Source organism: Schistocerca gregaria, chromosome 8, assembly GCF_023897955.1.
Source record: "Schistocerca gregaria isolate iqSchGreg1 chromosome 8, iqSchGreg1.2, whole genome shotgun sequence".
Taxonomy (NCBI): Eukaryota; Metazoa; Arthropoda; class Insecta; order Orthoptera; family Acrididae; genus Schistocerca; species Schistocerca gregaria.
The window spans coordinates 423666015-423810193 of NC_064927.1; the positions used below are offsets into that span (position 1 = coordinate 423666015).

The 144179-nt window shown below is 44.2% G+C and overlaps 1 protein-coding gene and 1 pseudogene across 1 annotated transcript; both read left to right on the top strand.

Annotated features, from left to right (window-relative positions):
- The first annotated feature begins 13279 nt into the window (after positions 1-13279).
- Positions 13280-116709, top strand: LOC126284221 (uncharacterized). Its single transcript, XM_049982994.1, has 7 exons — positions 13280-13656; positions 35886-36042; positions 46613-46948; positions 68065-68374; positions 91951-92106; positions 109180-109341; positions 115663-116709. The coding sequence occupies exons 2-7, from the start codon at positions 35888-35890 to the stop codon at positions 115990-115992; spliced, it is 1449 nt and encodes a 482-aa protein (XP_049838951.1). The 5' UTR covers positions 13280-13656; positions 35886-35887; the 3' UTR covers positions 115993-116709.
- Positions 116710-142575: 25866 nt separating this feature from the next.
- On the top strand, positions 142576-142693 carry LOC126285590 (5S ribosomal RNA; annotated as a pseudogene).
- The last annotated feature ends 1486 nt before the right edge of the window (positions 142694-144179 follow it).

Genomic DNA, 144179 nt, shown 5'->3' on the forward strand with positions numbered 1-144179 from the left:
GAATTTGAAAGAGATTATTCCAGTCAACATTGACAAAAACTTCCTCTAACTCTGCAAATGCTAAAAACGTCGGTTTGCCTTTCCTTAATCTATCTTCTAAGATAAGTCGCAGGGTCAATATTGCCTCACGTGTTCCAACATTTTTACGAAATCCAAACTGATCTTCCCTGAGATCGGCTTCTACCGGTTTTTACATTCGTCTGTAAAGAATTCGCGTTAGTATTTTGCAGCCGTGGCTTATTAAACTGATAGTTCGGTAATTTTCACATCTGTCAACACCAGCTTTCTTTGGATTGGCTTTATTATATTCTTCTTGAAGACTCAGGGTATTTCGCCTGTCTCATACATCTTGCTCACCAGATGGCAGAGTTTTGTCAGGGCTGGCTCTCCCAAGGCTGTCAGTAGTTCTAATGGAATGTTGTCTACTCCCGGGGCCGTGTTTCCACTTAGGTCTTTCAGTGTCCTGCCAAACTCTTCGCGCAGCATCATATCTCCCATTTGATCTTCATTTACGTCCTCTTCAATTTCCATAGTATTGTCCTCAAGTACATCGCCTTTGTATAGACCCTCCATACACTCCTTTCATCTTTCTGTTTTCCCAGTGCTTAGAACTGGGTTTCCATCTGAGCTCTTGATATTCGTACAAGTGGTTCTCTTTTCTCCAATGGTCTCTTTAATTTTCTGTAGCAGTATCTCTCTCTTACCTCTAGTGAGATTTGCCTCTACACTCTTACATTTGTTCTCTCACCATCCCTGCTTAGCCATTTGCACTTCCTGTCCATCTCGTTTTAGAGACGTTTGTATTCCTTTTTGCCTGCTTCATTTACTGCGTTTTTATATTTTCTCCTTTTATCAATTAAATTCAGTATATCTTCTGTTACCCAAGGACTTCTACTAGCCCTCGTCTTTTTACCTACTTGGTCCTCTGCTGCCTTCACTATTTCATCCCTCAAAGCTACCCATTCTTCTACTACTGTATTTCTTTCTCCCATTCCTGTCCATGGTTCCCTATTGATCTCCCTGAATCTCTCTACACCCCTGGTTCTGTCAGTTTATCCAGGTCCCATCTTCTTAAATTCCACCTTTTTGCAGTTCCTTCACTTTTAATCTACAGTTCATAACCAATAGATTGTGATCAGAATCCACATCTGCCCTGGAAATGTCTTACAATTTAAAACCTGGTTCCTAAATCTCTGTTTTACCATTATACTATCTATTTGAAACCTTCCAGTATCTCCAGGCCTCTGCCATGTATACAACCTTCTTTCATGATCCTTGAACCAGGTGTTAAAGTTATGAATAAGTTACGCTCTGTGCAAAATTCTACCTGGCGGCTTCGTCTTTCATTTCTTACCCCCATTCCACATTCACCTACTACGTTTCCGTCCCTTTATTTTCCTACTACCAAATTCCAGTCACCCATGACTATTAAAATTTCGTCTCCCTTCACTATCAGAATAATTTCTTTTATCTCATCATACATTTCATCAATCTCTTCGTCATCTGCGGAGCTAGTTTGCATATAAACTTGTACTACTGTGGTAGGCGTGGACTTCGTAGCTTAACCGCACTCCTATTTTGTTTATCCATTATTAAACCTACTCCTGCATTACCCTTATTTGATTCTGTATTTATAACCCTGTATTCACCTGACCAAAAGTCTTGTTCCTCCTGCCACCGAATTTCACTAATTAGCACTATATCTAACTTTAACGTATCCATTTCCCTTTTTAAATTTTCTAACCTACCTGCCCGATTAAGGGATCTGACATTCCACGCTCCGATCCGTAGAACGCCAGTTTTCTGTCTCCTGATAACGACGCCCTCTGAGTAGCCCCCGCCCGGAGATCCGAATGAGGGACCATTTTACCTCTGGAATATTTTACCCAAGTGAACGCCATCATCATTTAACCGTACAGTAAAGCTGCATGGGAAAAATTATGGTTGTAGCTTCCCTTTGCTTTCAGCCGTTCGCAGTACCAGCACAGCAAGGCTGTTTTGGTTAGTGTTACAAGGCCAGATCAGTCAATCATACAGACTGTTGCCCCAACAACTACCGAATGGGCTGCTGCCCCTCTTCAGGAACCACACCTTTGTCTGGCCTCTCAACAGATACCCCTCTGTTATGTTTGCACCTACGGTACTGCTATCTGTATATCGCTGAGGCACGCAAGCCTCCCCACCAACGGCAAGGTCCATGTTTCATAGGGGGAGGATTAAATGCTTATCGATTATAATTAGAAATAACCTAAACTGGAACGATCACATTGATTAATGTTGTGGATAGAGCAAACCAAAGACAGCGATTCATTGGCAGAACACTTAGAAGGTGCAACAGATCTACTAAAGAGACTGCTTACACCACACTTGTCCGCCCTATTATGGAGTAGTGTTGTGCGGTGTGCGATCCGCATCAAGTGTGACTGACGGATGACATCGAAAAAGTTCAAAGAAGGGCAGCTCGTTTTGTATTATCGCGAAACAGGGGAGATAGTGCCACAGACATGATACGTGAATTGGAGTGGCAACATTAAAACAAAGGCGTTTTTCGTTGCGACGGGATCTTCTCAAGAAATTTCAATCACCAGTTTTCTCCTCCGATTGCGAAAACACATTGTTGGCAGCCACCTACATAGGGAGAAATGTCATTACGATAAAATAAGAGAAATCATGGCTCTCACGCCATTCGAGAGGGAAATGGTAGATAGACAGCTTGAAGGTGGTTCATTGAACACACTGCCAGGCACTTCATTGTGGATAGTAGAGTAACCACGTAGATCTAGACGTAGATGTAGACAAGGTAGCTGCGTCGTGGGAGAAGTGTTAATTAACCCCAAATTATAAATGTTGTGGAGTCCTCCAGCAGAGCGCTAAAAAAAATAAAAAAAATTGCGGTTACACAGTAAACCACATACATACGTCGCTTCAACTAAATACCTACTGATTAGAATTACTAACAACTTAGACTGGAGCCACCAAATAGAAAACATTGTGAGGGTGAGCTAATGACTGAACACTTTAAAAGATGGCGGAAACTTTGAAAGATGAAAAAATCTGCTAAAGAGACTGCGAACACTACACTTGTCTGTCCGCTTCTGGAATACAGGTGCGCAGTATGGGGAGAGAGTGTCAACAATATTAGAAGCGAGTTGGTGTAGTAATTATTAAAACAAAAATGGTTTTTGTTGTGATGAAATCTTTTCACGAAACTTACCTCAGCAACTTTCTCTTCCGAATGCGAAAACTTGGTGTCCTGTAAACTGCACCCAGTGAAATCTGCACCCAAGACAGGTCGAGGAAGGGTCCACTAATCCCCCCACACCCCTGCCTTCCGTCTCAACTCTGCAACTTGCTGGCAAGGGTCCTTACGTGGCGCGCTGATGAAGTGGACTGGATGTGCTCGAAGAAGAGCGCCTAAATTTTTGCAATTGGAAGAGATTGTAATTTATTCCATTTTCCATCGGACCCATTTATAACTTTTTACTTACAACCGGAAAATACAACGGAAAATAATTATACCGAATTACCAAACACAGATTTTAAGAATCGTATGTTCGACAAAACTACTTTAAAATAAGTACTTAAATACTTTAAAGCAAAATCATAGTCTACACTCATGGATCATGTATGTAAGGCGCGTTGTCATTCTAACGAAAAGCCCATTGTGCATGCATACCTGTTGAAGAAGAACTCTGAGCCGTGGTAAAAATTGCTGTTTTGAAGAGCGCGCCGCAGCGCGTTGTCTGAAGCAGTCACCTTCCGTTTCTGGCGGTGGCTCCGCTGTGGCAATCGCAGCTTTGGTGTCTCCCTCCTGTGGGAGAGAGGAAAGGTTGTCTGTTCACGTGCATTTAAGGGGCGCTATGAACTCGCCAGTTGGTCAGTCTGGGTGAATCTGGAGTCAGTCTGGGGTCAGTCTCTCGTCCCCAGCTTGCTAATCTGTCTCTCGTCCGAATTTGTGGCGCAGTGAGAGAACTCAGCGAGTGGTCGCCCGGTCGGGGGCTTAGTTCCTGCATCTGAGTCTGCGCGTTAGGCCGCCGGTCTGCTCGAGTTGCTCACGCCACGGTCATCGGCGGTTGGATCGATCGGTTGGTCGGTCGCGTACTGAGATACATGATGACTTGTGCGCCTTGAGCGTCGGCGCATTTGAGGTCGCCACGTGAGTCCGGTGGTCTGCACCGTATAGGGAGGGGTAGTGGCTGCGCGGCCGACACGAGAGCAGCAGGAGTCAACCCACGATATCGGTCTGGCGGGTGCGAGCTGCGACACCGTGAGACGGGATATCGGCGCGTCTTCCTGCGTCCGTTGAAGCGGCTGGCAGCGAACATTTCGGGATAGCGTTTTGGGGGTGCTGCACCAGAAATCGCAGTTTATTAGAAGTTAAGTGATTGGTGATATGTTGTTTCATTTACTTGTTAAACTCTACTTGTTTTCTTGGTGAGATCACCAGCCGCTTTGCTTTGGGGTCGTCCCACCATTCTTCTCCGTTTGTCCACTCGCGGGAAAGTGGTTATTTATCAATTGGGTTGTCCGTTTTTTCCCTTCTGGAGTAGCCGGCCGCGGTGGTCTATCGGTTCTAGGCGCTCAGTCCGGAACCGCGCGGCTGCTACGGTCGCAGGTTCGAATCCTGCCTCGCGCATGGATGTGTGTGATGTCCTTAGGTTAGTTAGGTTTAAGTATTTCTGAGTTTTAGGGGACTGATGACCGCAGATGTTAAGTCCCATAGTATTCAAAGCCTTCTGGAGTAGGGGTGGGTTAGAGCAACCTGTGGCTCGGGTTGTTCGGTAATCTCCCTATCAATCTTACTTACTTACTCACTGGTCATACCGGACTCGAGAGTCCATTAGCGCAGCAACGTATTTTCGCCATCTGTCCCTGTCCCCTTCAAAGGGACCCATGGCGATTAATGTTGCTGATTCTTGATGAATAGAAGTGATAGTAAAAGAAGAAGAAACAGGGATGGTTCATCACGCCATCGCCTGCTCCCCACCGGCTGTCCGCGACTGCTTATTTTTTTGTATTCGCAGCTACCCTTCATATCTGAAGGCCGCATCCCCTATCTGCAACCTGGGGACGTGCTGTGCCGTGGTGGTAGGGGCCCACGAGACAGCCCTATCAATCTGCCGTACGTTAATAGCTGCCTCTGTCATGTTTGTCGGATTCGGTATGTTAACGAATTTATTGCTTGAAGTGTAACGGCCTAATTCCTGAAATATATTTTTATCTTGCCTATCACCTTGAGAGGCGGTATATGTGTACTGTAGAACATATTTGGCCAACCTCGTATAATTTTATGTAAGGTTGCACTTCATGGGCTTTTACTTAAATGGTCATTTTAGTATACGAAGTTGCCTCCCTTCCACTGTAATACTTTTCTTTGAAGTTAAAATCAAGTTGCACCTTCGGTGGCAAGTTAATCTTTTAATTTTACTGTTTTGCACCATTTCCATCCCTCCTACGGGGTGCATAGTTTGTGTGCTTGTGTGAGTTGTTAAAATTTTTAGTTCAAAGTAATCTGGTGTGTTGCAGATTTGCACCTATGTAGTCTTGCAGAGGTTGTTGTGAGCGGTCGTGACTACGGCCGTCTCAAAAGGGAGCGGCAAGGTTCTCAGCCCGAAAGCTCATACACTCAAAAATTTGTTTCTTTATGCCTCTGAATAAAATGTAACTTGATATTTAGATGGTGCTTTCTGCTTATAATTTTAAATGTTTCTTAAAAAAAAGTTGTAGGAATAAAATTCCCCATTTGTTAAAAGCAATTTCATTTGGATTCCTTCAGTTACTCCCTGGCAACTACTTCCACGCTCACGTACTGTGATTAAATGTGTTAATGTTCTTGATGAATCGCTAGTAAATAAAGTAAATTTTTAAGAAAAAGTTTTGAAAATAAATTCACGGTTCAAACTCCAACGACAAACTTTCGGAAGTTGCTCATGGATATCTTCCGATGACTTTCATACAAGACGCGCTTGGTCTCGGGTGGCTGCTTAAAGAGTAATTATATTTCGTATTGCTATTGCATTAAATATATTTGCACAACACTGAAAACGTGTGTCTTGTTTGGAAACACATTTGTTCCTTTCACTCACGGCCTGTAGACAACACTAAGGCCTACTTCATTTTTGGTCCTCGAGCTTTTATTCAGTACCGCTCGGTCCTGGGTCGGATTAGTTTTCCCTGGCAGTGTTAATTGTACGTTAACGGTGTGGATGGGTCTTCTGATGAAGAATAGGCCGATACACCTCTCGTCTGTGGGTTAACAGAATGCGATGGAGAAGCGCCAGGACGACGACACGCTCAGCTGTTCCGCAGGGACGTCAAACCACGTCACAGTAATTTAGCATATTTACCCAGGCACCCACAGATAACCACATCCTTTCTTGTTAGTAAGTTTTGTTGATTGTACATTACAGGGTTTTTCACTGTTGTGAAAGTATTTTCACAGGAAAAACGACAGTTCTGGTAACTAAGCCAAATAAGCTATAATATCATTATTACTCTGCAACGAACCACCGGAGTCCCTTATACCAAAATACTCAGAAAATACCCCTGAACGACATCCGAAATGTTATCGGTGAAGTTCTGGTTCACCCTGTATACTTGACATGAGCTGTACGTAGCTTCTTCTCCCACTTATAGCATTACGTGTGCACGTCCTCTGTATATTGCTTGAAAACATGAAAACAATTTCCTTTATTACAACAATTCTGCATGTATATCTACATGCGTGAACACTGAATAAATCGATAAAATCATTTATTCATACGAATGAACGGTTTCGGCAATTCTCTGTTGCCATCTTTGGATCTACGTATACATCATTACATAGCGAACTTGGCAGTTGAAAATTTATACAGTGTTCACAAGAAAGGGTACAGTACCGCTCGACATTGAAAACAGGTAAAACATTCTTCGTTATTCGTGTCATAACAACATATTTTTTTGTAATAATTACTCAGTTTCACTTAATACACCAAAGCCGGATACCAGTGTAGGAAAGAAGGACAATTTATTTATTTAATTGATCACATGTGCACTCCCACAAAGTAAATCCCTACATCCAATTTGGTGAGATCTGTGAAATGAATGAATGTATGTTCGTCTACTAACCGCGGATAGTGAATGTGCAATATATGATCATCTTTGAGATGGTCCTTTAGTCACCTTTGGTGGAAGGAAAGAGATGAAGCTTTGAGCGCCTGAAATGTGGCTGACCAATACGGTAGCAAGATGCTCCCCCACCTCGGCGGAGGTGCGAGATGACCTGGAGAATGGCCATGTTTCAGCACTCTGGCGCTAGATCTTGTGTTGGTAAGACCGTCTTAGGTGTGCTCCGTAAAGACAAGAGAGTGGAGAGAATGGTTTGCATGTGAAATACTTAAGAGTACTTTTGAATAATTATTTCTCTATTTCAGGAACATTTGGGGGGAGAATTAAATGACAGGCAGGTAATATTAAGGGGATCGTAGTAATCTTCGGAAGTGACCAAAGGTCACAAGGAAACGAGTGCTAGTACTAAGTTGAAATACTTCCGAGTGCTAACGTTAAGCTGAATTACTGGTGCGTGTACTATAAGTTGGAAATATTTAAGAAATGGCGTTTGCAGGACTTGAAATTAGAGACGAGCACTTCCACGTGGTGAATACTGTGTGAGTCTCAATCTGTGTATGAGACAAATGATAAAGAGAAGTACTCGTCCAAGGTACCAGTTGAGGACTCGCATGTGTGAAGAATATTATCTTAATATTACTTTGCGTGTTATGTTTCCGTGTGACGCTAGATTCAAACTCTAATACTCTGAGAGAGAAGCAAAGTGAGTCAGCCGTCTATCTAGCAACGCCACTTGGCTTGCATTGCAGAGTAAGACGTGCATATATCCTCCAGAGTTTGTAGTAGGAAAGAAAAGTTACGAATTGGGGCAGTGTCGTGTGAAATTGGGATGAATACTAATTGAAGTGGGAAAGCTGAAAGTGAAGTGATTCTAACGATGTGACTATTCTTTGTGATGTATTCTGTGTTGCCAGTGTGATGTATTTCATGTAATTTAAGTATGTGTGCTTTGCATGGGAGAGTAGCAAGATAGGTTCAGAGGTAGTTGGTTATGCATGTTCCTTTTTGTACCACTCGGTCTGGAGGAAATTTTCGAGATGACGGGTGTGAGAGTCGAAGTGTAAGATATAGCAAAAGATCCACCATCCTATCCAGAAAGTGCACTGTAGCGTTAGATAATTACGAGACCATAAAATATTGAATCAACAATGCAAATCCATGCCCACTGGGCGGAGTTTCTCACGTGTAATTGTTGTATAAAATGTAATGCTGTGTTTAGGTTACCTTAGAATCATAATAGAATTTGTCGGAATAAAAAAAGATAGTGAAAAGAAAAAGATTGGTGGCCTTGTTCTTCGAATAGTGTATAGTCATGATATCCAGAATTTATAATGTGTGCGTCATTCATATTCAGTGCGATGGCCACGTGTTGATCAAAGCCGTTGGGTAAGAAAGAAAATGTGGTTTTGCTAGAGCGTAGTGAACAATCGGAGTTGTGTAAATTCCTAATAGTCAGATGTGCGTTATCCGTTTCCGTTGCGTAATATTCAAACAGGAGAATAATTTTTAGCTTAATTGTGGGTACTAGAGCTCATAATCAGTCATTGATGTTACTCGAGAAATAAGAATAAATCCACTCGCTTGGCAGACCACTCATCTTGCAGGCCTGACTGCTTGGTGCCACAGTATGAGCAAGGTGTGAGTGTGCCTCTCACACAGTACTACAGATCGGCCCCACGCTGACGATGTCAGAAGTGTGCATTTATGTGTAAATAACAGTGAAGTGCTTGGCTGAGAGTACTTCCCATTGTACCAATTATTACGGCATTTTCCCTTTCCATTCACTTACGGAGCGCGGAAGAATGATTGCTTACGACGTCTCAGTAGGCGTTGTAATCAATGCAAACCGTCCTCACTCTCTCAATGGGACCGACACTTAGGTGGTTGTAGAATATTCCTGGAATCATCACTTAAAACTCTCTAAGTATTCTTTCTTGGGGTAGTTTGCCTCGATCTTCAAGCGCCTGCCAGGTCAGTTTGATCAGCATCTTCACCCATGGGCCAGACAAAGCTGTGACCGCTAGCGCTGCCTGCCTCTCTGAGTGTACGATGATTGTCGCCTGTTTCATCTATATGGTGCGGGTGCTTCACACTTGCGCAATATTCTGGGATGTGCCGCACCAGTGTTTTGTAAACAGTCTCCTTTGTAGACAGTTTGCATGTCCCTAATATTCTGCCCATGAACCGAAGTCTGTCACCTGCCTTACCTACGACTAAAGCTATGCAATCGCTTCATTTCATGTCCCTACAAATTGTAACGCTCAGGTATCTATATGAGTTGACCGATTCCAACCATGACTCATTAATGTTGTAGTCATAGGATACCACGTTGTTTCCGTTTTATGACGGGTACAGCTTTCCATTTCTGAAAGTTTAAAGCAAGTTACCAGTCTTTTCACAACTTTAAAAACCTATCAGCATCTAACTGAGTAATTATGCAGCTTTTTTCAGATGGTACCTTATTACAGATCATGACCTGGGGAAAGTTTGTGGTGACTAAAATATTCTCTGCAAGATCATTAATATACAAATCAACGACAAGGCTGCCAACACATTTCCCTGAGGCACATTTGAAGTTGCTTCTACATCTGTTGATGACTCTCCATCCAAAATAAATTGCTGCGTCCTCCCTAACAAAAAATTCTCAGTCCAGTCACAAATTTCGCCTGATACACCAACACGATTGTACTTTTAATAATAAGCGTAAGTGTAGTACTGAGAAAAATGCTTTTCGGAAATCGTTATAACTGTATCTACCTGACTGCCCTGGTCCATGGCTTTCAGAATGTCAGGTGAAGAAACTGTGGGTTGGGTTTCACATGGTCGATGTTTTCAGAATACATGCTGTTTGGGACGGAGGAGGTCATTCTATTAGAGGTACCTCACTGCGTGCTAAGATTCTACAACAAATGAATCTCAAGGATATAGGACGTTAGTTTCGAGATTCACGCCTGATACCCTTCTTGTAGATTGGCGTAAATGGTGCTTTCCTCCAACCGCTGAGCACGGTTTTTTGTTCGTCATAAAAGAAGGAAAGGCAGGATATAAACGTTAAAACAAGCGAAACCAGTGCCATATGCGTATGTACAAGGGAATATCCTGATATCGTGGAATGTTATGTAGGCAATTTGTGGCACTCTTGCTCTTCTTCCGGCAAAGGTATTCTCTCTCTTTTTTTTCTCATTGGTCATTTGCATGGCAGTGTAGACGCGGCTAGCGCTGGGCAGTGCAGCACCACGCTCTGGGCGTATGGAGCGGGCGAACACTTGGGGTGAAGGCAGGCTGCGAAGTAGTGAGCTGGTAAACTGGGTACAAATTTCACAGATTTCTGGTCAGGTGCAAATTACAATGGGTGCAGTTCTCTCTCTGTTTTGTTGACACCCACATACATAGGGAGTAACGACCATCGTAACAAAGTAAGTCGAGTTAGATCAGATGATGCGAAGGAATTAGATTAGGAAACGAGACACTTAAAGCAGTAGATGACTTTTGCTATTTGGGAAGCAAAATAACTGATGATTATCTAAGTAGGGAGGACATAAAATGTAGGCGGGCAATGGCAAGAAAACATTTTCTAAAGAAGAAGAATTTGTTAACACTGAGTATAGGTTTGAGTATCAGAAAGTCCTTTTTGAAATTCTTTGTATGGAGTGTAGCCTGTGTGGAAGCGAAACGTGGACGATAAACGGTTTAGACAAGAAGATTATAGAAGCTGGTTGGTGCTACAGACGAATGCTGAAGATTAGATGGGTAGGTCACATAACTAATGACGAGGTATGGAATAGAATTGGGGAGAAGAGGAGTTTGTGGCACAACTTTACTAGAAGAAGGGGTCCGTTGGTAGGACATGTTCTGAGGCATCAAGGGATCACCAATTTAGTACTGGAGGGCAGCGTGGAGGGTAAAAATCGTGGAGGGCAACCAAGAGATGAATACATTAAGCAGATTCAGAAGGATGTAGGCTGCAGTAGGTACTGGGAGATGTAGAAGGTTGCACAGGACAGAGTAGCATGGAGAGCTGCATCAAACCAGTCTCAGGACTGAAGACCACAATAACAGTATAATAAAATAAGAGAAATCATAGATAGCAGGGAAATATTTAGGTGTTCATTATTCCCACGTGCTATTCGAAAATGGAACGGTCGAAAAATAGTCCGAAACCGGTTCTGTGTATTCTCCACCAAGCACTTAATTGTGAACCGCAGAGTAGTGATGCAGATGAACCGAATCTACGAGAATTGCTCAGAAAGGAACGCACCGAATTGTTTTTTCTCAGCCGAAAACAATGCTACGAATGCGAAACGTAACGTATGTATTATTTGAAGTCTTCTGAGCCAGCGCGTCAAGTTTACATCTCTTCTGACAGATAGCATAGCTGCAGGACAGTTTCAAAATGGCGTCTATAGGTGATGTACGTTACAAGCGACGTGCTGATCATTGAATTTCTCACTGCAGAGGAAGAAACTGTGGGGAATATTCACAAACGCTTGAGCAAAGTCTATGGAGCATCTGCTGTCGACAGAAGGGAGGGTGAGGTCATCAGAAGGCGGTTCGGCGGAGCTCCACGCTTTGCAGCGGTCGGGGAGACCATCCACGGCTGTCACACCTGACACGTTGCAGCGAGCTGATGTTGTCATTCCGAAGACAGACGCATTACAACTCGACAATTGGCACTGCATCTGTCAATTAGCAAACGAAGTGTGGACGCAGTTATCCGCACTCTTGGATATACAAAAGTGTGTGCAAGTTGGGTCCCGCCATGTCTGACGGTGGATCACAAATCGCACAGAAAAAAACCATTTGTCTTGACTTGTTGCAACGTTCTGAAACTGAGGGGAATGCCTTATTGCCCCAGATTGTGACAGGTGATGAAACACGGGTTCACCATTTTGAGCCCGAAACAAAACGACAGGCGGTGGAATGGCGCCTTTCCCACTCCCCACAGAAGAAAATCTTTGAAGCAACTGCTTCCGCCGGCAAGGTCGTGATCGCCGTGATCTGGGACGTTGAAGGTGTGATTCTCATTGATGTGATGTCAAGAGACGGTACCATTAATTCAGAAGTATAGGTCAACAAATTAACAAAACTCAAGACGAGATTCCGGGGGCTTCGGGGCCACAGCAACGCAGGAGATGTTTTGCTGCAACACGATAGCGCTCGGCCCCACACAAGTCTGAGGACTGCTGATCACATCGCAAAGTAGGGTTGGGCTGTGTTAACCCATCCACCCTTCAATCCTGACTTGGCCCCTCGGGCTTCCAAGTGTTTTCACCATTAAAGGATGCACTTGGTGGAAGACATTTTGAGGACGATGAGGAGGTGATTCATACAGTGAAGCACAGGCTCCGCCACCAGGACAAGGTTTGGTACCGACAGGGATCAGACGCCCTTGTTTCGAGCTGGAGGAGGCGGTGGAGATCACGTTGAAAAATAAGGCGCATAGATAAAACACCGTCCTCTCGTGTGTGTAATTCTCATTGCGTTCAATAAAGTGTTGTTGAAGAAAAAAAGCGGTACATTACTTTCTGGGAAAGCCTCGTGTATTCGGACTTAATGTATCACGGTTGGTATCAAGTGGCCCTGAGCACTATGGGACTCAACTTCTGAGGTCATAAGTCCCATAGAACTTAGAAATACTTAAACCTAACTAACGTAAGGACATCACACACGTCCATGACCGAGGCAGGATTCGAACCTGCGGCCGTAGCGGCCGCGCGGTTCCAGACTGAAGCGCCTAGAACCGCTCGGCCACAACGGCCGGCACGGTTGGTATCGCACAACCTCAGTTTCGCCATTCGGTGCTGGGCAAAGGGAAAAAATGTCGCTGCGATTAGTGTGACACGCCTCCACTTGAAAATGGCGTTGCCTTCTGTTGATGTTCAGTGTGAATCGACCTGAAGGGTGCCCTGTCCCGATCTATTGGAAATGAAATTACATTGCATATGGCATATTTGACCGGCAGTTCACACGGCTTCTGCAAGTCTGGGACACGCGAGTCGATGATGATAAGTACAACACGCACAATCGGTCCCGGACTAAGAAACTCCGCGACCTGGCCGGGAATCGAATCCGGGACACGAAGAAGTCATCAACGCTAACCACAAGACCACGGTCTACTGGAGACTAGCTCGTACACGAGTCCGATCCGGAGGCGTACTTTGGCGCAGTAGTCGCGTAAATGCCGACGACGGCGCAACCGTGCGCACGCCGACCGCTTCCTTCCGTGTCCCAGCCGCAACTGCGCGTTCCGTGCCAACCGGCCGGGGCAAGTGGCTGGCCGGGCGACGGTGGCGCCACGCGCGGCCGCCGTCGCAGTCGCCGCCGCCGGAACCAAAGCGATAGCGGCGACCGCAGGCCTTCAGTCTCACAGCGGACAGCGACGCTCACGAACCTCGCAGGGGCCGCAGCCAGCCGCGCCGCCGCCAGCATCCAGCTCGGAGAAGAAACGACAGATCAGCGCACCGGCCGGGATCAATGGTGGTGCTGCGCGGGTTGCCGTCCGGTGCTTCCAGCAGGCGCTCATTGTGACACGAGAGTTTATTTCAAAAAGTGAGTGAGTTTCTACAGAGTTTGCCGATTACCAAATAGCCACTTTAAGCCCACTTGTTCATTTGCTGGCAAGTGAAGAGGGAGTCAGACCTTCGAATTGCACTCTCGGTCAAACCCACCCGTTCTGGAGATGTTCGTCGTATTTCGGGAATTCGTGTTTGAAGTACAGCACATCCCAATTAAGCAGATGCGGATTGTACTATCTGCAGATTGTTCAGCTACATTTTTTAATAACATACTGAAGAACTGTGTAATTGGTATACATACTAATTTCTACTTGACTTGCTGGCCAACAGAAAAGGAGGGTAAAGTGAAGTTAATTAGAATGGCATTACTGACTGGCATTCCCACGAGAGAGATGTGCAGCCTCCTCTTTGCGAGTTCTTCCTATTGGGCGCCTCTTGCGCGAATTGTGCGCCCTTAGCCTTCCCCTACCGGGGAAAGGCGACCTGTAGCTTAACGTGGAATGCGTTTTGGCATGTCTTCACGTCATTGATAGGCGAAGACTGCAAAATTCTGGTCTCTGAGCAGGAATCGATCTCGGGACCTTACGGTCTCCAGTCTCGCACTTTAGCAGTTGCCACCAAGGCCGACAGAAAAGGAGGGTGAATCTCTGACAATGCTAGCCACTCGTGGTGCAGAAACGTTAGGAAAAAAAATCACTAAACAAACGTCGGCCGAAGGTTTCCGGACTAAAGCCAACGGCAATGTATTACCGAAACAGGTGGCCATGAAAGCCTCAACAATTTTGTTAATTTCTGCTTCTGAAGACGTAGGTGATGAAAACATGCAAGGATGGTTTAATAGCGATACCTGTGAAGTGAGACGTGAGCAGCTAGATGATGCGAATATACTGGACAACGTGTGTTCGGTAGAGAGAGAGGAGAGAGAGAGAGAGAGAGGGCGAACACAAAGTGATTGAGGAATCCATTATCAGGCACACAGAGGTAATTAAGTGTGCAGGTCTGCTATTAGGCTATACAGGACAAAATTCATTTGCCCGTACAAATGTTTTGATTTTCCGGAATATGACAACCATCGTGATGAAAAAAAAGTGAATGAAACATGTAAACAGAGAAAAATGAACGACTATTCCCCAAAAGTGAACAGGAAGCAAGTAGTAGGGAATACAATGTGTTTTAAGTGTGATTTAATAAATAACTTGTCAGTTTCCGGTGGGTAATGAGTAGGTAATGCTTTCAAATGTGACAATTATACACATTATAAATTAAAGTCCTCTGCCGAATTTTTGATACGTTTTCACTACTGGATAGATTGACATGGAAGGTTTGTGTATAAATCTTATTACGGCTACACTACACAGATCTCCAGATACTTAATGCTCGCCAGAAGGCTTTTGACACTGTTCCTCACAACCGACTTTTAGTCAAATTTCGTGACTGTGGAGTATCGTCTCATATGTGTGACTCAATTCGTGGTTTCCTGTCGGAAGAGTCGCAATCCGTACTAACTGACAGCAAGTTATCTAGTAAGGGAGAAGTGATATCTGGCGTTCCCCATCGGAGTGTTATAAGCCCTCTGCTGTTCCTGATCTACATAAAAGATTTAGGAGACGTTCTGAGCAGCCCTCTTAGATTATTTGCAGATGATGCTGTTACTGACCGTCTTGTAAAGTCAACAGATAATCGAAACCAATTGCAAAATGATTTTAAACAAGAAATCTGCATTGTGGGAAAAGTGTCAGTTGACCCCAATTAATGAACAGTGTGAAGTCATCCACATAAATACCAAAAGGAATCTTCTAAATTTCGGTTACACAAATCTAAAGACTGTAAAGTAACTAAATGATTACGGATTACAATTACGAGTAACTTAAATTATAACGATCACAAAGACAGTGTTGTGGAGAAGGCGAGCCAAAAAGCCGTTTTATCTGGAGAACATTTAGAAAGCGCAACAGGTCTACTAAAGAGACTGCTTACACTACGCTTGTCCGCCCTCTTCTGGAGTATTGTGTGTGGGAGATCCACATCAGACAGGACTGACGGTCGACATCGAAAAAGTTCGAAGAAGGGCTGCTCGTTTTGTACTATCGCGAAATAGGAGATAGTATGCGACGGATTGATACGCGAATTAGGGTGGCAGTCATTACGCGAAGGCGTTTTTCGTTGCGGCAGGATTTTCTCATCAAATTTCAATCACCTACTTTCTCCTCAGAGCATGTAAATATTTTTTTGGCGTTCACCTACATAGAAAGAAATTATCATCGCAATAAAATAAGAGAAATCAGAGCTCGCAAGGAAAGATTTAATTGTTCGGTTTTCCCGCGCGCTTTTCGGGAGACCAACAGTAAAGAAATAGCTTGAAAGTTCGATGAACGCTCTGCCAAGCACTTAATTGTGAGTTGCAGAGTAATCATATAGATGCAGATGTACCTGTACTACCACGGAGGGCGTCGCTAGTGCAACATCTTCCGTAAACATAGTTAATAGTAGTTTCCCGAAAGAACGTGTGTATTTTGGACAATCCGTAGTTTTTGGTTGTCTGTTCAGTCTCGGATCCACAATAAGGCGCATTGTTGAGATATGCTGTGAGTGAAATTAAAGCCAACGGTCACTTATTAAAAAGTAATAGCTTTTAAACCACCTGTGTGTTTGCTGTCGACCTTCGTATCCTATTATCAGTCAAAGCGGCATTCTTTTTAATCTCAATTAGCAATCAGTGGCTGGTGTATTAAAGATGTGTGATAAGTGTTGTTCGGTAAGATGTAGCATTTGCTTGATCTAGATGTGTACTCTATGAATCATTGCGAAGTAACCGGCACAGGAAATTTTTTATTATGAAATGTACTAAGGTTTCGTCGCGCGCCATTCGCAGATACTGCATAGGAATATTGACTACTTCTGCGCTTTTTTAAGAGCTGTTACTTGCCTAATTTCATCTACCAAATCTCCACGAGATAGAAATTTACAGGACTGAAAAAATATTCATGTCTGTCCTATGAGAAGGTTTTTAAACTTTTCCATGCAGTTTCTCGCAGGTTTACGGCGGATTTAGTGAAGTGTGTTTCCAGTATAGTTTTTTCACCACACGAGACGTAAATTCTGATAGGCAAACAAGCCTGAGAGCATTCGCATCGTCCTTCATTGTACATGCTCTTTGTTCCCTGTTAGTCCACCTGATGTGCGTCCCATATTCCTGCGTTTGGTTCCATAAGCTTGAGCAGTATCGAAGAATTGGGAGAACTGGGTGTTCAAATGTTTTGTGTGAAGTCTGTAATCTCTTTCATAGAGGAATAGCATTTTTTGAGTATTCTACCTACGAAACCTAACCAGACCTTCCTGTACATATCTCGACACTCCAAAATAATCGTATGGCTCGCTCTGTAACTGACTCATTAATCCTGTAGTTCAAGGACACCGCACTTCGAGTTGTCGTGAAGTGTCCTACTTCTACATTTCTCTTCTTTACGAGCTTGTAGACGGTCTTTTCACCACGTCGACATTTTTCTGTAAGCCCATCTTTGTACAGGTTGGTAGTGGGACTTCAGCTGCTCAGTATAAAGCGTAAAATTAAAAGCAACTTCAGCCGTCTACGTTTCGAATGTACTTCGTTTTTGCGACCAGTTTCGGCGTTTCACTACGCCATCTTCAGGCTCCCTCACCAACGTGTAGGAGGAAACCAACCTCATGTGCGGTCGAGCATTAGGTAACTGGTATCCGTAGACTTCTAGTTTCAACAAAGCGAGCACTTCGTTTATTAATTGATCGCTCGATATTGCAGTAATTTTTACCGCTTAGGATTTCATCATAACTGCATCATCTGGAGTTAACGATAGATTGTAATTAACTCTATCCACTAAGTCATTATATTTTACTTCAGTTTCTGCAGATAACTATCTTTGCAGGATAAAATTCTTTGTCTTCGCTGTCAAGAAATTTTCTGTCCAATAGCAGCCCCAGTTAGATAAACCAAAGGAACGTAGATTCTTCAAAATATGAACACCTGTTCGATCTGGTGGAGGTTGTTTCTAATCAGATAGCACATTGTTCGATTTGTCATTGAAGGTGTGTGTCCTCTTTCCACACCTTCTTAAATCCCACAGCGTAGTATTTTTAGTAAATTCAAATTAAGTTAGTTATATGTGTAAAGTTTGTCTGCACACGTACAGTATTGTAGATTTATGAAATTCCTTGGTTACAATATTGTGTATACAATATGAATGGCCTTATTTCAATAGTGGTACAAGTTCACTTTTGTTCATATTGAGATACAGAGTACTAAAGTTAAATGAGCGCTGAAAAATCTGCATTTGAGATACCAGAGATATTCAAGCATACGGCTTCTTGTTAGAGATGAACCTTTCTTTCTGTTTGTTTGGCTCATTAATTTCAAAAGCATTATAGACAGAAAAGTGGAGGTAAATGACTTGTACCCCTATTGAAATAAGCCCTTCATATGCTCTGTGGACGTGCATTCGGCTCACCGTCCTTGTACATAAAAGGAGTTCGTAGGTAACGGAATTCATCTCGTACTTTCTTAAAACCTGCAAATAAGGATCTATTTTCACAAGCCCAATTTCTCGTTGCGTCGGCTATAGATTGTAAATACAGGTTTTGTTATCTTCGTCTTATTTCTTCCAGTAAAAGGTCCGTCAAAGTTTTCGTGCTTGTTTCTCACGGGACAACCATTGAGTAACTTCAAAGCTCGCGATTTCAAATTATAGACGAGTTGAGTTTATCTAGTATTCCTTCCTTTCATCACTGGGATGGTTTATCAGCGTTCATAAGACTCAAGTACCAATGTTCAGGTTAACTATTAATCTATTGCTGTATTAGAATACTGCACGTAAAAGAAATATTTTGTATATTTGTGTTTTAACAATTCAGGGTTTCTTCAAGACTGCTGTAGTTGAATACATATTATATGCGACACCAATAGTTTTACTTTGCTTTTAATTTATTGGCGTCTGTTTCAAGCTCTCTTCCACCATTCAAAACAACTGATATCACTTCTATTTTAGCGCCACATTCTAAGGGCAGGAATAGAACCAACGACACCAGTGCTTTTTGAGGCAGCAAGAAATGGTTGCACTTAACACGTGGTTCTCTAATTACTACAGAACCGCCAAACACTTTTTGGTCTTGTGTTCTGGGTTAGCGACTGTCAGAATGAATGTTGCCCTAAAAAGCTGCCCTGGGAATTTCAGTAAAACTATGCATGGGACGATATGAAAATACTTCATTCCCGTTATTGAAGACAGACTGTAAACGCGCTTTCTTCTTCTGTCATTACCGGTCAATACGCAGCTGTCTCATTATGGGTGCTGTCCATCAGCCTTTGCAACACCGTGCAACATTTCGTCGTCCACCACTTGGTAATTGCAAGTCATTGTGAGAGCGTAGGTTAACAGGTTTTTGTACTCTTAAACATTATCGCCGAGTTTTTTTTTATGACTAACGACTGACCACGTTTCCTTATCACTGCCAGATATAACCACTTTCCAGGCTCGCTGCGTTAGTGAGTAAGCCTTTTGTTTCTATGCAATGCGCAGACAATGCGCAAACTCTGCATAGCTTAATATCTGTCACATATTCCAGACTTTGTCTTTTCGCTTCTCATTGTTGCACGGTTACTTCCGCGTCCATTTTTATGACTTTCGTCAATCTGTGCCCTCTGGTCGTACGAGTTCTCCACTAGCTTTGTCTAGATGTTTTCCGCACATTACGTCCGCCTTCTCGATCACTTATTTCAAATACTGTGATTTCTTGATTTGCAGTTGCAGTTGCACTTCTGTTGAAGGTTCTCTTGCGCACTATGATATACCGTTACTTACTGTCTAGTTAAATACACAACTGGCCATTAAAATTGCTACACCAAGAAGAAATGCAGATGACAAACGGGTATTCATTGGACAAATATATTATACTAAAACTGAGATGTGATTACATTTTCACGCAATTTGGGTGCGTAGATCCTGAGAAATCACTACCCAGAACAATTACTTCTGGTCGTAGTAAATGCCTTGATACGCCTGGGCATTGAGTCAAGCACAGCTTGCATGGCGTGTCCAGGTGTAGCTACCCATGCAGCTTCAACACGATACCAGAGTTCATCAAGAGTAGTGACTGGCGTATTGTGACGAGGCAGCAGCTCGGCCACCATTGACCACACGTTCTCTATTGGTGAGAGATCTGGAGAATGTGCTGGCCAGGGCAGCAGTCGAACATTTTCTGTATCCAGAAAGGCCTGTACAGGACCTGCAACATGCGGTCGTGCATTATCCTGCTGAAATGTAGGGTTTCGCAGGGATCGAATGAAGGGTAGAGGGTAGAGCCACGAGTCGTAACACATCTTAAATGTAACGTTCACTCTTCAAAGTGCCGTCAATGCGAACAAGAGGTGACCGAGACGTGTAACCAATGGCACCCATAGCATCACGCCAGGTGATACGCCAGTATGGCGATGACGAATGCACGCTTCCAATGTGGGTTCACCTCGATGTCACCAAACACGTGTGAAACCATCATGATGCTGTTAACAGAACCTGGATTCATCCGAAAAAATGACGTTTTGCCATTCATGCACCCAGGTTCGTCGTTGAGCACACCATCACAGGCGCTCCTGTCTCTGATGCAGCGTCAAGGGAAACTGCAGCCATGGTCTCCGAGCTGATAGTCCACGCTGCTGCAAACGTCGTCGAACTGTTCGTGCAGATGGCTATTGTCTTGGAAACGTCCCCATGTGTTGACTCAGGGATCGAGGCGTGGCTGCACGATCCGTTACAGCCATGTGGATAAGATGACTGACATCTCGACTGCTAGTGATACGAGGCCGTTGGGATCCAGCACGGCGCTCCGTATTACCCTCCGGAATCCACTGATTCCATATTATGCTAACAGTCATTGGATCTCGACCAACGCGAGCAGAAATGACACTATGCGATAAACCTCAATCGCGATAGGCTACAATCCGACCTTTATCAAAGTTGGAAACGTGGTGGTACGCATTTCTCCTCCTTACATGAGGCATCTACGTTTCACCAGGCTGCGCCATTCAATTGCTGTTTGTGTATAAGAAATTGGTTGGAAACTTGCCTCATGTCAGCACGTTGTAGGTGTCGCCACTGGTGCCAACCTTGTGGGAATGCTCTGAAAAGCTAATCATTTGTGTATCACAGCATCTTCTTCCTGTCGGTTAAATTTCGCATCTGTAGCACGTCATCTAAGCGGTGTAGCAATTTTGATGGCCAGAGGTGTATTTCACGTCAGCGGTTCTTCATTATTGAAGATGTCAAAAATGATGGAAGTGAAGAAAGCCACATTATTCTGAATTAAACGTACCTATGTAACTGAAACAGCAGAACTCTTCACTTAAATGAGATGTATCTTCCTCACTTTAGATGTATCCATAACTGTTGCAGTCTTTTATGTTATTCGATAGAAATCAAAACCTTTTGTATTTAATTAAAAGTAATGAACTGCTTCCCACGTATGTAGTGCGAAAAAGTTCGACAGCACTTTTCTGAGCCTTTGTTGACTAGGTTTGTCACTTATCCTACTTAATCTCCGGTGGCTCAGTCGTACGACTAATTTATAACAAGATTTTATTACGTCGGTTCCCTTGTCTTTCTGTTTAGTACAAATTTTTGAAATTGGTTTTAAGCTAACTTCCCTATAAGCTGCAAATTTTAAATTTTAAAAGTAGCTCAGAACTGGATGATAGCGCAATTGTGTGGGGTAGGAACCGCCTTACTGCTAGGGTAGGGGGTGCAGCTGACAACAGGGGGACGATGAAGCGTAGCGCAGAGCCCCGCCTGTCCAGATGGAGTTCCTGCATGATGACCGTGTCAGCAGACTGCGTCACAGCCTCTACAGCCGCAGTGTGCGTAAACTACCTGCAGCAGAATGAGTCTGCCACGCCTTATTCGATTTATACGTGCATCTCTCTAACACCTGAAGCAATTTCTACCTAACTGGGCGTCACTTATAACCTGGAAAAAAATTAGTGTTTCGATAAGAACCCCTAGCACATCTACTGCTAAGGGACGGGGTGAAGAGGGGTGATATAAAAGCGTAATTCAGGGACTCCTGGAACAATTTCAACCAAATTTGGCATATACGTAGCTCATTTTATTACTATTTAATAACTTGCTCTCTTGTATGTCTGTTCTGTACAAATTTCGCAACTGACTTTAAACTAACTCTCGATGGGCTAGTATAACCCCACCACTACTACTTTAATTTAGTATGCCTTTACCTAAATAGCAGAAAAACCTGTCTTTATGTTGCCACGTATAACCCTCTTACTAAATTTAGTTTAGTTACCAAATAAAGAACACTATGGGAGAATAGTCCTGTTAACAGGGAAAGCTAATCAATAGAGTTACCCTTTCTACAGGATTTTACCGTGTGTGTGTCTAATGGATAAGTTAATCACACTATTCAATTCCTTTCCTAAGATCTTACCAGGCAATGAAACAGAGAAGTGTTGGGAAAGCAGAAGTATGAATTTTGCCTGCTTTCTTGCTAATGATTAAGTTGCTTCTTCAAATAAATATTACTCCACTTAAGCAATGTTCGTGCAGACACTGGGATTATTTGACTACTACATCCTTATACATTACGTTTTTAAAAGAGAAAACGCCCAGCAGATAACTTCAAAAAAATGGCTCTGAGCACTATGGGACTCAACTTCTGAGGTCATCAGTCCCCTAGAACTTAGAACTATTTAAACCTAACTAACCTAAGGACATCACACACATCCATGCCCGAGGCAGGATTCGAACCTGCGACCGTAGCGGTCACGCGGCTCCAGACTGTAGCGCCTAGAACCGCACGGCCACTCCGGCCGGCGATAACTTCAAGGAAGGTAAAAAAAATTTGGCCAGGGGGAACTTCAGAAAAGCGCTTTCCATAACCAATAAACTTCAATACTAAAATACTGAGATGCTAAAGCACACACTTTTTATACTGAACATTTCACTTCAAGAAAATCTCTTTCTCACTGTAATATATTTGCAATAGCTATAACTCTTTGAACTAACTCTATATAGTCATTTAACAGATTCTAGTAACTTTGCTTCACTCTGACTCAATTTTAGGTAAGCAAACTTTTACTATAACACTTTGCAGTTGTTAAGAAAACTTTTACAAAGAGAATAATTTCACTTTATTTGTCTGTAATGTACTAAATCATGGACGTGTTATTACTCTAACTAAAATTTTCATTGCGACAGGATTTACTCCCTCACACATAAATCTCATTATTTACACAAAAACAAATTAAATGGTGCCTCTTTATATTAACTTGGCACTTCGTAACTTTGTGAAACAGGATGCACGGATTAATCGAACAGGAGGAAGCAACCCTATGTAGATGTATGATTAGGATGAAACAGCAGAGTGAACCAGTTTCTTTAAAGTTAAAGATTGATTATTCACTAATATAACACAGTTTAAATGAATGGTTCACGCCGTACAAAAGTAAATTCCAAAAATTCTCATCTGATGACTGTAGGCTTGGGTGTGGCGAACAATTACGAAGGCTACACTGCCCACAAGTACCTTGCTATATGGGCTCAATTTCTCTTCTTGGCGTCGTTCAATTTTACTTACAGTAGCGCAACAACTCGCAGCAGTTGTTTGAGGAATCAGACACAGTTGCACAAGTTTTCTGGTCTTTACCAGGTTTCGGCTAAATTAATCTAGTCTTCTTCAGAAGGCTTCTGAAGAAGGCTAGATTAATTTAGCCGAAATCTGGTAAAGGCCAGAAAACGTGTGAAACTGAGGCTGATTCCTCAAAATATTAGTCTATCACAGTTGCTGACGGGGCCGCAATATGCTAAAAATTCTTACTCGCAGCTATGCATTTTTGTGCAAATTTGCAGGCAAAGGTTCTGCTGCTGCACAAGGGTGTTGCCTCAATCACTGCTGCCTAGAGACTTTATGACTTAAGTCCCCCGCTTGCTGTTGGTGGCGCGCCAATTCTCCCTTGCCACCTTTTCCACTTCCTAGAGCCACTATTGTTTCAAACAAAAGCATACTGGCTTTTACACAACACCTTTTTCTTAGATTGTTCCTAAGCGTGACCATTTCTTACAATTGTCAAATTTATATCAACATGAACAGTTTATACACACAAACATTTTTAAATATAAAAGTGATCAGAAAATTTTTAACGTAATAAACAAATGGTTCAAATGGCTCTGAGCACAATGGGACTCAACATTTTAGGTCATGAGTCCCCTAGAACTTAGAACTACTTAAACCTAACTAACCTAAGGACATCACACACATCCATGGCCGAGGCAGGATTCGAACCTGCGACCGTAGCAGTCGCGCGGTTCCAGACTGAAGCGTCTATAACCGCTCGGCCACTCCGGACGTCCGTAATAAACAATTTACATAGTATTTTAAAGACATTACTCACACGCAATGCAAAGAACTTTAACCTCCAGTATAGCACACTTTACTTTACATATTCATAAAACAAACAGTGCAAAGAACTTCAACCTCCAATATAGCACACTTTATATATACATAAAATATAGTACCAATATGCGAAGATTTTAAAGCAAAAAAATATTTAGATGAACCATAAACTAATAGTGTTATACTAGAGTCTTGAAATTTTAAAAATAGCTCGAAACTGGAAGACGATGCTATATTAAGTCGGTTCAAATGGATCTGAGTACTATGGGACTTAACATCTGTGGTCATCAGTCCCCTAGAACTTAGAACTACTTAAATCTAACTAACCTTAGGACATCACACACATGCATGCCCGAGGCAGGATTCGAACCTGCGACCGTAGCAGTCGCGCGGTTCCGGACTGCGCGCCTAGAACCGCTAGACCACCGCGGTCGGCCTGTTGAGTTGGTTTCTTACATGATGTGTGGTGGAGTGTACTTGTGTACCATTGCCACTTCCCCCTTTTCCTGTTTCAGCGGCGAATGGTTCGCGAAAGAATGGTTGCTGGTAAGGTTCCGTCGGAGCTCGAATGTCTCTCATTTTTACCTTCACCGTCTTTTCGTAGAATATACGTTGAAGGAAGCAATACACTGGATCACTCGGGTGAAATGAAATAAACATTAAATTTACCACATGTCTCTACTGTAATGTGAGATGTTTGAATGCCGGCTGCGGTGGCCGTGCGGTTCTGGCGCGGCAGTCTGGAACCGCGCGACTGCTACGGTCGCAGGTTCGAATCCTGCCTCGGGCATGGGTGTGTGTGATGTCCTTAGGTTAGTTAGGTTTAAGTAGTTCTAAGTTCTAGGGGACTCATGACCTAAAATGTTGAGTCCCATTGTGCTCAGAGCCATTTTTTTGAGATATTTGAAATATATCGAATAATTTCTCACACACAAGACTAAGAAGCAGAAAATAATTACATTTAAAAAATAAATTTCTAATGTAACACGTTTTTAACTACATCTGCGGCTACATCTACATACATACTCCGCAAACCACGTACGGCGCAAGGCAGAGGGTAACTTGTACCAATACCATTAATTTCCTCTCCTGTCCCATTCGCAAACAGAGCGTGGGAACAACGACTGTCTAAAAGCCGTTCGAGCTCTAATTGCTCGCAAATTGTCTTCATTGTCCTTAGCCGAAATGTACGTTGGCTGCATAGAACCATTCTGCAGTCGGCCTCAAATGCCGATTCTCTAAACCTGCGCGATAGTGCGTTGCGGAAAGAGCATCGTCGTCTCTCTAGGGATTCTCGTTTGAGTAATACTGTCTCTGGGTTCTTATGTTCCACGCTGATAGCGAATGTAGTAGCCCGCATCCGAATTACTTCGATGTCTTCCTTCTTTAGTCCGACACAGTAGGGATGCCAAACACTCGAACGTTACATGGTTGTTCTTCCCTACTCGTCAGCAGTCAAAATTCAAATGGCTCTGAGCACTATGGGACTTAGCATCTGAGCTCATCAGTCCCCTAGAACTTAGAGCTACTTAAACCTAACTAACCTAAGGACGTCACACACATCCATGCCCGAGGCGAGATTCGAACCTGCGATCGTAGCGGTCGCGCGGTTGCAAACTGGTGCGCCTAGAACCGCTCGGCCACATCGGCCGGCCCGTCCGCATTAGCTTACGTTCTAGCTAGCCCTCGTTCATCACACCAACTTGAAATTTTGTCTATGTCATCTTCTACACTCCTGCAGTCACTCAACGACGACACCTTCCCGTACGCCACAGTAAAAAAAAAAAAAAAAAAAAAAAAAAAAAAAAAAAAAAAGTGAAATGATTGTGCGGTAGTGATGCCCGGGGAGGCCCCACCAGGGGAAGTTCGACCACCGGGTGCAAATCTTACTACAGGCAACGCCACACTGGGCGACTTGCGTCAGATGATGATAAACTGATGATGAGGACAGCACAACAGCCAGTCCACGAGCGGAGAAAATCTCCAACGCGACCGGGAATGGATTCCGGGCCCGTTGCACACTAGGTAAACACGTTACCACTAAACTAAGGAGGCGGACGTGCGCCAGAGCGTCGTCAGCAAACTCCCTTAAATTGCTGCTCAGGACATCTATGTGCGAATATCTAAAGAATAAAAGCGGTCCTACCACACTTCCCTGAGGCACTCCTGACGGTACCCTTGTCTCTGATCAACACTAGCTGTCGAGGACCACATACTTGGTTCTTACGTTGGACTAAAAAGTATAAAGTAATTTCACCGATCTCCATACAGGTTCGTAACCTTTAACCTCCTACACATAGATTTGACCATTTCTGACTGTGATTTCGTAGTAGCTATGAACATACTTCTAAGATTTGTAATGGAAGACTTGGTGCACATGCAGTACATAACTTCAAGTGTTATCCTAGCTATTGAAAATTCACAAGCACACATTTTTAGAATTATCTATATGGGGTTAGAAATCTGCATGGCGATGTAAAAATGTGTTGTATTAAAATTTTACTTTAAATATGTTCTTCTGTCATCTTGGCATTGTCATTTTCATGACGTATTTTGAGATATACAGGCTGTGGACCTATTGCTCGAAAATTACATACACCACTGGCCATTAAAATTGCTACACCAAGAAGAAATGCAGATGACGAACGGGCATTCATTGGACACATATATTATACTATAACTGACGTGTGATTACATTTTCACGAAATATGGGTGCCACGATCCTGAGAAATCAGTACCCAGAACAACCACCTCTGGCCGTAATAACGGCCTCGATACGCCTGGGCTTTGAGTCAAACAGAGCTTGCATGGCGTGTACAGGTACAGCTGCCCATGCAGCTTCAACACGATACCACACTTCATCAAGAGTAGTGACTGGCGTATTGTGACGAGGCAGCAGCTCGGCCACCATTGACCACACGTTCTCTATTGGTGAGAGATCTGGAGAATGTGCTGGCCAGGGCAGCAGTCGAACATTTTCTGTATCCAGAAAGGCCTGTACAGGACCTGAAACATGCGGTCGTGCATTATCCTGCTGAAATGTAGGGTTTCGCAGGGATCGAATAAAGGGTAGAGGGTAGAGCCACGAGTCGTATCACATCTTAAATGTAACGTTCACTCTTCAAAGTGCCGTCAATGCGAAAAAGAGGTGACCGAGACGTGTAACCAATGGCACCCATAGCATCACGCCGGGTGATACGCCAGTATGGCGATGACGAATGCACGCTTCCAATGTGCGTTCACCTCGATGTCGCCAAACACGGATGCGACCATCATGATGCTGTAAAGAGAACCTGGATTCATCCGAAAAAATGACGTTTTGCCATTCGTGCACCCAGCTTCGTCATTCAGTACACCATCGCAGGCGCTCCTATCTGTGATGCAGCGTCAAGGGTAACCGCAGCCGTGGTCTCCGAGCTGATAGTCCATGCTGCTGCAAACATCGTCGAACTGCTCGTGCAGATGGTTATTGTCTTGCAAACGTCCCCATCTGTTGACTTAGGGATCGAGACGTGGCTGCACGATCCGTTACTGCCATGCGGTTAAGATGCCTGTCATCTCGACTGCTAGTGATACGAGGCCGTTGGGATCGAGCACGGCGTTCCGTATTACCCTCCTGAACCCACAGATTCCTTATTCTGCTAACACTTATTGGATCTCGAGCAACGCGAGCAGCAATGGTACGCATTTCTCCTCCTCACACGAGGCATCACAACAACGTTTCACGAGGCAACGCCGGTTTACTGCTGTTTGTGTATAAGAAAACGGTTGGAATCTTTCCTCATGTCAGCACGATGTAGGTGTCGCCACCGGCGCCAACCTTGTGTGAATGCTCTCATTTGCATATCACAGTATCTTCTTCCTGTCGGTTAAATTTCGCGTCTGTAGCACGTCCTCTTCGTGGTGTAGCAATTTTAGTGGCCAGTAGTGTGCATGCGTCCCATATACCTACCACTTTTTCTGATGTTCATCTTATAACCTCTTTTCAAAACATTAACCATTGCGTTCCAGTCCTTTGACGTCGCTGACAGAATTAAAATCTCTTCAACCAACCTTAAAGTTCTCATTCATTTTTCCTGAACTTTTAATTTCCTTTGCAATGTTCTCTTTGCTATGCTTGTTCAGTGCACAGATTGTATTACATCCGGGAAGTTATAATCCTGTCTCATTCCTTTCTCAAATACTGCTTCCCTATCGTGTCTTTCGACTCTTAAAACTGGCGACTGGTTTCTGTAAAAGTTGTAGGTGAAATCTCGTTTTATACCTGTTACCTTCAGATTTTCAGAAGGTGTGCGTTGGTCAACAAGGTTAAACGGTTTTTCTAACTCTACGGATGCTATACAAGTAAGTTTGCCTTTTTTCATCTGTCGTCCAAGATAAGTCAGTACTGCCTCGCCTTTTCTTATGTTTCTCCAGAACCTAAATTCATCTTCCACAATGGACTTTCCGAAAGTAAGTCTCGTCATTGTTCCTGAAAGAGAAATTCGTAGACCAGGTGACATAAACAAATGCGATATGAATCCACACCCATTGCTGGTTCAACGACCGAAAGGGCGTCATCGGAGGAGTAATGACGCATGCGCAGAGCGCCAGAGAAGAGAGAGTAACAGCAGACTGGTGTGCCGACATTATTCGTGTACACACGTCGCCAATGGAAATGTGTAGTGTTATCTGGTACGAATGGGCACATGGGAGTAGTGTCTCTGTCATTCATGGACGTATGGTGAACAGGTCATGTCCTGTCAACACAAGTGAAACGCACTGCGCACAAATCTTGCATTGAGTATTTGTCGGACCTTAAACATAGAACTTCATACTCACATCGATTCGGAACTAATTGTCCTTTTAATATCTTCTGTCACGGCAAGCACCTGCGCGACGAAAAGGTTCCGGTGACTATCCCTGTTTTGAAGGCCTTAACTCGGAAACAGAGCATTTGCGGGACACATGTTGTAATGAACTTTTTTTATCGTCTACATATAGGGAACATGGGCCCAAAATTATGCCATCTATTTTTGAAACGACCTGTATAATGTAGGTCTTGGCAGGACCGGCGAGAAGTCGTGACAGTGGTGATGTATGTTATTGTCACAGTCGCTTTCCCCGACGTGTGACGACCTGTCATTAGCAGTCTTCCCATGTGTGACAATAATCTATGGACTTGGAGGGAAAGGGGGGGGGGGACCGTTCAGAATAATTGCAGGAGGCGAGTCAGGCAGTGGTTGGCGTTGTGTTCCACATAGGCGGCTAGCCGCCGCGCCGTCTGTCTGTTTTCGGGCACCTGAAGAAGTCGGCCAAGGTTAGAAACGTATAGGATAGCGTAGACCGATACATATACCGCTCTCACCCGTCTCAGTAACCTGTTTGTTTTCTGTCAGGCTGATAGAGGAGGCCGCGTCATTCGACTATCTGTCAGCTGGTATCATTACACACATGCGCGTCGTTGGAACTGGACAGAGCTACAGAGTGTGTGTGTGTGTGTGTGTGTGTGTGTGTGTGTGTGTGTGTGTGTGTGTGTGTGTGTGTACCTGACAAACATGCAAAAAGCACTCATTCAAACTGCCACGGAAACTTCGAGCAATACCACCGTTAAAGATCGTCTCTCCTGTCATTATGCTTCTCATGTCGTCAAAGGAAACTCCCTGGGCAGACAATGAGGAACAGTAAACAAACGGCGGACGGTAGACTCCATTAACATACGATTCCCGCCTTGGAAACCGTCAAGATGAGAAAGGAAGTCTCAAGACGTGTCTCGGAAGAGTATAGAATACAATTTTGTGTATCATGACACCTATCCATTGCAAAACGAAGAGTATAAGAGGAAAAAAATCTTTTGATGAAGTGTCTTGAAAATTTTAGTAGGTGTTTAACGAATACTTGCTTTTAAGTGTTTAACGATTACTTAGTTTTCTGGAGAAATAGTTCAGAAAAAACCTTATGAAAAAGGATCAGATTCTGACAGCCCATTGAGAGAGTGTAGTTTCGTACAGTTACGGTAAAAACATGGTGGAATTGTTTATTTGATATTAATTTCATACGTTTTGTCTATATAATGTGTGCATATTTCCGAAAAGTGCCATGTCAGATCTTCATAAGACTCCTACTAAAGAAGTTACCATCTGCCAAAGACATAACAAATCCATTGAAACTTCCTGGCAGATTAAAACTGTGTGCCGGTCCGAGACTCGAACTCAGGTCCTTCGCCTTTCGCGGGCAACTGCTCTTTGCACGTGAAAGGCAAAGGTCCTGAGTTCGAGTCTCGGTCCGGCAGACAGTTTTAATCTGCCAGGAAGTTTCATATCAGCGCACACTCCGCTGCAGAGTGAAAATCTCATTCTGGAAACAAATCGATTTTTCGTCGACAGAGTCGATACAACAGGAGCGAGTCCAACCTAGATGAACACTTTCCGAGTTCACTAACAGTGCGTTACAGGCGATGGTTTGGCATTATCTCTGTTCAGTTAGCACCTATGGGTTAGTACGAATAAAATGTGGCTACCGGTAACAGCAGCTGTTTTCTCCCTTTTTTCCGAGTGTAGCCTCACGTCGTATATAGTAAAACTACCAACGTTCCCGATGTCAATGCTAGCAGCCCTGACCCTGTTGGAGGCTACCTGCAGTAGCGACCGAAACATCGGAAGGTGCATCACATATGAGGCGGTCACACATACGGAATTATTTTATTGAAATGGTCGCCAAACACGAAAGCCGACGCTCTTACAGTTCCTGTGTTACTTAGGGTAAGTCTGTGAGAGCTAGACCACTGGGTGAATGGTTCAAATTTCTCTAAGCACTATAGGACTTACCATCTGAGATCATCAGTCCCCTAGACTTAGAACTACTTAAACCTAACTAACCTAAGGACATCACACACACCCATGCCCGAGGCAGGGTTCGAACCTGCGACCGTAGCAGCCGCGTGGTTTCGGAGTGAAGCGCCTAGAACCGCTCGGCCACAGCGGCCGGCCCACTGGATGAGATTAACCAGTGGCGTATTTCAGGAATGCGCCGCTGGAGGGCAGCTCGTGCTACTTGTGAGGAAGGTTTTCTGTGAGCAAGCGTGATGCAAAAACGTTGCTGTTATTTTCGTACTAATTCTGCAGAAAAAAATCACATTCTCTGTTCTGGTAAACGGAGGGATTTTATCGTATAGTTACATAATTACATCATTAAGGCAATATAGATGCAGTTTTATCACCGCAAGATTGACAAATGTGCAGGCATGGAGCTGATCTAGGATGGCTGTAGATGTCGCTGCCCGTTGAGTGCCCATAAGTTCCACTCCTCCAGATCGCTACCTGCGGACAGAAGTCGGGGTGGTCCATCTCACCCAGACAGTGGGGAGACATGAACTAGTGTTAGTTGACAGATGTGGACCACGTGTCTTAATGTGAGTGTGGCGGACCGCAATTATATTTAGCTTCAAAGAATGACCCACTGAATACGGCCGCAGTTCCAGATTATGCTTATTTGTCGGAAGATATGTCTTTGCCAACAAATGGAAGAGCAGAAACTCACACAAAGGCTAACCAACAGCTTCAAAGCTCGTCAAGACGCCTAGTGATCGCAAGCACATCAAAAGTAAATAGTTACCTGTACAAGTCAAATTTCTTCACTGAAACGACTTTGGACTTGAGGCCTTCTAAATAAAAACATCCAAGATCACTAGTTCAAATCTGACTATTCCTAAACCAACATAGACAAAACTTTTAGAAGAAATATCACCTGACCCTTATATTGATAAACAATGAATTTTAAGAGGAAGGCAGCAAGTGTCTCTAGTAAACTGTATCTATTGTTTTCGACTAAAATATTTTATGGTAAAATTCTGCATTCACTACAACGTATTCCAAATAAAAATGTTTAATTTTAATTGACTCTTTTCTTCATGTGAGAACAGCCTTGCCGCAGTGGCTACACTGGTTCCCGTGAGATCACCGAAGTTAAGCGCTGTCGGGCGTAGTCGGCACTTGGATGGGTGACCATCCAGGCCGCCAGGCGCTGTTGCCATTTTTCGGGGTGCACTCAGCCTCGTGATGCCAGTTGAGGAGCTACTCGACCGAATAGTAGCGGCTTTGGTCAAGAATACCATCATAACGACCGGGAGAGCGGTGTGCTGACCCCACGCCCCTCCTATCCACATCCTCCTCTGAGGATGGTACGGCGGTCGGATGGTCCCGGTAGGCCACTCGTGGACTGAAGACGGAGTGCTTTTTTTTCTTCATCTATAGACATTTTTATATGGACTTTCTCTCTCCATACACGAATCTATGTCACACATACCTGTGGGTGAGATGGACCACTCATGTATATTTTCACTTTATCATGTCTCCTGTGTGTTAAGTGGGAGTGTCTCAGTAACATATTCTACATAAGTTTGTATGACATTCTATACAGACAAACCGCCAGAGGCAAAAAAGTTAAAAAAACACCCATATTTTATGCGGAAGAAAAAAATAGGTCCAACTCTCCCTGACTTAACATGTCAAACTGAAAATTCTGTAAGTGAAGCCGTGAGGTGTGATTATAGCTCTTATCTGGAATAAGACCAGACGAACCGCTGAAGGATTAAATATTAACGACGCTGAGTACTTCACCCAGCAGAACATGGCAGAAGATCTTTGGCGGTGACACAATCGCGCGTCAGATAAATTACATGTCACTCTTGCATAAGCCGCCAGCAGCACGTTATCTGTGGTCGACAAATATCGCCGACCACTATAATTCTACAATAACCGCTAACAGTACATTAATGACCTGTTAGAGCTGAGCCGGCCGCGGTGGTCTCGCGGTTCTAGGCGCGCAGTCCGGAACCGTGGGACTGCTACGGTCGCAGGTTCGAATCCTGCCTCGGGCATGGATGTGTGTGATGTCCTTAGGTTAGTTAGGTTTAAGTAGTTCTAAGTTCTAGGGGACTAATGACCACAGCAGTTGAGTCCCATAGTGCTCAGAGCCATTTGAACCATTTTTTTTGTTAGAGCTGAAAGCCATACAAACAAGTTTCTTTCTATTTCGATATCTATGTCCAGTTTTATGAAAATCATTTTGCATGCATATCTCATACGAATAGTAGTTTCCGTGCATCTCCTGCCACGCTTAGTACGCCGAGATGTTGTTCACCTCAAACATTTCATTTATTGTTTTTATATCAGGGACAGTGATGGAAATACAGAAGAAGGGTATCGCGCTATGCGAGAAAGTAGCAAACAGAAAAGCGTACGTCAGAGGGTGGCAAAACCCTTTCGTCCGGAGCTGAGCGAAAACTTCATCTTCAATGTGGCGAGTACATTCGGCACAGGTATACGAATTAAGTAGATAATTGTAAAGCAGTGCCACAGTGTGTAAGAGTCATTACGTTCGAAACTGAATTAAAAGCGTCGTCTTGCGAATGGCAACTACACTCCGCATAGGTGCGTTCGCCCAGGGTGATCTGTCCAAGGGAGACTGAGCCCCCTTCAGTATCCACTGCAGCCAACTGCAGATGTTCTTCAATAAGAGTCACCATATACCGGACCACAACAAGGTGCCTGAATACGTCTGCAGCGTTCAAAACAAAAAGCACTTTGTCGAAATCTTTTTGCGAGAAAAAAATCTTACATTGTATGTGATGTGGCAACACTGCAGGTTAAGGAGTCTACATAAGTTCTATTGCGCAACTCACACACATTCTACAGCTTGCTGCTGCAACTAACAACGAGGGATGACTTAGCGTTCGTATTCGAAAATGACTTTAGTAAGTTTCAATATGCTTATTGTTTGATGTTTTTCTGTGTCTGGTTAATTCGTGCTGAACATGAACTGACACTTATTATTACACCACCCGTTACATTTCGTGATTTTTAAAGATATGTGGTTGCTTGTCTGGATAAAGAGACATTCTTTGCCAGGGTACTTGTGAATTTCTTCTTGCACATGCTTCCTCACACACTCTCAGCTTTCCACTACATAGCCTCTCTTTCTTCCACCTGCCTTCTCACACTCACTTTCTTTTCCACCTGCCGACTGCGGATCTCCATCCTCTACAAGCCTCCTACACCTCCCTCTCCTCCTCCTTCTGTCTGTTCATCTCTTCGTATTTAATTGTATCACTATCTACGTGTATGTTTTATACTTCTTATATAGCATATTTTATTGTGTTTTTATGTATGTCTTTGTTTAAACATTTGTAAGAAGTATAAAATGATGTGCATTGCAATACACTAAATAAATAAATTTCTTCCTAGTCCCCTCTCTCTATCCACCCCCCTTCCGTCTATCCGTCTTTGCCTCTACACACTCTCTTTCCATCTCTTCCTACACCACCCCCCCACCACCTCCCCCTACACTAAATAAATAAATAAATCTCTTCGTAGCCCCCTCTCTCTATCCATCCCCCTCCCTCTATCAGTCTTTGCCTCTACACACTCTCTTTCCATCTCTTCCTACACCACCCCCCCACCACCTCCCCCTACACTAAATAAATAAATAAATCTCTTCGTAGCCCCCTCTCTCTATCCACCCCCCTCCCTCTATCAGTCTTTGCCTCTGCACACTCTCTGTCCATCTCTTCCTACACTCCCCCCCAATCTCTCTCTCCCCTTCTCCTCCTCCTCCTCCTCCTCCTCCTCCTTCTCCTCATCTCTGCCTGTCTCCTTCTTCCCCTCTCTCTGTCCATCCCCTCATGCCCTTCTTTCTCTGTCCACCACTTACTCCACCATCCTCCCTCTCTCTCTCCACCTCATCCTCCCACCACTGTTCACCTCCTCTTCCCCTTTCTCCTTGTCTGTCAATCTCCTCCTCTCTTTGTATATTATCTCCTCCCCCTCATCCTATCCATTATCTCCCCCCCCCCTCTCTGTCTCTGCCTTCCTCCCTGCTCTGTCCATCCCCTATCCCCCCTCAACATACGTCTTCTCTCTCCAACCAACCCCTCCTTCCCCCTCTCTCTGTACATCTCCTGCGCCACATCCTGCCAACCCTCTCTCTGCTCATACCTCTCTATCCATCTCCTCCTGTCCTCTCTCTGTGTTCACACCCTCTTCTACCCATCTCAACCATCACCCAGTTGTGCAGACGATACTACTGCAACACAGCATACCGAGTGGGGTAGCACTGTGGTTAGCACACTTGACTCGCATTCGGGAGAACGATACTTCAAACCCATATCCGGCCGTCCTGATTTAGGTTTTCAGTGATTTCCCTTAACTGCTTGAGGCAAATGCCAGGACGGTTCTTTCGAAATGGCACGTACCCTTTCCTTCTCCATCCTTCCCTAATCCCAGCTTGTGCTCCATCTCTAATGACCTCATTGTCCATGGGATGATAAACACTAACCTCCCTCCTCATCCAACACAACATGCCTCTCCTGCAGGGCAGCCTCGACATCGGGGGCTCCTGACTTGAGGCTGCCCTGGAAACTAGATCGATAAGGCAGGCCAATTCTACAGTAGGGACTAAAAAACACTTTTTTTGGAGATGTCTCCGCACCAAAAATACTGTAACTCGTGAAGTTTACTGTTTGTGTGCCAAATTTGGTGGAAATAGGTACATGGGTTTGGGAAAATATCCCAAACATACATACATACATACATACATACATACACATGTGGCACAATCATTCAATGAAATATTACGACCTGCTTTAGTTTCTAAATAAAATTCTTGTGTGTGTGCCAGCAATGAAAAATAAATATCTGGAGTTCTTAGAGCCAAGTCAGGCCATTCAAACAGGTAACTGGTGTTCGCCCATACACTCTATTTGTGAGATACACAGCTAAACCGTATGTGGAGACGGCGAATTGTGTTTTTCTGACTCTTTATTTTGAGCTTCCCTTTTGCCACTGGCTGCTGTTCCAGAGATGCCCTCACCCCGAGAATCTCCGCCTGAGGAGGCGGCCACCCCCGCGTGCAGTGACCGTGCCACTCCCCCGCCAGAGGCGGACGCCGACCCAGACGACGGCCGTCTGTTCAATGCCACCGCACGAAATGCCAGGGGCGCCGCTGACAACCACAGGTGAGTCCAGCTACTGGCCAGCACAGAGGGAGAAATTCACATTATCCTTTTCATCTACGAAATCAGCTATAGCGGCCAATCGGACATTGCGGCCATTCGTTCTTCACCACACGTCACGAGCTCTCAACTGGGCACCTGCCAGCCATCTTCATGTGACTCATTAGCGCGCTGTGTGTATTCCGTGCATGGGCTAAGACAGAGGGACCGCAGTACACAGCAAGCAGCGCCCTCGCTGACGGAAATGCAGAACCCAACTGTCCTCATTGTTGCTGCTCGCCGTAGTCATAGGCTTACCCTGTCATGAAACAAATAGTGGAAATGGGGTGCCCTGCATTATCCAAGTAGCAGCTGGTATCACCCTTAGTCAGATTTTCAAATGGTCCAAATGGCTCTGAGCACTATAGGACTTAACATCTGAGGTCATCAGTCCCCTAGAACTTAGAATTACTTAAACCTAACTAACCTAACGACATCACACACATCCATGCCCGAGGCAATTTTCCAATCTGTAGGTACAGATCTATCGGTGAGCGAGCGGTTGCACATGATTGCTAAGTGGAGCTATTGTATCAGCGTAATCTGAAAGGAACCTAACCGGTATACAACCTGGACCTGAAGACTTGCCCATATCAAGGGGTTTGAGTTGCTTCGCAACCCCTAAGGTATCTACTTCTAAGAAACTCATGCTAGCAGCTGTTCGTGTTTCACATTCTGGAATATTCCATTCGTCTTCCCTGGTGAAGGAATTTCGGAAAACTGCGTTCAATAACTCCGCTTTAGCGGCACAGTCGTCGGTAACAGTACCATCGGCACTGCGCAGCGAAGGTATTGACTGCGTCTTGCCGCTTGTGTACTTTACATACGACAACTAGAAGTAAGCGCCTCCATATTGCACAGCGGCAGGAACTGTTGCTCATCGTAGTCTAAACTGAATCGGCTTATGATTTCTTTTGATACACCACCGCCCCCTATTTTTCTTTTTAGTGCCATCTAATACTTTCTTCTTCTTCCTCTTCTTGCTACTTCTCTCTCCCTCTTGCTCTTTTCTTCTGCCCTTCTTCACTTTTATCGCGTGGCACTTTAAGACGACCCCGCGCTGTTGGCGGCATTACTAACTCTACATCCTGTCACGGTGCAAGGCACTGTCGAGTATTCGTTCTGCGGCCAACTAAAGAAATATTGCTGTTCACAGTTCTCCTTTCCAATCAGTTCGGTATCCTCAACATTTCGGCAATCGTCTTTGATATCTGTTAATTTACATTTCGCGGCAACCATAGAGAAGCAATTTTGCGTGTTCGCTCTAGCCGTCTTGGCGATATTTAAAGCAGGTCTGGGCACCGTAACTAGAAAGTACTCAGTCCTGGGGGAAAGTGTTACAGGAGGAAAAGGGGCTAGGGGAAACAAAGCGGTCCCGCCGTCCTCGAATGTTATCGGCGGCAACAAGATTTATTGGGCGGCGATGAGGGATCGCCTCTCTGCAAAGCCGACAGATAATAAGACGTTGCGTTAACTTAACACGAGCAGTAAGTTTTGTTACGTTAAGCTTTCAGATACCGTTACTTTACTGTAGCTGTACAGAATGAGTCAAATTAAAAACCTCCTCTCTATTTTTGAACATCATCCCCATTCATCAGCTGAGTACCTAACTCATTCATATATTGCAAAAATAATTGGGAGCAGTATCTCATGTGACGGTTCAGAATATCGATGTCATCAGAAGCTATACACTGACGAAAGAGATTCTACATCTACATCTACATCTACATCTACATGACTACTCTGCAATTCACATTTAAGTGCTTGGCAGAGGGTTCATCGAACCACAATCATACTATCTCTCTACTATTCCACTCCCGAACAGCGAGCGGGAAAAACGAACACCTAAACCTTTCTGTTCGAGCTCTGATTTCTCTTATTTTATTTTGATGATCATTCCTACCTATGTAGGTTGGGCTCAACAAAATATTTTCGCATTCGGAAGAGAAAGTTGGTGACTGAAATTTCGTAAAAAGCTCTCGCCGCGACGAAAAACGTCTATGCTGTAATGACTTCCATCCCAACTCGTGTATCATATCTGCCACACTCTCTCCTCTATAACGCGATAATACAAAACGAGCTGCCCTTCTTTGCACCCTCTCGATGTCCTCCGTCAATCCCACCTGGTAAGGATCCCACACCGCGCAGCAATATTCTAACAGAGGACGAACGAGTGTAGTGTAAGCTGTCTCTTTAGTGGACTTGTTGCATCTTCTAGTGTGTCCTGCCAATGAAACGCAACCTTTGGCTCGCCTTCCCGACAATATTATCTATGTGGTCCTTCCAACTGAAGTTGTTCGTAATTTTAACACCCAGGTACTTAGTTGAATTGACAGCCTTGAGAATTGTACTATTTATCGAGTAATCGAATTCCAACGGAGTTCTTTTGGAACTCATGTGGATCATCTCACACTTTTCGTTATTTAGCGTCAACTGCCACCTGACACACCATACAGCAATCTTTTCTAAATCTCTTTGCAGCTGATACTGGTCTTCGGATGACCTTACTAGACGGTAAATTACAGCATCATCTGCGAACAGTCTAAGAGAACTGCTCAGATTGTCACCCAGGTCATTTATATAGATCAGGAACAGTAGAGGTCCCAGGACGCTTCCCTGGGGAACACCTGATATCACTTCAGTTTTACTCGATGATTTGCCGTCTATTACTACGAACTGCGACCTTCCTGACAGGAAATCACGAATCCAGTCGCACAACTGAGACGATACCCCATAGCTCCGCAGCTTGATTAGAAGTCGCTTGTGAGGAACGGTGTCAAAAGCTTTCGGGAAATCTAGAAATACGGAATCAACTTGAGATCCCCTGTCGATAGCGGCCATTACTTCGTGCGAATAAAGAGCTAGCTGCGTTGCACAAGAGCGATGTTTTCTGAAGCCATGCTGATTACGTGTCAATAGATCGTTCTCTTCGAGGTGATTCATAATGTTTGAATACAGTATATGCTCCAAAACCCTACTGCAAAACGACGTCAATGATATAGGTCTGTAGTTAAATGGATTACTCCTACTACCCTTCTTGAACACTGGTGCGACCTGCGTAATTTTCCAATCTGTAGGTACAGATCTATCGGTGAGCGAGCGGTTGTATATGAGTGCTAAGTAGGGAGCTATAGTATCAGCGTAATCTGAAAGGAACCTAATCGGTATACAATCTGGACCTGAAGACTTGCTCGTATCAAGCGATTTGAGTTGCTTCGCATCCCCTAAGGTATCTACTTCTAAGAAACTCATGCTAGCAGATGTTCGTGTTTCAAATTCTGGAATATTCCATTCGTCTTCCCTGGTGAAGAAATTTCGGAAAACTGCGTTCAATAACTCCGCTTTAGCGGCACAGTCGTCGATAACAGTACCATCGGCACTGCGCAGCGAAGGTATTGACTGCGTCTTGCCGCTTGTGTACTTTACATACGACCAGAATTTCTTCGGATTTTCTACCAAATTTCGAGACAATGTTTCGTTGTGGAACCTATTAAAGGCATCTCGCATCGAAGTACGTGCCAAATTTCGCGCGTCTGTAAATTTTAGCCCATCTTCAGGATTTCGCGTTCTTCTGAACTTCGCATGCTTTTTCCGTTGCCTCTGCAACAGCGTTTGGACCTGTTTTGTGTACCACGGGGGATCCGTTCCATCTCTTACCAATTTATGAGGTATGAATATCTCAATTGCTGTTGCTACTATATCTTTGAATTTGAGCCACATCTCGTCTACATTCGCATAGTCAGTTCGGAAGGAATGGAAATTGTCTTTTAGGAAGGCTTCTAGTGGCACTTTATCCGCTTTTTTAAATAAAATTATTTTGCGTTTGTTTCTGATGGATTTGGAAGAAATGGTATTGAGCCTAGCTACAATGACCTTGTGATCACTAATCCCTGTATCAGTCATGATGCTCTCTATCAGCTCTGGATTGTTTGTGGCCAAGAGGTCAAGTGTGTTTTCGCAACCATTTACAATTCGCGTGGGTTCGTGGACTAACTGCTCGAAATAATTTTCGGAGAATGCATTTAGGACAATCTCGGAAGACGTTTTCTGCCTACCACCGGTCTTGAACAAGTATTTTTGCCAACATACCGAGGGTAGGTTGAAGTCCCCACCAACTATAACCGTATGAGTGGGGTATTTATTTGTTACGAGACTCAAACTTTCTCTGAACTGTTCCGCAACTATATCATCGGAGTCTGGGGGTCGGTAGAAGGAGCCAATTATTAACTTAATTCGGCTGTTAAGTATAACCTCCACCCACACCAATTCGCACGGAGTATCTACTTCGACTTCACTACAAGATAAACCACTACTGACAGACACCAACACTCCACCACCAATTCTGCCTAATCTATCTTTCCTGAACACCGTCTGAGACTTCGTAAAAATTTCTGCAGAACTTATTTCAGGCTTTAGCCAGCTTTCTGTACCTATAACGATATCAGCTCGAAAAAGGTGTTCAAACACAAATATCTTCCAAAACAAGGAAAGCGAGTGATGTGGCGCGATGGTACGAAGGAAAAAGAAAGAAAGAAACTGCATTCGCATGTGGGAGGACGGCGGTTCTAACGGCCTTCCTGTCATCCAGATCTGGGTTTTCCGTGGTTTCTTTTATTGGCTTAAGGTAACCGGTGGGGTAATGCCTTCGGAGAGAACGTGGCTTGCCTCTTTAGAAAACGTGACTGACCTCTTTCTCGTGCTTCCCCGCTGAGACCTTGTGGTGGATCTCTAACAGCCTCCACGCTGAACTGACGTCACACCCTAATAGTCTTGTTATTCTTATTTTTAACCAGTGGAACAATCCGACCTGGTGCAGTACTCGCAATAAGTCGCGCAAGTGATGTGTATGTGGTCTCCCTTACAGATGAGCTGCACTTTCCAAGAGTTCTCCCAGTAAACCGAAGTGGGCGGCTCAGCTTCCCCACAAAGCGTGTCGGTTTGCAACGTCACGCCTATTCATTTAAACGACGTGGCTGTGTCAAGCAGCACACCACTAATACAGTAATCGAACAATACAGCAGCACTGTTTTTCCTACTCATCTGCATTCTTACGTTGTTTCACTCTTAGATCGAGCTGCCACTCATCACAGCAAATGGAAATTCTAGTCAAATCTTCCTATACCCCTACAATTACTGAGCGATAACGCTTATGTACTGGTCTAGTGTTCATTATTTAAATCATGAATGACACAGCTGCAGACTTTCCCAAAACATCTAATACGATGCACGAAATTAACACTAAAGTCTGTTGACATTAAAAATCTGCAATGTGTTAAAATACGCTTTAAAAGTGACAGAACAGCGCAATCTCTAGTCAAAACCGGTTACAAATGATTTAGTATGTGTAATGATGTCAGGAGTTCATTGACAGAATTTAGCCGTTCAGTTATCATATCCGAACATTTCGTAAACAGAAAACAACACCTGGGAAGAGACACGTGGTATTATCAGTTGCTTAATGGACGACACTTGTACAGAGACAAAAGAGAAACGTTATCCGGGTAGCCAGAGATTAGGGACCATAAATCCATAGACGTATTCCGTCAGATAAACTCATTTCTCAGAAGTGTTTTCATTGAGCGACTTTTTTTTTTTTACGTCTGCAAACATTAAAGCGTTCCCACGTACTTTGCATTCAGCTGCAGCCTTATCGGGGTAGATTTTTTGGGTAAAACGTTCGGTTTCGACACTTTAATCTCTTCGAATACAAGCCATTGGTCTAAAGTCCAACGATTACTCCCGCGCAACTCACAACAATGTTGTCCACGATACATTTTTCTGTGGTTAGGTTAGCCTTCTTCACAAAGAAATTCTTAGAGGCAGACTCAAGGAGTGTAACAGCATGTTATTCCTAGCAACGCCCCACACAACCAAGTACTAAACTCAGAAACATGAGGCAAAATTAAACTTTAGTTACGTTACACACATGGCGTGAACGAGCCTCGTTTAAAGTTAAGATTTTCCTTATAACTAATAAATTAAGGAACGAGTCAGGTGATAAGAACAATCTTAAAGTATCATCAAAGATCCTGTTACAAAGCCTAATGAATCTGTAAACACACATACAGGCTTGATAGCTCAAATAGAGTAAATCGGAGTTCTCCATGTAGTGTTTTATCCCTTTGTTGTTCACATTTTACACACGCCAGTCAAAATGCAGGATACCATTTCCAACAGTACAGTAATCACAATTCGGAGAGGTTGTTAACGTTAATAGATGTTTTGAAGGTCATCTGGTCCGCTATTAATCTGTCAACGGAGTAAGCTTCCTTCTGCTTTGCGGCTGAAGTCATCACTACATAACGATTACCGTTCTTTTTTAGTGTTATATATACCAGTCTTCTATAGTAATCTCAGTCCGTGAATATTACAGTAGGTGCGAGTTATTTGTACGTTTTTGGGAATCTGGTTAGCCCGTTCGCTGTCACTTGCGCCGATGTGGCTCGATATCCAAGGATAACAGATCGATTTATGGAGATATTTCGATAGCAAAATTTATTTAACGACAAGTTTCGAATGACAAGCATTCATTTTCAGGATATGTGCTGGTAGATAGACACAATAAAAAACACACAAACACACACACAAATTTCAAGCTTTCGCACCCCACGGTTGCTTCGTCAGGAAAGAGGGAAGGAGAGGGAAAGACGAAAGGATGTGGGTTTTACGGGAGAGGGTAAGGAGTCATTCCAATCCCGGGAGCGGAAGGACGTACTTTAGGGGGAAAAAGGGACAGGTATACACTCGCACACACACACACACACACACACGCATATCCATCCGCACATATACAGACACTCCAAGGGGGGGGGGGGGGGTAGAGAAGCATCACGGAGACGCTGGATAGCCTGCAACAGCAATCTGTCCCATGAAAGCCTACTTACCAAGTCACAAGAACCTGTGTTAAGTGAGGAATCTAGAAACATACCGGGGGTAGTCAAATGAAAACGAGACAGATGGGAAAAATAACTACACTGTTTATTAGTTCAAAAGTAATCGCCATAATAGTTAATGCATTTATGCCACCGTGACGCGAGATAGTCAGTGCCTTCATGGAGAAATGTGTGTAGTTGCCTATGGAACAATGACTGTATCCACCTGTGCACCTCTTGGTCCAATGCAAATCAACGGCCAAGCATGTATTTCCTGAGGACTCCAAAAAGGTTGAAATCGCATGGAGAGAGATTTGCAGTATATGGGGGATATGTGAGGACTTCCCAGCGAAACTTCTGCAGCGTTGTCGAAACAACCTTGGCAGCACGTGGGCAGGCATTATCCTGCTAAAGAATCTGCCGTCCGTCAACGTTCCTGGGGGACCGGACTCGACATGGACACTTCGCAAAAACTGAAGGGCGCCATCAACTTCAAACGCCCAGGAATGTTGACGGACGGAATCACATTCAGTTGCAGGAAAATGCCCGCCAGCATGCTACGCTGCAAAAGTTTCGCTGGAAAGCGCTTCCAAGTCCTAAATACAGTCCTGATCTCTCCACATTTACATGTTTTTGGAACCTTGAAGAAAAACGTTCATGGCCGTTGATTTGCTTCGGACGCGTGGATGCAATTATGGTTCCGCAGGTAACCGCTGACATTTTCCCATGAAATCACTGACCGCCTTGTCTCACAGTCGGGTAAATGCTTAACAATTACTGTGTTTTCTTTTGATATAGAAAACAGTGTACTCCATTTTATTCCATCTGACTCGTTGTCATTTGACTGCCCCTTATATTACAATCCCCTACGTGCCGTTCGCACAGCGAGTAGGATTTGCCGGTTAAGATTACCGTTTATTGATTTTGGAGCAATTTTAATACCACACTTTTATGTCACGACTACTATGCTTTTAGATGCAGATTTATACCGCAAATTCTTTTAAATAATGTTCACTTGCAAAACAATTTTCAAGTGAGAGATGTACTGGGAGGGGATCCGGGACTGGCCATTGTTTAGGCGGCGACAGCTGTAATTTGATAATGGATGCTAGGATTCCGAACTGGACCTTAAGTAAATTTTACTGTGCAAGTGAGCCTCTGTGCTGGAAACTACAGGTTGACTACAGTCAAACTTTCGCTACTTCAGCCAGTACAGACGGAAAACTGTTTACCGTATGGGTACCTGGTTTTATAAAAATGATGTATTGACTGTACGGTACATGATTTGAGTTGCTGGTAGTGTTAGTGTCATGATTTGCCTTTAGGCGCCGGTATTGGTACGGTAACGTAGGGTTGAAACACAAGGATCAGAGTCAGTAGATGTTATGTACATGTACAGGAAAATGAAAGAACGCAGTTTCAGAAAAACTAGACGGCTTATTTAAGAGGACGAGCTTCCAAACTGAGCAAGTCAGTAATGCGTTGGTCCACCTGTGATCCTTATGCACGCACTTATTCGGCTTGGCATTGGCAGAGTAGTTGGATGCCTTTCTGAGGGATATCGTACCAAATTCTGTCAAGGTCCCGAGCTGGTTGGACGGCCCTCCAGAATGCTCCAAACATTCTCAGCTGCGGAGAAATCCGGCGACCTAGCTGACCAAGGCAGGGTCTGGCAAGCACGGAGACAGGCAGTAGAAACTCACGCCGCGCGTGGGTGGACATTATGTTGCTGAAAAGTAAACCCACGATGTCTTGTCGTGAAGGGCAACAAAACAGGACGTAGTATATCGTCGGCGAAGCGCTGTGCTGTGGGGTACCGTGGATGACTACCAAAGCGGACCTGCTATGAAAAGAAATGGCGCCCCGTCATCACTCCTGGATGATGTGCCGTGTAGCAGGCGACAGTCAGAGTTGCATCCCACTGCTGTCCGGGTCGTTTCCAGACACGCCTTAGCTTATCATTGGGGCTCAGATCGAAGCGGAACTCATCTTACTTCAGTGGTGCCTGGCACCGCTGCAATGGGTCCTTGTGGTCACTGAAGCACCAGTGGTACGTCGGATCGACGATAATGAAGAACCCGGGGTTGAGAGATCTCTGATACATTCAGTGGTCCCAGACGAATGTAGAATGACACTGAAACATCGACCCAGAGTTTTGGTCCTTTGAACGCGACGATCCACCCACCCATCCGTCCACGAGCGGCTGCAGTGAGTGAGACTACACTACTGGCCATTAAAATTGTTACATCACGAAGATGACGTGCTACAGACGCGAAATTTAACCGACACGAAGAAGATGCTGTGATATGCAAATGTTAGACTTACAGAGCAATCACACAAGGGTGGCGCCAGTGGCGACACCTACAACGTGCTGACATGAGGAAAGTTTCCAGCCGATTTCTCATACACATACAGAAATTGACCGGCGTTGCCTGGTGAAACGTTGTTGTGATGCTTCGTGTGAGGAGGAGAAATGCGTACCACCACGTTTTCGACTTTGATAAAGGTCGGATTGTAGCTATCGCGATTGCGGTTTATCGTATCGCGACATTGCTGCTCGCGTTGGTCGAGATCTAATGACTGTTAGCAGAATATGGAATCGGTGGGTTCAGAAGGGTAGTACGGAACGCCTTGCTGGATCCCAACGAACTCGTATCACTAGCAGTCGATATGACAGGCATCTTATCCGCATGGCAGAAACGGATCGTGCAGCCACGCCTCGATCCATGAATCAACAGATGGGGACGTTTGCAAGACAACAACCATCTGCACGAATAGTTCAACGACGTTTGCAGCAGCATGGACTATCAGCTCGGAGACCATGGCTGCGGTTACCGTTGACGCTGCATCACAGACAGGAGCACCTTTGATGGTGTACTGAATGACGAACCTGGGTGCACGAATGGCAAAACGTCATTTTTTGGATGAATCCAGGTTCTGTTTACAGCATCATGATGGTCGCATCCGTGTTTTTGCGACATCGCGGTGAACGCACATTGGAAGCGTGTATTCGTCAACGCCATACTGGCATATCACCCGGCGTGATGGTATGGGTACCATTGGTTACAGGTCTCGGTCACCTCTTCTTCGCACTGACCGCACGTTCAACAGTGTACGTTACATTTCAGATGTGTTACGACTCGTGGCTGTACCCTTCATTCGATACCTGCAAAGCCCTACATTTCAGCAGGATAATGCACGACCGCATGTTGCAGGTCCTGTACGGGCCTTTCTGGATAAAGAAAATGTTTGACTGCTGCCTTGGCCAGCACTTTCTCCAGATCTCTCACCAATTGAAAACGTCTGGTCAATAGCGGCCGACCAACTGGCTCATCACAATACGCCAGTCACTACTCGTGATGAACTGTGGTATCGTGTTGAAGCTGCATGGGCAACTGTACCTGTACACGCCATCGAAGCTCTGTTTGACTCAATGCCCAGGCGTATCAAGGCCGTTATTACGATCAGAGGTGACTGTTGTGGGTACTGATTTCTCAGGATCTATGCACCCAAATTGCGTGAAAATGTAATCACATGTCAGTTGTAGTATAATATATTTGTCCAATGAATACCCGTTTATCATCTGCATTTCTTCTTGGTGTAGCAATTTGAATGGCCAGTAGTGTATAATCGTGTCTTTGCTTGCGTGGGTGTGCCCACAGCCGGCAGGGCGGGCGCGGCCAGCAGCAGAGTTCGAGCAGCTGCTCGCCGTGCTCGACGCCCGTGGAGTCCCGCGGCAGCCAGCGCCAGGGGGCGCTGCGCAGCGCGCGCTCCACGCCGGGGGACCTGGGCTGCGCGGCGTGCGGCGCCTGCGGGGCGCGCCTCCACCCCCAGCTGCAGCCGCCCCCGCTGCGCAGCGCGCGCTCCTCCCCCGCCGACGTCAGCGGCGGCCGCCCCCAGCAGCAGCAGCAGCAGCAGCCGCCCCCGCGAAGGCCGCACGCCGGCCGGCCCGCCTCCTGCCCGGAACACACCACCGTCGCCCCACAGCCGACCTCCAGGTATCTGTCTACACTACTGAGCAGTCAAACAATGGATAATCCAGGATAGAATGTAACAATACGAGAGAAGGAAAGCTGCTATTCACCATATAGCGGAGATACTGAGCCGCGATGTTGTTGTTGTGGTCTTCAGTCCTCAGACTGGTTTGATGCAGCTCTCCATGCTACTCTATCCTGTGCAAGCTTCTTCATCTCCCAGTATCTACTGCAGCCTACATCCTTCTGAATCTGTTTAGTGTATTCATGTCTTGGCCTCCCTCTACGATTTTTACCCTCTACGCTGCCCTCCAGTACTAAATTGGTGATCCCTTGATGCCTCAGAACATGTCCTACCAACCGATCCCTTCTTCTAGTCAAGTTGTGCCACAAATTTCACTTCTCCCCAATTCTATTCAATACCTCGTCATTAGTTATGTAATCTACCCATCTAACGTTCAGCATTCTTCTGTAGCACCACATTTCGAAAGCTTCTATTCTCTTCTTGTCTAAACTTTTTATCGCCCACGTTTCACTTCCATACATGGCTACACTCCATACAAATACTTTCAGAAACGACTCCCTGACACTTAAATTCATACTGGATGTTAACAAATTTCTCTTCTTCAGAAACGCTTTCCTTGCCAATGCCGGTCTCCATTTTATATGTTCTCTACTTCGACCATCATCAGTTATTTTGCTCGCCAAATAGCAAAACTCGTGTACTACTTTAAGTTTCTCATTTCGTAATCTAAATCCCGCAACATCACCCGATTTAATTCGACTACATTCCATTATTCTCGGTTTGCTTTTGTTGATGTTCATTTTATACCCTCCTGTCGGGATAGGCACAATAAAAAGTTCACACAATCATAACTTTCGGCCATTAAGGCCTTTGTCTGCAGTAGACACACACACACACACACACACACACACACAGACACACACACACACACACACACACAAATGCAACTTGCACACACATCTGCAGTCTCAGAGAGCTGAAACTACACTGCAATCAGCAGCACCATTGCATGATGGGAGTGGCGACTGGGTGGGGGGTAAGGAGGAGGCTGGGGTGGGGTGGGGGAGCGATAGTATGGTGGGAGTGGCAGACAGTGAAGCGTTGCAGTTTAGATGGTGCGTAGGAGAGTGGTGTGGAGGGGGGAGGGTGTAAGTAGCGCAAAGGAGAGAAATAAAAATAAAAATATAAGAAATTAAAAGACTGGGTCTGGTGGTGAAATGAGGGCTGTGTAGTGCTGGAATGGGAACAGGGAGGGGGCTGGATGGGTAAGGACCGTGACTATCGATGGTTGAGGCCAGGAGGGTTACAGGAACGTAGGATGTACTGCAGGGAAACTTCCCACCTGTGCTATTCAGGAAAGCTGGTGTTGGTGGGAAGGATCCATATTGCACAGGCTGTGAAGCAGTCATTGTGATGAAGGGTATCATGTTTGGCAGCATGTTCAGCTGCAGGGTGGTCCACTTGTTTTTTGGCCTCAGTTTGTCAGTAGCCATTCATGTGGACAGATAGCTTGTTGGTTGTCATGCCCACGTAGAATGCAGCGCAGTGGTTGCAGCTTAGTTGGTAGATCACATGACTATTTTCACAGGTGATGTGATAGGTAATGTTAGTGACCGGACTGGAGTAGGTGGTGGTAGTAGGATGTATGGGACAGGTCTTGCATCCAGGTCTATTACAGGGGTATGAGCCATGAGGTAAGGGATTGGGAGCAGGGGTTGTGTAAGGATGGACGAGTATATTGTGTAGGTTCGGTGGACGGCGGAATACCACAGTAGGAGGGGTGGGAAGGATAGTGGGTAGAACATTTCTCATTTCAGGGCACGACAAGTGATGGTCGAAACCCTGGCGGAGAATGTAATTCAATTGCTCCAGTCCCAGATGGTACTGAGTTACGAGGGAATGCTCCTCTGTTGCCGGATTGTGGGACTTTGAGAGGTGGTGGGAGACTGGAAAGATAATGCACGGGAGATTTGTTTCTCTCCTTTCCCCTACTTACCCCCTCCCCCCTCCGCCCCACTCTCCTACGCTCCATCTAAACTGCAACACTTCACTGTTCGCCACTCCCACCATACTATCTCTCCCCCACCCCACCCCAGCCTCCTCCTTACCCCCACCCAATCGCCACTCCCATCATCCACTGGTGCTGCTGATGGCAGTGTAGTTTCAGCTCTCTGAGACTGCAGATGTGTGTACAAGTTGCGCTTGTGTGAGTGTTTGTGTGTGTGTGTGTGTGTGCGTGTGTGTATGTGTGTCTACTGCTGACAAAGGCCTTAATGACCGAAAGCTATGATTGTGTGAACTTTTTTGTGCCTATCACGGCTCAGAATCTCCGCTGTACATTACTGAACAGCTAGCCTGAGCCACCGTCCCAGCTCCAGACTGCCTATTCAACAACCTTCAAGGACAACAGAAGTTTCATGCCCTCTATCTGAAATAATTACAAGAAACTTAGGCTATTTTCCTTCTTTTGCGACTGTAATAAAACTGTTGCACTGTCAGTCAATACAGGAACGTTTAACGCTGTTTGTGTATGACGCTGGGGTTGTAATCCGATGATGCCAAGTATGTTCTAGACTGGAGACAGATCTGGTGAACGAGCAGGCCAAGGCAACATGAGGACATTCTGTAGATCATTTTGGTTACAGCAGCAGCATAGGGGCGAGCGTTATCCTGTAGGAAGCATCCCCTGGAATGCTGATCATGAATGGCAACACAACAGGTCAAATCACCACACTGGCGTACAAATTTGCAGTCAGAGTGGGTGGGATAACCGCGAGAGTGCTCCTGCTGTCATACGAAATCGCACCCCAAGTGTAACTCCAGGTGTAGGTCCAATCTGTCTACCACACAGACAGGTTGGTTGCAGGCGATCAACTGGCCTCCTTCTGACCAACGCACGTCCATCACTGACACCGAGACAGGACTAGCCTTCATCAGAAAACACAACAGACCCCACTCTGCCCTCCAATGAGCTCTCGGTTGACACTATGACGATGGCTTAGGGTCACTTGAATGCACGCTACAGGGCGTCTGGCTCAGAGCTGTCCTTGAAATAAACATCAGATAACTAGGGGCATTGTACTGTTGCAGTCAACCTATTGACGACCTTCAAAGGCAACACTTTTTTCACTACTTCAAGTAACAACATGTAATGTAGGTTATATTCCATCTTTTGCTACTGTAATAAAAGTTTTGTTTAGACTATATGGGTTTAGCTTTATTTCAAAGCATCTTCAGTAGTTACTGTAACAATTTGTTTTTTCTTAGTAAACTATTTGTCGTGATCATAAACAGTTTTTATGTCTTACACTATCACTATTTAATATTTTTGTGGGATCTGAAATTTAAAAACTCTCTCACACCGGCCTGATTTAGCTTCACTGATCAGGATAGTAAAAAACATGCGCATATTAAGGGAATTTTCATTCACAAAGCAGGCTTATCACATTCACACAGTTCAGTACTGTTCTATCCTGAGTAAATTGAGCTTAACGTAAATTCCATAAGGCAGTGAAGCAATTTCGAAGTCTCGGTGAGACGAAAATTGTCAGTCGGTCTCCTGAAAACATTTGCAATAATTATTAACTTTCGGTGATCACATGGGGAGACCGGAGATCTGCTGATAAGACCGTGTTAGCCCATTTATTGAAAGTAACAAACTGGATATCTTGAGCGTACAAAACGGCGGGTTCGTCCAGTGTAAATCAGACGTTCCCCACTGATTCCGTGCAACACAGCGTAGTAAGCAGACACTGTCAATAATAATCAGTTAAATAATACGCGAACACACTTAACTTTAGTTTAGTTCATGTATTAAATTCCTTCTCACACAGAATCTCATCAAGATGGCGACTAGCTCAACAATAGATACATATACATCTTCGTTTTTTCACGGCTAATCGCCAAGATCTGAATCATTCTTTTCATAAGAGAAAACATAGATAGCACGAAGTTATTCCATGGAGTAAATGCACGCTCCAAGGAATAATAGCGCTTGAAACTACTTTGCATTGATAATCATCGTATACTAAAGTTTAGGAATCGGTAATATAAGAAGAGATATTTCGAGATATGTACTGAGTTATATAATTTACAAAATTTCTGAAAATATCGCGGAGAGACCGCTGCAAGAGACATTACAACTATTAAACACTGTTAAATTAAGAATCAACTTGCAAATTACGATTATCGTTTGGCATCAGCTGAGGAATATTTCAGAACAAATAAAAATCTGCACCAGCGCTGAACTCGAACTCAGATCTTGTCATGAGCTGTGGCCTTAACAACTTCGGCTATCCGAGCATGCTTCCCATGCTTCCAGGAGTGGCCTGAATTTCCACTTGTCGCAGTATTTATTCTCCCTTATGCTCGCAAGCCAGCGACGAGAGAACCTGGAAGCATGGTCCAACAGCCGAAGTGGTGAAGGTAACCGCCGCGACAAGCGAGAAATCTGGTTTCGAGTCCCAGTCCAGCACAAATTTTCATTTGTTCTGAAATAGCTGATGCAGAACCATAATCTCAGCTTGGGTGTTCACTCTAAACTTGAATGCAGTTATTGATTGTCATCGCAGTGTCTTAGACAATGCACTCCAGTATTAAATAACAGTGACTACTCACTTTTTTTTGAATTCTAATTCAATCCTAATGTTCTTTCACATATGGGAACTCAAATTTTAGAACATCGCACTTCCGTAGTTTGTTTTGATGTTGCGATATGTGATCGTATGTTTGGTTATCTGCTGCTGTGGAAACATGTACTATTCCACTGTGTGTGTGTGTGTGTGTGTGTGTGTGTGTGTTTATATTCTTCAGTACATTATTGTTTCGTTAACGCCATTTTACTGTGATACTGTGCTGGGTGATTCTGACTGGGTGGTGATACTGCTGTTGTGATGGCCAGAAAGATTATTATTTATCTTAGAGGGACAATCTGCCGTTTTATTCACGCGCACGTTAACGCTTCACTCCAACATGATCGCACCACAGGAGGGTGGAAAAAGGAAATGTATCCTTCGATGCTTCAGATCAAGTTCAAATTTCGTCGAAAGGTTATGAACAGTTCCTGGTGGTTTCATCTAGTACGCGAGACAAAGAATTGCAGCCGGACTGTTCTCCAAAGGAATGCAATCACGTTCAGCGGGCATGTAACCCCATAATGTCCTTAGACAAGGGCTGACAAGACCGAAAGTGAGAGCACAGTCAAACGTTGCCAAGAATATCTACCTGTTGCTGACCGCACTGCGACTATCGCTTTCGACCGCGAAATATGTGGGGAACCAACGCCACCAGGGAAGGGATGGTTTCACTGGCGCCCTTTATACTCCCTCCATAGGCCCTTTCGTGCCACTCCTTAGCACCGGCTTGTCTGTAACTTTGTCTTCGGCCACTGACAAGAAAACCGCCTGATATCAACGCTGGGTGTCGCGGTTCTGACCTCCATCGCGGAGAGGTCAAAAGAAGGATTGAAATGTGGGTAAGGGAGGGGGGGGCTGCGACCGCCTTCTCATCGCGTGACACATTCACGGTGGCGTTGGGCAGAACGGTGGTAAAAATTGGTGCCAGTGTGATACCATTACCCTACCTGACGGCGCACATGGATTTCCGAGTTGTGACCTTTCCTTCGCATGTGCCGCCACCTTGCTGTTTGAAGGTCGCCGAGTTCGAAGGTGGCGTCTCAGGCCGTCACGGTTTTCGACAATCACAGAGCAAGCTTGTAGGCACCTTTGCGCCAGATTTCTGACTTATGTGTCGCAGTGGGGTGCATTTACGGGGTTTCGAAAAAGTGACCCTTTAATTCTGCTGCTCAGTGTACTATATGCTATCTTACTTGAAATGGTTCTAGTTGCTTAACTTTTACAACCTGCCTTTCCTTTCTTTAACGGTGCGTACTTTGTCCTAATATGAAAACTCATACTACCCATTGCCGTCTTCAATATTTTATGTTTGTTAGTATGTAAGTTTTTTTATGATGCCTACTCTGTCCTTTTATGGTATATATTACTTAACATACAATTTTGTAATGCTCATATATCTTCCACTTGGCAATACTGACAATGATATGCAGGACTGTAGCTGCTCTTATGTTCAGAAGTCACACGTAAAGGACAGCCGCCTGTAGCGCTCTGCGTGCGAGGGGAAACGATTTGCAGCTTATATCTCTCGATGCTTACTCCTGGCCTCTTAATTAGTATAGCAACGCATCTTATATGCATTACATGAATAATATGCAGATCCATGGGTACCGACGGTATTTTATTTATTTTTATAGAATGTTTTGTCAGTTAGTGATGCAGCGGCAACCAAAATTAAAAAGAGTATTTACCGTAAAAATAGCCATATAAATTCAATCTGAAGGCTTGATATGCACTTCAACCAGTGCAGAGAGTGTAAATCATCTTTAACACCACGCTGAATCAACATATTCTCGAGGTTCATAGATCCTCGTTATGGCAGTAAGCACGAAGGTTGGATTGTGCCGCTTACAATAGAAATAAACGCAAGTATTTGAGTTTTTATCTCAAGCATTCCTAAGTACGAGGACGAACACGGATATCGGGCGTTCGCCCTGGCCTACTTGAGCACGTTAATGATAATAATTCTTGAAGAAAGAAGACCAGTGCAACCAGACCTGTCGAGTGGTTGGGTTTCTGATAGACCTTTATCTTATTAAGCTCCCGTACCCTTCACGAATTCCTACTTTGTGGTACTGCAACCAACGCAAGAAGAGTTACAGAACATTATATTCCAATGTATCTGTTACTTGTCTCTTATTCAAACTACAAATCTAAGAAGATGGTGTTCACCTCGTGTGTTATCTGCTTTCTCGCTTATGCACGTTTTATTAGTCCAGTTTCGACAACCAGTAAGTGTTTGTTTTATTTGTGATGCCTCGTGCCTCCTTGCTGCATAGCGTACCTATGTGTGTCAAGGATACCAGATGCTCAGTGGTTAGATAGCCCAATAGTCAAAGCTCAGAAATGTGGTCACATTCTCTTTTAATCTTCCCCGACCACGCGAGAACTCCAGAGGTAAGAGTGCCAGACCAGTACGGATTGTAGTCATACGATCTAGTCTTTCCTTGATCATATGGAAGCGAAACTAGTGCATTCATTAATGTGACAACTGTTTTACGGTCTATCTTCTACTATATTCTTTCAGACGACAATACGCCAGTAGCTGCAGGCTGAACGCAAATACTGTGTTTAAAAGTTACACGTTGCGGATCCATCCGAAAAGAAACATCCGGCAAATCCGATAAAGGTGGAAACTAAAAATGTATAACGTGACCAAGACGCTTACGAGATAACTGTGTTATAAAACATTAAAACACATACTAATAAGTATAGATGATGACTAAATAATCTGAGATAAGACTTAAATACTAAATTTGAGAGCGCGACATGCACTTTCATCACCTAACGACAGAAGACGATAGCATAGTCATAATCAGCAGAAATCTAGTCATATAGGCTCAGAAAGTTACTAGATATCACCATTTCACTCACACTAACACGATGCACTCATGAAACTTTTGTACGATTATGGATTCTAGTCAAACTGAACTGTGTGGAAAATTAAATAACAAATATTACAGGTCTATTAACGATTTTGCCTGCAGAAATTTGTCCAAGACAAGTCAATATTCTAAAAGCTGCAATTTTTTTGCATGACTGTGTCCGTGAATTCGAGACTGTATCTTGCGTTGAGAAATTAATTTGTTAGGAAGTACACAAAAGTTATTATATATGGAACGATTGATAGGTATCCGCTAACAGTTTTCAAAGTAGATCAGTATTGCACATTTCGTTAGTATACAGAAGGTAAATCTATATATAGTTACCAAATGGATTCGCAAATTACAAATACGTTTTGACGTCAGCTGTACATTTTATTAGGACACATGAAAATTTGTGATGGACCGGAACAGGAACGTAGATTTCCCGCTTACCGTGAGCTCCGCCTTAACCACTTCTTCTATCCGCGCACGTCTCCCACACGGATCCAAAGCCTTCTATACGTCATGTTGTCCATATCCCCTACGATCGCTATTTTGTGATTCCCGCACAAGGAGAGACAAACATTACTACTGTCATTTTAGCCCGTCGAGACATTTATATCAATAATTTTCACAATATTTTTAATTTACAGTATCTCCATGTTACATTATAATGTCCGTCAGATGTGCATGCACGTCTGAAAGAAAGGACACTGACGATTCACAGTTGTTGTAAATATTACGAAATGGATTCGCAAATTGCGAATACGTTTTGCCGTCAGCTGTGGATTTTATTAGTCATAGATGAAATTTGTGCCGGACTGGGACTCAAACCCACATTCCTCAAAGCACAATACCCTCATGCTGAGTGCGATGTTACGCAAGGAATGCTGCTCTTTCGTAAGGTGCTACACCATCGCCGATGAGCCATTCTCTTTATTATTATGCTCTTTAAACCTTGCTTTAAAAATTCGTCCCGTTGATAAGACCTCATGCCATCCTCAAGGCCTTATGCCACGCCCATAAACATATATTAGCATTCTTGAAATATGATGTGGACAGGTCTGATTCCATTCCACTAGGTCCTATGAACAAAGATGAAGAAATGAAAACATTTAGGCAAATAGCGGAAGAAAATGACGTGGGTCTGATAGATAAGACTGATGCAGCGGTAGGGCGCAGAAACCAACGAAACGAAAAAAACCATGCACATATTGGGGAGTTAACTCACATAAACAGACGAAGCTGTTTATCAATAGCAGGAGTTAAAATTGCATTCAGGACGTATGACAAACGAGCAAAGGTTGAAGCATAAGATTGGCACAGTGTAGAACTGGGTAAGGATACTGGAAGTTTATTAAATAATGTGTCAGGATTATGAGATGAAGTGTGTGGGACAAACGGGAATAAATTCTAAAGTAAGATTTAAGGAGTATATAACAAAGAGAATGGGCAGCACTCGTTGAGTAATATCAAATACAGCGTGAAGGTATTGTATTTTTGGGATAAATGGTAGCTGCTGTCAGATTTAGAACACGTGGAGATTTTTTTCACTTGAAGACAAGAATGCATCAGCGTGTTAAGTGAGGAGATAGAAGTGTTCGAGGTGCATTTCTGGGCCCACTTTAGCAGCGTCCTCCTTGAGAAACAGTCACTAACTTATTCCAATAACAAGCGTTAAGTTTAATAATTTCTGTTGGTCGTTCTATATGGATGCAGACATTGCGACGTAGGTGTAGTATTGGTTTTTAGAGTCTGCTAGAACTTGACATAGGAGGTTCAAAGATTTTATAATAGACAGTAGCATCATTTGGGGGTTGTGATACATACGTTATGGGATAGTACTATCCTTTTTGAACAGTTCTCGGGTATCCGACGGGGTAGCGTCATAATTTCTCCACAATATTTCGACAGACGTACACTCGGCCATCTTCAGGTGGTTCCTGAAGAACGCTGTGCTGTTCCTCACGGCGCCCTATATATACTAGTCGTTACCCCCTCCACCGTTCCTCTCCTGGTGTCTTTGGTGAGGCTACTGCAGGTGTTGGGGGAAGCGGCGCCTGGGCCTGAACTGGGGTCTGCAGTCTCCCTGCTCCCACCGCCGGGGGCGGTCCTTGATCTCTGAGACCGCATCTTTCTCTCCAGACTGAGTGCAGTCCCAGAAGTCGGATTTCTTGTTTTTGCTTGTGATATAGGGAGCGTTACTGCTTTCTATTGTTTCTACTTGACGTGGCACGTTGCCGAAATATCGGAGAACTTATTTTATGTTTCACGAGACGAAATGGCTCCTCAACGTGAATTAGCAAGAGGCGACGTCACAAAACTCGTAGAGCGCTACGTCAAAGTTACCTAACTCGTCGCGTGCGCTGGAGGCTTAGGTAATTAAAGAGCCGCATGTAAAAGGGTTGTGGGCAGATATCGCGGTGCACACAAGTAACGTCCTACAGTTTTGAGTTAACGAGCATTGCGCTCTCATTTAAGTATATCGCCGAAAGAGTTAGCCTTCAGGAATTGTGACACGAACCTTGTCGTACAGGACCGGAGGCCACAAAGGGCGTAGATTAACCACGAGATAGGGAAACTCACAGGCGTCTATTGAGGTCTAAGCGCTGTAGCGTGCGAGTGAGACAGACGAGAACCTACGTCTTAGGGAAAGCCAGTAGAAGCCGTTTGTGGCCGAGGAGACATAGCAGGGTTAAATATGGAGGGACCTAAGGTTGACCATAAAGAGAAACGTTTATGAAAACTATTTAATTCTGTAATAGTGCAGGCAATCAAGCCACAGTAATTTTAATCTGCCATCCTCCTTAAATTTTCATGGTGATGCCAATAAAACTTGAATATTGATCATATTTAATATAGAAGCGCATCATTAAAATGAGAAATGTTGTAAACATCAACCCTGTAACTTCACTTGCTTAAAAGATATAGTAAATTTAAATTATCAGTATTTTCAGTTAGGCATCAGATCATCATTTCCTCCACACGAAACACATTGAACTGTGACAGAATGACACCTTATTGAATCAGTAGGTAATATAATATTTGTTGTAAAGATTAGTGCATATTAGTTACTTTTGTTCTTTATTTACTTATCAGAAAGCACATTGGTGCAAGGCTACTGGCCGTGGCATTCAAAGATAAGAAAGAAATTGTATTCGTTACTTTATTTAGAACGAGAAAGTCGTCAAGCTTCGATTATTTAAATATGTTAAAATGTAAAATAATGCAGAACAAGCTGTAGCCAATCAGATGGACGGCTTCAGGAAAGGGAATTGCCCTAGGCCGGAGACGGGCAGAGAGGGATAGTTCTGGTTCAAATGGCTCTGAGCACTATGGGACTTCACATCTAAAGTCATCAGTCCCCTAGAACTTAGAACTACTTAAACCTAACTAACCTAAGGACATCACACACATCCATGCCCGAGGCAGGATTAGAGCCTGTGACAGTAGCAGCAGCGCGGTTCTGGACTGAAGGGCCTAGAACCGCACGGCCACAACGGCCGGCTGGGACAGTTCTGCTCCAGACACCAAAGGGCGCAGTGCAGGTACAGACGCGAAGGCGGACAGTTCGGCTGAAGACACCAAAGGAGACAGTTCGGATGCAGACGCGAAAGCGGACGGTCCGTCTTTAGGTAGCTAGAAAGTGAAACGACGTAGAAAACTTCGCGTTTTGTGGTATAGCGAGACTTTGTCTCTGAGCGGTGAACAGCCGCGCGCCTGGTGTGAACTCGTTAACTTTCCGCGTAGATACTTGTATTTCGCGATGAGATTGTGAGTGATCGATCTGTCGAATGGATATGTGCTCGAGTGTAACAGTCACTCTAAATATGACCACTTTCGCCATTAGATCGCTTTCTGAAATTCATTATTTTAACCAAAACGCAACTGTGTGGCCTGCATCATTTATGGGTCGTTAATTTGGTTCCCCTATACTATTATTACGGTTATTATATGTTACGTTAACTTTGTATCTCGCAAACTTGCCATCAGCCAGACAATTTAACGAAAAGGTCGCAAGTGTCTAATATAAGGTGTGTAATGCCTCACGTGCGGTTCGGCCCCCAGCCGAGTTTAAGGCAAGATATTTCGACGAAGAGAAACCGCATGTGTGCCCGAACATCTTTGGGATGTTAGCTCGCACGGTCTACACATCTGTAAAAACGATAAATGTCACCTTGTTAACCGATCCACGCTGGCTTCATCAGAAGATTCAAAATGGTTCAAATGGCTCTGAGCACAATGGGACTTAACTTCTGTGGTCATCAGTCCCCTAGATCTTAGAACTACTTAAACCTAACTAACCTAGAGACACACACATCCATGCCCGAGGCAGGATTAGAACCTGCGACCGTCGCGGTCACGTGGTTCCAGGCTGAAGCGCCTAGAACCGCACGGCCACATCGGCCGGCTATCAGAAGAAGTTTGATAATTCGAGTGTGTCGTCCTCTTGCTTTCCAGACTATTATTGCAATCACTTTGTAGTTTCATCTACGCCAAGTCTGTGTTTGATGCTTCTTCCCTGTAACTCATTACATATTGAAAAACGTGGTTTGATATCACTGTAACTGCCACTGATGTAATTGCCATTTACGTTTTAGAAGCTGCCACCATTTTACTAAATTCCTCACCGATCACATATTACTGGACCTAGCTTTTAAAACAGTACTTTATCTAATAAATAATGAGTGATAGTAACGTTAATCAAAACGAGCAAGAAAATTCACCAAAAACTGCAGAAATCATTGTCTTTTATATTTCATTTTACCCGTGTTCTTCTAGACAGCACAAAGGATGTTACTGAACTGTGCAAATATTGCGGGCATCGTTGCATTAGAACAGCATTGCGGGACGAATGTGAATGAAGCGAAACACAGCAAGAATGTTGCGATAAAATCTACATCTTGACTAGTAGCCGAGTCTAAGGCTACGTGGAGTATGCGCCTACAAAGGGAATTAATGTACAGCTATATTTTTTTCACAAACCATGTTCGTTCGTAATAACTTTTCTTTGTGATTTGTTTTAATTTTGGACAAAAATACTAGGAACCAAATTTAAGCCAAAGATATGTGTGATGGCGGCAGCAGACTTCGGTTTCCACTCAACTAAGCAACTCGTATTGACGTGCTGATGTAACGAGAGTCAAACAATGGATGAGGTACTCGCCGGTGTAACGCGATGGGAGAAGGATTGTATAACGTGGTCACCGCAACGCAAAAACAGGGGGCACGTAACTCAATGCGTGTGGTAGAGTTTCTTTACGTAATTCAGATTGCGCGTGTTTGTTGTGCATCGTATCGTAAAAACTTCTATTCTCCTACTTCAGTGTCCTTTTCAGTCGTTTAAATAGCACCCTACTTGCTCCTGAACTGTACTATTTTTTCTGTATCAGCTATACGTTCGTGTACAATTATTTGTGCAATGTGTTTCACTGCCTATATTCTTGTTCAATACTTCCCACCGCTCTTCTTCACCGCTAATGTATACTTTTCGAATCTATTTGAGTCTTCCAAAAATAGCCCCTTATTTGGCTAATATTTATTGTTTTTTTTCTATTCCATCATTTCCGTGATATCTTATTTCTCTGTTAAAGAAACTGTAGATTTTTGACGGAAATTGTTCGATAAACAGTAACAAAAAAGTGTGATATACAGTATGTAAGAAATACGAGATATTCCTTCGATGTAGAAATACACTCCTGGAAATTGAAATAAGAACACCGTGAATTCATTGTCCCAGGAAGGGGAAACTTTATTGACACATTCCTGGGGTCAGATACATCACATGATCACACTGACAGAACCACAGGCACATAGACACAGGCAACAGAGCATGCACAATGTCGGTACTAGTACAGTGTATATCCACCTTTCGCAGCAATGCAGGATGCTATTCTCCCATGGAGACGATCGTAGAGATGCTGGATGTAGTCCTGTGGAACGGCTTGCCATGCCATTTCCACCTGGCGCCTCAGTTGGACCAGCGTTCGTGCTGGACGTGCAGACCGCGTGAGACGACGCTTCATCCAGTCCCAAACATGCTCAATGGGGGACAGATCCGGAGATCTTGCTGGCCAGGGTAGTTGACTTACACCTTCTAGAGCATGTTGGGTGGCACTGGATATATGCGGACGTGCATTGTCCTGTTGGAACAGCAAGTTCCCTTGCCGGTCTAGGAATGGTAGAACGATGGGTTCGATGACGGTTTGGATGTACCGTGCACTATTCAGTGTCCCCTCGACGATCACCAGAGGTGTACGGCCAGTGTAGGAGATCGCTCCCCACACCATGATGCCGGGTGTTGGACCTGTGTGCCTCGGTCGTATGCAGTCCTGATTGTGGCGCTCACCTGCACGGCGCCAAACACGCATACGACCATCATTGGCACCAAGGCAGAAGCGACTCTCATCGCTGAAGACGACACGTCTCCATTCGTCCCTCCATTCACGCCTGTCGCGACACCACTGGAGGCGGGCTGCACGATGTTGGAGCGTGAGTGGAAGACGGCCTAACGGTGTGAGGGACCGTAGCCCAGCTTTATGGAGACGGTTGCGAATGGTCCTCGCCGATACCCCAGGAGCAACAGTGTCCCTAATTTGCTGGGAAGTGGCGGTGCGGTCCCCTACGGCACTGCGTAGGATCCTACGGTCTTGGCGTGCATCCGTGCGTCGCTGCGGTCCGGTCCCAGGTCGACGGGCACGTGCACCTTCCGCCGACCACTGGCGACAACATCGATGTACTGTGGAGACCTCACGCCCCACGTGTTGAGCAATTCGGCGGTACGTCTACCCGGCCTCCCGCATGCCCACTATACGCCCTCGCTCAAAGTCCGTCAACTGCACATACGGGTCACGTCCACGCTGTCGCGGCATGCTACCAGTGTTAAAGACTGCGATGGAGCTCCGTATGCCACGGCAAACTGGCTGACACTGACGGCGGCGGTGCACAAATGCTGCGCAGCTAGCGCCATTCGACGGCCAACACCGCGGTTCCTGGTGTGTCCGCTGTGCCGTGCGTGTGATCATTGCTTGTACAGCCCTCTCGCAGTGTCCGGAGCAAGTATGGTGGGTCTGACACACCGGTGTCAATGTGTTCTTTTTTCCATTTCCAGGAGTGTATATGTTAGTGGGACATGGATACTGAAGTGCTTTATTTCCACGTCAGAACTCTTATTGTACAACTCTTCAGAATACGCCACTCACGGGAGAAACTTTGAAACAGATGAGTTTTTACTGGTATGGCGAAAGAGGTACTTCATGAAACTCATCTGTATTTTAGTAATAACGCCTGTCGGCTTCTAAAAAATTCTACACGAGATAGACAGCTGACCAGCTGCCTCTCTTCCAGACATAAACCTATTACACTTTTCTTTGTAGGGGTATTTGATGTCTCTCGTGTACTGAACTCCAGTGCAACAAGATAAGGGGTTTCGTGCCACTATTTTGGAAGACAGCAGAAACCTATGCAATACTCCGAGGATACATCATAACATTTAGGATTCAATGTGACTACTGAACGATTCTATATCAGTGTCAATGGATGACATTTTGAATATTTCCTGTAATAAAAGGTTTCGTGTGATATGCTGGTATATTGTGTTTCTGTGATTTTCCACGATTAATGTTGTTCTAAAAAGAGTTGTAGAAAAAGTTTTCTGACAGGGAATTAAAGCGTTGCCGGACACCGGTCCATTTTCTTCTTCTATGAATTGGGAGTGTATCCTGAAATTGTGGCCACCCTTTTTTGTTTGCTTAGGCACGACTGTATATTTTGCCTCTCAAGAATCCTGAAACTCGATTTTACTAATCAATGTGATGTTTCAGATATAAAGAAATTTTTATTTCTCTATTCATTTATTTATTTACCTAGCTATTAGCTGGCAATGACAAATTAACAAGGATTAAAGTTATAATTTTCTATGTTCTTTCTGCTTATAACTATGGATGTAACGCGACTCAAATCTGAAACGGTCATATCCATTGGTAGTACCCTAGGCTACTGACTAGATGTACGTTCAAAGAAAAAAAAAATGCGCACCAAGAAGGAATTATCCAAATGGGACGGAAATCGTTAGAACTGATCTACGAGGGTAATCCCAAAAGTAAGGTCTCCTATTTTATTGTAAGTATGTAGACCTGTTTATTTTTACAATGGTTTACATCAGTTTACAGCTTGGACATTTAGCTATTTTTCCACATAATCGCCATTTCTGTCGATGCACTTTTGTAGACGCTGTGGCAGTTTTTATATGTCCATGTCATACCAACTCGCCGCCATGCTTTTCAGAAAGATATAGTCTCAGGTTTAAAGTGGTACCCGTGACAATTGACTCCAGAAAGTTGTCCTGTTCGGCTGCAAGACGCTGAAGAAATGGGCGGGAAGCATCAACTCGTTGCCCCATGTGGTCTCCAGTCAACATGCGTGGCACCCATCTTGCGCACACCTTCCGGTATTTCAATGTTTCCGTTAAAATTCTGTGAGCGGTGCTTCGGAAAACGTCGGGAACCAACGCGCAGAGATCATCCAGGGTGTTCCGCCATGCTTTGCTCAACCTTGAACACTGTCTCCTCAGAAATTGACGGTCGCCCGCTCCTTTGTTCGTAGTGAATTTTGGTCCGACCAGCTGCAAACTCTCTACACCACTTACGAACATTTTTGACATCCTTGCACGACTCACCATACACTTCCGTCAAATGGCGATGGATTTCAATCGGCGCAGTGCCCTTTGCATTCAGAAACCGAATAACTGTGCGCAATTCGTACTTGGCTGTAACATTCAACGGAAGCTCCATTTTCAACGGCTGCCAAGCCAAGACTGAGCCTCTCAGCGGGGCGTGCGCAAGTTTACACACAGCGCGTGAAGCAGTCTCCATAAGAGTGTGACCAACTGCCACACAAACAGAGTTCTGTACTTATAAAAAAAACAGGAGACCTTACTTTTGGAATTACCCTCGTATATGTACAGACAAACAAATGATTAAAAGTATCAGAAGAATTGGATAATGTATCCAAAAGAAAGAGCTTCACAAATTGAGCAAGTCAATAACGGGTTGATACATCTCTGGTTCTTACACAAGCAATTTTTCGGCTTGGTGTTGAAAGAGTAGTTGAATGTCCTTCTGAGGGACATTGTGCCAAATTCTGATCAATTTGCGCCTTAGATCGTCAAAATCCCGAGGTGGTTGGAGGGCTCTGCCCATAATGCTCCAAACATCCCCAATTGGGAAAAGATCCGTCGACATTGCTTACCAAGGTGCGGTTTGGCAAGAAACATGACAAGCAATAGATACTCGAGTCATGTGTGGTCGGGCATTATCTTGCTGGAATGTAAGCCCAGGATGGCTTGCCATGAGGGCAACAGAATGGGGTGCAGAATATCGTCGAGGTACCACTATGCTATACAGATGCCCCGGATGGCAATCAAATGGGCGGTGTTCTGAAAAGAAATGGCATCCCAGACCACAACTCCCGATTATTGCGTCGTATGGCACAGTCAGACTGTTATCTCACCGTTGTTTATGGCGTCTCCAGAAACGTCTTTTCTGGTCATCGGAGGTCAGTTCGAAGCAGGGCTCATCACCGAAGACAATTCTACTTCACTCAATGAGTGGACACCATTGCAAACAGGCTTCCCCTATTCTGTGGGCAATTTTGAAGTCACTGAACTACCAGTTGCACGTCGGACCGTTGACAATCATGAATTTGGGGTTCTGAGTGCCTCTCTGACGACTGCTCGGTCCTCACATTCTGTCATCTCTCTGGTCCCCTGCTTCCTTCTTGATGCTGTATTCAGTCATGGTTCATCCATTCGTGCCGGCGTCGCTGAAGAGTGGCATTGCTCCTATTCAGATCTTGAGCTATTCGCTCAATACTTCAACTGACTTCTTTGAGCTAGTCGGCCAGAGTGGCCGTGCGGCTCTAGGCGCTACAGTCGCAAGACCGCTACTGTCGCAGGTTCGAATCTTGCCTCGGGGATGGATGTGTGTGATGTCCTTAGATTAGTTAGGTTTAAGTAGTTCTAAGTTCTAGGGGACTGATGACCTCAGAAGTTGAGTCCCATAGTGCTCAGAACCATTTTTAAACTTCTTTGAGCTCAGCTACACATCATCTTTCAAATGCATATACTGTTCACGTGCCTGTCAGCGAGGTATAGTTACTGCCCAAATGAGTACACAGAATGAAATTCACCCAGATTTTATGCCCTGATATCGACATTTCCCCTGTTTACTATCACCCATCGGCCGTCAAAGTTTACAGTTTTGCATTTTCTGTTGAGCCAACACTACCATTATGTAATTGTCGTAGGGTGTAACTCTAACTACTATCAAGCCATTCTGCTTATTGGATTTCGACTGTGCATTGTGCCTGGACTTTCATGTTCTCGTTGTAGTATTTCATTCGGTGCTCTGCTCTCAATGGTTACGGATTACGTATTGGCATCGGGAGCCGATAAAAAACAGAGTAAAACAGACGGAACACAAACATCTGAAAAACTTTAACTGTGGGTTTATTGGTACCCTTTATATAACCACAGGTTGCGGCAGCGTTCATATTAGGATATTAAAAACACACCATCAGGCAGTAACTGTAATTTATTTGTTACCTCTTATGTCAATTAATACTTAAAAGTATGCCATTTACTAAAGTGTAAGTCATTGTTCATTGCGTGGATTACTTTTTGAATATGACTCCTGTCAAATGACGACCCCTCTGCACAACACATTCATCTAGGCGGCGTTGGAAGCTTTCCATAACACGGCGTAACGTATTTCCTAGGACATTGCCGATGACAGTTCTGATGCGATGCTTCAACTAAGGAATGGTGGTTCAACGTGTTCGGAACACTTCTTGCTTCAGGTAGCCCCAAAGGAAAAAGTCTACTCATGAAAGATCAGGTGAGTGAGGCGGCCAGGAAATATCACCAAAACGGGAAATTACTCCACCGGGAAATGTCTGTCGCAAGAAATCCATGCAAATTCTGGCTGTGTGCGAGGTCGCTCCATCATTTGTTGAAACCATAATTGTTCCACATCCTCATCGACCATACCTAATGGGGAAGAACGAAGTCTTGCAGCACCTTTAGTCAACGTTCGCTGGGGACAGTTACAGCCTCACCGCTGTCATCCTCCAGACCGCACCGTGACACGAGAACTGAGCAAGGGCTTGATGTGCAGTTCATGCGGATTGACATCTCTCCAATGACGCATACTCTATTTATTCACTGAACCACATAACTCGAAATGAGCTTCATCTGACATCGGAATGGGGTGTAACACTTGTGAATTTTGGCGAAGGAGATCACGCATGTTTAAGCAGAATGTTTCCTGTGAAACCCAATCGCTAGGCCTCATTTCCTGAACAATCTGCAGCTTATGTGGGTGAAAATGGAGGTCTTCGTGCAATATTCCCCTCAATGAGCGATTGGACATATGCACAGTTTGCGCATGACGACAAGCAGATCTTTTTGGGCTACGCAACAGTGCAGCACGAACATATTGCACGGCTTCTGGTGTCCGCAAAGTTCTTTCACTTCTTTCCGGTTTGCCACTGTAAACAAAACCTGTTGATCGAAATGCACGTATCCACCTCACAATGGTCCATCCACCTGGAACTTCCCCATGACGTTCCAAGTTCAAAAGTTGCCGAGTAGCAATAACAGAGCCGTTTTTCTAGACACACCTTTCAACAGCAAAGGCATGATGCTGTGCACTCCACCGCTCCGTATCACTGTTACACTCGAAATGGCAGCTCATTACTGAACGACTGTGGCACGAGCTGACGCGCATTCCTGCAGTACGTCATTGTACTACACAAGTCAGATTTCGCTACGAACTCTGTCGCACCCTCTATTTCTACTGACATAGAGAAAATGTAATCGTACATATACACTACTGGCCATTAAAATTGCTACACCACGAAGATAACGTGCTACAGACGCGAAATCTTAACGACAGGTAGAAAATGACGTGATATGCTAGTGATTAGCTTTTCAGACCATTCACACAAGGGTGGCGTCGGTGGCGACACCTAAAACGTGCTGACATGAGGAATGTTTCAAACCGATTTCTCATACACAAACAGCAGTTGACCGGCGTTGCCTGATAAAACGTTGTTGTGATGCCTCGTGTAAGGAGGAGAAATGCGTACCATCACGTTTCCGACTTTGATGTAGGTCGGATTGTATCCGATCGCGATTGCGGTTTATCGTATCGCGACATTGCTGCTCGCGTTGGTCGAGATCCAATGACTGTTAACACAATATGGACTCGGTGGGCTCAGAATGGTAATACGGAACGCCGTGCTGGATCCCAAAGGCCTCGTATCACTAGCAGTCGAGATGATAGGCATCTTACCCGCATGGCTGGAACGGATCGTGCAGCCACGTCTCGACGCCTGAGTCAGCAGATGGGGACGTTTGCAAGACAGCAACCATTTGCACGAACAGTTCGACGACGTCTCCAGCAGTATGGACTATCAGCTCGGAGACCATAACTGCGGTTACCTTTGACAGCTGCATCACAGGCAGGAGCGCCTGCGATAGTGTACTCAACGACGAACCTGGGTGCGCGAATGACAAAACGTAATTTTTTCATATGAATTCAGGTTCTGTTTACAGCATCATGATGGTCGCACCGTGTTTGGCGATATCGCGGTGAATGCACATTGGAAGCGTGTATTCGTCATCGTCATACTGGCGTATCACCCGGCGTGATGGTATGGGGTGCCATTGGTTACACGTCTCGGTCACCTCTTGTTCGCATTGACGGCACTTTGAACCGTGGACGTTACATTTCAGATATGTTACCACCCGTGGCTCTACCCTTCATTCGATCTCTGCGAAACCCTACATTTCAGCAGGATAACGCACGACCGCATATTGCGGGCCTTTCTGGATACAGAATATGTTCAACTGCCGCCCTAGCCAGCACATTCTCCAGATCTCTCACCAACTGAAAACGTCTGGTCAATGGTGGCCGAGCAACTGGCTCGTCACAATATGCCAGTCACTACTCTTGATCAACTGTGGTAGTGTTGAAGCTGCATGGGCAGCTGTACCTGTACACGCCATCCAAGCTCTGTCCGACTCAATGCCCACGCGTATCAAGTCCGTTATTACGGCCAGAGATGGTTGTTCTGGGTACTGATTTCTCAGGGTCTATGCACCCAAATTGCGCGAAAATGTAATCACATGTCAGTTCTAGTATAATATATTTGTCCAATGAATAATTCGAAGTATCGTTTCCAGCAATCAAACAAAATTTTCAAACAATATTGGTAGAAACTACTTCACACTACGAAAGCATGAACTGAATGAACAATGAAAGGTATCAGCTACAACATCAGCGAATATCCTCGCCGTAGTTCGTTGAGATTACTCCTCACCCTCCCCCCTCCCCTTCCCTCTCGTCACCATCATGACCAAATTTGATACGTCGCAGATGTTACACTGGTGTGGTTAAGAGACAACTTAAGAAAAACACTCGTTTAAATGACGACAATTTGGCTGTAGCTACAACAAGCCTGATTTATTTGGCAACATCGAATGTCGACGGTAACATTTTCCAGACTTGAGCATTGTTAGTGAAACATCGTGGTATTTTGTAACCTGTCCGCCCGCAGGCCCGCGACGCCGACGCCCGTAGGCGGCAAGGAAGCGGCGTGGCAGCGGCAGGTGCCGCTGCTCAAGTCGGTGTCGCACGCGTACATCGCGACGGCGCGCCTGCAGCAGCAGCTGCAGCAGTACCACCTCCACCAGCCGGCGCAGAGCCAGCCCGACAGCAGCGGCAGCAGCCGGCTGGGGGGCGCCGCGCCGCTGCCCTGCCCGCCCCCCGCCTGGAGGGCGCCCGGCTCCAGCCTCGACCGGCCCGTCGTGCTGGAGAACTGCACGCCGCTGCCGCCCTACAGGGCCTGCCACTGCGGGAGGATCAAGGTAGCGTCTCCACACAAACACGGCCTAACATGCCAGAGACCGAGCTGCCGAACTGTTCCCCGTGCCCATATGCAAAATACAGGGTTAGCCAGTGAAATAGAAGGATTTAAATACGTAACTAATTCTCTAAGAAAATTTGTTTTTTTAATTAATGGTGATAAATATAGAGTACCAGGTGTACCGATATGAAACGAGCGTTTTTTTTGTGGAAATGAAACGCTAAATTTGAATTGAAAAGTAAACACATTTTATTCAAAGTACTGACCATTGCTTTCTACACACTTTGACCACCTTTCTGGCAATTTGTGGACACCACGCCAATAGAAATGTTCGTCTTTTGAAGCAAACCAATCAGACACCCAATTTTCGACTTCTTCGTAGAAATCGAAGTGCTCCTCAGCCAATGCGTGTCCCATTGATGAAAACAAATGGTAGTCGGAAGGGGCCAAGTCTGGTGAATACGGCGGGTGGGGTAGCAGCTCCGAGCCAAATGTTTTGATTGTATCCTGAACCAGTTTTCCTTTGTGTGCAGCTGCATTGTCGTGTAAAAAAATTACTTTGCCATGTCTTCTGGCCCATTCTGGTCTTCTTTTGATCAATGCATAGTGCAAATTGATCATTTGTTGTCTGTGGCGATTAGTACTCACAGTTTCGCCGGGTTTTAAAAGCTCACGATACACCACACCTTTCTGATCCCACCAAACACAGAGCATTGTCTTCTTGCCGAATCGATCTGGTTTTGCAGTCGATGTTGATGGTTGTCCCGGATTAACCTACGATTTTTCCTGTTTAGGATTCTTAAAATAAATCCATTTTTCATCGCCAGTAACAATTCGATGCAAAATTGATTTTCTTTCACGTCTTTGAAGCAAAATTTGACAAATTGTTTTTCGGTTTTCCATCTGTCTTTCGTTCAATCCATGTGGCACCCACTTTCCACACTTTTGGATCCTTCCCATAGCTTTCAAACGGTCAGAAATTGTTTGTTGTGTAACATTTAGCATTGCTGCCATTTGCTTCTGACTCAGAGTATCATCTTCATCCAATATTGCTAGCAATTCGGCGTCTTCGAACTTTTTTGGTGGTCTTCCACGGTCTTCATTTCTTACATCAAAATCATTGTTTCTGAACCGTTGAAACCATCTTTTGCATGTTCCTTCTGATAGAGCATGATCACCATATGCCTCGACAAGCATTCGATGCGACTCTGCAGCACTTCTTTTCAAGTGAAAAAAAATTAATGCTTTCCGCAAATCATCACATTCTGACTGTTTCCACGTCGCAGTGAGGCAAGTGCTTGTCAGTAAAGCAGTGTGCTGTTCATACCGACCCGTAACGCACTGCGTACTTTATTTTAACTGCAATGTTCCAAATAAATGCTTTTTATTAACTAGTATTCCATCTACCAGGGCAAAGCGTTACTTGTCAAACTTCACATTTGTAAAACGGTTTACGTGCCATAAACTTCTCTCTACAAAAACCATAACAGGCGTCGTGCTGCACACTTACCGATAACGTCTAGAGCGACGAACATGTATTCTTTCACAGACACGTCTGCGGACAAATGCAGTCTCTAGTTCAAAGAATACCCACTACATATGCCCCAGACGACCTGGCGATACACATGCTGGCTACAAAAAAAAGACCTTTTTGTTGATAGTGAGAATGAATTTGTCTAAAATGCGATTAAATGATTTTGAATTTTATTTTAACATGATCGATATCAAGACTTCCACCCGCTTCTTCAGATGTACCCGATGCACGTGCCTCAAATCGATGTGTGTTTTTTTATCCTGTGACTGTGTGTGTGGCTACCGTCATTTGTGCTGCCGGACAGTGCACTGTCAAACCAAGGACCCACACCGCTACTCGCCAAGTGACACCACGAATGGCCGGCAGCAGAATCGTGAGTAATGCTGTGGGTCCTTGGTACGACAGTGAACGTTAGTGCAGGACAACTGACGACAGCAAGACAAGGCCACAAGGTAAACTAACTGCACATCGATTTGATGCATATGTATTAGGTACATATGAAGATGAGCCTGGAAGCCTAGATATTGATCCTGTTAAAATAAAATTGAAGATCACTTAATCGCAGTCTGAGGCAAATTCATTCGTACTCTCAATTTATCTTGCTACTGCGTTCCCGCGGTTCAGACAACGATGAGAAGTTTGAATAAAAAAATTATAGTTGAAAGATTTGCTCGCAAAGAATAAATAGTTAAGCAGTCACTATTGTAAGACAGGCAGAGAAAATGGGAAACGAAAACAGAGCTAATAATCTCAAGGCGTTGGAGCGACGATGGAGTCATTAGCTTAACAACTTGGGACGGTACAGTTTGCTTCGTAATGGCCTAAACATGTTGGATAGCGGGCACAGAAGTAGTCGTTAACAGGCAGTAGTCATTATGGAATATATTATTTCTAATCGTTTGCTGGTAAGCCTGCCAAAAATTGTAATCTCATTAGGTAAACACTTTTACCTTCCTACCAAGTTGTGGGGAAAAACCACAATTTAGCGTGTTGGGAGTAATCGATAAGGTAACACCAACATAGAAAGCTGCCCATTCCATCACTACTGTGACTACATTAGCTCCCAAACTCGTTACACATTTTTGCACAGGAACTGCTTAGATACCAAACAGAAAAATGGTTCTCCCGGTACAGAGACATACTTGGGGACATTAACAATATCTAGCTCACTCCAGAAACAAAAGAGAAGTGAATGTAAGTGTGTGATAGCCGCTGATTTCCCTACTGGGTCTGAAACTGCGTACTTAAAACTGCGCTATCTTTTCAGATATCTGCAGGCAACTGGTCGCTCCTGAATAGTCACTGGTGGAAGCCTCCGGACAGCGTAAATCTTCTTAATGCGTTCCCGCCGCGATTTATAATCTTCATACGATGTTGTAGGGATCTCTTGATCTGGTTATGTTTCTCTGACCTTTGAGAAATTTAGCATAGGTGTAGTACGGTACATAAATCCAGCTACACTTACAAACGCAGTATGTGATGTGATAAACAATAAACTTGACTCACACTCGTGCGAGCGATCGTGGATTTGAAAAATCCCAATGGCCTAAAAAATTGACAATAATGGCAAAAAGTAAATAAAGTCGTTGAATAAAAACAGATCTGCAAATAATTTTTTTCGTGTAATTAATTCTTCGTGGCTGTCGACTCAAGAATAAAGACTTTTTTTTAATTTGAAGAGATTGTTTATTATATATGCGGGATGTAACAGGTATAGGGACAGACATTTTTTTAGGTGGTACCTTAATATGCACACACATCAGTGTGTTGGTTGCTTTTTTCTGTGTCGGACAGTCTCCTCACATAAAAGTCCCATAATTTACTAATCGATGTTTTCTGTACGGCCCTAACTGACTCACTAAGTGCCCTATACCTGTCAGTAAAGACAAACCCTTTTGCGTCCATGCGTCCACACTTCAACACCCGACCTGCTGCCCACGAGAAAATAAACTTTAATAGCTTGCACTTGTCACATATACTTAGAGGTAGCAGCCAACCTGTAACTATCAGTCTGCAAATGAAAAATAGTGTTGTAATATTGTTCAGTACACTGTCGTCAGATACCAGTAGAAATACATCTACATCTACATGACTACTCTGCAATTCACATTTAAGTGCTTGGCAGAGGGTTCATCGAACCACAATCATACTATCTCTCTACTATTCCACTCCCGAACAGCGAGCGGGAAAAACGAACACCTAAACCTTTCTGTTCGAGCTCTGATTACTCTTATTTTATTTTGATGATCATTCCTACCTATGTAGCTTGGGCTCAACAAAATATTTTCGCATTCGGAAGAGAAAGTTGGTGACTGAAATTTCGTAAAAAGGTCTCGCCGCGACGAAAAACGTCTATGCTGTAATGACTTCCATCCCAACTCGTGTATCATATCTGCCACACTCTCTCCCCTATAAAGTGATAATACAAAACGAGGTGCCCTTTTTTGCACCCTTTCGATGTCCTCCGTCAATCCCACCTGGTAAGGATCCCACACCGCGCAGCAATATTCTAACAGAGGACGAACGAGTGTAGTGTAAGCTGTCTCTTTAGTGGACTTGTTGCATCTTCTAAGTGTCCTGCCAATGAAACGCAACCTTTGGCTCGCCTTCCCGACAATATTATCTATGTGGTCCTTCCAACTGAAGTTGTTCGTAATTTTAACACCAAGGTACTTAGTTAAATTGACTGCCTTGAGAATTGTACTATTTATCGAGTAATCGAATTCCAACGGATTTCTATTGGAACTCTTGTGGATCTTCTTACACTTTTCGTTATTTAGCGTCAACTGCCACCTGACACACCATACAGCAATCTTTTCTAAATCGCATTGCAACTGATACTGGTCTTCGGATGACCTTACTAGACGGTAAATTACAGCATCATCTGCGAACAATCTAAGAGAACTGCTCAGATTGTCACCCAGGTCATTGATATACACTCCTGGAAATTGAAATAAGAACACCGTGAATTCATTGTCCCAGGAAGGGGAAACTTTATTGACACATTCCTGGGGTCAGATACATCACATGATCACACTGACAGAACCACAGGCACATAGACACAGGCAACAGAGCATGCACAATGTCGGCACTAGTACAGTGTATATCCACCTTTCGCAGCAATGCAGGCTGCTATTCTCCCATGGAAACGATCGTAGAGATGCTGGATGTAGTCCTGTGGAACGGCTTGCCATGCCATTTCCACCTGGCGCCTCAGTTGGACCAGCGTTCGTGCTGGACGTGCAGACCGCGTGAGACGACGCTTCATCCAGTCCCAAACATGCTCAATGGGGGACAGATCCGGAGATCTCGCTGGCCAGGGTAGTTGACTTACACCTTCTAGAGCACGTTGGGTGGCACGGGATACATGCGGACGTGCATTGTCCTGTTGGAACAGCAAGTTCCCTTGCCGGTCTAGGAATGGTAGAACGATGGGTTCGATAGCGGTTTTGATGTACCGTGCACTATTCAGTGTCCCCTCGACGATCACCAGAGGTGTACGGCCAGTGTAGGAGATCGCTCCCCACACCATGATGCCGGGTGTTGGCCCTGTGTGCCTCTGTCGTATGCAGTCCTGATTGTGGCGCTCACCTGCACGGCGCCAAACACGCATATGACCATCGTTGGCACCAAGGCAGAAGCGACTCTCATCGCTGAAGACGAAACGTCTCCATTCGTCCCTCCATTCACGCCTTTCGCGACACCACTGGATGCGGGCTGCACGATGTTGGGGCGTGAGCGGAAGACGGCCTAACGGTGTGAGGGACCGTAGCCCAGCTTCATGGAGACGGTTGCGAATGGTCCTCGCCGCTACCCCAGGAGCAACAGTGTACCTAATTTGCTGGGAAGTGGCGGCACTGCGTAGAATCCTACGGTCTTGGCGTGCATCCGTGCGTCGCTGCGGTCCGGTCCCAGGTCGACGGGCACGTGCACCTTCCGCCGACCACTGGCGACAACATCGATGTACTGTGGAGACCTCACGCCCCAGGTGTTGAGCAATTCGGCGGTACGTCCAGCCGGCCTCCCGCATGCCCACTATACGCCCTCGCTCAAAGTCCGTCAACTGCACATACGGTTCACGTCCACGCTGTCGCGGCATGCTACCAGTGTTAAAGACTGCGATGGAGCTCCGTATGCCACGGCAAACTGGCTGACACTGACGGCGGCGGTGCACAAATGCAGCGCAGCTCGCGCCATTCGACGGCCAACACCGCGGTTCCTGGCGTGTCCGCTGTGCCGTGCGTGTGATCATTGCTTGTACAGCCCTCTCGCAGTGTCCGGAGCAAGTATGGTGGGTCTGACACACCGGTGTCAATGTGTTCTTTTTTCCATTTCCAGGAGTGTAGATCAGGAACAGCAGAGGTCCCAGGACGCTTCCCTGGGGAACACCTGATATCACTTCAGTTTTTCTTCGATGATTTGCCGTCTATTACTACGAACTGCACCTTCCTGACTGGAAATCACGAGTCCAGTCGCACAACTGCAGTTATTCCCATTACACCCTGTACACTACTCAAACATTTTATTTATTAGTCGAGGGATTTTGCATAACATGTATCAGTTGTTGTTATTGTTGTTGTGGTCTTCAGCCATGCGACTGGTTTAATGCAGCTCTCCATGCTACCCTATCCTGTGCAAGCTTCTTCATCTCCCAGTACCTACTACAACCTACATCCTTCTGAATCTGCTTAGTGTAGTCATCTCTTGGTCTCCCTCTACGATTTTTACCCTCCACGCTGCCCTTCAATGCTAAACTTGTGATCCCATGATGCCTCAGAACATGTCCTACCAACCGGTCCCTTCTTTTTGTCAAGTTGTGCCACAAACTTCTCTTCTTCCCAATTTTGTTCAATACCTCCTCATTAGTTATGTGATCTACCCATCTAATCTTCAGCATCTTCTTCTGTAGCAGCCGATTTCGAAAGCTTCTCTTCTATTCTTGTCCAAACTATTTATCGTCCATGTATCACTTCCATACATGGCTACACTCCACACAAATACTTTCACAAACGACTTCCTGACACTTAAATCTATTCCCGCTGTTAACAAATTTCTCTTCTTCAGAAACCCTTTCCTTGCCATTGCCAGTCTACATTTGATACCTTCTCTACTTTGACCATCACCAGTTCTTTTGCTCCCCAAATTGCAAAACTCCTTTACTACTTTAAGTGTCTCATTTCCTAATCTAATTCCCTCAGCATCATCCGACTTAATTCGACTAAATTCCATTATCTTTGTTTTGATTTTATTGATGTTCATCTTATATCCTCCTCTCAAGACACTGTCTTGAGAGGACATCGAGAGGGTGCAAAGAAGGGCAGCTCGTTTTGTATTTTCGCGTTATAGGGGAGAGAGTGTGGCAGATATGATACACGAGTTGGGATGGAAGTCATTACAGCATAGACGTTTTTCGTCGCGGCGAGACCTTTTTACGAAATTTCAGTTACCAACTTTCTCTTCCGAATGCGAAAATATTTTGTTGAGCCCAACCTACATAGGTAGGAATGATCATCAAAATAAAATAAGAGAAATCAGAGCTCGAACAGAAAGGTTTAGGTGTTCGTTTTTCCCGCTCGCTGTTCGGGAGTGGAATAGTAGAGAGATAGTATGATTGTGGTTCGATGAACCCTCTGCCAAGCACTTAAATGTGAATTGCAGAGTAGTCATGTAGATGTAGATGTAGATGTCTGTTCCGTTCAACTTCTCTTCCAAGTCCTTTGCTGTCTCTGGCAGAATTACAATGTCATCGGCGACCCTCAAAGTTTTAATTTCTTCTCCATGGATTTTAATACCCACTCCGAATTTTTCTTTTGTTTCCTTTATTGCTTGCTCAATATACAGATTGAATTACATCGGGGAGAGGCTACCACCCTGTCTCACTGCCTTCCCAACCACTGCTTCCCTTTCATGCCCCTCGACTCTTATAACTGCCATCTGGTTTCTGAACAAACTGTTAATAGCTTTTCGCACCCTGTATTTTACCCCTGCCACCTTCAGAATTTGAAAGAGAGTATTCCAGTCAACATTGCCAAAAGCTGTCTCTAAGCCTACAAATACTAGGAACGTAGGTTTGCCTTTCCTTAATCTATTTCCTAAGATAAGTCGTAGGGTCAGTATTGCCTCACGTATTCCAATATTTCTACGGAATCCAAGCTGATCTTCGCCGAGGTCGGCTTCTACCAGTTTTTCGATTCGTCTGTATCAGAGGGAACCCAAAATCTACCGACTTCAGAGACTGTTCAAAGTCACTTTCAGACTATTTTAGTGTAAGGGACCCAGGGCTTCCGATGGCTCGTTACAAAGTCGTAACGTAATTACGATTTATTCGGTTTGTTGGCCCAGTTATTTTTATTTCTGTGAAAATACTTTTAGGAAAGCGGAAAAGGATAACACAAAACACAGAGAATGCAACAAGTCTCAGATGCGATAGTGCTGTGATGTGGTTGCCGTCACTGCAGGAGCAACTGAAACAAGCGGCGTTGTGCCGTTTCATTCAAACGAGGCGCACACTGGCCAGGTGAATCTATCCGCACTGCTGTTAACGTACAGGCAATACTGTTGGAAAAAGACAAAAGCGATCGATACTGAATCTAAGCTTGAGGTCGGAGAGTAAAGTGACATTACTATTGTCAATTGCAAGTACTGCAAGCGAACATATTTGCTTCCAAACAGGATACACAGCGCCTATCGCCGGCCTTACCATTGTTGTGCAGATGTTTCCAGTGCAACACAGATGGTCCGTCCGTGTGTTGAAACGCGTTCTTGTACTTCCGAGTCCAACCCTGTGTTCTGTGAGTCAACTGGCTGCCGCCTAGTGACCAGAGCGCTTCGTCCGCTGGATTGGCGATCTCAGTCCTATAAGCGACGATTTTCTTATTTAGTACTCTAATACTGACCTGTGGAATTATTGGCTGTACTGGCATAACCTGTTTATATGATCGTCTGCAGATTCGCTGTAGCGCACAAGTTCTGCTTAGGCTTCAGCTGCTGAACTGCACCTCCCACGCCGCGCTGTGGCTGCTCGCACTGAATCCTCCTCCAGCACCATTGTCCCCTCCCCTACCACGCCCCCTCTGCGGGTACGGGCCAAGTTATTTTGTGCACACTCGACCCGAACGGAACCGCTGTCCTACACATGGCAGTCATGTATGCTGTCCACTCTTCTATGGAGGTGCGCTCAAGTGACACATATCACATAAAGAGTAGGTACGTAACGTAATATCGTCGTCGGTACAGCTAACAAATTGATGAAAAATATCTGAATTCCACAGCGCACTCCATCTCCGTAAACCAGTGCAACCTGTTCCCAGCTAATGTACTCCATAGGTACTTGTTGGAAGGGATGATTCTCTGAGTTGGCATTGGCCAGGAAACTGCTTGCACACCCTTAGAGGGTGCTCTGGTCTGTTCTGTTCTTTTGTGACTCTACATGTAGTATCATTCCTGTAAAGATCAGAGCCCACACAGAAGCATACCGACAATCCTTCTTTCCACGAACAATACGAGACTGGAATAGAAGGCAGAACCGATAGAGGTGCTCAGGGTACCCTCCGCCACACACCGTCAGGTGGCTTGTGGAGTATGGATGTAGATGTAGATGTAGAGGCAATTCACAGGCGCGCGATATGGCGTGTGTTTGCGCTGTCTGTGTGTGCAGCACGTGTGTGGCCACGCTGTTATCTGGCTCGCTGAGAGCACCACTCCTGCCCGAGTGCTTCTATAAAAATCGGGATTTCCCGGACCCTCCCACCACCGGTAGTGATAAACCATTCTGGCCGAGCTGTTTCATCACTCATCTACAGCAGAAACTCCATCCTCACGTTTCTAAGAATGCAGTGTTTTCAATTTTCCCCTCTTTCGGTAAACTACATCTCACTGAAGCTAATGGCCAAAATGTTTGCAGCCATACACACCTGCCAGGCTTCGTTGATTTATGGCAGGTTATTTCTTTTCCTCTTTTTTCTGCGTAAGTTTTCAACTTGGCTGGATGTGGTCCACCATGGCTTCCTCCCCTACCAGACTCTTAACCTCACAAGGGGAACGCCTCAGACACAGCCAATCGATTCGGCTCAAATCGCTAAAACAAAAGACTAAGACACAATAACTCAACTTCTCCCTTTCCCCACAAAACTACTACTTCTAAACTTCAGGGAGCGCAGTCGACTTAGATTGATAGGATCTATAGATAATTGAAACTTCAGCCTTTTTCATCAACATATATGTGGTCTGCAAACGCATATTTTCCTAGGAAAAAAACTTTTTTGACCACCAGTTACGCATCCATAAGGATCTGTGCTATTAAACGAAAACGCTGCTGGCGTATCGATTGTGATAAGTGCTGGGAAGTAGAAGACTTGAATTCGATTCCCAGTTATATTCTGCAGTTTTTTTTCTTTTTTTTTCTTCTTTTTTTTGAGTATCGAAACTTATAGGAAAAGGAGGGTTAATAATGTAAGTAAACCAGTAAGGAATAATAACTAGATAGGCAAGTAAATTTCACGAACCACTTGTATTGGTAACGGAATAAAGTTTTAAGTCTCGCTGGGTGGAAACAATGCCGAGTAAGGTTGGTGCGAAGAAGAACGTTCGGCCTGTGTTATCACGTAAGGAGGAAAAACTAACCCTTGTCGCAATCCGTCGTTTACATAAAATAAAGCATTCGTACATGTCACGATAGTCCATTACAGCGTCTTGAAAATTATTTCCTAAAGTTTTCCCGTGGTTATAAGAAGCTGATGAATAATTTGGTCCTCGGACAAACGTTTAACCGCCTAGTTAAAAAGTGTTGACTTTACTTGCTCCAATCCGGGAAACAGAAGAAATCTGGTTACATAACATATCATTCGAACATTTTAAAATATATGTCCCTGACAACAAGTTTTGTTTGATACCGGATTCGTGGGATGGACAAACTAACACCGTCATATCTAAGAGCTTGTTTATAGAAGACGGGGTTCAACAGACTTGCTACGTAAACGTAATACCGTCCAACTGCACACCTGTGTTCCAGTCATGTGACGTTATTTTCATCGCCAAGTGCCGGCCGGAGTGGCCGAGCGGTTCTAGGCGCTTCAGTCTGGAACCGCGCCACCGCTACGGTCGCAGGTTCGAATCCTGCTTCGGGTATGGATGTGTGTGATGCTCTTAGGTTAGTTAGGTTTAAGTAGTTCTAAGTCTAGGGGACTGATGACCTCAGATGTTAAGTATCATAGTGCTCAGAGCCATTTGAACCATTTTTCATCGCCAAGTTAAAAACTTTATTTCAAGGCTTCAGAATTGTAATCTGCTTCTGGAAACCAAGCGGGAATAGTAAAACCGAGCGGATACAAAACGATTCACAGCATAGTTGACTATCACATCTCAGCATTGATTTTTCAGACAACATTAACCTATGCGAGGGGTGCATCAAAATTAATTCCCGGAAAATAAAATTTTTTAAGTACAATTCGAGTTTACTTTCCTTCAAATTTTCGGAAGGAATAATCTAACTGCCTGAAGATTGCATTCGTTAGATGTTCTTGGTACCGTCCATCTATTTTTTCGAAGCAAATTGAGAACATGTAACAGAGTGAATGTAAGAGGCATTTGAATGTAACCAGAGTTAAATTCTTAATTGTTTATTAATCCTAGTCGTTTAAGAAATTTATTTAGCTACATCGTTATTAATCTTTATTACTTTACTTGCCTTATTTACTCTCCTATGCCTACCATTTCGAAACGGAAAAAGATGCAATGGAAAAAGGTGCAGAATGCATCTGGGAATCGTACGCAGGTTCTCCGCTTCGAAGTCAGATGCCTTGGTTGCTAGTCCAGAGGCTCTTTTGTCGAACGGTTCTTATCTTACAGGCACGTAAGGGGAAGTCCGAAAAGTTTCTATCCTCGATTACTAGGAAAATATGCGTTTGCGGACACCATAAATAGTGATGAAAAACACTCCGTTTTTCAATTATCTGTCGATGACGTCAGTTCTGAATCGATTGCGCGTCACAAACTTCAAGGATAGTTTTCTCAAAACAAAGAGAGCGGAGTCAAAGTATCTCCGAGTCTTTCATTTTACGTTGTACACAAGCGACAAGTTTGAACCGAATCGCTTGGTCGAGTCTGAGGCCTTCTCCTTGTCAGAGTGACAGCTGCTCCCAATGTTCTTAGTTAGTTGATTTCATGTTCTAATCTCCGGCTTCCCCTGTGGAATTTGTCTCCTGTCGCTCCCTTCAGTACCATGGGAGTTGTTCCCGGATGCCATAAGAGTTGCCCTAGCACGATAGCGTTCTTCTATTCACTATTTTCCATATATTTCATACCTTCACAATTCTGCAGAGGACCACCTCATTTCTTATCTTATCAGTCCGCTTAACTTTTATCATCCTCCTGTAGTGCGGCACCTTAAAAGTTCGATCCTCTACTTTTCCAGATTTTCCGCAGACCTCCTTTCACTGCCATACAGTTGTATACTTCAGACTCACATTCTCAGACTTTTGTTCCTCAAATTAGGTCCGATGTTTGATAGTAGTAGACAGCTTTGGATGATGAATGTTGCCTTTGTCTGCATTACTCGTCTTCTTAAATTCTTCTTACTTCGTCCGACATGCATTGATTTGCTTCCAAGGTAACAGAATTCCTTTCACATCGTCAACTGCAGGGGTGCAAAGAGTTCCTGGTATCCAGCTCCGGAAATCCCTCACTGTGACTACGTAAGGGTTGCAGTCACAAAAAACGCCATATACATAATTAGTTCAGATAAGTTGTTTTGCAAACATTCACTTTATTTAACAAATGTAGTTATAACAATGTATTCTCAAAAGAACAAAAATCTACAAGGGCCGTCCTTTCCTATCTGGGATCCAATCAACGACGAGAAAAAAAAACTACGTGGACGAACGGTGAAGTGCGTGTCGCGATCACATCAATGGCGGGCCACATGCGTCCCTTGTCTGCAGTATGATCCCCTGTTTTGGTAGAAGGTCTTTCCCTAACATCATTTCTCGTGTTCGCCGATAATTTCGTCTTTCTTTGGTTTGCTCTCAGTCCGTACTCTGTCCTCAGTGTGGCAGCTAGCTGCCTAGTGACGTGAAATTTTAGGCAGACACACATGTCGACCAGAAAGAGGGAAAGCCGTTTTCTTTTATTTATACTTGGTTTGCTTCAAGAGCGGGTTGTTGTTATGAAACGAATGTGTCGAAACATTTTGTTCTAATTATAGTAGCTGATCGGCTAGTAACCAACAATACGTCCGACCTATCCTGTGCGTAGTTAGGGATTTTCGTGTAATTTCGAGCTTACACTACGTATTACAGCGATTACTAGTCCCATACACTGGTAGATTTCTATCGTCGACAAGTGGTACGTCACAGACGCAGTGCGTAAGTCGTTGTTCTGATACTAGACAGACAACTGATCCGTGTTTTTTACTTGACAAAAATACTTTCGAATGTCTTTATTGTAATGTCTAGACTACTATATTTCCTTTATAGAAGGCAAACGGTTTAAACTAAACGGCGTGTTCATCTTCAGGCCATAAAGTCGTTATCGCAGTAGGTCGTCAGCTCACTAAATCGCATCTTACCATACAAAGTGCAAAGGTTTACCCATTACTGAGATCGTGTGCTCCAGAATTTGATAACGTTAAATTGTACGCTTCCAAAAGTCGTTTACAATAAATTTATCAGAGTACGTGGCAGTTTCAAGTACGCAATATTTCGAGATTTTATTGTGCTGCGGCTTTTGCCCGACTTACCCATGGACCTCTAGAATGACCAGCGTTAACAATCTCTTCGTACCTGCAATAAGAAAAGAACGTACTGTGGCTCGGATGCCCTAAGGTGGTTCTCAAATGCCGCAATACCAGCGAGAACTACCCAACACACACAAGTAGGGCATTTGCAGCGTATGTACTGGTCAAGGCACTGTTGCTGCGGTTCCTCTGTCGCTCATCGCTTGATGCCGTAACAGACCTGTACATAGTTTGCCCTCCAGCTTGAAACTTAAAAAGTATCTGTTTTAAACTGAACCCCAGAAACATAAACTGTCAACGCTATGTATGCCCAGTACACCTCAACATAGGAAATATCACACGATCCGTTTCACTCCATTTAATGCACTTAAATAAAACAAGGAATACAGTAATGTCTTGAGTTGACAGAGATGAAAAGGAGGGCGATTGTGAAAACTCAGTCTGAAATGTCCAATTGGGCAGCTTGATGTGAGTTTCAGGATCCTTCCCTGAGGTTCTTTCGCTATGCTTTATAAAAATGTTGCAGTCAAACGGTACTTCTGTAAATGGAACAAAAAAGTCTATGGCAATAAACTGATAGCGAACTTTTACACAGTTAACGAATCAGCTTAAACGCGTGGCTAAACAGGGTACAAAAGAGACAAAAAATCGCTCTGAGGACTATGCGACCTAACTTCTGAGGTCACCAGTCGCCTAGAACTTAGAACTACTTAAACCTAACTAACCTAAGGACATCACACACATCCATGCCCGAGGCAGGATTCGAACCTGCGACCGTAGCGGTCGCGCGGTTCCAGACTGAAGCGCCTAGAACTGCACGGCCGGTCGCCTAGAACTGCACGGCCACACCGGCCGACTACAAAAGAGGCCGTCAAATTCAGGATGATTTTTTTTTTCGGTGGATAAAAATTGTAGTACCCACTTTCCGTGACTTTGATGTACACCAAACCAATTATATACTACTATTGCACGTAAATTCGCAATTCTGATGTATAAAGCAATTACAAAATATGTCGGTCTTTCAAGCACCGCACACCCATTTACTTATAAGTGTGTGACGTGTGGTCGAGAGAGAGAGAAAGTAACTGAAGGGTGGAGAGGAAATGTAGAGAAACCATTTATGGAGGTGGACTACATGCCAAGAAATAGTCATGTAAGACGGATATAACGGGGACACGAACGCAAATCACAGCACTTATTCCGCTTCAGCAAAAGCCGTTCGGTTTATCCATTTGTACAGTTATGTAAATGGCATGCCGAATATAACTGGAGTAATAGCCAGTACAATTGCATGTTGAATTCTCGTAAGGTTCATTTTTCTGCACAATATGTCGATAATACTAGGAAAGTGAGTATGTAAGTCATTGAGACATTTTGGAGAAAAATAAAACTTTCAGCATGTCACGGTTACCAGGAAATATAGTATGAGTTAGTGACACCATGAATCCCTCGGATATCATAGATTGGCTGCCTTTCCATTTTATTAAGTATTACCCCGACTTATTACTCTAAGGAACTCTGGCTCCACAATTGTTCAGATATGCGCTAAACCCGATTTTATAATTTATGATACGTATGGTGCACTGAAATCATATGGAAATGTCTGTACAGAGAAGTCTGTCCAGAATTTTGAAACTGCAGGTAAGGAGACAAAGCCGCGGCGGACCTCATATAAGGGTGAAAATCGCTTTCACCACACCTCACGATGACGGCCAGACTGGTCTCATCTCTTCATTATGCCTTCCCTGAGAGACGTGTGCCCACAGCAGAGTCGCTATTTTTGAACGCAGTTGCAATCCTATCGCGGATCGTTCATCTAGTCTCTTACAGCGTAGCGGATGCTACCATTCTTCCCATCTTTAGCATTGTTGACCATTTCGTAGTGACAAACTATGACGTACTTCTTCTACATCTACATCATCTTCACCTTCAGTAAGCCTGAGGGACGTTAGGAAAAACGCCGATGTTTAATAGGAACTATTAAAAGAGAAAAATACTAGCCCGAGAGGCTAATACCGAAAAAACTATTTTAAAATACGGAGATGTATCTGTTTTATCACCCATCGAGTTTATTTGTGTACAATCGAATTTTTAAGCTCCACAAATTTACGGATTAGAGAAGCTAAGGTCTCCGAAGAAACAACAGCTTCTAACACACAGATAAATGTCACCTTCAAGTTCATAAAAACACACAATTGTTGCATTATTTGGCAAAAACTTAACGTTTACTTGAAACATTACTTGTGAACAGGTACAGTACATACAGAGTCGCTTTTCCCAGAAAATAAGTTGCTGCGTTTTCGTGTTTCCTTTCCTCGTTCGTCACTGAAGCGCAAATGAGAAGTTTTAATAATGGGGTCAACAAATTAATGAAATAAATTTCGTGTTCCTATCTGTGAGTTTTGAGCAGAGTGCATTACTCCGCTTCCAGGAACATAACTTCACTACCTCTCGCTTTTCTCTCTCTCTCTCTCTCTCTCTCTCTCTCTCTGTTGGAGGCATGTATCAAAACCTAAGCACCATTGGCAACTAGCTTCATTTGCTGAAAGTTTCGACCAAAGACCAGTGAAAGGCAGCATGTGACGGAAGCTTGTAGAACCTAGCTACAGTCCCGGCGTTAATGTGACCTTTTTTCGTCCCTTTTGTATCAAACACTTCTCTAACTGCTAGTACGCTTACAAGCACACAAGTTATCGCCAGGTGGAGGAGATGATGCAATGTGTTTTCGCATTTCTCGATAATGCCTTTGAGAGCGGTGGACACCAATGACTGGACTGCTCAGTTACACAAGAAAAATGCAATCTAGAAAGATCTCTGTCTAGATATATATCTCCAGAACTGAAACTGGCACAAGGGTATCAGTCCGCCATAATTAGCCGCATATTAGCGCATTTCTGAATGGTTACCAAGTGTCATGTTCTTAGCAGACGAGATCAACAAAATTGCGCAATTGCCTTACAAAATGCACATTACCGCTTATTGACTCGGGGCCCTTGACGTATTGTTTTCGCCCAAACGAAAATGAGAAGCTGCCCTATCTTACAATTACATCTACATCTACATTTATACTCCCCAAGCCACCCAACAGTGTGTGGCAGAGGGCATTTTACATGGTAATAAAGTGTGCATCCGTAAGATATTTCTGTAAAATAATGGCAAAATACTTTCTTGTGATAGCGAATAGAATCTTTCCTCTATTTGCAACATTCGGTATCAAGTGGTTTGATTTGTACCACATTAGATAACATTCTGCACACACACACACACACACACACACACACACACACACACACACACACACACACATGCGCGCGCGCGCACACACAGCCTCATGGTGGATTACTTGCTTTTACAGTGACAACAATGACTACATATACACCTGCATCTACGCTCCGCAAGCTACCTTACGGCCTGTGGCAGAGGATACTTCTCGTACCGCCATCGTTTCCGCCCTTCCCTGTTCCATTTGCGAACGGAACTTGGGATGAATAATTCGGGAAATCCCTCTGTATTAACTCTGTTTTCTCGGTGCAGTCATTTCGCGAGCTGTGTGTGGGACGAAGTACAAGGGGCATTCAATAAGCAATGCAATACGTTTTTGTCTGAAAGCAGGTTGGTTTTATTCAAGATTCCGGTGTACCGTATTATTTCCCACTGTTTTGGTTACAAAACCCTATTTTTAAACATGATTTCTGTTCAATGCGACGGCCATACGCCACCGTACTGGGAGGAATTTTACGCCTGCGTGGTATCACTCTACTGGTCGACGTCGGAGCCAATGTCTTGCAGCATTGATAAACACCCCCCCCCCCCCCCAAATCATCCACGTTCTGGTTCCCGCGGAGTGCATCCTTCATTGAGCCAAAGAGACGGAAGTCGGTACTTGCGCGGTCCGAACTGTAGGGTGGGTGAGGAAGAGCAGTCCAGAAGTTTTGTGAGCTCCCCTCAGGTGTACAGACTTGTGTGAGGCGTAGTGTTGTCACGTAGAAGGAGAAGTTCGTTTGCATTTTTGTAGCGACGAAGGCGCTGAAATCGTTTCTTCAGTTTTCTGAGGGGTAGCACAATACATTTCCGAGTTGCACCAGAATAACCCCTCCAGGCCGGCCGGGGTGGCCGAGCTGTTCTAGGCGCTACAGGCATGTTCTTGTGAGTTTAGTACAATTCTAAGTTACTTGTGTAACCAGTTAATTATGACTGGGACATTTCCTGACTGCCTGAAATATGCAGATGTTAAGCCTCTATTCAAGAAAGGGGATAAAGAGATGCCATCAAACTACAGACCGATTTCACTTTTGCCAGCATTCTCAAAAATTTTAGAAAAAGTAATCTACAGGCAGATTCTCAACCATCTGACCACAAATAACATATTATTAAGAACACAGTTTGGATTTCTGAAGGGTTCTGATATCGAAAAGGCTATTTACACCTACAGTGAAAATGTACTTAATTCATTAAATAACAAGTTACAAGCATCAGGTATTTTCTGTGATTTGTCAAAGGCATTCGATTGTGTAAACCACAACATCCTTTTAAATAGATTAGAATTCTATGGTGTCACGGGCAGTGCTGCAAAATGGTTCAAGTCATACCTCTTTAACAGGAAACAAAGGGTGTCAGTGCAAGGGACTAGTGAATTAAGTCATCAGTCATCATCAGAATGGGAAGAAATTACATGTGGTGTCCCACAAGGATCCATCTTAGGGTCATTGCTTTTTCTTGTGTACATTAATGATCTCTCATCAGTTACACTGCCAGAAGCCAAGTTCGTTTTGTTTGCAGATGACACAAGTATTGCAATAAATAGTATGTCGAGTGTAGTTCTAGAAAGATCTGCTAATGATATTTTTATGGATATTAATAAATGGTTTAAAGCCAACTCACTGACATTAAACTTCGAAAAGACTCACTATATGCAATTCAGAACCAGTAAGAGCTTTCCACCCAGCATATGCATAAAGTACGAAGAAGAGCAGATAAAAGAGGTTGACAGTCTTAAATTCCTGGGATTACAACTTGATAATAAATTCAGTTGGGAGGGGCACACAACAGAACTGTAGAAACGCTAATGATATTTTTATGGATATTAATAAATGGTTTAAAGCCAACTCACTGACATTAAACTTCGAAAAGACTCACTATATGCAATTCAGAACCTGTAAGAGCTTTCCACCCAGCATATGCATAAAGTACGAAGAAGAGCAGATAAAAGAGGTTGACAGTCTTAAATTCCTGGGATTACAACTTGATAATAAATTCAGTTGGGAGGGGCACACAACAGAACTGTAGAAACGCTAATGATATTTTTATGGATATTAATAAATGGTTTAAAGTCAACTCACTGACATTAAACTTCGAAAAGACTCACTATATGCAATTCAGAACCTGTAAGAGCTTTCCACCCAGCATATGCATAAAGTACGAAGAAGAGCAGATAAAAGAGGTTGACAGTCTTAAATTCCTGGGATTACAACTTGATAATAAATTCAGTTGGGAGGAGCACACAACAGAACTGTAGAAACGCCTTAACAAATCTGTATTTGCAATTCGAGTGTTAGCAGACATAGGCGACATAAAAGTGAAAAAGCTTGCATATTTTGCCTACTTTCATTCCATAATGTCATATGGTATAATATTTTGGGGTAACTCTTCAAGTCAAACAAAAGATTTCAGAGTCCAAAAGCATGTAATACGTATTATTTGTGGAGTAAACTCACAGACGTCTTGTAGAAACCTCTTCAAAGAACTGGGTATAGTAACTACTGCCTCTCAGTATATTTACTCCTTAATGAAATTTGTCCTAAATAATATATCACTTTTTCCAACAAACAGCTCAGTCCATACAAACAATACCAAGAACAAAAATGATCTGCACAAGGACTTAAAAGCACTTACTTTAGTTCAAAAAGGGGTCCACTACTCAGGAACACTCATCTTCAATAATTTGCCAGCAAACATAAAAAATTTAGTTGCAAATAGAGATCAGTTTAAAAGGAGCCTGAAAAACTTACTAGTAGCCAACTCCTTCTACTCCATTGACGAATTTTTTAATAGAAACAAATGATGTGTTGTATATATTTATACTGTTAGTATTGTTATTTCAGCTTTAAAAAAAAAATAAAAAATGAAAAAGGTGACATGTTCCACATCCACGAGGATCTCCTCAACACGGATCTATGGAACGAAAACTAATCTAATCTAATCTAATCTAGTCTGGAACCGCGCGACCGCAACGGTCGCAGGTTAGAATCCTGGCTCGGGCATGAATCTGTGTGATGTCCTTAGGTTAGTTAGGTTTAAGTAGTTCTAAGTTCTAGGGGACTGATGACCTCAGAAGTTAAGTCCCATAGTGCTCAGAGCCATCTGAACCATTTTTAACCCCTCCAGAGTCCATGCAGCTTTTTGAACTTTCAAATGTTTTTTATTCCGCTCTTTGATCACAATATCAATTGCTTTGACGATGACCGGTTTCAGTCAGTAATGACCATCTTCAGATCTACACTATAAAAATATGTACACCTAGTGGGCAGTCTGTCCTTCAACACAATACAGCATTACTTAGCACAAAATACTATCATATAACCAGGGAAATGAACAGGTAAAATACGATAATGCGTACATGTTCTACACCACATCCTAATGTGATAAGGCTGTAATGGCATTGGTATGGATCCACTTCAAGGATTGCCGTTTTGTTTCCGGTTGGAAGTGATCAGCTCCTGTTTCATTACCTTTGACGACGTTCGACAAAAAGCTGTCACGATCAGCCCCGTAACGTGCAAGCAGTTCCACATAAATGGTCCTTCATTACTCTTTGTGGTCTTCCGTTAGGTGGTGAGGTCCCCAATTGGTGGACGAGTTCGTCAGTTCTACCAGAGACGTCCAGTTGTGTAGCGAGGTGATTGTGATCCGTAGATCGGCTCGAATGAGAGTGTCTACACGTTCCAACATTGAAGGAGTCACAGCTGTCTGCGGCCCGCTGGCACACAGGAGATCGGACAGGTCTGCGCGACCTTCTTTCAATGATGCACGCGCCTCGCGCAACGGCTCCCGGTGTTTTGTTCACTGCCAAGTCTATGTAGACATTCTGCAAGCGCCTATGAATATCTACGATGCTCTGGTTTTCCGCCAAAAGAAACTCAATGATAGCACTCTGCTTGGAACGCACATCCGTTGCAGACGCCATTTACAAGGCTACGTATAGCGCCACCACTTATCGGACCTTCATGAAAGTATAGGAGCTGAAGCGAGAATATTCCACGATGCCCCACAGTAAATTCCGCATTATTTCAACTGAAATTTGCCGAGTAAAGAAATGTGTTGTATTAATTACTGAACGACCGTGTTAGATTGTCATGATGAGTATGCTGTGGACACTCACGCCTTCCTAGGCGACAAGAGTCGTCTTTACATGGCACCACCCTTACATTCCTAGTTTGACGAACACTCGGTCATCCTATCGCTTCTATTATCCCGATAAAAGACCCAACGGCAATCCCGTAAAAAAAAGAGTCTGGGACTAGATGGAACAGTGGGTGAAACGTAGGACTCAATGTCCCACAATTTGGTGGCTTGTTTGGATTCTTTAGAATAAAAGTGTCGTCCACAAGAAGAACAAATTCCTTCTTGTTGCACGTTAGGCGGCAGGTCGTTCATGCATGTGGGAGAGAATAGTGGTTCCAAGGTTGAGCCTTGTGGAGCCCCATAAATGAATTCTCCCCATTCTGAAGAGTCTGCCTTGTTTCATTGGTTGAATTGCGAGGCTGGTTTGTTTAAGTACGGTAAAAATGCGAGAAAAAATGTTATTGTCGTAAATAACTCAACCTACTACTCCACAAAGTGTCCTTTGACGGATATACACTTGGTGCAATGATCCTTCTGAAAAACAGGTTCTGTCAAAATCTGCAAAATACTCGACGGCTGCAACTACCACTCCCTCATTTGACGAAAATGTCTTCCCAGCAAGCCGAAGTTTCAAGTTACGGAACAGCAAGAAGTTATTTGAGGCTAGTGAACGCCATGGAAGACGAACCATTTGGCCGGCCGCTGTGGCCGAGAAGTTCTAGGCGCTTCAGCCTGGTACCGCGCGACCGCTACGGCCGCAGGTTCGAATCCTGCTTCGGGCATGGGTGTGTGTGATGTCCTTAGGTTAGTTAGGTTTAAGTAGTTCTACGTTCTAGGGGACTGCTGACCTCAGATGTTAAATCCCGTAGTGCTCAGAGCCATTTGAACTATTTTGAACGAACGATTTAAAAGCACAGTTCCTGCAGTTTCGCTATTATTATCGATGATGAGTGGGACGATGCATTTTCCCGGTGAAAGAGCCCTTTTTGCTTGCCAACATAGGTCTTTTTTCAGCCAACGCTACTTTCAAACGCTCCATCAATGAAGTATAATATTACGGTTCTGCCTTTTTGGAAGTAATCTATGAGGATTATTCCTTGTAAATCCCAAAAAACAGTGGTCATCACCTAAACAGCTGACAAAATGGTCTTTGCCTTCTTCGGTGCACTTTCACCAGCCTTTGTCCAGTGTGCTGACTGAAATTTTGACTACGGTGTGTTATCATGGATCCAGGTTACATCAACAGTCACAAATCGGCCCAAAAACTCTTGCAGATTGTGATTAAACATCGCCAGATATTGTGATGAAATGTCGTACCGGATGCGCTTTTGATCGACTTCGATCAACGGCGGCACCCACTTCGCACACAGCTCCTTCATAGCCAATTCTCCGAGCAGGATAGTATGAACTCGCTCAGTTGAGATGCCTACAGTCTCAGCGATTTCAAGAATTTTTATTCGGTAGTCTTGATTTTCCATATCATGGATTTTGCCAGTGATTTGCTATGTGGCGTTCTCAATTGGACGGCTGGAGAGCGCTTCGTCTTCCGTGCTTGTCCGGCCACATTGAAATTCATTAATCCAGATGGTCTTTAATGATGGTGCAGAGTTCTCGTGAACTTCGTAGAATTCTGTTTCGATCTGTGCGTCAGTCTATCCCTTCAAATGAAAATGTTAAATAACAGCACGAAACTCGATTATCTTCATTTTCAATCGGAATCGACACACTGACCACTTCAAATGTCTGTCACCAATGAACTGCACGTTGTACGTTATTGAAATCCTTGGAATAATCAAGCTTACCAACCATAAAGGCACAACAAAAATGGTCAATTTTTTCATGGAAATTTACCAGAATTATCAAAAAAAATGGTTCAAATGGCTCTGAGCACTATGAGGCTTAACATCTATGGTCATCAGTCCCAGAACTTAGAACTACTTAAACCTAACTAACCTTAGGACATCACACAACACCCAGTCATCACCAGGCAGAGAAAATCTCTAACCCCACCGGGAATGGAACCCGGGAATCCGGGCGCGGGAAGCGAGAACGCTACCACACGACAACGAGCTGCGGACAGAATTATCAAAACACCCTTGCATTAAGTGGAACTTTCGCCATTCTTTTGGTTGGATATCAGATTACCCAATAGTTGCTATATCATTTTTTGTGTGGGCTCCCAAACCCAAGGTCCTCGGCGGTACTTTTGGGGCAGCCACCAGAAATTGTACAAAGCATGGGTACTGACCAGGATGTAGCTATGTCTGTTCAAAAATGGTTCAAATGGCTCTGAGCACTATGGGACTCAACTGCTGTGGTCATTAGTCCCCTAGAACTTAGAACTACTTAAACCTAACTAACCTAAGGACATCACACACATCCATGCCCGAGGCAGGATTCGAACCTGAGACCGTAGCAGTCGCACGGTTCCGGACTGCGCGCCTAGAACCGCGAGACCACCGCGGCCGGCGCTATGTCTGTTGGTCGAAAAATAATTAGTGACAAGAATTGCGCCAGCTAGAATGAAGAGATAACTTATCTTTATTTCTGACGAAACGTGCACCAGCAATACAAGTCCAAGTAATATCCAAGACTAATCCGTGTACTGAGCCTAGTCGAATACAATAGCAAATGTCACACAGCAATGGCTCCGCTATAAACTCCACGAAAAGCTAACAATAGACAATCGACAATAGACTGTCCATCTGGGGGCCAGCGCTCCTCCTTATATCCAAAAGGCAGAGGGCGCTGCGGACCCGAGCTCATCCATGGCGCGACCTCTTCCGTCGGCGGTAACGCCCTGAGACGCCGACGGCCGCGACAGGAACTGTGGCCAACCACGTCACGGTTAGGGCGCGCGTGCGCGAGTTGGTTGGTTGGTTGGTTGGGTCCGTGGATACAACAGCATTGTTTCCATAAAACGTATCACGTCGGAGTGGCCGTGACAGCGGACTGCGTGGTGTGTGTGCAGGGAGGCGGCGGCGGAGAGGACTCGAGCACAGTGTGTGGGACGTTCGACGGCGAGGGCATCACGGCGGAAGGCCTCTCGTGGCGCCGACTCCACATGTCGCGCGCCAAGCTCAAGGCCACCGCCACCACCTCGGAGCTGCTCTCCGGGTTCGCCATGGTGAGTCCCGTCTGTATTTATTTATTTATTACTTTTCATTCTTTACTCCAAGGGATACAGTGGCTGTCTGAGGGTCCAGCCAATTAAAGAGCATCGACTTCTTTTCTTTCCCAATCAAATACCAACTGATCTGACAATAGGGCACAGGGCTTCCCAACTGGAATAATCTGGGATGGGTTTGGCCACACAACTAAAACGTAACCGCCCAGAAATATTGGTCTGAACTTAGGAGCGAGAACTACAGTCCTGATAAAAAACACTAAGCATCGAGAAGAGGAGGAAGAAAAAAAATGAAACTTCACTAGTTGTGAAGTTATGGGATATTACTTCAGTGAAATCGATTCAGATTTACCAAGAACTTGGCTATATGATCCCACTCATCAGAATGACACGCACCTCCTCTTGCCTCGATCCATGCGTAGATCCAGTTCAAAAGAGTTATAACATCCACGACTTATAATGTGACGAGTGGAATATGAACGTGTGGAAAATTACGTAACTGAATAATATTTCTTAAAAAGATGATAATTGCGTAAAACAGAGACAATATGTGTCTCAGATTCTTTGTTAATCTATGTCGTTCTTTTCTTTTGTTTTCTACCCTTTTGTTGTCTTCTTCTGATGTACGTCGCTGACGCAAAACGCGAATCGATTTGAGGTCTGTTGAATAAAAAACATTTAACGTAAAATTATTGTAGTTTTATGTTCATTTGCTGGTAAAAAAAATAGAGCCAAATGAGTCAAAACTATTTATGATTAATTACTGAAAAGTTTATTCCTCTTTTAATTATAATTTTGTATTAATTGTTTTATCATAGCTGGAAGAAGCGCAGCCATTATTAGTTCCGATTATATAGCAACTGCGTCTGTACTCCTGGTTGAAAATCATGGGTTTGTGTTAAACTAATTTGCAAAACAGTATTAATAATTTTTTTGGTGGCATCAGTTTAAATGATTAATTATTTATTGAGCAAAGGAAAATCTTAATTAAAAAAGAAATCCTGTATATTTTGTTGGCCGCCATCTTAACTTTTATCTCAGCGGCAAATTTAAATTACTTGAAACTGCAAACAATATTCCGATGTGTAAGAATTAAAAGTGCACCGGGGGTACTGAACTCTATTTATAAAAAAAATAATCGAATCAGACTGCATCTTCTAAGAACAGTGCTGATGGTATTTATTGTTGAACAAGATTTAATTGCTGATGTATGAGCCCAAAATTAAACTACGCACGAATCACGGAGAAAAATATTTCTGGTAGCATATGTAAGAGTTGTGTGCGCGTGGTATTCTGTGGTTCCTTTTCATGATCAATTTGCTAAGAATAATTAAATCCATCGAAGGCCAAAAATTGTAAAGTCTCTGATGTACGATCTGTAATTTGAGTGATATGAACACAGCTTACAGTCAACATTATTACACTACGTCAGGTGGAGTTCTTGTGCAATTGGAACAAAATAATTATCCAGGAGACGTTGTAGTATGAATATTGCAATATACATATGCATAATATTGTCAGTATCATTTACAAAATCAAATCAATGCAACTGCTAAATATGAGAGTGAATTCAAACCGCAAAATACCATAGAGTATCATATCATCCATACTCATTGCATTTGTCCACGTTGATGATACGTAAAACCGCCACAGAGTGTCATAAAACCTATGGCCTTCGTAGTCTGTCCTGAGACAAGGTGGTCCACAACAGGTGTATGCTGCTTTATATCTTGGTCACTGACTCTGGGACTCAGTGGAACGTCGCAGCTGGTCCCACATATTCTATCAGGGATAGACCCGGGCATCTTGCTAGCCACAGTGGTACTTCAGCACCATACAAACAGTTCACAGAGATATGTGCCGGCCTGTTGAAAAATAGCACTGTGGTACCGTTAATAGGGTGCAGGATGTCCGTAACTTACCACTCTGCTGGGGGAGTTCCCTCAGTCAATACCAACCGCGATCTGAAGTCATGCCAGCGGCCTTGCCGCAGTGGTAACACAGGTTCACCTTGCAGAGGGTTCATTGAACCATTTTCATACCACTTCTCTCGAATGGCGCGTGGGAAAAAGGAACACCTAAATCTTTCCGTTCGAGCTCCGATTTCTCTTATTTTATTATGATGATAATTTATCCCTACGTAGGTTGGTGTCAACAAAATATTTACGCATTCGGAAGAGAAAGTTGGTGATTGAAATTCCGTAAACAGATCTCGCCGCAAAGAAAACTGCCTTTGTTTCAGTGACTGCAACCCCAACTCGCGTATCACGTCAGTGACATTCTCACCGCTGTTGAGCGATAACGCGAAACGAGCTGCCGTTCTTATCACTTTTTCGGTGTCCTACGTCAATCCTACCTGGTAAGGATCCGATGCCGCCCAGCAATACTCCAGCAGAGGACGGACAAGTATAATGTGGGCTGTCTCTTTAATGGGTTTGTCGCATCTTATAATTGTTCTGCCACCAAAGCGCAGTCTTTGTTTCACCTTCCCCCCAATATTACCTATGTGGTCTTTCCAATTTAAGTTGCTCGTAATTGTAATTCCTAGGTATTTAGTCGAATTGACAGCCCTTAGATTTGTGCGATTTATCGTATACCAAAAATTTATCGGATTTCTTTTAGTACCCATGTGGATGACCTCGCACTTTTCTTTGTTTAGTGCTAACTGCCACTTTTTGTACCATACAGAAATTCTCTCTATATAATTTTGTAGTTGGAATTGAACGTCTGATGATTTTACTAGACGGTAATTTACAGCGTCATCTACAAACAATCTAAGGGGGCTGTTCAGATTATCACCTAGATCATTTATATAAATCAGAAGCAGCAGAGAGCCTTTGACCCAACCTTGCGCGGAACGCCAGATGTCACATCTGTTCTGCTCCATGACTTACTGTCTATCACTACGAACTGTGACCTCTCTGAGAGGAAATCACGAATCCAGTCACACTTTTGAGACGATACTCCATGTGCACGCAATTTGATTAACAGTCGCTTGTGAGGAACGGTATCAAAAGCCTTCTGAAAACTTAGGAATATGGAATCGATCTGAGATTCCATGTCGACAGCACTCATTACTTCATGGGAATAAAGAGCTAGCTGTGTTGCACAAGAACGATATTTTCTGAATCCGTATTGGTTATGTATCAATAAGTCATTTTCTCCAAGGTAATTCATAATGTTCGAGTACAGTATATGCTCCAAAATCCTACTGCAAACTGAGGTCAGTGATATGGGTCTGTAATTCAATGGGTTACTCCTATTTCCTTTCTTGAATATTGGTGTGACCTGTGCTACTTTCCAGTCTTCAGGAACAGGCCTTTCGTTAAGTGAGCGGTTGTACATGATTGCCAAGAAACGCGCTATTGTGTCTGCATAGTCTGACAGGAACCTGATTGGTATACCATCTGGACCGAAAGACTTGCCCTTCTTAAGTGATTTGAGTTGTTTCGCAACACCTAATATATCTACTTTTATGTCACTCATGCTAACAGCTGTTCCGTTCCCGCCAGATCACTGAAGTTAAGCGCTGTCGGACTTGGCTAGAACTCGGATGGGTGACCGTCCTGTCCGCCGAGCGCTGCTGGCAAGCGGGATGTACTCAACGCTTTTGAGGCCAATTGAGGCGCTACTTGATTGAGAAGCAGCGGCTCCAGTCGAAAAAACTGATAACGGCCGCAGAGAGGCGTGTTGACCACACGCCCCCCCTCCCCCCATATCCGCATCCAGTGATGCCTGTCCGCTGAGGATGACACGGCGGTCGGGCAGTACCGTTAGGGACGGAGTTTACTTGAATGTGAAGTCACACCCAATGTCTCCCCTCTCCCAAAACATTGCAAGAATGGGACCTCTTCACCACACTCCCCAACCATGGTCATCCACAAAAAGCAGCCGCCCACGTTGCAGCGTTAACGGTAGCCTACGTGTGGGACGGTAATTACCTAGTCTGGCTGCCGTTAGTCTTCGATCAACGGTGTGGGCCGACACAGAATGTTGCAGGATGTCCATTACTTGTTCCCCGGTGGCAGGCGCCGATGTGAAGCAGTTATGATGTGTTTGTTGCACAAGGCAGCTGTCATCCTTGTGGTGTGGTGGTCGGACGTGGTCCACGGGAACCTTGACAAAGAGTATTCCTGTCCTCACGTTCCTATACAGTCCAACATCAGACAACTGTCACCTACGAAAGACCTACAAACATGGACATTGCAGGATTCGACCTTCCGGCTAAATACGAACCCGTAATGAGTTCTCTTCTAAATTCTGTCAGCTGCTCATAACGCTGTCTCTCATGAGTACGCGGCATTTACGTGTTCTTCACAGTGATCAAATGGTTCAAATAGCTCTGAGCACTATGGGACTTAACATCTGTAACATCTGACGTCATCAGTCCCCTAGAACTTAGAACTATTTAAACCTAACTAACCTAAGGACATCACACGCATCCATGCCCGAGGCAGGATTCGAACCTCTTGGCCATCACAGTGATCATTCAACATGTAATGCTGTTCGTGTGTGTCTTTTTTTTATTTATTTAGTCGATACTTAGAAGACGAATGGGATATGTGAACATCTACTGGTATATTTGTCTTTTAGAGCAACTGGTATAAATGTGAACGTTCATTCACCTTACCATTTAGTAGTAGATTCTTTTCTGCAGGGACCGATGACACCAGCAGTTTGGTCCCATAAGATCTTACCAAAAATTCCCAAATTTCTTTTCTGCTTTTGCTTTCTCTATGTCACAATTTTCTTGCAAAGTTCGCAGGTCTGTTTCATTATTTATCCCAACTATTTTCACGTATTTTCCTCTTGCAGGACAGTGAGTCATTTCTCTTAAATGTTCTGAAAAAGTGATATGTTACGAAATCGCAGTGAAGGCCAAGGAAGATTGGAGTTTTCAATCGGTTTTCCACATTAGAGAAATCTTCTTCCTTTACAAATAATGAATCAGACCTTCATCCTTAAGTACCTTTCCATTATATTATAAAACGTTCATGAACGATTTTTAGATCAAAAACCTATACGTGACAACGAAAAAATTACGTAATATTCTAGGACACCCACTGAAGATGCCTTGTTAAAAAGGCGAAAAGCGTCTCGATGCATGACTAAAATTTAAAATATTGTTGTGTAGCACGAAAAAGGCATGGTTATTATAAACTACTGTAATCTGTATACAGCAGCTGCGAAAAAAAAGTGTGTGAAATCTTATGGGACTTAACTGCTAAGGTCATCAGTCCCTAAGCTTACACACTACTTAACCTAAATTATCCTGAGGACAAACCCACACACCGATGCCCGAGGGAGGACTCGAACCTCCGCCGGGACCAGCCGCACAGTCCATGACTGCACCGCCTTAGACCTCGCTGCGAAAATTAACGTCACAAGAAAAGTGTCCTTTTAGTTTATTTCTGGAACAGTGTTGCACGAAAATAAAGAAGTGTGGTTTTGCGAACGCCATGACGCCTCTTTTCATAGCAATCTGTATCCAGAGGGCGGGCTGAAGGCATTACGGCCGTGCTTCTCTGTACAGCTACGAAAAAAGCCATCCCAGCCTCGAAGCTGTAGCTGTGCGTGTAGTCCTCACACCGGAGAGTCACAGCAGATGTTAAACACTGGTACAGAAAAAAATTATACAAACGTGATCTGTACACTTGCCTCGGAATCATGTTAACTGCGGACGACAGTGTCAAAGAAGAAATGATATGAGGATACACAGAGTAAGTATGCGTTATTTTGCGCTGCTGGACATAACAAAAAGCAAACTTATACCACGAAATTCAAAATTCTTATCATACCTCATCTAACATATGGTTGTGAGACTTGGACGTTAACAAAAACAGAAGAATGAAACTATGTATATTCGTTAGGAAAATTTGGAGGAATTCAAGAGAAAACCGCTGTAGAATGGAAAATTTAACAAACAATGACGTCTGTGATTTGTATGGAGAGACAGACGCTACATTAAAAATTAAAGTGAGGAAACTTGGCTGCTTATCCACGCACTTGGAGCTCCGAAACAAAGGAAAATGCACCAGGTGCATCCAGAACGTGGACCATATATCTTTGATAACGTCAGACGAGACTTGAACACGTTAAATGTCAAGACAGAACTACCTGGCAAACCACAGTGAAACCGGCAGCAGAGATATTTCGCAGCTTGTTAAGTTAATTAATAACTGTTATCAGTCTATCCTGTGAAAGTCTTTACTTATCAGCATTACTCCATCTACAGCAATTTCGACATACTTGAGCTGTTCAGGCCTTGGTCTCCCTCTGCAAGTTTCACAACACACACTTTCCTTCATAACCAAACTGAAAATTACTTCACGCCTCCGGATGTGTCCTATCAACGTGGTCTGTTATTTAGTCAAGTTGTGCCATAAATCAGTTTTCTCACTATTGCTTTCAGAACCTTCCTCATTTGTTATCAAATCTACTCATCTAATCTTCAACATTCTTCTGTAGCACTATATTTCAAAAACTTATGTTCTTCTCTTCTCAGCGCTGTTTGTCTTCAATGTTTCACTTGCAAACAAATATTTCCAGAAAAAGTTTTTCTAATACTCAAATTTGTATCGGAAAGTTAACGTATCTTTCATCTTCAGAAACGCTTTTCTTGCTATTGCAAGCCCAAATTTTATATCATGTTCTGCTGTCGTTAGTAGTTTCGTTGCCCAAACAACAAAACTAGCCCACCACTTTCAGTGCCTCATTAATTTGTGGGGGCGTGCTGAAAACCACTGCCTGTGATTTTTTTCTCGCTTAAGTAGCTGTTGAGTTATTAACTATCATACATATTACTTGGTCGACTTTCTCGCTTGGCTCACGAGCAAATTGCAACCCTCTGCCACTAGAGGGCTCCGATTTGTTGCACTTAACATGGCGGTGTGTATCGTAACTATGTCGGTGTGTGAGAAACAGCGAACCGTAATAGATAATTAATTGGAGCCCTCAGCTGCTGACATGTTGCTGATATACCTCTATGGGGACAGCTGAAAATGAGTGCCCCGACCGGGACTCGAACCCGGTATCTCCTGCTTACATGGCAGACGCTCTGTCCGTCTGAGCCATAGAGGACACAGATGAACAGCGCGACTGCAGGGACTTATCCCTTGCACTCTTCCCGTGAGACCCACATTCCCAGCTGTCCACAATCTACATACGTAATGTTCCTTATAGATATTTGCACCTTCCACTCATTACTCGCGCCCACTAATGTGAAGATTCCCGTAAGAGTTCGGGCAACCTGTGCGCATTCGCACAGACGAAGTCAATGGTCAGGTAGTTGTGCGACTGGATTCGTGATTTCCTATCAGGAAGGTCGCAGTTCGTAGTAATAGACGGAAAATCATCGAGTAAAACTGAAGTGATATCAGGTGTTCCCCAGGGAAGCGTCCTGAGACCTCTACTGTTCCTGATCTATATAAATGACCTGGGTGACAATCTGAGCAGTTCTCTTAGACTGTTCGCAGATGATGCTGTAATTTACCGTCTAATAAGGTCATCCGAAGACCAGTATCAGTTGCAAAGCGATTTAGAAAAGATTGCTGTATGGTGTGTCAGGTGGCAGTTGACGCTAAATAACGAAAAGTGTGAGATGATCCACATGAGTTCTAAAAGAAATCCGTTGGAATTCGATTACTCGATAAATAGTACAATTCTCAAGGCTGTCAATGCAACTAAGTACCTGGGTGTTAAAATTACGAACAACTTCAGTTGGAAGGACCACATAGATAATATTGTCGGGAAGGCGAGCCAAAGGTTGCGTTTCATTGGCAGGACATTTAGAAGATGCAACAAGTCCACTAAAGAGACAGCTTACACTACACTCGTTCGTCCTCTGTTAGAATATTGCTGCGCGGTGTGGGATCCTTACCAGGTGGGATTGACGGAGGACATCGAAAGGGTGCAAAAAAGGGCAGCTCGTTTTGTATTATCGCGTTATAGGGGAGAGAGTGTGGCAGATATGATACACGAGTTGGGATGGAAGTCATTAAAGCATAGACGTTTTTCGTCGCGGCGAGATCTTTTTACGAAATTTCAGTCACCAACTTTCTCTTCCGAATGCGAAAATATTTTGTTGAGCCCAAGCTACATAGGTAGGAATGATCATCAAAATAAAATAAGAGAAATCAGAGCTCGAACAGAAAGATTTAGGTGTTCGTTTTTCCCGCTCGCTGTTCGGGAGTGGAATAGTAGAGAGATAGTATGATTGTGGTTCGATGAACCCTCTGCCGAGTACTGAAATGTGAATTGCAGAGTAGTCATGTAGATGTAGATGTAGATGTAGCCTTTCACTATATATGAAGATAATAACTGTTCTCGAAAGAACAGATATCCTTGAAGACCGTGCAGCTTCTCTAGAATAAATGATAATTATAATCGAAACCCTCAGCTGCCGACAAGTGTTGTTGATATACCTCGATGGGGACAGTTGAAAATGTGCGCCCCGACTTAGTGGGCGCGAGTAATGAGTGGATTGGCAAATATCTATTAGCAACATTACGTATGTAGATCGTGGACAGCTGGGAATGTGGGTCTCTCGGGAAGCGTGCATGCGATAAGTCCCTGCAGTCGCGCTATTCATCTGCGTCCTCTGTGGCTCAGATGGATAGAGCGTCTGCCATGTATGCAGGAGATCCCGGGTTCGAGTTCCGGTCAGGGCACACATTTTCAGCTGTCCACATAGAGGAATATCAGCAACATGTCAGCAGCTGAGGGTTTCAATTAATTATCATTTATTCTAGACAAGATGCACCACAGTCATTAATGGTATCTGTTCTTTCGAGAACAGTTACTGTCTTCATATACTGTAATAGAGTTTGTAACCGAAGATTTTGTTCACACATTGAGTGCTCTCGCCTTCATCATAACAGTGCCAGACCACACACAAGCGCTGCGACATCTCTAGCAATCCGACTCGCTGTCGTAGATCGTCGATCGCCACCCATACGGTCCATCTTGGCACCATCCGATTTTCATCTCTTTCTTAAAGAAGACCTTCGAGAACTCCACTTTGATAGTGATCAAGTGGTGCAAGCTGAAGTGAAGTTGTGGCACCGACAACAAAGTCAAACATTCTACAGTGACGATATCGACAAACTAGTCTCTCGTAGGGAAAATGTGTTCGTCGCCAGCGGCAATATGTTGAGAAATAAAAAAGTAGACATGAAGTATGAAGATGTAGGATGTTAATAACGTTTGTTTTATTTTAAAAGTTTTAATAGTTTTCACACGTAACATTCTACCCAGTAGTTTTCAGCACGCCCTCCTCGTAATTCTCTCGGCAGCACCTGGCTTAATACGAGTAATTATCTACAGTGGAGCACAGACGGTGGTCTAGTATTTGCATTCGCTGCCTCTAGATCCCGGGATCCAGGGAATTTTCTCCGTTCAGGGAGTGGATGTTTGCGTGTCCTAATCATTTCGTCTCATCTTCATCACAAGGAAGCGTATGTCGCCGATGTGGCCTTCAAATAGGAAGACTTCCATCAGGTGGTCAAACAACCAGAGACGGGATATCAAGGCCAGTAATGGCGTGCCATTACTTCATTCATTTATCCTACATTTGTGTGTTATTCTCCAATCTACAAAATGCTTCTACATTCCCCATGACAAATCCTACCGTCTGTGCAGATAACCATATATACTACTAGCCATTAAAATCGCTACACCAAGCAGAAATGCAAATGATAAACGGGTATTCATTGGACAAATATATTATATTAGAACTGGCATGTGATTACATTTTCACGGAATTTGGGTACATAGATCCTGAGAAATCAGTACCCACAACAACCACCTCTGGCCCTAATAACGGCCTTGATACGTCTGGGCATTGAGTCAAACAGAGCTTGGATGGCGTGTACAGGTACAGCTGCACATGCAGCTTCAACACGATACCACAGTTGATCAAGAATAGTGACTGGCGTATTGTGACGAGCCAGTTGCTCGGCTACCATCGACTAGACATTTTCAGTTGGTGAGAGATCTGAAGAATGTGCTGGCCAGGGCAGCAGTCGAACATTTTCTGTATCCAGAAAGGCCCGTACAGGACCTGCAACATGCCTTCGTGCATTATCCTGCTGAAATGTAGGGTTTCGCAGGGATCGAATGAAGGGTAGAGCCGCGGGTCGTAACACATCTGAAATGTAACGCCCACTATTCAAAGTACTGTCAATGCCAACAAGAGGTGACCGAGACGTGTAACCAATGGCATCCCATACCATCACGCTGGGTGATACGTCAGTATGGCGATGACGAATTCACGCTTCCAATGTGCGTTCACCACGATGTCGCCGGATACGGACGCGGCCATCATGGTGCTGTAAACAGAATCTGGATTTATCCGAAAAAATGACGTTTTGCCATTCGTGCACCCAGGTTCGTCTTTGAGTACACCATCGCAGGGTCTCCTGTCTCTGATGCAGCGTCAAGGGAAACCGCAGCCATAGTCTCCGAGCTGACAGTCCATGCTGCTGCAAACGTCGTCGAACTGTTCGTGCAGGTGGTTGTTGTCTTGCAAACGTCCCCATCTATTGTCTCAGGGATCGAGACGTGGCTGCACGATCCGTTTCTGCCATGCGGATAAGATGCCTGTCATCTCGACTGCTAGTGATACAAGGCCATTGGGATCCTGCACGGCGTTCCATATTACCCTACTGGACCCACCGATTGCATATTCTGCTAACAGTCATTGGATCTCGGCCAACGCGAGCAGCAATGTCGCGATACGATAAACCGCTATCGCGATAGGTTACAATCCGACTTTTATCAAAGTCGGAACCATGACGGTAGGCTCTTCTCCTCCTTACACGAGGCATCACAACAACGTTTCACCAGGCAACGTCCGTCAACTTCTGTTTGTGTATGAGAAATCGGTTGGAAGCTTTCCTCATGTCAGCACGTTGTAGGTGTCGCCACCGGTCCAACCTTCTGTGAATGCTGTGAAAAGCTAATCATTTGCATATCACAGCATCTTCTTCCTGTCGGTTAAATTTCGCGTCTGTAGCACACGTAATTTTCGTGGTGTAGCAATTTTAATGGCCAGTAGTGTAGTTCTGATGTAATGAAAATCCGTCTCTGAAGAGACACGGAATTCATAAAACAATGCGCCCTATTTTTCAACGTACGCTTCCTGATGGCAATTTACTGTGCATCGGGTACTCACAACCAGTTTACTGAACGACAAGGCGCATCACTAAGGCACAAACAGGAGACACGGCAGGCAGGTGTCTTCCGTTGACTATCCGTAAGCGTCTTAATAATTTTTACTATACTTTCAGAGCAAGTGTTTATCGGTTATACCGCCGAAGCTAAAATACTTTATAAAGTTATTACTTTTCATAAATTTTAGCTTGAAATATAACATACTGTAACTTTTTCCATGGAGCATTGTGGTAATCGTTCTTTTGCGCAGGTCGCACCAGTGTTTAAGAAGGGTAGTAGGAGTAATCAATCGAACTACGGACCTATATTATTGACGTCGGTTTGCAGTAGGGTTTTGGAGCATATACTGTAATCAAACATTATGAATCACCTTGAAGGGAAGGATCTATTGATACGTAATCAGTATGGTTTCAGAAAACATCGTTCTTGTGCAACGCAGCTAGCTCTTTATTCGCACGAAGTAATGGCCGCTATCGATAGGGGATCTCAGGTTGATTCCGTGTTTCTGGATTTCCGGAAAGCTTTTGACACTGTTCCTCGCAAGCGACTTCTAATCAAGCTGCGGGCCTATGGGGTATCGTCTCAGTTGTGCGACTGGATTCGTGATTTCCTGTCAGGAAGGTTGCAGTTCACAGTAACAGACGGCAAATCATCGAGTAAAACTGAAGTGATATCAGGTGTTACCCAGGGACCTCTGCTGTTCCTGATCTATATAAATGACCTGGGTGACAATCTGAGCAGTTCTCTTAGGTTGTTCGCGGATGATGCTGTAATTTACCGTCTAGTAAAGTCATCCGAAGACCAGTATCAGTTGCAATGCTATTTAGAAAAGATTGCTGTATGGTGTGTCAGGTGGCAGTTGACGCTAAATAACGAAAAGTGTGAGATGATCCACATGAGTTCTAAAAGAAATCCGTTGGAATTCGATTACTCGATAAATAGTACAATTCTCAAGGCTGTCAATTCAACTAAGTACCTGGGTGTTAAAATTACGAACAACTTCAGTTGGAAGGACCACATAGATAATATTGTCGGGAAGGCGAGCCAAAGGTTGCGTTTCATTGGCAGGACACTTAGAAGATGCAACAAGTCCACTAAAGAGACAGCTTACACTACACTCGTTCGTCCTCTGTTAGAATATTGCTGCGCGGTGTGGGATCCTTACCAGGTGGGATTGACGGAGGACATCGAGAGGGTGCAAAGAAGGGCAGCTCGTTTTGTATTATCACGTAATAGGGGAGAGAGTGTGGCAGATATGATACGCGAGTTGGGATGGAAGTCATTAAAGCAAAGACGTTTTACGTCGCGGCGAGATCTATTTACGAAATTTCAGTCAGCAACATTCTCTTCCAAATGCGAAAATATTTTGTTGAGCCCAAGCTACATAGGTAGGAATGATCATCAAAATAAAATAAGAGAAATCATAGCTCGAACAGAAAGGTTTAGGTGTTCGTTTTCCTTGCGCGCTGTTCGGGAGTGGAATGGTAGAGAGATAGTATGATTGTGGTTCGATGAACCCTGTGCCGAGCACTTAAATGTGAATTGCAATCATGGAGATGTAGATGTAGATGTAGATGTAGAAGCCGTTGAAAGAAATCACGTAGAGCAACCATTCCTCCCATCTCCTTGGCAATTTAATGTGAGAAGTGAAACCGACGTGGGCTAACACTGTTCCATCCTGCTCTTCTGTTTCCGCCAAATAACCAGTTTTCAAGAAAACTTGGTATCTCTGCTTTGGGAACCAGAGGCGAACACTTTAATTTTGGGTGCCTGTGGGAAGCGGCGAGCTCCCGCGCCTCTGGCTGCGACATTCACTTGTGAAATGACACGTTGCGCGGAGCAATCAGGCGCACGGCAGCGTGCTGCCGGCAGCTAGTAGCAGCTGCATACAGTATCCCGGCTAGCGCCGTGGGATGGGAACGGCGGGCGAGCGCGGAGCGACCGCCGCCGTTTGCTCGCGCCCCCGTGACCTCACGGCAGCCGCTGCCGCAGTCCCAGCGCGCCGACCACCGGCCCGTTACCCAATCAACTGCCGCGTCTCTTCCGCAGAGGTGTTGTTTTCGGTCAACCTGTGAGCCGCCTACACCTGCGTGCTTCCGTGGCCTTTTGTCGTTGAACGTGAAATCCTCAAGGTCGTCAGGCCATGTCACGTTCCTCTTACACTTCCGTCTTAGACGATCGACGTTCCAACCCCACTCCTCGATTCTTCTTGAGGATCTTCTGGTGTTGCACATTAGCTGAGCATTGTCGCGTTCACTTATGGATTGCCTCGAAGAAAACGATGTACTGACAAACAGCCAACACTGTTTCTTTATTAATTGAAACAACAGCCCGCCTACCAGACAAACAAAACCTCTGCTGTGCTGTTCCGCCGCTAATGGCGCCACAACATATTGTTTAAAAAAATGGTTCAAATGGCTCTGAGCACTATGGGACTTAACATTTGAGGTGATCAGTCCCCTAGTACTTAGAACTACTTAAACCTAACTAACCTAAGGACATCACACACATCCATGCCCGCGACAGGATTCGAACCTGAGACCGTAACGGTCGCGCAGTTCCAGACTGAAGTGCCTAGAACCGCTCGGCCACAACGGCCGGCTACAACAGAGTGTTACTTGAGTCAACTTTACATTTCTCATTCCGCTACACAAGTACACTGGTATCTCACATACAGAAAGCTATAAATCTTAACGTAAGATTTTGAAAATTTTCGCCTTTTAAACGAAGGATTTTTTAAAAAATTAAGGTTTATTCAAAAATAAGGAGCTTATTTCAAGGAACGCCGCTCACAAACCTCAAAAGATAGAAATACAACTCCAGCCCTCCTGGACACAGGAAAGTTGGAAGTTTTGAATATTCCGCGTAGAGGTTCAGTTCAGAATCGCACTGGCACCGTTGTTCGTTTTTATAGGATGGGCAGACACCATCAAGCAAAATCAAGCCCACAGTTAAAGCGCAATTGGCATTTCACCAACAATTCCACAAAAGCCACCTCGTTATGATCAGGTACATGACTGGCATAGAAAAATCGTAGAAAATGGTTACGTCTGCAAACAGAAAAGCTCTGGCCATCAATGATGTTCGGAATGAAATGTCGATCCGCGCAGCTTACGAAAGGGGCCCTATGAAATCCACAATATGAACAGACAACGAACTGAAAATCTCTCAACCAACAGTATGGCGAGTTCTGAAACACGCCGTACAAACTGCAGATATTGCAAGCATTGTATCCTGACGATCTAACCAAAAGGTACAAATTTTGCACTGCAACTCTACAGAATGTGGAAAAGAACATTGTTTCTGGAAGATGAATTTTTTTTCACGATGAATCCGCTTTTCATCTTTCTGATAATGTTGATCGCCGTAATGTTAAATTTTGGGCAATTGAAAATCCTATGAGGACGGTTCAACAAGAAAGAGACACGCCGAGGAATAATGCCTTCTGTGCTGTTCTTGGAAACAAAGTTTATGGAACACTTCTTTAACTGAGAACACTGTTACAGAAATCTCACATCTAGACATGTTAGAAAAAATGGCTATTTGCCCAACATCAAAAGTGATTCACGTAACCTCAACTTCCTGCAAGACAACACTGCGCTTCTCCACACGCCCGTCGGTTCCCGAATAAGAGCGTTTCATGACAACTGACTGGAAGAGGAGAAACAAATGACGAGTTTCATCGTCGGTGGCCTCCCACGTCTCCAGAAGTTACTCCCTCTGATTTTTATACATGAGGGTTCCCAAGACCTGCGATGTCGAATTGCTGAAACAGTGCCATCGATAACTAGAGGCGAACTGACTCGTGTGTGGCGAGAAGTAAGCTACGGTTCTGATGTCTGTCATTTAACATAGGCCGCGCGGGGTGACCGCGCGGTCTAAGGCGCCTTCTCACGGGCCGCGTTGCTCCCCACGTCGGTGGTTCGATTCCTCCCTCGAGCATCGGTGTGTGTGTTACACTTAGTATAAGTTAGTTTAAGTCAGATTACATAGTGCGTAAGCTTAGGGACCGATGATCTCAGCAGTTTGGTACCAAAAGACCTTACCACAAATTTCAAATTTCATTTAACATATGGTGTAAACACTGACTACATACACTACTGGCCATTAAAACTGCTACACCAAGAAGAAATGCAGATGTTAAACGGGTATTCATTGGACAAATATATTATACTAGAACTGACATGTGATTACATTTTCACGCAGTTTGGTTGCGTAGATCCTGAGAAATCAGTAGCCACAACAACCACCTCTCGCCGTAACAACAGCCTTGATACGCCTGGGCATTGAGTCAAACAGAGCTTGGATGGCGTGTACAGGTACAGCTGCCCATGCAGATTCAACACGATACCACAGTTCATCAACAGTAGTGACTGGCCTATTGTGACGAGCCAGTTGCTCGGCCACCATTGACCAGACGTTTTCAATCGGTGAGAGATCTGGAGAATGTGGTGGCTAGGGCAGCAGTCGAACATTTTCTGTATCCAGAAAGGCCCGTACAGAACCTGTTGCCCGCATCTCGTGGTCGTGCGGTAGCGTTCTCGCTTCCCGCGCCCGGATTCCCGGGTTCGATTCCCGGCGGGGTCAGGGATTTTCTCTGCCTCGTGATGGCTGGGTGTTGTGTGTTGTCCTTAGGTTAGTTAGATTTAAGTAGTTCTAAGTTCTAGGGGACGGATGACCATAGATGTTAAGTCCCGTAGTGCTCAGAGCCATCTGAACAGAACCTGCAACGTGCGGTCGTGTATTATCGTGCTGAAATGTAGGGTTTCGCACGGATCGAATGAAGGGTAGAGCCACGGGACGTAACACATATGAAATGTAACGTCCACTGTTCAAAGTGCCGTCAGTGCGAACAAGAGGTGACCGAAACGTGTAACCAATGGCACCCCATACCATCACGCCATGTGATACGCCAGTATGGCGATGACGGATACACGCTTCCAATGTGCGTTCACCGCGATGTCGCCAAACAGGGATGCGACCATCATGATGCTGTAAACAGAACCTGATTCATCCGAAAAAAAGTACGTTTTGCCATTCGTGCACCTACCCAGGTTCGTCGTTGAGTACACCATCGCAGGCGCTCCTGTCTGTGATGCAGCTTCAAGGGTAACCGCAGCCATAGTCTCCGAGATGATAGTCCATGCTGCTGCAAACGTCGTCGAACGGTTCGTGCAGATGGTTGTTGTCTTGCAAACGTCCCCATCTGTTGCCTCAGGGATCGAGACGTGGCTGCACGAACCGTTACTGCCATGCGGATAATATGCCTGTCATCTCGACTGCTAGTGATACGAGGCCGTTGGGATCCAGCACGGCGTTCCGTATTACCCTCCTGAACCCACCGATTCCATATTCTGCTAACAGTCATCGGATCTCGACCAACGCGAGCAGCAATGTCGCGATACGATAAACCGCAATCGCGATTGACTACAATCCGACCTTTATCAAAGTCGGAAACGTGATGGTACGCATTTCTCCTCCTTACGCGAGGCATCACAACAACGTTTCACCAGGCAACGGCGGTCAACTGCTGTTTGTGTATGAGAAATCGGTTGGAAACTTTCCTCACGTCAGCACGTTGTAGGTGTCGCCTCCGGCGCCAACCTTGTGTGTGAATGCTCTGAGTAGCTAATCACTTGCATATCACAGCATCTTCTTCCTGTCGGTTAGATTTCGCGTCTGTAGCAATTTTAATGGCCAGTAGTGTATCTGTTTTTGAGAAATTTTGAAATTTGCTCCTTCTTTTGAGTCACCCTGTGCTTGAATAACTGCAGCGCTATGTTTCCACGGAAAACTGACGTGTGACACAGACGTCTCTCTTATATAGTGGGACACAGAATAAAATTTGTTCATGCTGGAGCCTAGCGTTTTTCTAGAGACGTGTCTGTTTTGGGGCCACAGGTGGCGATGGTGGAGCTGCAGATCAACGAGCCGACCAAGGTGCCTGAGTGGCTGTTCGTCATGTTCTCGGTGTGCACCACGGTGCTGGTGGCGGTGCACATCTTCGCGCTCATGATCTCCACCTACCTGCTGCCCAACATCGACGCCGTCAGCAAACTGCAGGTGCGTGCCGCGCCGTGCCACAGGCTCAAGCTCTACACTGCTATTCCATGACGTCACTCCTTCTTCTTTCTTTTTTCGTTTGCTAGTGCCTTGTCCCACAGTTTCGCAGGGTCGGCACGGTTAGGAACGGATTTGGCAAAGTTCGTTATAAGGGGTGACCGGATGCCCTTCCTGCCACCACCCAGTACCCCATGGGACATACTTAGTGTATCCAGCTGTCTGCGTGTAGTGTAATCCATGGAATAGTGCGAACGTGGTCAGATGTCTGCGAGTCGTGTAACTGAGGCGGAACGTGGGGATCAGCTCGGTATTCACCTAGCAGGATGGGGGAAACCGCCTAAAAGCCACATCCAGGCTGGCCGGCACACCGGCCGACGTCGGTAATACGCCGGGCGGATTCGATCCGGACCCAAAGCGCCTACCCGAGTCCAGGAAGCAGCGCATTAGCGCTCTCGGCTAACCTGGAGCGTTCATGACGTCACTCCTGTCTGAGGCTAATACAACCGACAAAAAAGTTGAAAGTGAACTCATAACCTCACTGGCAGGAACTAATATATATGATTTATTCAAAACTTTATGCGCAATAATTTTGCTAGTAATGAAAGAAGGTAGAAAAACCTCACATAGCAGCATTGAATGTGATGAATGTATACCATTGTTTATGTTTACTATTGTTGCTACTTGCGATGACATAAGTCATTCAGAAACGCACCATTTGGTACTGTTTGGTGCTCACTAGTGCCTCCCGTCCTACGGTTTGTTAAAGTCAAAAAGCAATCACTGACAATAAATCGAAACTACTCTGAATGTTACGTACTGAGAGAGAGAGACAAATTTTGAACGACCTTTGCACATAAACTGTGTACCTCAACAATTATAACTTATTTCGCCAACTCATCTATACGATTCTGGACGAATTTACAATGCAGCATCGGTTTCATCTTTTTGTGAGTCTGTTAGCTACTCGAAAATAAACACACTTAGTATCTGAAAAACTGTGACATTTATGACCGCGTCTCCGCCAGAGCGTGTTGACGCTTCATATCTAGCGCCACATACCGATTGTGTCAGTAAGAAAAGGACAGAATTCAAGAGCTGATAGTGTGAAGACAAAATTTTGGCTTAAGAAAAGCTGCACTCTCGACGACTTAGAAAAACTCAGGGACTGTGCAATGGTAAAAAAATAGCGAGTGGAGATGCGCATACCTTTTACGGAAAATAATGGCTTTCCATCTTGTCTGCATTACTGCATTAGCAATGTTTTAGTAAATTGGTCTTGCAACTCCGCCGTGTTACCACGAAAGCTTATACGTGGCACAGCGTGCAGGTGTGCAACAAGACAACTAGCACAGCAGCTAACGCAACCTACATACATCATACTTTCAAATCCATAGACAAGGAGGTGTACTATCCCGGACTCTGCAACACAACAGTTGGAAGCTGCTTTTTTCCCCTACCCAAAGTCCCCTCCCCCGCCCATGAGTCACTCATAAACAGTCAGTCAACAGAAAAGTGGACACGATTTACGCTTCACAATCTCTCTCCTAGTTCTTGTTTGATAAGGTAATTTTATCATCAAATAAAATTTTTCCTCTGTGCAAATAGGCTTTGTCATGGGCAGAACATGCTCGAAACGCGCAGCAGTGCGTTTGATTAATCAGAATATAAGTGTAAAGTGGAACTTAAAGACAGATTAAAACTGTACAAGGACCGGGAATAGAGCCCGGGAATTTTGCCTGTTTCCGTCAGTGCTATCCAATGACGACTGACATCCCGTCCTCACTGCCACAATTCTGTCAGTACCTCATTCTTGAAAGTATGAAAGGGAAAGTGGGCTTTAATATCCACTTGACACGTCCGTTTGGAGTGGGGACAGGGAAGGAAATTATCCACGTCTTTTAAAAGACTCATCCCGCTATTTACCTTAAGCGGTTTATGGAGTTGAAGCAAAATCTCACTCTTGAGAGGTAGTCGCGGATTCGAACCGCCCACTTCCCGAACACAAGTCCTGTGTCGTAACCACTACTCCACCTCTGTCGGTCTTCACACTAGAAGTACAATGTGCGTGGCGGCGGTGTAGCACAAGTAATTATTTCACACAGTCACGGTTTCTACTCTTAAGCCGTCGTCACATGGGGCGAGTTAGCTACTGTCGAAGTGGAGCTGTAAGAGTTTTGTACCGTCAAAAAAATGGCTCTGAGCACTATGGGACTGAACTGCGGTGGTCATCAGTCCCCTAGAACTTAGAACTACTTAAACCTAACTAACCTAAGGACATCACACATATCCATGCCCGAGGCAGGATTCGAACCTGAGACCGTAGCGGTCACGCGGTTGCAGACTGTAGCGCCTAGAACCGCACGGCCACTCCGGCCGGCTTTGTGACGTCAGTACCCTTCATTTCATGTTTAGGAGCCATTACTTCAGTTGGAACACAAAATAAGTTTTGCGATATTTCGCCAATGTGGTATTAAAGCTAGAACCAACTATACGCAAGAGCGCTGGCTACGCCACAAGCAGAACTTGCTAGACGCCATTCTGTATTTGTCTTTTTCAGCTGAAGTGCATATTAGTGGTTTTATATAATAACTTATAGCCCATGGATTTTTGCTATTTCCAAGCACCAGCACATTGAGAATCACTTAGAATCGTGTCGTTATTGGTACGTTTTGCTCTAGTAAAATAACGGCAAACGTTATATTGTAGGTTAAAGGATGTTCTTGTTTATTTATTTTCGTTTTATAACTCGCGAGTTATGAAATTACATTGTTTTAAAGCAACGGCACGCTGAAAATTCGTTAAAAACGTGTCGTTCTTTGTAAAATCTGTTGTAATCGTCAGTTAATAACATATCGGCGACTGAATCCTTCAGAAGATCGTAACATGAAATGCTAGGCCGCTTGTTGTACAACTATAGTGTGGCGTAGTTGGTAGAAGTGGAAATGTGTGGAGGGTTCGCATATTGCTGTATCCCACTATTCTTTTTCTCCTTAGCGTTTTCTAAAAGATGTCGACCTTTCTGATGTAATTGATGCAAATATTTGTGTAATAGTCAAGGTTTTGTATATATAAGTGCACCCTCCCTCATGAGTGATTATCTTCGAGTTTGTGAAGTTTTGTTAGCTATTGTCCTTACTGATTGGGCATGTAACTTTCCGTTTTTTCTTATAACATATTCATGGACATTGAGGTTTTTATTTGTGTGTACTGCAGACAGAACAACATGACTAGCATAGGGACAAGGGAGGAATTTTGCTTTTTAATAGAGCTAGCGAAGGATTTTTACACGCGTCCATTATCGTAAACAAAGCGTGTGGTTAGCAAGCCGGATACAGCAACAGCTACCGCTGGAGACGCAAGAGCCGCAAATCACGTTAACTAGCGCGTCCCATGTGACGTGGACGCTGTGTGTGTCGAGAAGATGGACGTCTCGTCCGCGTTCACGTCAGTGTTAGCTGCCTCGTGCGTTGTGGGGAGGGTTTAGGCACTATGGCCGTAATCACGTGGAGTGGGGAAGATGAATAGTTGGTGACATCCTGAGGGTGTTGCTGTAAGTATGAAGTTAATCCGCAGACGGCGAGAGTAACTGTAGTTTGTCCCTTGCACAAAAGAATCTAGACCTCTTCGTAGGATAGGTTCGTGTCCTGAACCTATGACGGCAATAGCTCTGTTGTTAAGTGTGACGTGCATGGTATGGGGAATCATCTTCGTACTTGCTCAACACAAAATGTTATAAGAAAACAAAGGCATTTATCAGCACATTTGGCAGAAGAAAACAAAGGAATTTATGAGCACATTCGGCAGCAAAAGCACAATGGACGTGAACTTGTCAGAACCGACAACCGATAACAGAGTAAAAGTGAATTTGTCGTCAACCAGAATGTTTACTGGACCAACACACTGCTTTACTAGACACTGTCCTATTGGAGGTGGTATGCCATGGCCTTCCTACGAGGTTTGAGCTGACTTACACGGCGTGTAATAGCGCGATCGGTAGTTAGCGTGTAGTTCGAACCACACTGCTATTCGAAGTTTTTCATTTTAATAAACATTTCCAGAGTTGAATGAAGTGAAGAAGTGATAAGTGACGGTTAAAAATTCTATGACTGACCGGAATTCGAACCTCCAGACCTTTGAAACAGTAATCTGGCTCTTTGTCTCTGAGCCACCGACCCATGTAGAAATGGTTAGCAAGCACCTACCCCCGAAAAACACACACGTATTTTAAGGAATACACAGAAAAATCTTTACTTTTCTAGTCACTCACAGCGCAATTTACCACGAGCTTAAAGGGTACTGAAAGTAATTTAGCGTTGAAGTTAGCCAATCGGGGCGACGCGCGCGCTAATTCAAGTTTCAGCTAACCAAAGGACGCACTCGGGCAGCACCGCCCCTGCCAGGCCGCTTCGATGTGAGCATGCGACATCCTGATTGGCTAACTTTAGTGCTCAATAACTCGGAAACGGTGCAAAGTATAGAATTTTTTTTCTTTACATTTACGTCTCAGTACAGCCTGCCCTGCAATATCCCTACAACCGTCTCAGACATTATCTGACCACTCCACATATGTAATATTCCAATGAACTGACGAATTGAAGTTTGACAGTGGAATATTAAAGCATTTTTATTGAATTCCCTCTCATGAAAAGACTCCGCATGCACCACCAATTCATTCCTCCAAGCCGCCAATTTCCTAATACTGTGAATATTTGAGGCATATTTTAATGAGATAATCGGTCCCTCACCTCATGTTTTCCAATAGAGTATTACAGTTTGTACACAGGAGCTTCCGACCTGGTTATCGTCCAAGTTATAGTTGGTGAAGCATTTACTTCTCGAATTTACTACAAAAAGTGCCTGAGGTATTATAAAAGAAAAAAATGGTTCAAATGGCTCGGAGCACTATGGGACCTAACATCTGAGGTCATCAGTCGCCTAGAACTTGTTGTTGTGGTCTTCAGTCCTGAGACTGGTTTGATGCAGCTCTCCATGCTACTCTATCCTGTGCAAGCTTCTTCATCTCCCAGTACTTACTGCAACCTACATCCATCTGAATCTACTTAGCGTATTCATCTCTTGGTCTCCCTCTACGATTTTTACCCTCCACGCTGCCCTCCAATGCTAAATTTGTGATCCCTTGATGCCTCAAAACATGTCCTACCAACCGGCCCCTTCTTTTTGTCAAGTTGTGCCACAAACTCCTCTTCTCCCCAATTCTGTTCAATACCTCCTCATTAGTTATGTGATCTACCCATCTAATCTTCAGCATTCTTCTGTAGCACCACATTTCGAAAGCTTATATTCTCTTCTTGTCCAAACTATTTATCATCCATATTTCACTTCCATACATGGCTACACTCCATACAAATACTTTCAGAAACGTCTTCCTGACACTTAAATCTATACTCGATGTTAACAAATTTCTGTTCTTCAGAAACGCTTTCCTTGCCATTGCCAGTCTACGCTTTATATCCTCTCTACTTCGACCATCATCAGTTATTTTACTCCCTAAATAGCAAAACTCCTTTACTACTTTTAGTGTCTCATTTCCTAATCTAATTCCCTCAGCATCACCCGATTTAATTTGACTACATTCCATTCTTCTCGTTTTGTTCTTGTTTATGTTCATCTTATATCCTCCTTTCAAGACACTGCCCATTCCGTTCAACTGCTCTTCCAAGTCCTTTGCCGTCTCTGACAGAATTACAATGTCATCGGCGAACCTCAAAGTTTTTATTTCTTCTCCATGAATTTTAACACCTACTCCAAATTTTTCTTTTTTTTTCCTTTACTGCTTGCTCAATATACAGATTGAATAACATCGGTGAGAGGCTACAACCCTGTCTCACTCCCTTCCAAACCACTGCTTCCCTTTCATGCCCCTCGACTCTTATAACTGCCATCTGGTTTCTGTACAAATTGTAAATAGCCTTTCGCTCCCTGTATTTTACCCCTGCCATCTTCAGAATTTGAAAGAGAGTATTCCAGTTAACATTGTCAGAAGCTTTATCTAAGTCTACAAATGCTAGAAACGTAGGTTTGCCTTTTCTTAATCTTTCTTCTAAGAACTTAGAACTACTTAAACCTAACTAACCTGAGGATACCACACACATCCATGCCCAAAGCAGGATTCGAACCTGGACCGTAGCGGTCGCGCGGTTCCAGACTGAATGTTAAACTATTACTTGTCTTTGTGTAGTAGTATAGCTGACACAGATTGTGAACTATTTTGAGTTCCAGGCGCCAGATTTATTGCGTACTGGGTTTAAAGAGAGGACGTCAGTTGCAGACAATGAGGTGTGCTGTGGGTGTTGCCTACAGGTGCAGGAGCTGGTGGGCGAGTCGCCGCACGAGCGCATGCGCGGCTTCATCGAGCTGGCGTGGGCCTTCTCCACGGTGCTGGGGCTCTTCCTTTTCCTGGTCGAGGTGGCCATCCTGTGCTGGGTCAAGTTCTGGGACTACTCGTTCACGGCCGCGTGGGCCGCCACCGTGATCGTGGTGCCGGTGCTCATCGTGTTCGTCGCCTTCGCCGTGCACTTCTACCACAAGCTGGTCGTGCACAAGTGCGAGAGCTCCGTGGCCGACATCCAGGAGCTGGAGGCCATGAAGCAGCAGCTCGACTCGGCCACGCTGGCCCACTCCAAGGTGTGAGGGAGCGGCGGACAGGCGCGGCCCTAACCTGCCCAGCGCCTCGGAGCTGCGACGATGTTTTGCATCTGCTGCACCCCGCTCGTCAGAGAGTTTAGCCGTTGGAGGACGCACCGTGGCACAAGCGCGTGAAACAGAAACAAAAGTTTAACCAGTGAATGCGGATACTTGAAACGGTGCAAGGCTGTGAGAAGTTAGTGACCGTGTCGACTGACGAAGTCGGAAGAAGAAATAAGCGCGGAAGTCGCGAAGACACGAAAGCCCGTCGTTTTGACGCACCCTAGATTGCGATAACGCTCGCGACAGCAGTAATAGTGTTAGCAAGCCACTATCAGCGTAACCAAAATCGTACGTTAGCGCGTCCAGGAATCTAGCACCATGTCAAATCTCACATCAGCCTGACGAGCAACATGTAGGAAATATTCTACACATTGCACCTCAAACGATGATTTTCTGTAGACGGCAGTTTCTCTCATCGTGCAAGCTCTGAAATTCCAAAATATCTTCTGTATGCTATATTAATGAACTTTTATAAGGTGAGAGCATCCCTTATGGCGGGATAGGGCGGTGGGCAGACAGGGCCGAATAATTTCAGTAATCACAGATGTTTTGCGCTTACGAGAAATGTGAGGCTCTTGCAACATCTCTTCCCCTACCTACTCCATCGCTCAGCTTCAGTTTCATTGTTTGTGTAGTCCAGGCACGGCGACTTGGATTTGACAGTCAACGCGTCGAAAGAATTAGCTAACAGAAGTTAATGAAAACCTGAAAAGAATGTGTTGCCATAAAGTCATTCGAGGCTGAATGTCGATGTAAGTTATTTACGAACGTAAATTTCACTGAAAAGCCAACCTGGAAGAATACAGCACGATCTGATAAATGAGTAAAAGGTAAAGTGGGCAGATGAAGAAAGATTGCGAGGTAAAGCGCCGAAGAAATTCAAACACGCCCAATCAGCTGAGCACAGTAACAAAAAATCGAAGGTTTAGTACCCACAATGAGATTTCAGAGTACGCCAATATTCATGAATTCACATTTAATGCAGAAATCTCTGCACAGTTCAACGCTGCGTCACCGTTTTCTTGCACAATGCCAGTGTGTGATCGGTTCTTTGTACGTCTGATGAGAACGTTATGTTGAGGACATTTAGCTGTATGCCGTCCGTACTGTGAAGAATTATAGCGTCTCCTATCGCTGGCTCAAACCACAAGGTGGTTACGAATAGCTAAGATAATGACCAGAACGCTAAGAACATTCATCTCGCTCTTATCGTAGTATGTATCACTTCTTCATGGCGGTAGTTTCAATGGTTTTCTGTGGAGTAGAAAGAAGTCTGTGTCAAAGTTAAATTTCAGATGCTGTGCTAGTGATAACGCACAGCGTATTAACTCGCTTTGATGTAAGTACGTCCCGTGTTGTGAATTTTCGAACGCTGTCGCTTCACTCATAATATGTCCGATATTGCCACATCTCAGGGAAACTGCTTTTTGCCGACAGTTTTGTAACTAGTCTCCGTATTGCTAGACTATTTGTTTCTGTGCACGTGCAGACATTTGTAGCTTTAGAAATCTGTGGTTTAAAGTGTTTTTAAAATGGGACAGCTACACACATCTCTTGGGACAGCTACACACATCTCTGCGTAATAGCCTCAAATAGACAGTGAAAACGCGCAGGAGGGTAAGCTGTTGTGACCAGATGCCAGTACTCTCCTGTCCTCCTAGTCACCCGCCGTGGCGGTGCAGTTCGTCCTCCTCCACAGAACTATTCGAGGACAAACTCGTCACTCAATGCCGGACCAAGTACGGCTGTGCTTTTCAGGACCAGGTACCAAAGATCTGTACTTCGATACAGTATTTTCATCCATAGGATGGTGGAAATCACACAAGTATGCGTTTGTAGAGCATAACAACGGCTGCTTCCCCTGCCGTGTGTTGTGGAATACAGTTTTGCATAGGACGTTCCTAAAGGTTTCGCCGTTGCTGTGATATCGAAGCCAGTGATGTTAGCGTGTACCTGAAAGGATGCAAGCCACCGTGCCTCAGCTTGGTGTACTTATTTTGGAGAACAATGTATAACCGCAGTAGAACCAAAGCCTATCATATTGTAAAATATTGAGCACGAAAGAACGCCACTATTGTGTAAAGCAGTAACGGTAAAAAAAATTAGCATATCTATGTAAATAAATATGATTACAAAATAAATATTTATATGTTTGCTTACTGTATTGTTGAAATAATAAAGATATATGTATACATGTTTATTAAGAAAACATAATTTATTATTCATATTTTATTCACTAGTAAGTGGATAATATTGTACTGCTGCTTTGTTAAGGAAAAGCAGAAGACAAGTTCAAAAAATATGATGGCCTGTATTGATATGGACTATGTGGACACAAACGACAAAATGTCAGAGTTCGTTTCGTCACAGTGACTGACAATGAGTGTGGAGAGTTTCGTTGTTACATATACCCTAAACAAAGAAATTTATTGCCAAGTCCCTGATGATTGCGAAGGAGAAATGTGAAATATTCAGAAGAGAAATAAATGTATTACTCAATCTCCTGAGACACAGAATTTAATAAAAATGGGCACAAACAGCATTTCAAATTAATGTTCTCGGGGCGAGTCGAAAGCAATAAAATTCTCTCAGGTTTCTCGCCACATCAACTGCCGAACGACGTCAAGAAGCTCGATCTTCCTGCGTAAACAGGGTTATTTATATCTTTGGATGGCCGACAACACTGGTCCGTATTCTAGCTAAAAATAAGAATGGCGTTATTGGTCACCCAAATAAATGATAACTACCGGCAGTCATTTTGATTCCCCAGTTACAATCTTTCACTCTTCCATGATGAAAAAACAAATACATTATTTAATATCACGTGCACTGAAAGTATGTTTTGGAACAGATAACTGGAAATTAAATGGGCACTGAAACATGACTACACAACGTTCGTACATAATGCCACCGAGCGATGTGGACCAGTGGTTAGCACACTGGACTCGTATTCGGGAGGTCGACAGTTCAAATCCGTGACCGGCCATCCTGATTTGGGTTTACCGCGATTTCCCTACATCGCTTCAGGTACATGACGGAATGGTTAGTATGAAAGGGCACTGCCGTCTAATCCGATGGGACTGATGATCTCGCTGTTGTTCTCCTCCCCCCCCCCCCCCCGAATCAACCAATGTAGGTCATAGGGACCGATGACCTCGCTGTTTGGTCCCCCCCCCCCCCCCCGAATCAACCAACCAACAACATACTGCCGTAATTCTGGGTTAGCATCTAGGTCATAGGGAGTGTTAGCTGTAGTCTCATGCACTACGCTCTTCTCATGGGCTGAGTGGAATCAGTATCATAGGTACTGTGTGGCACTATATCACTGTATCGTGGGAAAGAGAAAAGGCGACGTGTGAAAAATAAAAAGGTAAAGAAAATATACACCTCATATGAGTTGTTGAAGGAACAGTAGTTGATTCTTTGTACAAGCACGTAGCGAGTGGACATCGTATTTGCTGATATCAACCACTTGCAAGTAGGCTGTTTAGGTTTTTATGTTGGTGACGCCACGTAGCGCTCTGTATGAAAATCCATGACTGTGCTGTGTGCAGTCTGTGGCTGGTTGGCATTGTTGGAATATTCGCTATTGTAGTGTTGGGCAGTTGGATGTGAACAGTGCGTAGAATTGCGCAGTTGGAGGTGAGCCGCCAGCAGTGGTGGATGTGGGAACAGAGATGGCAGAGTTTTGAGAGCGGACGATCTGGACGTGTGTCCATCAGAAAGAGTAAATTTGTAATACTGGATATCATGAACTGCTATATATGACTTTTGAACATTATTAAGGTAAATACATAGTTTGTACTCTGTCAAAATCTTTCATTTGCTAACTATGCCTATCAGTAGTTAGTGCCTTCAATAGTTAGAATCTTTTATTCAGCTGGCAGTATTGGCGCTCGCTGTATTGCAGTAGTTCCAGTAACCAAGATTTTTGTGAGGTCAGTGATTCATGAAAGGTATAGGTTATTGTTAGTCAGGGTCATTCTTTTGTAGGGATTATTGAAAGTCAGATTGCGTTGCGCTAAAAATATTGTGTTGATCAGAATAAGAAAAGAGAGAAATGTCTGAGTACGTTCAGTTCTGCTCAGCTGTTTGAAAATCAAATAACGTAGAGGTTTATCACACCAGTCATTCATAATTTTTCTACGGGAATGTTTCATAGACTTTCATAATGGATTTAGTTATTCTTCTATTTTTTACTTACTTATTAGTACCAAAGAAGCATCGGTAAGTGTCAGATAGATACAGAACAAAGTTGTTCCTGATACGGTGGTGTCTCAACATCACACTTAAAGAGGTCTGCATTTGTGTGGATATCTTCTTCAGATAAAAGACTTGTAGCTGCGGATAACGGAGCTGTGGATATGGTGCGGACACAGATATCTTTTACTTTGCCCGTGCAGACATCGAATCACAGTACTACGCTAGGCACTAACCGACTGGAGGTCGTATGTTGTTGTTCTCTTATCTTTGAACTGATCTACACAGCTAGTTATTGGAGGACCCACAGTTCAAAGTGGACTTCAAAATGAGGTAAACTTGGGATTTTTCCTATTAACAAGCCGTTGCCAAATATCACAGACACGATCAGTGACAATTAACGCTATGACAGTCGAGGACTGAGTCTTGGATCTTTGGATGTATAGATTGAAACCCACGCTTTAAAAAGAATGAAAGAAAGAGCTACTTTCTCATAAACTTTTCCAACGACAATGTTGTGTTTCTGAAAAAGTGAGAAATTTGAAAACTTACTGTGTAAAGGTCCCCCTTGCAGAATGAGTTATTACACAACTTTTATTTGTACATGAGTACGGTACTGAAATTGAAAATAAGAGGCACGTTGCGTCCCTAAAAATAGGAAGTTCTTCCTAGTAAATGCAATAGAAATGAAGTTGTTCTCTACTTGAAGTTAAGCTGATCTGATTCTCAATTAAAGCTACAAAAAGAAAGAAAAGAACATAAAAAGCCCATGCGCCTTGGTCCACTGTGGATACAATTGTCTTCAGATACGTTTCATAGCTTCGTTAACATCTACAGCGGAATTTCCTTTGCACTGAATACATCGTGATTAAAGCAAATCAGTTCCATACTGGGACTCTACCGGATTTCCTCCTGATCACGGGCGGCTGCCATAACCATCAGGCTGCCTGAGCACGACTCCAGGTGCGACTAAAACTTCGCTCCTGTAACATGTAGATGGCAGCAACGGCCAGACACAGTCCGAAATGCTCAGACATGGTGTGCCGCAGGGAGTCATTTGGGGTTCTGTGTACTCTGATTAACTTAAACGATCTTCCACTTGCATTCTCAAAGCATGTTTAACTTTTCTGCTGAACGTACAGACATTGGAATAAAACGTAGGGCCTGTTCGTTTAATGCAAACGCACCTAATGAAACATTCCAAAATATTAACACATTATTCTGTGTTAACGGATTATCATTAGATTTTCACAAACCTCGTTTCACACAATATTAAGTACTTGTGACGTTTACCATTCGGAGGGGGTTGGGGGTTGTTTGGGGAAGAAGACCAGACAGGGAAGTCATCGGTCTCATCGGATTAGGGAATGACGTCGGCGGTGCCCTTTGAAAGGAACCATCCCGGTATTTGCCTGGAGCGATTTAGGGAAATCACGAAAAACCTAAATCAGAATGGCCGGACGCGGGATTGAACCGTCGTCCTCCCGAATGCAAGTCCAGTGTCTAACCACTGCGCCTCCCTCGCTCGGTTTTACGATCCGGAAATTTGCGAAATGAAATATATCGTAACCATTACCAAAAAATGTACTTTGAAGATCTACAAGTTATTTTGCGGGAAAAATTGTCGTGAGGCCAAATTTCGAATGACACAGCGATTCTAAGAAAAATTTTAAAATTATTCATAACTCTGGAAAGTATAACTCAGTCATTTGCCTAGACGTTTTGCAACTACGTTAATAAACGGACAGGTCTTCCAAATCATTCTTTTATTGTATCCAATTTCACTAGACGACAACATAACTTGACACAGCTTTTATGTTAACTTGATCTGTCAGCAACCAATTATAAATCTTTGACAATTTCAATACAAGGTTTGTTACTACAAAATAGGGAAACATGTTCTACTTAAATATGATTTACATAGATTAATTTGTAAACAATCGCTCGCGAAGAATTATAATTTACATCTTTAATTACACAGTTTCTCTTACTGCTAACATTCTCCCGGAGTCTTTGACAGGAAATTAACAGACTGATACAGTCGAACATTTCGTCAAAATATGGTAAATATTTTTAAGCGATTTCAAATCGTCACAGTATCTTGTGAGATGTTCTACAGAGTAGTTTTACATAAAATAATAATATCTACATCTTCATCTACATTATACTCCGCAAGCCACCTTATGGTGTGTGGCGAAGGGTACTTTCGGTACCACTGTCTGATCCCTCCAATCCTGTTCCACTCGCGAATAGTGCATGGCAAGAATGATTGTCGGTAAGCCTCTGTATTGGCTCTAATTTCTCAAAAATTCTCCTCGTGGTTAATACGCGAGATGTATGTGGGTGGTGGTGGTGGGGAGAGTAATATGTTGCTTGACTCCTCCCGAAAAGTACAGTAACGAAATTCCAATAGTCAATCTCGCCGTGATGCACATCGTCTCTTTTGTAACATCTGCCAGTGGAGTTTGTTCAGCACCTCCGTAACGCTCTCTCGCCAGCTAAAAAGCCCTACCTGATAGGAATCCCAGATAGATGAACAGTACTCAAGAATCGGGCGAACGAGCGCCTTATACGCCACTTCCTTCGTAGATGAGTTACATTTTCTTAAGATTATTCCGATGAATCTGAGTCTTGTGTCTGCTTTTCCCACTATCCGTTTTACATGGTCATTCCACTTAAAGTCGCTCTGGATAGTAACGCCTAGATATTTTACGGCAGACGCTGTCTCCAGCTGTTTGTCATCAATAATGTATCTGTACAGTGTGAATTTATTTTCCTATGTATGCGCAATATGTTACATTTATTTACGTTCATGGTCAATTGCCAGGGCCTGCACCATTCATCAATTCTCTGCAGGTCGTTCTGCAAATTCTTACTGCCTTCTGGCGTTGCTGCTTTGGTATAAACAACTGAATCGTCTGTGAATAGCCTTAAAGTGCATCCGACGCTTTCTACTAGATCATTTATATATATTGTGAACAGCAACGGTCCTATGACACTTCTCTGTGGTACTGGAAATTTTGGAAATTTGTGGTAAGGTATTATGGGACCAAACCGCTGAGGTCATCGGTCCATAAGCTTAAACACCACTTCAACTAACTAACGCTAAGGATGACGAACACACCCATGCCCGAGGGAGGACTCAAACCTCGGACTTGGGGAGCCTCGCGGACCGTGTTGAGACGCGCAAGACCGCTCGGCTACCCCCAGCAGCCCCTGTGGTACTCCGGATATTACCTTTACATCTGTCGATTTAGTTCTATCTGCAAGAGCCTTGAATCCAATCGCAGGTCTGCTCCGATACTCTGTAAGCTCGTATTTTTTTCATTAAACGGCAATGCGGGAGGGTGTCAAATGCCTTACTGAAATCAAGAAACACGGCATCATCCTGAGCGCCATTGTCCACTGCGCTGTGGATTTCATGCAGGAACAGAGCGAGCTGAGTTTCGTAGGACCTCTGTTTGCGGAATCCATGTTGACTTTTATAGAGAAGCTGTTCATTTTCCAAGAACGTCATAATTCTCGAGCATAAAACATGTTCCATAATTCTACAACAGATTGACGTCAACGATATAGGTCTGTAATTGTGTGGATCTGTCTTACGGCCTTTCTCAAAAACGGGAATGACCTGCGCTTTTTTCCAGTCGTTAGATACCTTTCGTTGCTCAAGCAATCTACGATAAATTACTGCTAGAAAGGGAGCAAGTTGTTTCGCATAATCTATATACAGGGTGTTTCAAAAATGACCGGTATATTTGAAACGGTAATAAAAACTAAACGAGCAGCTATAGAAATACATCGTTTGCTGCAATATGCTTGGGACAACAGTACATTTTCAGGCGGACAAACTTTCGAAATTACAGTAGTTACAATTTTCAACAACAGATGGCGCTGCAAGGGATGTGAAAGATATAGAAGACAACGCAGTCTGTGGGTGCGCCATTTTGTACGTCGTCTTTCTGCTGTAAGCGTGTGCTGTTCACAACGTGCAAGTGTGCTGTGGACAACAAGGTTTATTCCTTAGAACAGAGGATTTTTCTGGTATTGGAATTCCACCGCCTAGAACACAGTGTTGTTGCAACAAGACGAAGTTTTCAACGGAGGTTTAGTGTAACCAAAGGACCGAAAAGCGATACAATAAAGGATTTGTTTGAAAAATTTCAACGGACTGGGAACATGATGGATGAACGTGCTGGAAAGGTAGGGCGACCGCGTACGGCAATCACAGAGGGCAACGCGCAGCTAGTGCAGCAGGTGATCCAACAGCGGCCTCGGGTTTCCGTTCGCCGTGTTGCAGCTGCGGTCCAAATGACGCCAACGACCATGTATCGTCTCATGCGCCAGAGTTTACACCTCTATCCATACAAAATTCAAACGCGGCAACCCCTCAGCGCCGCTACCATTGCTGCACGAGAGACATTCGCTAACGATATAGTGCACAGGATTGATGACGGCGATATGCATGTGGGCAGCATTTGGTTTACTGACGAAGCTTATTTTTACCTGGACGGCTTCGTCAATAAACAGAACTGGCGCATATGGGGAACCGAAAAGTCCCATGTTGCAGTCCCATCGTCCCTGCATCCTCAAAAAGTACTGGTCTGGGCCGCCATTTCTTCCAAAGGAATCATTGGCCCATTTTTCAGATCCGAAACGATTATTGCATCACGCTATCTGCACATTCTTCGTGAATTTGTGGCGGTCCAAACTGCCTTAGACGACACTGCGAACACCTCGTGGTTTATGCAAGATGGTGCCCGGCCACATCGCACGGCCGACGTCTTTAATTTCCTGAATGAATATTTCGATGATCGTGTAATTGCTTTGGGCTATCCGAAACATACAGGAGGCGGCGTGGATTGGCCTCCCTATTCGCCAGACATGAACCCCTGTGACTTCTTTCTGTGGGGACACTTGAAAGACCAGGTGTACCGCCAGAATCCGGAAATAATTGAACAGCTGAAGCAGTACATCTCATCTGCATGTGAAGCCATTCCGCCAGACACGTTGTCAAAGGTTTCGTGTAATTTCATTCAGAGACTACGCCATATTATTGCTACGCATGGTAGATATGTGGAAAATATCGTACTATAGAGTTTCCCAGACGACAGCGCCATCTGTTGTTGACAATTGTAACTACTGTAATTTCGAAACTTTGTCTGCCTGAAAATGTACTGTTGTCCCAAGCATATTGCAACAAACGGTGTATTTCTATCGCTGCTCGTTTAGTTTGTATTGCCGTTTCAAATATACCGGTCATTTTTGAAACACCCTGTAGAATCTTATAGGTATCTCATCTGGTCCTGAAGCCTTTCCAGTACTGAGCGATTGTAGCTGCTTTTCAGTTCCGCGGTCGGTTATCTCAATATCTGCCATTTCGATGTTCGTACGACGATTGAAAGGAGGGACAGTGTTACGGTCTTCCGCGGTGAAACAACTTCGAAAGTCCGAATTCAGTATGTCGGCCTTCTCTCTGTTACCTTCCGTTTCTGTGTCGGTGTGGTCTCTAAGAGAATGAGTAGATGATTTTGATCCACTTACTAATTTTACATACGATCGAAATCTCGTAGGGTTTTTACTCAGGTCTGTTGATAACACCTTACTTTCAAAATCATTGAACGCTTCTCTCATTGCTCTCCTTACGCTCATTTTTGACATCTGCTGATGTAGTATTTGATGTCATTACATATGCAGACCGAAAATACATCTAAATATGAAAATGGCCGCTATTTACAATAAATAATTCATATCTTTGTATCGGGTTCTTCATTATAGTTAGTGGATCAGACTCTACACTGATCTGCCCAACTACAAACTTACGATATAAATCCACAAGCCATAAAAAATCTACTCAAACAATGAGTGACAAAAAGTGGATAGTGTTAGGTTTTGGAATTAAAGTTAGAACTACTGAAGCGCCTTATTTCAGTAACATATTCATTACTCATTATTATTATTAAAAGTCACTAAAAACTGAGGTAACTTGTTTATCCTGCACATATCTCTTCACTTATGAACTGTTGCTGTGTTGCAGTTGTCGTCTTTAGTGAGCAGTCTGTTTTCATACAGCTGTCCACGCTACTCTGTCCTGTGCAAGCTTCTTCATCACCAAATAACTTACGAGTTGCCAATCTACATTTTATATCCTCTCTTTTTTTCGGCCGTCCTAATTTATTTTACTGTACAAATAGGAAAACTTATCTACTAAATTTAGCGTCTCCGTTTCTAATCTAATTCTCCCAGCATTGCCTGATCCATTTCGTCTACATTCCATTGCCCTTGTTTTACTTTTTTTAATGTTTATCTTATATCCTCCTTTCAAGACACTGTCCGTTCCGTTCAAATGCTCTTCCAAATCCTATCTTGTCTCTGACACAATTACAATGTCACCGGCAAACTCAATGTTTTTATTTCTTCTTTCTGAACTTCAATTCCTTCTCCAAATTTTCCTTTGGTTTCCTTGCTCAATGTATAAACTGAATAACGTCAGGGATCGGATACAACCCGTTTCATTCCCTTCTCAGGCACTGTTCCTCTTTCATGCCCTTCTACTCTGATTACTGCCGTCTGGTTATTGTACAAGTTCTAGATAGCCTCTCACTCCCTATATCTTCCTCCTGCAGCCTTCTGAATTTAAAGGATAGTATTCCAGTCAACATTCTCAAAAGGTTTACCTTTCCTTAACCTATCTTCTAAGACAACACGTAGGGTCAACATTGGCTCCCGTGTGCCTACGTTTCTCAGGAATTCAAACTAATCTCCGAGCTCAAAACTAATCTCCGAGCTCAGAATGTATCACTTTTTCTCTTCTTCTGTAAATAATTCTTGCGAGTATTTGGCAACCATGACATTAACCTGGCAGTTCGGTAATATTAACACCGGTCAGCACCTGTTTTCTTCGGAAATGGAGTGATGAGATAAAATAAATTATTCAGATATTTAAAGAAGACGAAAATTTAATTATGATGGATGACTGAAATTCGATGGTAGAAAAAGGAAGAGAAAGAAAAAATAGTAGGTGAATGTGGACTGGGGGAAAGGAGTGAAAGACGAAGCCACTTGGCAGAATTTTCCAAAGAACATTATTTAATCATCGCTAACACTTCGTTTAAGAATCATGAAAGAATGTTGTGTACGTGGATTAGACCTGGACAACAACGAAAAGATTCAGATATACACTGAAGCGCGAAAGAAACTGGTATAGGCATGCGTATTCAAATACAGAGATATGTAAACAGGCAGAATACGGCGCTGCGGTCAGCAAAGCCTATATAAGACAACAAGTGTCTGGCACAGTTGTTACATCGGTTATTGCTGCTACAATGGCAGATTATCAAGATTTAAATGAGTTTGAATGTGGTGTTACAGCCGACGCACGAGCGATGGGACACAGCATCTCCGAGGAAGCGATGAAGTGGGGATATTCCCGTACGATCATTTAACGAGTGTACCGTGAATGTCAGGAATCCGATAAAACTTCAAATCTCCGACATCTATGCGACAGGAAAAAGATCCTGCAACAACGTGACCAACGACGACTAAAGAGAATCGTCCAACGTGACAGAAGTGCAACCCTTCCGCAAACTGCTGCAGATTTTAATGCTGGGCCATCAACAAGTGTCAGCGTGCGAACCATTCAACGAAACATAATCGATATGGCCTTTCGGAGCCGAAGGTACTCATGTACCCTTGATGACTGCACGTCACAAAGATTTAAGCATCGCCCGGGCCCTTCAACACCGACATTGGACTGTTGATGACTAGAATCATGTTGCTTGGACGGACGAGTCTAGTTTCAAGTTGTATCGGGCGAAATGACGAGTAAAGGTATGTATTCATGTCCATTGTGAATTACGATGGTTCTGGGAAATTCCATCAGGACAACGCGACACCCCACACGTCCAGAATTGCTACAGAGTGGCACCAGGAACACTCTTTTGAGTTTAAACACTTCCGCCGGCCACCAAATTCCCCAGACATGAATTTTATTGAGCATATCTGGGATGCCTTGCAACGTGGTGTTCAGAAGAGATCTCCACCTCCTCGTACTCTTAAGGCTTTATCGACAGCCCTGCAGGAGTCATGGTGTCAATTCCCTCCAACACTAATTCAGACATTAGTCGAGTTCATGGAATGTCGTGTTGCGGCACGTTTGCGTGCTTCTGGAGGCCCTACTTGATGTTAGGTATGTGTACCAGTTCGTTTGGTTCTACAGTTTGTAATTATGAATTAATTATTATTAAAAACATTTTATTAACATTTAAGTCAGTAAATTATTATGATTTGTTGTTTCACAGTTATCTCTTTCATCCAAAGCACTCGTGTGTATGTTTGGTGTGTAATCATTTAGCTGACATCACAAATTTATTGAAAACAGTGTTGGCCGATCATAAATGTCACGCTCTAAGCGACCTGTTGGACTGGGTGAGCAATGATCAGACTGTTATTGGTGAGGCTGTTGTTTCCGGCCAAGCGTCGTGGCTGAGCGAGTTCTTTCAGAGAATTTCTGTTTAATGTGATGGGCGGCAGAGTGCTGTAGTTGTCAGCTAATGTGGATGAGTAGGAGAAACGTTCTTCTACTATGTGAATATAGAATTGATGATGTGCTGCCTGCCGCAGTCACATAGATTAATCATGTAGGCACCACACTGCGAAACAACTCCACATGTAATGAGCACATTAAACTGTCTCAGAGGAGGTGAATAACCGACTCCGGTTTATCAGGAGAGTTGCGGAAAATGTAGCGCACCTAGTAGACCGCCTATAGATCGCCTGTGTGACCCATTCTTAATTAACACTCGAGTGTTTGTGTATCTCACCAGGATGAATTCTAAGAAGAGATATACCTGCCATCATTGGCAATGACGTGGCGCAGACGAATAGCGAAGTTTTGCATGACCCGCTGAAGTGTCGGGGCATCGGTGCTGTCGATGACTTCCCGAATGGCTGTTTTCAGCTCAGCAACGGTTTTGGGGTTATGGCTGTACACCTAGTCGTTAACATAACCCCACAAAAAGGAGTTGCATGTGTTCAGATCCGGAGAATATTGCGGAAAATTGAGGCCCATGTCAGTGGCCTCTGGGTACCACAGAGCCAGAATGCGGACCCCAGAGTGCTCTTCCAGGACATCAAACACTCTCCTGCTTCGTCTTGCATGAACCACATATTGTTGAAATCGGGCTCACTTTGGATAATGTGGATTAAACCGTCTTCCAAAACCTTCGGTAGTCACCGTGCCATCAGGGAATATCGCACCAATTATTCCGTGACTGGACATGGCACATTAGTTACCCGATGAGTGTGAATGGACTTCTCGATCGCGAAATTCGGATTTTCAGTCCCCCAAATGCGCCAGTTTTGCTTATTAGCGAACCCATCCAAATGAAAGTGGGCTGCGTCGCTAAACCAAGCCATAGTAATTCCCGTCATACCCCGAGGCCAACCGTGAAGTTTGAGCTTCCTAACACAAACCGTTCAGAAGTTATGACGATTTTACTTCATATACTTCATTAGCTGTCACCCTGTATGAAGAGGAGAATAAGAGCGATATAGGGAAGACTAGGGCTTGTACAGCTACATGCCGTCAATTATTTTCTCTTAGCTCTATTTGCAAGAGGAGTGGGGAAGGGAATGAGTATCTATGGTGACATTCGGAGTTTTCATGCAGATAGGAATCGAGGAAGTTTACATGGATGGATGTCATGGACTCAGCAGCACAGATACAGAATACGACAACTGATCAGGATTACTATTTTCATAAGTCTAGCGAGCGACACTACCAAAATAAAACAAACAGTACAAGGAAACAGTCGTATGAACTGCGTTACCCGGGAACGCCAGTGGGCTCTTCGTCTGCCTAATCAGAAAGGGCTTCCATTCGTCCAAGCCACAATGGCGCTATTCCTCGCGATGTGTAAGAGTTGTGTGTTGCGTGTAGGTGATTGTAATGGGTGTGCGTGTGTGGTGTGGTGTGACGTTTGTGTTGGATGGTGATGACAGAAGGGAGACGGAGAAGTCCGGTGCTGGCACAAAGCCTACGCCTCACGAATTCCAATAGTGGGAGGAGGGGGGGGGGGGGCATAGCGTGCTCGTCCGACGGACGAATCACCATCATCAACAGTGTTACGTACCCTCACTGCATAGCACACCGCGGAGCCGTTTGAAATTTAACCCAGGAACTGGAACAAAGAGTGGTGATTAGGAATCTTACAATCCCACCTGTTTTCCCTTGCAGTCCAAATACTGTCGGCGAAGAAATCTTCACAGTCACTGTCATAGACTGTGCGGCTGGTCCCGGCGGAGGTTCGAGTTCTCCCTCGGGCATGTGTGTTTGCGTGTGTGTTTGTCCTTAGGATAATTTAGGTTAAGTAGTGTGTAAGCTTAGGGACTGATGACCTTAGCTGTTAAGTCCCGTAAGATTTCACACACATTTGAACATTTTTGAAAATATCTTCCACTACGAGGATTCGAGCAGCTACCACTGAGTAGTGAGTCATTGCAAAGCCGTGTGTCAGCGATCTCGGATACAGAAGTAGATATGAAGCGAAAGCCAGCCCCGGTGTGGCCGAGCGGGTCTAAGCGCTTCAGTCTGGAGCAGCGCGACCGCTACGGTCGCAGGTTCGAATCCTGCCTCGGGCATAGATGTGTGTGGTGTCCTTAGGTGAGTTAGGTCTATGTAGCTCTGAGTTCTAGGAGACTGATGACCTCAAATGTTAAGTCCCATAGCGCTCAGAGCCATTTGAACCATGAAGTGAAAATACACTACTGGCCATTAAAATTACTACACCACGAATATGACGTGCTACAGACGCGAAATTTAACCGAAAGGGACAAGATGCTGTGATAGGCAAATGATTAGCTTTTCAGAGCATTCACACAAGGTTGGCGCCGCTGGCGACACCTCCAATGTGCTGAGATGAGGAAAGTTTCCAACCGATTTCTCATACACAAACAGCACTTGACAGGCGTTGCCTGGTGAAACGTTGTTGTGATGCGTCGCGTAAGGAGGAGAAATGCGTACCATCACGTTTCCGACTTTGATAATGGTCGGATTGTAGCCTATCGCGATTGCGGTTTATCGCATCGTGACATGGCTGCTCGCGTTGGTCGAGATCCAATGACTGTTAGCAGAATATGGAATCGGTGGGTTCAGGAGGGTAGTACGGAACGCCTTGCTGGATCCCAACGACCTCGTATCACTAACAGTCGAGATGACAGGCATCTTATACGCATGGCAGAAACGGATCGTGCAGCCACGTCTCGATCCCCGAGTCAACAGATGAGGACGTTTGCAAGACAACAACCATATGCACGAACCATTCGACGACGTTTGCAGCAACATGGACTATCAGCTCGGAGACCATGGCTGCGGTTACCCTTGACGCTGCATCACAGACAGGAGCGCCTGCGATGGTGTACTAAACGACGAACCTGGGTAGGTGCACCAATAGCAAAACGTCATTTTTTCGGATGAATCCCGGTTCTGTTTACAGCGTCATTATGGTCGCATCCGTGTTTGGTGGCTTCGGGGTGAACGCACATTGGAAGTGCGTATTCGTCATCGCTATACTGGCGTATCACCCCCCGTGATTGTATGCGGTGCCATTGGTTACACGTCTCGGTCACCTGTTGTTCGCATTGATGGCACTTTGAAGAGTGGACGTTACATTTCGGATATGTTACGACCCGTGGCTCTACCCTTCATTCGATCCCTGCGAAACCCTACGTTTCAGCAGGATAATGCACGACCGCATGTTGCAGGTCCCGTACGGGCCTTTCTGGATATAGAAAATGTTCGACTGCTGCCCTGGCCAGCACGTTCTCCAGATCTCTCACCAACTGAAAACGTATGGTCAATGGTGGCAGAGCAACTTCTTTGTCACAATAGGCCAGTCACTACTCTTGATGAACTGTGGTATCGCGTTGAAGGTGCATAGGCAGCTGTACCTGTACATGCCATCCAAGCTCTGTTTGACTCAATGCCTATGCCAATCCACGCCGTTATTACGGCCAGAGGTGGTTGTTCTGGATACTGATTTCTCAGGATCTATGCACCCAAATTGCGTGAAAATGTAATCACATGTCAATTCTAATATAATATATTTGTCCAATGAATACCCGTTTATCATCTGCATTTCTTCTTGGTGTAGCAATTTTATTGGCCAGTAGTGTATTACGTAAATAGAGTCGGAAAAATAAATACAATATTTATATTGATGTGAAGCAATTGGAGAAAGTAACAGCTTATTCCACATGAATAATATACTACACAGTCAGTAATAGTCGCACCGTACTGTGATATCACTTTAGCCGCCTCACAGCGCCAGTGGACCAGCACGAGGGGAAAGTTGCGCCCCATAGAGCGAGCGCGAGACACATTCTGCAAGCACGCAGGGGTAGCCCGGCGAATGCTTTCGACTCGCTTGAGAACGGACACTTGCAAAGAGCCTGGTGGACAACGAGATGCGCGCCGAAAACTCATGGAACCTCAGCAGCCACTGCAGCCACTGGGACGAAGCATAGACACAAAAGTACCAACAATGCACATGCGTAGACGTGTCAATCTCCTGGTGGGTAACAGCCATTTTTACCTGGCTAAAAAAAGCGATGAACGCGCCACGGATCCCTGCAGTGTAGACACAAAGCGCCAAGAATTCGCACAGGGAGGAGTGTGAACAAAAGAACTGCCTGCTTAAAAAAATATTTTCTTGACAGCAAGGGCGTTGCTTATAAATCACGAAACCGGGCAGATTTTTAGACGAAAGCGCAGGCATGGAACTATCCAGGCTTCATGCAGAGACAGCCGTTACAGAGAAGCGTTGTGTGGCTGGTTTCACAGCAACTTAGGAATGCAGAAAAACGTCGGAACGCTGGGAACAGCCTTGACAGTGAAAACGTGAGAAAGACGTCAATTCTCGAGTCGCACTCCAGTCCCCACAACGTAAAAAAAATTCCACGGTGCATTGCGAGGCGTGGTCATGAAAAGGCGATCAGTCATTGCAAGTTTAGTCTGCCGGTGACAACGCCGAGAGGCGGAAAATTTCGAGGAGTCGTTGTTCAGACCTCTACATCAAGTACCGTTATTTTCACACTGTCTGTGTAAGTGGCAAGGTAAAGGGCTCTGTAAGAGCTATGTCCAGACCTCCACAAACGAATCCACCTGACCGTCCACCTCTATAAACAGGAGTGACTTATGGCAAATCTGGGGGAACAATTCAGCTAAACAGTTTATCTGAAATTTTAAATATGTATACTGCAGGGATATGCGGGCATCGCCAGGTGGTGAGAAGGGAAGAGTCTGTGAGACAGCGCGGAAGCAAGAGGACACGGGGCCAACTCCCATCTATTACTTGCATCCGCCTCCCGACACCGTGGTATGGCTGTACAGGTGCGGGACACCGAAGAGAGTAGCCGACTCACCACGTCACAGCTCCGAGGCGATGCGCCGTCCGGACCTAGCACCTTCCCCCGTCATCACCACACGACAAATGATTATAAAAAATGGTGAGATGACTCATTTCACCTTCGTTCCCCTTAATAACTGATCAGTGTGTACGCCCAGTCAAATCGGTCCTGACATTTGTAATTTTTCCTGTGTGTTAAAAGGTGAGTATGTTTCAGGTGACGATCAGATTGCCTTCAGGAAAGGTAAAGGCACCAGAGAGGCAATTCTGACGTTGCGATTCATAATGGAACCAAGACTAAAGAAAAATCAAGACTAGTTCATAGAATTTGTCGACCCGGAAAGCACTCGACAATGCAAAATGGTGCACGATGTTCGAAATTCTGAGAAAAGGAGGGGTAAGCTATAGGTAGAGACTGAAATATACAGTTTGTACACGCGCCATGTGTAAATTATAAGAACGGACAATCAAGAACGAAGTTCTCGTATAAGAAAGTGTGTAAGACAGGGATGTAGTTCTTCGCCCCTACATTGCTGTCATCAGTGAAAAGTGAAGAATTAGTAGATCTGTTGAACGGAAAGAACTGCCTTATGAATACAAATATGGACTGAGAGGAAACCGAAGAAAGACGGAAGTAGTGGGAAGTAGCAGAAATGATAACAGCGAGAAACTTAACATCAGGATTTGAGAATGCAGTGCCATCATCGCCTGAAGATGGCAAGTAAGAAACTCGCTGAAACGTTGTCGGAAACCAACGCATGGACTCGGCTGTCAACCCGAGAAGATTTTATCTACGTCAGGATTGATAGTCACGAACTAGCTGAAGTTAAGCAGTACTGCTACCTAGGCAGCACAGTAACTCGTGACGGACGGAGCAAGGAGAACATAAAAAGCAGACTATCATTGCTCAAAAAGGGCATTCCTGGTCAAGAGAACAGGCCTTAACTTGAGGAAGAAATTTCTGAGAATGTACGTTCAGAGCACAGCAAGGACTGCGGGAAAACTGGAACAGATGAGAATCAAAGCGTTTGAGATACGATGCCATAGAAAAACATTGAAAATTGCATGGACTCATAAGGTAAGGAATGAGGAGGTTCTCCGAAGAATCGACAAGAAGAGGAATATATGGAAAACATTAATAACAAAAACGGACAAGATGTTAGGACATCAGTTAAAACATCAGAGAATAACGTCCATGGTACTATATAGGGCAAAAACTGTAAACAGAGATTGGAATACATCCAGGAAATAAATGAGGAGGTGAAGAGGTTGGCACAGGAGAGGGGTTCGTGGCGGACCGCATCAAACCAGTCAGACACTAATGACGCAAAAAGGGTTCTGAAATAAATGCAGTCGTTTCATATTTTACTCATGTAAACAAACTGTCCCATTCGTTTATCATTCCCTTGATCTCAAAACTTTTGCATTCTGATTTCTCTTAATTATTGATGTCACCTCATTATTGACTCGCAGCATGGGACTATACAATTAGTAATTTGCATGTCATTTTAGGCAAGAGGCGAAAGTATTCTCAATTCACCACATTTTGGCGCCCAACGTGAAGTTACCTCATCAATAATTTGGGTATTGCGTCATATCACCAAGAATGCTCGTTTCACTACATTTTTGGCGCCGTGCATACGGCGATGTCATTGTTAACTTGCATGCTATGTGAAAGCACAAAGAATTATCAATTCATTAGAATGTGGATTGCGAATAAGGAAAGCAGTATCAAGCATCATATTATTGTGGCAGTGATATTGCGCAAGGAAATTAGTGGAGATGGTAGTTCTGACAGCAGAACATTCGTAACCAGTTTGGAAGAGACACGTGGGTGGGTTCTCAGTATTCACCATTTTCATCGACAGGCTACTTTCACAGTGTTCTGTGCACACTCTCGCATCAAATCAATGGGGTTGATGTACGCCGCGAGGCACGAAATACCTTCGCAGCTTCACACAGCGAAACACAAGAATAGCAAAACACGGGGCCATTTTCATCTACATCTACATCTACATCCATACTCCGCAAGCCATCTGACGGTGTGTGGCGGAGGGTACCTTGAGTACCTCTATCGGTTCTCACTTCTATTCCAGTCTCGTATTGTTCGCGGAAAGAAGGATTGTCGATATGCCTCTGTGTGTGCTCTGATCTCTCTGATTTTATCCTCATGGTCTCTTCGCGAGATATACGTAGGAGGGAGCAATATACTGTTTGACTCCTCGGTGAAGGTATGTTCTTGAAGCTTCGACAAAAGCCCGTACCGAGCTACTCAACGTCTTTCCTGCAGAGTCTTCCACTGGAGTTTATATATCATCTCCGTATCGCTTTCGCGAGTACTAAATGATCCTGAACGAAGCGGCCTGCTCTCTGTTGGATCTTCTCTATCTCTTCTATCAACCCTATCTGGTACGGATCCCACATCCTGAGAAGTATTCAAGCAGTGGGCGAACAAGTGTACTCTATCCTACTTCCTTTGTTTTCGGATTGCATTTCCTTAGGGTTCTTCCAATGAATCTCAGTCTGGCATTTGCCTTACCGACGATCAACTTTATATGATCATTCCATTTTAAATCACTCCTAATGTGTACTCCCAGATAATTTATGGAATTAACTGCTTCCAGTTATTGACCTGCTATTTTGTAGCTAAATGATAAGGAATCTATCTATGTATTCGCAGCACATTACACTTGTCTACATTAAGATTCAATTTCCATTCCCTGCACCATGCGTCAATTCGCTGCAGATCCTCCTGTATTTCAGTACAATTTTCCATTGTTACAACCTCTCGATATACCACAGCATCATCCGCAAAAAGCCTCAGTGAACTTCCAATGTCATCCACAAGGTCATTTATATATATTGCGAATAGCAACGGTACTACGACACTCCCCTGCGGCACACCTGAAATCACTCTTACTTCCGAAGACTTCTCTCCATTGAGAATGACATACTGCGCTCTGTTTATCTAGGAACTCTTCAATCAAATCACACAATTGGTCAGATAGTCCATATGCTCTTACTTTGTTCATTAAATGACTGTGGGGAACTGTATCGAACGCCTTGCGGAAGTCAAGAAACACCCGTGTCTATGGCCCTCTGAGTCTCGTGGTCGAATAGCGCGAGCTGGGTTTCACACGACCGTCTTTTTCTAAACCCATGCTGAATCCAACAGAGTAGATTTCTAGTCTCCAGAAAAGTCATTATACTCGAACATAATAGGTGTTCCAAAATTCTACAACTGATCGACGCTAGAGATATAGGTCTATAGTTCTGCACATCTGTTCGACGTCCCTTCTTGAAAACGGGGATGACCTATGCCCTTTTCCAATCCTTTGGAATGCTACGCTCTTCTAGAGACCTACAGTACACCGCTGCAAGAAGGGGGGCAAGTTCCTTCACGTACTCTGTGTAAAATCGAACTGGTATCCCATCAGGTCCAGCGGCCTTTCCTCTTTTGAGCGATTTTAATTTTCTGGGAATACTCCCGCAGCCGACTTTTGATGAGCGCGTCGTCACATAAAGCGTCTCGCAGCGACACTCCCAATTCACATGTTTACTCGTGTCGTTCCAGGAAAGAGGTGCGGCCTCATACTAAGAAGGCAGCACTTCACGAAAACAATAACGTTATTGGATTAGGTATCGTGGCTGCGCCGTGGCACAACTGTTTTGTGTCGGGCTTATCTGCGGCCCTTATCAGCAAAACGCTTTCACGGCCGCGGTAAAAGTCTTGCCTCACACGACCTAGGGCCTGCGGTAGAAGCTCGCCAGAGTTGGCCACTGCGTGTTCCTTATTTACGCAATGAACTCCGTTCTTATCTCACCCGCTAGCGTCGATTAAGTCGGCCATAGTAGGCGATCACTTGTTTTTACATTAGCTGACAGAAGGATGACCATACATCCCGCGCCTCTTTCCGCATTCAAAACTCAAGCTGCTGCAAACTGTCGCTCTAGAAACTTGAGTGTGCTACCAGTTCATTGACACACAGACTACTGCTGAGTACGTGGGTCGCGCAGAGAACTTCCCGGTGACGTCACAGCCTGTTGTGTGCTAATTTTATTGTCTCTAAAGAAAGATTGACCAGTAAATACAACGTTGTCAATCCACAGAGCCTATCAGAAAGGAAGTTTTGAAAAGCTTCTTCAAAATTAAACGTATACTTTAGGAGATATTAGTCTTCAGTGTCTTTATGTCCGATGGGTAATGGCGTTAGAGAGCTTTAAGTCAACAGGAATGTTCACTTCATATGCAGCAGGCGTTGTTAGTACTCGTTTAGAAATATCTTTCAATCTGAACATGTTATTACGAAATTAATGACCTCACTAAATGACTTAGTGTAAAACCTGTGTACATTAAGCGATATCCGTTTTAACTCCCCAGAATTGATATTTTTGTATGAGTACTGTATAGCCCACTCAGTCAAATTCCTTTGTTAAATCGAAGACAATAATTGTTGTCTCCAACCTATTGCTTAGCGCTGCTAGTGCCTCATACGAAAAAGAAAAACAGCAATTTCTGTGTATATGGTCCATCCTGCCAACTAAATCGGTCACTGCGTTCCCCTTCGAGGATCGTTTGCTGACTGAAGCCCAGAGCTAAATATCACCTTAGTGTGCAAAACAAATTCATAGGAATTTATTAAAGCAGCTTGATTGTCTGTGGGCTCTCAAAGAACTCGTAAAGACTTTAATTCGGCTGCAGTAATTACTTTACACCCCCATGAACCATGGACCTTGCCGTTGGTGGGGAGGCTTGCATGCCTCAGCGATACAGATAACCGTACCGTAGGTGCAACCACAACGGAGGTGTATCTGTTGATAGTTGCAGGGGCCACAGTCTGGATGATTGACTGATCTCGTCTTGTAACACGAACCAAAACGGCCTTGCTGTGCTGGTACTGCAAACGACTGAAACCAAGGGGAAACTACAGCCGTAATTTTTCCGGACGGCATGCAGCTTTACTGTATGGTTAAATGATGATGGCGTCCTCTTGGGTAAAATTTTCCGGAGGTAAAATAGTCCCCCATTCGGATCTCCGGGCGGGGACTTCTCGGTAGGATGTCGTTATCAGGAGAAAGAAAACTGGCGTTCTACGGGTCAGAGCGTGGAATGTCAGATCCCTCAATCGGGCAGGTAGATTAGAACATTTAAAAAGGGGAATGGATAGGTTAAAGTTAGATATAGTGGGAATTAGTGAAGTTCGGTGGCAGGAGAAACAAGGCTTATGGTCAGGTGAAATATAGGGTTATAAATACAAAATCAAATAGGGGTAATGCAGGAGTAGGTTTAATAATGAATAAAAAATAGGAGTACGGGTAAGCTACTACAAACAACATAGTGAGCGCATTATTGTGGCCAAGATAGACATGAAGCCCATTTCTACTACAGTAGTATAAGTTTATATGCCAACTAGCTCTGCAGATGACGAAGAAATTTATGAAATGTACGATAAGATAAAAGGCATAATTGAGGTAGTGAAGGGAAACGAAAATTTAAGTCATGGGTGATTGGAATTCGAGAGTAGGAAAAGGTAGAGAAGGAAATTTAGTAGGTGAATATGGATTGGCGAGAGAAATAAAAGAGGAAGCCGCCTAGTAGAATTTTGCACAGAGCATAACTTAATCATAGCTAACACTTGGTTCAAGAGTCATAAAAGAAGGTTGTATACATGGAAGAATCCTGGAGATACTAAAAGGTATTAGATAGATTATATAACGGTAAGACATAGATGTAGGGACCAGGTTTTAAATTGTAAGACATTTCCCGGGGCAGATGTGGACTCTGACCACAATGAACTGGTTATGAACTGTAGATTAAGAGTGAAGAAACTGCAAAAAGGTAGGAGTTTAAGGAGATGGGACCTTGATAAACTGAAAGAACGAGAGGTTGTAGAGAGTCTCAGAGAAAGCATTGGCGAACGACTGACAAGCATAGCGGAAAGAAATACAATAGAGGAAGAAAGGGTAGCTTTGAAGGATGAAATAACGTAGGCTGCAGAGGATCAAGTAGGTAAAACGATGAGGGCTAGTAGAAATCCTTGGGCAACAGAAGAAATATTGAATTTAACTGATGAAAGGAGAAGATATAAAAGTGCACTAAATGAAGCAGGCAAAAAGAAATACAAACGCCTCAAAGATATGATCGACAGGAAGTGTAAAATGGCCAAGCAGGGATGGCTAAAGGACAACTGTATGGATGTAGAGACATATATCACTAGGTGTGAGATAGATAATGCCTACAGGAAAATTAAAGAGACGTTTGGCGAAAAGAGAACCACTTGCATGAATATCAAGAGCTCATATGGAAACCCAGTTCTAAGCAAAGAAGGGAAAGAAGAAAGGTAGAAGGAGTATATAGAGCGTCTACACAAGGGCGATGTTCTTGAGGACAATATTACGGAAATGGAAGCGGACGTAGATGAAGATGAAATGGTAGATATGATACTGCGTGAAGAGTTTGACAGAGCACTGAAAGACCTGAGTCGAAACAAGGCCCCGAGAGTCGACAACATTCCATTACAACTACTAATAGCCTTGGAGAGCCAGCCCTGACAAAACTCTACCGTCTGATGAGCAAGATATATGAGACAGGCGAAATACCCTCAGTCTTAGTGAAAGCTTTTGACAATGTTGACTGGAATACTCTCTTTCAAATTCTGAAGGTGGCAGGTGTCAAATACAGGGAGAGAAAAGGTATTTACAATTTGTACAGAAACCAGATGGCAGTGATAAGAGTTGAAGGGTATGTAAGGGAAGCAGTGGTTGGAGAGGGAATGAGACAGGATTGTAGCCTATCCCCGATGTTATTCAAATGGCTTTCAGCACTATGGGACTTAATATCTGAGGTCATTAGTGCCCTAGAACTTAAAAATAGTTAAACCTAACTAACCTAAGGACATCACACACATCCATGCACGAGGCAGGATCCGAACCTGCGACCGTAGCGGTCACGCGGTTCCAGACTGAAGCGCCTAGAACCGCTCGGCCACACCGTCCGGTGATGTTATTCAATCAGCATATTAAGCAAGCAGTAAAGGAATCAAAAGCAAAATACGGAGTAGGAATTAAAATCCATGGAGAAGAAATAAAAACTTTGAGGTTTGCCGATGACATTGTAATTCTGACAGAGACAGCAAAGGAAGATCAGTTGAACGGAATGGACAGTGTCTTGAAAGGGGGGTATACGAAGAACATCTACAAAAGCAAAACGAGGGTAATGGAATGTATTCGAATTAAATCGGATGATGCTGAGGGAATTAGATTAGGAAATAGACGCTTAAAGTAAGTAGATGAGTTTTGCTATTTGGGGAGCAAAATAACTGATGATGGTCGAAGTAGAGAGGATATAAAATACAGACTGGCAATGGTAAAGAAAGCGTTTCTAAAGAAGAGAAAATTGTTAAAATCGAGTATAGATTTAAGTGTCAGGACTTCGTTTCTGAAAGTATTTGTATGGAGTGTAGCCACGTATGGATGTGGAACATGGACGATAAATAGATGAGACAAGAAGAGAATTGAAGCTTTTGAAATGTGGTGTTACAGAAGAATGCTGAAGATTAGATGGGTAGATCACATAACTAATGAGGAGGTACTGAATAGAATTGGGGAGAAGAAAAATTCGTGGTACAAATTGACTAGAAGAAGGGATCGGTGGGTAGGACATGTTCTGAGGCATCAAGGGTTTACCAGTTCAGTACTGGAGGGCAGCGTGGAGGGTAAAAATCGTAGAGGGAGACCAAGAGATGAATACACAAAGCAGATGCAGAAGGAATTATGTTGCATAGGTACTGGGAGATGAAGAAGCTTGCACACGATTGAGTAGCATGGAGAGCTGCGTCAAACCAGTCTCTGGACTGCAGACCGCAACAAGAACAATTACTCTACACTTCTCCAAAACCACACATCCTTGCAAATAATTGTTAAAAAAAGACCGAGCTTTTCAAATTGCACCTAAGCCTGTACAGGCAGCACACTTCGGTTTCGCGCTTTGGTAAGTATAGACAATAAGCCGCCGTTGTGCTCGTTTCGCTGTGACCGTTAGTTGCCGGGCTACAGCCGCTGATGTGAGCACGTGCTCTAACTGTTCGTCGGATTAGTGACAATGAAAGAGTTACAAGAACAACTTGTTTATGAGATTGTGTGTGTGTGTGTTTATAAAATACAAACTTGACAAAATATTTACAGAGACTTTCGTCTGCTTAAGCAGTTGTCACAGTGTGTGGGTAAAGATTCTCCTTGTCCAGAAAAATCACGCATTTGTCGGTCTGTGAGTAAGGTGATGTTGCCTGCTTGGTTGTGCTCGTGCCTCCCTTTTTACTAAAAATACGTTCTCCAGCAGGAATTTGCAACGAATTTCAGCGGCCCCCAAGCCTCTGTATGATCTTCTCTCATCTATCTTTTTCATTTCTGCTATCTCCTCTTTCTTTTTCTCCATCCATATCTCTTTCTCTTTCACTTCCACCGCCTCTCACTCACCATCGCTATCTCCTCTCTCTTTGTCTCCCACTGCTGTTGTCTTCATCTAACTCTCTTTCTCTTTCACTGACACTTCTTTTCTACCACCATCACTGGCTCCTCTTTATCTCTCACTGGCACTCCTCTTTCTTCTACCGTCACTGTTTCTCTGTTACTCTCTTTCAGCACAAAAAAATCGTGAATATGCCTTTTGCGATGTGAGTGGAACACTTTTCAGTTGGTTCCTTTCTTATCGCTATTGCAGCAGCGTGAGCTGTTTGTGTAAAACAAACTCTGGAGATTTGTTTAATTTTGACAGTTTATGTATATACTTTGACACATATAAATAACAAATAAGTATGCATAATATAAGGTTAACACTAAAAGTCTACCATCCGACAGAAGTTCACTTTACACTACTTTACGTACAAACGCACAACATTTTTAGACTTCGTCTACAGTATACCAAGCCAATGGCCTTGCCGCGGTGGTAACACCGGTTCCCGTCAGATCACCGAAGTTAAGCGCTGTCGGGCTGGGCTAGCACTTGGATGAGTGACCATGCAGTCTGCCGGGCGCTGTTGGCAAGCGGGTTGCACTCAGCCCTTGTGAGGCAAACTGAGGAGCTACTTGGTTGAGAAGTAGCGGCTCCGATCTCATACGCTAACATAAGTGCGGTGTGTTGACTACACCCCCTCCGTATCCGCATCCAATAACACCTGTGGGTTGAGGATGACGCGGCGGCTGGTCGGTACCGTTGGGCTTTCATGACATGGTCGGGCGAAGTTTAGTTTTTACAGTATACCTAAATATACGGAGTTTGATTTGCAAGTAGAAAGAATTTCGTATAACAAAACAAATTTTTGTAAGCTGCCTACGCCAACAGGTGGCATCATCGAATAATTTCCAGGTCAAGACAGCCTGTAAAGGCGTGAAGTGCCCATTATAGGGAAACAGCGCGTCATAAAGGTTTATTGGTAAAAAAATGGCGGTTAACAACATATTTTGGTGACCTCAGAATCTTTGCGATAACTCCAGAACCCTTGCATAGAAAAAAATGGTTCAAATGGCTCTGAGCACTATGGGACTCAACTGCTGTGGTCATTAGTCCCCTAGAACTTAGAACTACTTAAACCTAACTAACCTAAGGACATCACACACATCCATGCCCGAGGCAGGATTCGAACCTGCGACCGTAGCAGTCGCACGGTTCCGGACTGCGCGCCTAGAACCGCGAGACCACAGCGGCCGGCCTTTACTTAGAGAGCCTACATACAAGCTCTCTATTCTTGTCATGTGTTCATTACGCCACTGAAAACTACATTTAGCCTGTTCGGTAAGGGGCCTCCCGGCCAATGACGCCAAACGCTCATTTCCATTTCCATCTTGATAAAACCTTCTTGGTACCTCTAACTTTCGGGGTTCAGATGCATTTTTTCTTCAAATATCGATTGGTCGGAATTGAAAACAAATTCCTTACTGGACGGTGGGATAAGTTTGTTTATATCATCCACAAATTTTCGGTGTAATTCCGCAGTTTTCTGTGCATCGTCAAGGTGACGCTTTGTTTGAAATTTCGTTATCTTACGCCTTCCACTTATGTAGCATTATTCGAAGTTATGCACCCTTCCACTACTAGAAATCACTGTAATCTATGTCGCGTGCAATTTGATGTGGTTAACGTAGTAGGTCACTATCATGCATATCCTGTAAATTGTATCGAACATCCTTGAAAAGCGCAAACACCAGTTTGTGTAACAGGTGCGCCTTGTCATGAATAAAATTTCAGGGATATTATACTGTGGTAGAATGGACTGGGTTTTAATGCGGAATCCATCCGAACACGGCATAATAGCCCGGAACATTTTATTAATGGTGACACTTACGGCCGTGAAACTTTACACTTGACAATTGCGTCTTGTCCTTCCTTGAGCATCCATAATTTTTCTTATGCAAGACACGTTCATGTTGCTGCGGACATATTCGAAATGTGTTCATAATTTTTTTTTTTTTTACTATGCTCAATTATGTCTAGTACGCGCTCATTGTACAACGACTGCCCTTTACTACGTT

Coding starts and splice junctions, on each gene's coding strand:
- LOC126284221 (XM_049982994.1), top strand. CDS start 35,888: ATGCCCTCACCCCGAGAATCTCCGCCTGAGGAGGCGGCCACCCCCGCG. Junction 36,043..46,612: donor GGCGCCGCTGACAACCACAG/GTGAGTCCAGCT, acceptor GTGTGCCCACAG/CCGGCAGGGCGGGCGCGGCC. Junction 92,107..109,179: donor TGCTCTCCGGGTTCGCCATG/GTGAGTCCCGTC, acceptor TTGGGGCCACAG/GTGGCGATGGTGGAGCTGCA.